The 144,179-nt window shown below is 41.7% G+C and overlaps 6 protein-coding genes and 3 long non-coding RNA genes across 14 annotated transcripts in view; 2 read left to right on the top strand and 7 right to left on the bottom strand.

Moving 5' to 3' along the window:
• LOC146498893 (nuclear cap-binding protein subunit 2) overlaps positions 1 to 2,999 on the bottom strand; it is a 4,783-nt gene extending 1,784 nt beyond the window's left edge. The window contains exons 1-4 of the mRNA XM_085138522.1: positions 2,841 to 2,999; positions 2,435 to 2,521; positions 1,440 to 1,534; positions 193 to 331 (exon numbers count right to left, since the gene is read on the bottom strand). Coding sequence (XP_084994648.1) covers positions 193 to 331; positions 1,440 to 1,534; positions 2,435 to 2,521; positions 2,841 to 2,915 — 396 coding nt within the window. The 5' untranslated portion in view covers positions 2,916 to 2,999. The remainder of the gene's footprint in view (positions 1 to 192; positions 332 to 1,439; positions 1,535 to 2,434; positions 2,522 to 2,840) is intronic.
• Positions 3,000 to 7,023: 4,024 nt separating this feature from the next.
• LOC146498892 (peptidyl-prolyl cis-trans isomerase FKBP2-like) lies at positions 7,024 to 8,417 on the bottom strand. The gene is made up of 2 exons (XM_085138524.1): positions 7,822 to 8,417; positions 7,024 to 7,444 (listed from the first exon to the last, which is right to left on the bottom strand). Exon 1 carries the CDS (start codon positions 8,263 to 8,265, stop codon positions 7,849 to 7,851), a length of 417 nt encoding a protein of 138 aa, XP_084994650.1. The 5' UTR covers positions 8,266 to 8,417; the 3' UTR covers positions 7,024 to 7,444; positions 7,822 to 7,848.
• A 22,361-nt stretch (positions 8,418 to 30,778) lies between these two features.
• On the bottom strand, positions 30,779 to 34,295 carry LOC146498891 (uncharacterized). 2 transcript variants are annotated; one of them, XM_085138852.1, is made up of 2 exons: positions 32,732 to 34,295; positions 30,779 to 32,629 (listed from the first exon to the last, which is right to left on the bottom strand). In XM_085138852.1, exons 1-2 carry the CDS (start codon positions 33,244 to 33,246, stop codon positions 31,399 to 31,401), a joined length of 1,746 nt encoding a protein of 581 aa, XP_084994978.1. In that variant the 5' UTR covers positions 33,247 to 34,295; the 3' UTR covers positions 30,779 to 31,398. The 2 variants fall into 2 exon arrangements, with proteins under 2 accessions (XP_084994978.1, XP_084994977.1); XM_085138851.1 differs by having other exon boundaries at positions 30,779 to 32,687; positions 32,748 to 34,295.
• Positions 34,296 to 43,124: 8,829 nt separating this feature from the next.
• LOC146498890 (uncharacterized) lies at positions 43,125 to 66,602 on the bottom strand. Its single transcript, XM_085138850.1, is given in 10 exon segments — positions 43,125 to 50,911; positions 52,556 to 52,756; positions 53,174 to 53,316; positions 53,436 to 53,655; positions 53,749 to 53,833; positions 56,351 to 56,626; positions 59,319 to 59,412; positions 62,471 to 62,962; positions 62,965 to 65,916; positions 66,501 to 66,602. Coding segments are annotated over 10 exon segments (4,602 nt in total). The 5' UTR covers positions 66,520 to 66,602; the 3' UTR covers positions 43,125 to 50,791.
• On the bottom strand, positions 43,125 to 103,498 carry LOC146498889 (delta-like protein C). 4 transcript variants are annotated; one of them, XR_014870395.1, is made up of 8 exons: positions 101,126 to 103,498; positions 100,684 to 100,926; positions 100,418 to 100,475; positions 99,909 to 100,166; positions 98,746 to 98,934; positions 86,709 to 86,819; positions 73,852 to 74,182; positions 43,125 to 43,708 (listed from the first exon to the last, which is right to left on the bottom strand). XR_014870395.1 is itself a non-coding variant. In XM_085138854.1 (8 exons), the coding sequence occupies exons 1-7, from the start codon at positions 101,174 to 101,176 to the stop codon at positions 73,917 to 73,919; spliced, it is 1,176 nt and encodes a 391-aa protein (XP_084994980.1). In that variant the 5' UTR covers positions 101,177 to 103,498; the 3' UTR covers positions 43,125 to 43,708; positions 73,872 to 73,916. The 4 variants fall into 4 exon arrangements, 3 of the variants coding, with proteins under 3 accessions (XP_084994980.1, XP_084994981.1, XP_084994979.1); XM_085138854.1 differs by having other exon boundaries at positions 73,872 to 74,182; XM_085138855.1 differs by lacking the exons at positions 43,125 to 43,708; positions 73,852 to 74,182 and adding an exon at positions 66,501 to 66,574 and having other exon boundaries at positions 101,126 to 103,494.
• A 2,828-nt stretch (positions 103,499 to 106,326) lies between these two features.
• LOC146498886 (mitochondrial import inner membrane translocase subunit TIM50-like) lies at positions 106,327 to 137,216 on the bottom strand. 2 transcript variants are annotated; one of them, XM_085138857.1, is made up of 11 exons: positions 136,965 to 137,216; positions 135,245 to 135,401; positions 132,143 to 132,174; positions 126,695 to 126,716; positions 119,705 to 119,763; positions 119,408 to 119,527; positions 117,320 to 117,424; positions 117,040 to 117,138; positions 109,301 to 109,457; positions 109,014 to 109,120; positions 106,327 to 108,941 (listed from the first exon to the last, which is right to left on the bottom strand). In XM_085138857.1, the coding sequence occupies exons 1-11, from the start codon at positions 137,166 to 137,168 to the stop codon at positions 108,843 to 108,845; spliced, it is 1,161 nt and encodes a 386-aa protein (XP_084994983.1). In that variant the 5' UTR covers positions 137,169 to 137,216; the 3' UTR covers positions 106,327 to 108,842. The 2 variants fall into 2 exon arrangements, with proteins under 2 accessions (XP_084994983.1, XP_084994984.1); XM_085138858.1 differs by lacking the exon at positions 136,965 to 137,216 and adding an exon at positions 135,475 to 136,166.
• LOC146498888 (uncharacterized) lies at positions 109,432 to 112,447 on the top strand. The gene is made up of 2 exons (XR_014870397.1): positions 109,432 to 109,875; positions 109,932 to 112,447. It is a non-coding gene; the product is annotated as an uncharacterized LOC146498888 (long non-coding RNA).
• LOC146498887 (uncharacterized) lies at positions 109,695 to 117,033 on the bottom strand. The gene is made up of 2 exons (XR_014870398.1): positions 112,352 to 117,033; positions 109,695 to 112,317 (listed from the first exon to the last, which is right to left on the bottom strand). It is a non-coding gene; the product is annotated as an uncharacterized LOC146498887 (long non-coding RNA).
• Positions 137,217 to 137,316: 100 nt separating the features above from the next.
• On the top strand, positions 137,317 to 143,466 carry LOC146498885 (uncharacterized). The gene is made up of 2 exons (XR_014870396.1): positions 137,317 to 141,743; positions 142,371 to 143,466. It is a non-coding gene; the product is annotated as an uncharacterized LOC146498885 (long non-coding RNA).
• Positions 143,467 to 144,179: the final 713 nt, after the last annotated feature.

Raw genomic sequence — 144,179 nt, 5'->3', positions numbered from 1 at the left:
GTTCTTTAACATTACTTTAGTCGTGGGTTAATATCTTTTTGGATTAATTCAAATCCGAGTGCTGTTACTCACAGAACTAACTTTAAGCTTTGTAGTTTGCTCCAATAAAAATAAATAAATAAATAAACCAGCAGTCGGCATCCACAGCAGGTTACTTCCACATTTATGAAAATCTCATATCCTAACCCTCACCTGTCCTCCTGATTTGCCACGACCAAACTGTCTTCCCTCCTTGAAGCCGGCATCCCAGTCTGTCCTGATGATGCGGTCATCCAGCCGTGTGCCATTAATGAAGCGCATGGCATGCTCTGCATCTGCACGGGTGTAGTATCTGGGACAGCGTTAAGGCACAACACGTGCAATTCATGATGTTCTGGTAACTTCTGAAGGGGATTCTGAAGTAGGGGTGGGCGATATAAACGATATACGATAGAAACGATATAAATTTGGCCAACGATAGAGATTTTGACGATACCGCTCTACCGCGATAGTGCATGTTGATGAGGTCATCAAGCTGCGCCTGTTTTGGTTGAAAGCATTGCAGCAGCTTCAACCATAATCATCTGCAAATTATGCCGGGCGACAGTCATAGCAAAGAGATGAAGTACTTTTAGAATATGAGGAAAGCCAAAAACTGCGCTTCCTCCACTTCTGTAACATTGATTCATTAATGCTGAATTCTCTCGCAGCTGCTCTATTCCCATGTTGTTGCAGTATATTAATAACTAACCTCGTATTGTGGATGAATAATCTCAGTTGTTCTCCTGACTTAAGTTTGGCCCGTGTATAGCATCCTGCTATGCGATTGCATTTGTTCATACAGAATACCTCACGTTAACTTTTATTGAGTGGAAAAAAGTTGGCGTTCATCCTCCAGCTTCACTGTGCTAATGTTATGCTAACATAGCTGTGTCGCTAGCAATCAGGTAGCACAACATTATATACCAGGTAGTCCAACTTCAGTAACCCTGCAAACGCCACTGCTGTTTAGTTTTCTGTCTTTTTGTCTTTTTCGTTTGACTTTGGGAGCTGAAGCGGACGGAGTTTTGGACCCAGATTACTCTGCGAAGCTCCTCACTACGGCAGCCGTAATGCTCTGACAATCCATCAAGCAGTGCGGCTTACCAAAGTTGCACTAAAACATTTTTTAATGGATTTCTGCACGCCCCAATCGGTTCGAGGTCAGTAGGCACAACCAGAATTCATACATAAGGCACACTCTTGATTTTTGAGAAAATTAAAGGATTTTAAGTGTGCCTTATAGTGTGGAAAATACGTTATACAGAAGAAAATAATATATCGCGATATATATCGTTACCACACGCGCTTCAAATTATACCGCGATATGGATTTTAGGCCGTATCGCCCAGCCCTATTCTGAAGCCAGTCAAATTACTGACAGTTTCTTTTAGCATGAATTACATTTTTTTGAAGGATACTCGACAAAGCAGAACCCACAAGCAGTCTTCTTGATTTTGTCCAGGCCAATGATGATACGCTTGACATCTCCACTTTTAGAAAACAGCTCGTGTACCTGTTCACAGAGGCAAAAAAGTTAGAAAACTTGAGAAAATTTAACAAAATGTCTTGAGAACTCTGGAACTTCTCTTATGATAAACTATCAGAAAAATCAACACTATTATGTGTTTTTGACATATATTTTATGTGCGACACATTGACGTTCAGTTTTTTCCATCAAATTTTCCAACCCTTGAACACAAAGACAGCTTCAGTGCAGTGCTGCTGAAAGTGTCAAGCTGCTGTGAAGCTCAAAACAGCTAAAATGCCACTCTTTACATGACTTTTGTCAGGCACACAACATGGCTCACTCATCCATTCATACAAGCACTTTCTATCTCACAGTCACACACAAATAGAAAGCAACTTGGGGTTCAGCATCTTGCCCAAGGATACTTTGGCAAACCAACAATCTTCCAATTAGTAGATAACCTGCTCCAACTCCTGAACTACAGCCACCCAACACAGAGCGCACTGCTGCGCCTGTCACACACATGCCCCACCTACTCTAGTCAGTCTATATGTGCAGTCAACACCTGCACATATGGACTGTAAATTTATAGTCTGACGCGTTTTACAATCAAAATAAGCTTTTTTTCATAATTCAAAAAAGGCTTAAATTCATAAATGTATTAAATTCACCTATTAAAACTTCCACTGAGGCAACACATCAGTGGAATCCGTGTGATTGCTCTAAACATATAAACACTTGAAGCATAACTAGAGGACAATATTTGACTAAATTTATTTGTTTTGAAGACAGATCACATGCACTGTTTTATAAATGAGTCTCCTAATGTATTAATAGCTCAGTCAGCAATTTCCCCCATCATATTGGTCTCTTTGAAGAAGAAATTCAGCAACTTTCCAATAAAGCCGGGTTATTACTTTAACTGGTGGAGGTTTTGTGTCTTACCTGCTCCTCGGTGGTGTAGAAGGAGAGGTTGCCCACATACAAAGTGTTGCTCTGCTTCAGAAGCTTCTCCTGTTCATAGCGATTACCCTAAAAGCACAAGCAACGTTACAAATGTTTTAAAAAAATTGCTCTCAATAAGTTGACATTATAGCGTTCAAACGACCTTTGTTAAAGCAAGGAGTTAAGTTATAAGTTAGCCACGCTTTAGTCCTAACGAAGCATCATAAAGCAACATCAGGAGTTTTTAAGGCCAGGTTAAAATACAGAGATGTGTTTTGCTACACTCCACTACACAGCACCGCTCGCCTTTGTTGTTTGCTAACAGTTAGCTAAAAGATACATTACATTTACATTCCCGTAAATTATGATAAGTCACCGCCTTCCTAAAGACCACTTCCTCATTTACCTTAAAGTGTTGGTCTCTGTATTGGCTAATGTCAATGTAAGAATCACTGTTTAGCGCGTTTAGTTTAGCAGACATCGTGAAAAAATCGCAGTGAGGCGCTTTGCTGCTCTTCAACTAGGAGCATGCCGGAAAAGCGACGACGTTGCTTCCGTTTCATGTGTCCGTCCTTTGAATAAGTCCGGGTACAGCAACTTCTATATCAGGTTAATGGCGCCGCCTGTTGGTATCACTGACTGTAGAAAACACATAACAGTGATTTGTACAGTCATGAAATGTTTGTAGTCTGAACACCAATGCTGTACAGCATTCACACAGCATTTTTGCAGGAAATGCAAATTTTTCTAGTTATTTATTGATTTTTAGAATACTATGTAGTACTATGCATGTAGATATTAATGAGATGAATGATAAGTATCAATGTTACATTTGTCAGTAACAAACAACATCAACTTTGTGCGTACAAGAAAAATTACATTTGGTACAATATAATGTAAATCTTCCTCAGCTGTGCAACGCATCCGAAAAGATGAAAAAAAAGAGTGAGGACTGAAGGCTTTAAGAATTAGGAAGCGAGGGTGGGGTGGGATGGTATGAGAGGGAATCAGAGAAGGTGGGAAGGAAAAGATTAAACAAATGAGTGGGATGGAGGGATGTAGGAGCAGAGGTGAAAAACAGGGACTGGATATCAACAACATTTGGAAAATAAACAAGGGGAAATAAAGAGGTGAAGCCTAGTTTGCTTCACCTCTTTATTCCCCCTTGTTCCCCTTGTTTAAATGATAAACAACCGATTCAGCGACTGCAGACTGGTATGAGGGAAACATCTGTCTCCAATCTCCGGTTAGATTTTTTCCACAACTTGATTCTGAAATTCTTTTACCATAATTTTTGGATAGACTTTCATGGCACTTCCATACAAATCAACAGCATAACTTTATCTTCAGTAAGATGAGCAAACTAAACTTTTCTTGGGAAAGTTTCTTGGGACATGTTCAAACGTCCCACTGATCCCCCAGAGTACAACTACCTCTATTTGCTTCCTGGTGGTGTCTTCGTCGGAGGCTATGTTGCTGCTCTGCAATCTGGATATAACATTAAACAGGTGAAAGGGGACATTTAAGTTGTGTCCATTAGTTAAAGTGTTTTTTGAGTTTTCTCACTCAAGTTTTTTTCTTTATTCATGTGCATTGATGCAAAACTGTTCAAGGCTATATAAAAGTCCTAGAGACCTCCAAAAAATATTCTTTGATTCCACCGATGTTGTGCAGGAACAACCTAACTAACCTCTAGTTATTTCTATTTTAATTTCAAGCAGACTTGCAATTATTTTTATGGTCTTCAGCAGTATTTCTGCAGACTTTCTGAAAGTCTTACTAGCATCCTGTTGCAAAATGCAAATTTTGTTTTTGCTTTTCTAATTGAAACTAGAAAAACCCAAAATGGAGGACTGTCTGTCAAGGATTGACAATGGAGCTAAAGGCAGCCAACATCCAAAAAAGAGCTCTGAATGTTTGTTACGATGGCTGGAGAGTAGTCTGCCCATGAGAGCTCAGCTTCATAAATTAATTAATTAATAATAACTTTTTGTTAAGCATAAGTAAATCCCCCCCCCCCCCACACACACACGCACATTTTCTCAACATATATAAAACAGTAAAATATTAACAAAATCGAATAAACTATTTTTAAAAAATAGCAGAAGAAGGAGGAAGGAAAAGAGGGACACTTATCCTTAGTAGCCAGTAATAATAAAAGGGCAGTAGCCAACAGCGTGGCACCACATCTCACACAACAGCTCCAGTGCTTCAGTGGTCATGTGACTATGACTCAGTTTAACAGTAGCAAGCTTGCAGTCTTGTTGTGTCCAGCTTGGATACAAGAAACAAAACAAACAAAAAACTTTTAAAACTGTAATATTAATGAATGAAAAATCTATATTTTGGGCATAAAAGCCAAATTTGCCGTTTTATTTTATTTTTATTTATTTATTTTGTTGACTTTGAGGTAGTGTGACCTTTCATTAAAATACATTAAAAGTTTTTTTTGAAGTTTGTGCATGACTATGCCCTTGCACTTTTTTCTTTTTTAACAGAAACAGGACTCAAAATTGTATTTTGATGCGTAATTAACATTCATTAACATTTTTCAACACACACACACATATACATATGTATATGTATATGTATATATATGTATATGTGTATATATATATATATATATATATATATATATATATATATATATATATATATATATATACAGTAATGAAGTATTTGTACTTCGTTACTTTCCATCTCTGATGCCAACAATAAATCATATTCTAATGCAAAATGTGGTTTAGAGAATATTTGTGTCATGTCGCCCACAGAAGCACTTAATCCAGCTCTCTTACTTAAACCAGGGCCAGGAAAGAAACATATCTATGTGTTTGTCTGCCATAAAGCACGATAAAAAAATGCAAACAAAGTGGCAACATTGTCAGTGTAAGCAGACTAGTTGATTCCTAGAATTATTAAATTACTAATGGCACATTTGTTCATGAAAACAGGCTGCAGTCAGGTGCTCTTGGACCCTTCTCATTCAACTAGGCGCATGCCGGAAAAGCGACGACGTTGCTTCCGTTTCATGTGTCCGTCCTTTGAATAAGTCCGGGTACAGCAACTTCTATATCAGGTTAATGGCGCCGCCTGTTGGTATCACTGACTGTAGAAAACACATAACAGTGATTTGTACAGTCATGAAATGTTTGTAGTCTGAACACCAATGCTGTACAGCATTCACACAGCATTTTTGCAGGAAATGCAAATTTTTCTAGTTATTTATTGATTTTTAGAATACTATGTAGTACTATGCATGTAGATATTAATGAGATGAATGATAAGTATCAATGTTACAAATTATGATAAGTCACCGCCTTCCTAAAGACCACTTCCTCATTTACCTTAAAGTGTTGGTCTCTGTATTGGCTAATGTCAATGTAAGAATCACTGTTTAGCGCGTTTAGTTTAGCAGACATCGTGAAAAAATCGCAGTGAGGCGCTTTGCTGCTCTTCAACTAGGAGCATGCCGGAAAAGCGACGACGTTGCTTCCGTTTCATGTGTCCGTCCTTTGAATAAGTCCGGGTACAGCAGCTTCTAGATCAGGTTAATGGCGCCGCCTGTTGGTATCAATGACTGTAGAAAACACGTAACAGTGATTTGTAAAGTCATCGGTTGATATTCAATCATTGCCAAAATACAGTCACTGTTACCAGCAGGCAGACTGTCTGTGACAGTTTAAAGAGCTATTTGCATAAATCACAAAACCCCAAAAGCCTAAAAAAGAAATGTTAATAAATGTTAATAAAAACATTAAAATACTATTTTGAGTCCTGTTTCTATTACACAAGTGCAAGTGCATAATCACGAATGAACTTCAATTGTTTATTTAAAATCATACTAAAATATGTATTTTAATGAAAGGTCACACCAACTCAAAGTCAACAAAATAAATAAATAAAACAGCAAATTTGGCTTTTATGCCAAAAATAGAGATTTTAACTCATTAATATTACGGTTTTAAAAGTCTTTTTTTTTGTATCCACCAAAAGACTGAACGCTTGCTACTGTTAAACTGACTCATAGTCACATGACCACTGGTGCAGCTGTTGTGTGAGATGTGGTGCCACGCTATTGGCTACTGCACTTTTATTATTATTGGCTACTAAAGGATCAGTGCCCCTCTTTACCTTCCTTCTTTTGCTTTTTTTTTTCCCAAGTAGCTTATTTTGTTAATAGAAAATGTGTGTGTGTGTGAACTTATTATTAATTAATTTATGAAGCTGAGCTCATAGGCAAACTAGTCTCCAGGCTCCGTAACAGACATTCAGAGCTCTTTTTTTGGATTTTGCATGCCTTTAGCTCCATTGTCTGTCAGGATGAGTTAACACTACGTACTACCGACAGTCTTCCATTGTGGGGTTTTCTAGTTTCAATTAGAATAGCGCAAACAAAATTTGCATGTTTGCAACAGGATGCTAGTAAGACTTTCAGAAAACCTGCAGAACTACTGCTAAAGACCACAAAAACAATTGCAAGTCTGCTTGAAATTAAAATAGAAATAACTGGGGGTTAGCTAAAAAATATATGCACAGTCCTTTTATTTCAAGTAGTAAAAAAAATAAAGAAATCAAAACAAGAAGAGTACTAATAAACATTTTATTACATAATTCAAATTCTTACAGTGAAAAAAATGATCCTAGTCTGACCCGACTCCCACTTCACACTAAATTATTTTCTGAACAAAACCCCCCAAATAACAAAAACAGTGTGCAGATGTGAATAAACCCGCGCACAGAAAATTAAAATGAAATGAGATGAAGAGACAGCACAGCACAGTCAGGATACAGGACGTAGCTACTGCTGTCAACCCTCACTCTAGAGCTTAGCTGGTACAAACAGCCAGTTCTTGCATCTTCTCAATTTCAATTCAATGAATCAGAGCATAAAAAGCAAAACTGCTAGAAGGAAAACAGGAGCTTTGCTGACTCTTCTCTCACATTTGCCTTTTAATCTTCATCAGGTGTCACTTGGTCTCCACTTAATGCCGCAGCACCTCCTGGAACCTGGAAAATTAAAGTTAAAGAGCATATTGTTATAGTCAGGGTAAAAAAACAAAACAAAACCCAGTCAGTGTGTGTCCAAGGACATCATCCCCTAAACAAACCCCGAAGATTTTTTATATGTATAAGTTACATTAGTTATCTCTGTGTTTTTGCTTTAAGGATATTAATGCTTACAAACGTCTAAAAATGCAGAAAATACCCCGCCGTCAGGCTGTTTCTTTTACCAAAATCTCTGCACGTTGTTTTCTAGCTGGATCTGAACTTGTGAAAATGTTATCTGAGCCACTTTTAGGTGAATGACCACTCTGAAAGCAGCAATCCTTTCTGCAGACTTTGTTTGCCCCTCAGGCTGGTGTGTTGGTGTGTTAACATCTTACCGTTCTCAAAGCTGTCCTTCTTCTTCGTCAGAGATCGGATCTCCTCTCGATGCTCAGCAGCTCCACTTCGAAGATCAGCGTCGCTCCGCCGGGAATCTTTGGAGGGGCTCCCCGGTCTCCGTAGCCCAGCTCGGCGGGGATGACCAGCTTCCTCTTCTCGCCCTCGCACATGCCCAGCAGGCCCTGGTCCCAGCCTTTGATCACCTGGCCGGTACCCAGGGTGAAGGTGAAAGGCCTGTCGCGGGGAATGCTACTGTCAAATTCGGTGCCGTCCTCCAGCTTTCCGGTGTAGTGCATATTCAGCACGTCTCCTTTGCGGGATTTGATGGGGCAGTTGTCCACTCGCTTCTTGATGCCGATCTGCAGCTTCTTCTTCTCGGCTCCACTCACCGCCGCCGGGCTCAGGGAGAGCACCGCCACCGCGAACAGCACGTACACCCGCATGGCTGCAGTACCGAGTCTGACGAGAGTGAAGCTAAAAGACCAGCGAGCAAAAAATGGGGGGAAGCAAAATGAGAAACGAGCAGGAAATCTGTTCTTGAAAGCGGATATACGTAAGATACGACCGGATGTCGTTTACCGGGTGGTGTTACTACAAAACCCGTTCGGAAAAAATACCTGAAGTTGGATTCACATTGGTTGATTCTGGTCGGTACCATGTGGGACTAAGTTCCCTGTACTGGGATTGTTTTTTTGTCACTTATACGTAATATATATAAATATGTCTTTTTGTTTTCTAAAGACGGTAGTTTACTGTTATTGACAGTTTTGTTGTTTTTCTTGTTTTTTTAAAGCAGAAATGTAAAGAAAATAGTCTAAGGACTAAGGCTGTAATTCTCCTCCAATTTGAATGTGTCATTCAGCACTTGTAAATCCTAGCAACCGTCTTAAATCAAGTTACATCCGTTTAAATTTGTGAAATATTTACTTTACTTGTTATGGCTTGGAAATGTGAAATTATGCATCTGGAATGTCTTGAATGTTTTGACCCTGATGTTCTCTTTGTTGGAGGCGACACAGTCGTGAGTGTACAAAGTGGGAGGAGCCACTTGCACAGCTTCGTTTCTATCTTTCTTTTTTAACTTCTCTTTAAACTTTTTTTCAAGTGTTTCACAGTTTGAACAAATAAAGGCTTCATGTTCAATTTTCATCTCAGACAGTCTTTTAAAAAATAAACTTTATTTAGAATAATAACAATGACAATTCCAAACAGACAAGCGAAATATTGAATCATTCAGAACAGTATATCACACCTCTTTTTTCTTTTCTCCTAATCAGAGGAAAACACATCATTGCAACATTGCAGTTGGTCCACCACAATCAAATAACTGAAACTAAACATATCTATCTATCTATCTATCTATCTATCTATCTATCTACACACATATGCATATACATACACAAATAAATAATAATAATTTAATTAATTAATTAATAAAAAAAATGGAAAAGAAAATAAACTGAGAACAAGGAACAAAAATAAAGGAGACAAGGGGGATCATAAAATCTCTAAAAGTGAGGTTCCATAAACAAGACATAACTTAAATAAGGGGCTAAGAAAAATCAAACTCTTCTAAAAATCTATGCAATTTAATTGCTTGGGGCTTCAGAGATTTACACAACAGGGAGAGTTTGTTTTTAAGAGCAGGCCATGAAGGGGGGGATTTAGCATATCGGCATTTATGAATGTAATATTTTGTTATAATAATGAGATTGTTAACTAAAAACTCACTATTTTTGTCCTTAAGGATTACTCCAATTTGAATATTTTGAAATAAAAATCAATATTTCTAGACTGGGACGATATTAGGTCATGGAGAGATTTCCATAAATTTTGGACTGTCACACACCCATAAAAAAATGTGCTCTGTTGTTTCCACAGTTGTTTTACAAATATAACAGTTGTCTGACACAAATTTAAATCTTTCTCTCATCTCATAGAGGGGTAAATATTTTTTGTAGTTTTAAAATGAACTTCTTTAAATTTGGGGGTAGCCAATGGTTAAATTATTAATTTTTTTTGCATTTGTCAGTTGTATTCTGAACAGAGATGGCCAGTAACGAGTAAATTAAGTGATTACTATTGCAAAAACGGTAATTAGATTACTGTTACTTTCCCGTAAGCACGCTGCGTTACTGCGTTACTAAAACCGTGATTTTCTTGCGAGTGTCTCATGACAATGACATAAGCGAGTGCGACGTTCGTGACAACAGCTGTGTGCAGATCAACAATGGATAATATATCGAGTGCGGGAAAGAGTATGAGCGTGCAGCGTTTAAAGCATGGAAGTACTGACCTTACTTTGAGTTTGATTCCGTAAAAAGTGACAAAAACATTAGCGTCCGCTGCGTGGGAAGAAAACTTATTTTTATAGCGAAAAAAAACCCCTAAACTTCCAAGCAAGCATCTAGTGCGCTACCATGTAATGTGAAATTCACAGAGACACTCGCGGATTCTTCAACTGACCGCTGCGGCACACCTGCACCAGGGCAAACCTTCGCCTACCCCACTCCTGCTTTACAGGTGAAAATAGAGCAACAGGACCGCTAGTCTTTGATTTTATTTATTTTCTGCTGTGTTTCACTTGCATTTATTTGAAAGAGTGAGTGTAAACAAAAAAATATTTTATTTTAAGTGCTGGAATGTGCAGAAAATAGGTTTAAATGTTAAACAAATTTCTTCCAGTAAGTGAATGTTGCATATAATTTTTGCTTGATGCATAAAGTTAAAAGATTAAAACTAATAAAACAAGTTTTAAAAAGAGACTTTTCCATTTGATTACATTTTGTATGATGGATTATGCAGAAAAAGTAGAATTGGGCTGAAAGATCTATCGCTTTATCACCTATTCAGGTTGTAAATTGTGTTTTTGAAAAGTAACTAAGTAACTAGGTAATTAATTACTTTTGAAAATAAGTAATCAGTAAAGTAACGGGATTACTTTTTGGGGGAAGTAATCAGTAATTAGTTACTGATTACTTTTTTCAAGTAAGTTGACCAACACTGATTCTGAATATTCTTTTTATCAGGCATGCATTTAGTTAACCAAATTCCAAGATATTTGATTTCATTTTTGACAGGTATATCTTACAAAGAAGAGTGAGAACAATTATGGATACTCATGAGTTCACATTTGTCCAGGTTCAGGCGTAGTCCAGAAGCATCAGAAAAGATCTTTATTGTATCTAAGGCCAATTGAATTTGTTCTTTATTTTTTAGAAAGATTGTTGTATCATCGGCAAGCGGACTTATAATTAATTTGTGGTTATTTATGTCTAATCCTTTGATGTTTGAGTTTATGACAGTAATTGCAAGTAATTCAGTGGCTACAATGAATAAAAGGGGTGAGATGCTGCAGCCCTGCCTGATGCCTCTTTCCACCCTGAACCTGGGTCATGTGCCCCAGGGCAGCTGTGGCTACAACTGTAGCTTGCCTCCACCAGTGTGTGAATGTGTGTGTGAATGGGTGGATGACTGGGTGTGTAAAGCGCTTTGGGGTCCCTAGGCGGGACTAGTAAAAAGCGATATACAAATACAGGCCATTTACCATTTACCATTTACCATGTGCCTTCTGAAAGAGAAACGCAGCTATTAATATTAGTGTATAACATAGAGATCATATCCAGAAATGCACCTCCAAACCCAAACTGTTTAAATATCTTAATAATAAAAGTGTGTTCGATAGAATCAAATGCTTTATAGAAGTCCAAGAACAACAAAAAAACATCATCCTTAATTAGGTAATTGTAATCGATAAGGTCCAAAACCAAGCAGATATTATTTTGGATCAACCATCCTTTGAGAAAACCTGATTGTGTTGGGCTAATTATTTCAGAAATACCTTTTTTTAGTCTTGTTGCTAAAAGTTTTGTAAAACATTTTGTAGTCTGTATTGTAACGTTCGCAAGAACCAGACGTTTGGATCTCAGTTTGTCCGTTTATTCGGTAACACAGGCAAACGGGCCTTTAACTCCGGGGAGAGTGCCCTCATACAACACCTCACTTCAGCCCCGCACAGTCACACAACAACAAGGACCCCCCTCCCCTTCCTGCACACATTAACTCCCTTTTTTCTGCAGCACAACCAAACATGTATCTTAAAGAAATAACAACAGTGTGCAGAGATAACCAACATGTCACTGTAAAATAACATTTAACCATCGTAACAGTATTTAAGACTGTTATAGGTATTAGATTACTTAGTTTTTTCTTGTCTTTTCCCGGTTTTGGGATTAATTTTATAACTCCTTGTTTCATTGTTGCCATCAGCTCCTTTGGATTAATACATTCGTTTAACGCTTTGAATAATAGTAATTTTAGATCTTCCCAAAAGTGCTTATAGAAAAATTAAAGAAAAAAGCAGTTGTTATTCCATCTGGTCCCAGTGAGCGATCAGATGCCATGCTCTTCTATCCACTTGGCTTTGGATAGCAAATAAGCGCCCTTGGCTCTATAAAGGTACATTTCATCCATTTTAGATTGTAAGTTGTTAATTTTTCCTTTTTCTTCCTCAGTCCAATTCAATTTGCCATAAAGATTCATAAGTTCTTTTACTACATTTGTTTCCTTTGTTTGTTTAATTTTTTACCGAATGGGATTGAGGTTTTTCTGAATCTAAATTTAAGATATTCCCATTTGGATATAGGTGTACTGATGGCATCATCATTCTGGATATCTAAAATTAATTTTTTAATAGAATTACAATACTCCTCGTTTGCCCAGTTTCGTTTCTATGCGCTACTTGTCACTGGTCTGCAGTCGTTGCAATAAAGCGTAAAGGCTGGAAAACAACAGACTCGATTCGTGAATGCATTTTAATACTAATTTCGTGACATTGTAATGTGCCGTGCGGAAGACTATTGACTATGTGCACTGTCACTACCCGATCCGTACCGGAAACCCGATCGGTACCCCGCATGCGCGAAAGATGTCTACTTCCGGTCGTAGCGTTTTACGATAGTTATGGGTCATCTGTTAAGATGTTAAGAATAATAAGTATATCTTAAAATGTTTGCAATAATGAAGCATTTCAGTACAATGTAGACAAAAACGAAAAATAAAAAGATAGTTACGGATCGGGACTCCCCGATCCTTACTGCGCATGTGCAAAGTCGGACCGTACAAATCGGGTCTACCCGATCCGTACCGCGCATGTGCAGGGGTTTTCTTCTTCTTCTGTTCGTTTAATAGCAGTTTACTCCCCAGTGTACGAGGATACTGCCACCTGCTGACTGAGCGAATGAACCCTATTGTAAACTGAATTAGCGTCATTACAAACGTGTGTTTAATTTGATTTAGTGATAATCGAGTGTGTTTATGCTTGTCTGTGTGGAGAGGATTGTTGGAAGAGTGATGATGTCCGCTCTCACTGTCAGTTGTCAGTAAACACTTCATCTGAATCTTCACGTGACATATTACAAAGTCTGTATTATTAACTCTGTAATTAGGCGCCATTCTTCTTATTTTACGGCGCTGTTATTCAATCGGGGGACGCTCTCTGTTGAGGAGAAAAGCATGAATTTGTTTGTATACGGATTATCCATTGTTTAAATGTCCCGGTAGTCGGAAAGGAGGCAGAGCTGCTGAGAAATGCTAGGAGCTAACTGGGCGCTAACCGTATTGTCACTACCCGATCCGTACCGGAAACCCGATCGGTACCCCGCATGCGCGAAAGGTGTCTACTTCCGGTCGTAGCGTTTTACGATAGTTATGGGTCAGCGTATCAGTTAAGATGTTAAGAATAATAAGTATATCTTAAAATGTTTGCAATAATGAAGCATTTCAGTACAATGTAGACAAAAACGAAAAATAAAAAGATAGTTACGGATCGGGACTCCCCGATCCTTACTGCGCATGTGCAAAGTCGGACCGTACAAATCGGGTCTACCCGATCCGTACCGCGCATGTGCAGATGTTTTCTTCTTCCTCTGTTGGTTTAATGGCAGTTTACTCCCCAGTGTATGAGGATACTGCCACCTGCTGACCGAGCGAATGAACCCTATTGTAAACTGAATTGGCGTCATTACAAACGCGTGTTAAATTTGATTTAGTGATAGTCGAGTATGTTTATGCTTGTCTGTGTTGAGAGGATTGACTGGAATAGTGTTGATGATGTCCGCTATCACTGTCAATTGTCAGTAAACACTTAATCTGGCTGATGAATCTTCACGTGACACATTGCTAAATCAATATTATTAAGTCTGTAATAAGGCGCCATTCTTCTTATTTTACGGCGCTGTTGTTCAATCGGGGAACACTCTCTGTTGAGGAGAAAAGCATGAATTTGTTTGTATACGGATTATCCATTGTTTAAATGTCCCGGGCAGTCGAAAAGGAGGCAGAGCTGTTGAGAAATGCTAGGAGCTAACTGAGAGCTAACCGTATCATTCAAATATATTGAATGTCGTAATGTTGGCAAAGAGAGGAAGTGACGTAAGATTTGCGCATGCGGGGTACCGATCGGGTTTCCGGTACGGATCGGGTAGTGACACGTATCATTCAAATATATTGAATGTCGCAATGTTGGCAAAGAGAGGAAGTGACGTGAGATTTGCGCATGCGGGGAACCGATCGGGTTTCCGGTACGGATCGGGTAGTGACATGCACGTTAGCGGGGGGATTCTGGGAAGATGGCGGAGTGAGCAGTTGAACTTGAGTGGGCTCCGAGACGTTTCCTGAAAAGAACCTCCTTTATGTCTTGACCGCAATCAAGTGAACCGGAATTAGAAGCAGACTAGTTATACTTCATCTCTGAAACTCAAAAACTTCCTCCTTGTATTTCTCTCCGTCATTCTCGGCCACCTTCTCCGAAGCGGCGTAATGGCTAACATTAACAACGATCATGGCTACCACCTAGCGGCTCTTCGACAGGCGTGCGACGAAGAAGATATTGAATGGATGGAACAGCAACACGACTTATCACAAGACAGACCGCAAGATGATCGTCACCACACACCGGTTAAAAGTCCAAATCCTAAGAAAATGAAGGCTAACGAATCGCAGACGCAAAACGAAGTTTCAAACACAGTTCTCCTGAACGCTATCCAAAAACTGGTATGTAAATTCGACACCCAAACTGAACATTTAAAGAATTATGAATTCCAGCTGCAAGAAAACACCGACGCTGTAAGAAAAGTAAAGGAGTCCGTGGATGCTAATACGGAAGCTGTTAAATCTGTGGTGGAAGATGTGAAACGTATTAAAACGCAAATGGTGACGCTGAAAAAAGAAAACGAGGCTCTTCGTGAAATGTGTCTGGAGCATGCTAGATACAAACGGAGATGGTCTTTGCTGCTAACGGGCGTTCCCGAAAAGGAGGGGGAGAACACAAGAGAAGAAATAATCAGAATTCTGACCAAGATAATTCCTGCGAATGCCGAGCAGCTGTACAACACAGTGGATACAGTGCACCGGTTGGGTCAGAAGGGACGAGTTGGTGACAAACCCAGGCTGATCGTCATACAATTTGCCATGAGAACCGTTCGAGACCTAGTGTGGAAGATGTCCAAGGAGGCGAAGTTCTGCAAGGAGATGAAGATTCGGTTTAGAGAGGACTTTTGTAAGGAAGACAGAGACGCCCGCAAACGTCTGTGGCCGAGGGTGGAGGAGGCAAGAAGCAGAGGGCTCAAAGCTTTCCTGAAGGATGGATATGCTGTCATCGATGGTCGTCAAATCAAAGAATGAAAGAACTTTATAACGACCTGGATAAGAAGGTATAACTGTTCAACCAAATTTAAGCCGGTAACTTGTTCAATGGTCCTTAACTTTGACTGGGTTTATTAGTTAATAGGAGGTAAAACGTTCCATTGCCCTACTCTAGTTATTAAAGCACTCTTAAGCTATATTCAATGGTTCTTTCAATATTTTCTTTAAATGTTCGAGGTTTAAGAAATAACATAAAGCGTAAAGCGATTTTTCTTTTTTGTAAGGAACAGCCTAACACTAATTGTTTTTTATTTCAAGAGACACACAGTAGTAAAGATGATCATATATTTTGGAGAAAGCAGTGGGGAAGCGGTGATATTTATTTATCTCACGGTACCTCTCATTCAGCAGGAGTGGCTATTTTTCTACATCGTTTTAATGGAAGAGTTATTGATCATAAAGGTGATGAGGAAGGTCATTGGTTAATGGTTAACATAGAGTTGGATGATACTAAGTACATTTTAGTAAATGTTTATGGGTTCAACAATAGAGCTAAAAACCGGAAATTAATTTCTGATTTGAAAAAAATGATAGAAGAATGGAAGATCAATTATTCAATTGAAAAAGTCGTTGTTGCAGGTGATTTTAATATGGTACCAGATGAAAAACTGGATAGATTTCCAACTAAATATGACTCTTCTCATTTTAACCAAATAATAATGGATTTCTCCTACACCCTCAACCTAATCGATATCTGGCGTAACTTAAACCCAGAAAAACTGCATTACACCTGGAGTAATTCTGAGCGCTCTCAATGCTCAAGACTAGATTATTGCTTAATAACTGGTAGTCTCTTCCCCCTATCATCCAACTGTAAGATTCTTCACTCCCCTGTTACTGATCACTGTGCCATAACACTTTCAATCTCCCCGGATAATAGATTATCAGAACCGAAGAACTCTCACTGGAAGTTTAACAGTAACCTCTTAAGAAGCTCATCTTTTTGTATAAAAATTAAATCCTTAATAGGAGAGGTAAAAGCAATGGAGGAGTTTTCCTCTATTAGTAAATGGGAATGGTTGAAGTTTAATGTCAGAAAAATTGCCAGTGAAGAAGGAAAATTAATGGCGAATAAAAGGAGACAGAAACAGGCGGAAATCACTGCAAAAATAAGTTCATTGTGCAATTTATCACATCTGACAGAGGAAAACTCTATAGAACTAAACCAGTTGCAGTACAAACTAGATGAACTTTATATAGACAAAGCAAAAGGTGCCTTCATTCGTTCAAGGGCTAAATGGATCGAGGAGGGGGAAAAGAATTCTTCTTATTTCTTTAACCTGGAGAAAACTAGACAAACAAAAAAAACTATAATGAAGTTACAAATTAACAATACCCTGACTGAAGACCAACAGACTATAAACAACTATATTACAGAGTTCTATTCAGCCCTCTACACTACAAATTATTCCAGTTCGGAGACTAATTCTTTTTTTAGCTCTATCCATGAAAAAATTCCTCAAATTGACACACACTTTAAAAATCTCAATGAGTCTGAAATCACTTTAGCTGAATTGGATACTGCTGTTTCCCAGATGGCGAGTGGTAAATCACCAGGTCCCGATGGAATCACGATTGAATTTTACAGATATTTCTGGAGTGACATTAAAGATTTATTACTAGAGGTATTTCATGAATGCATAAATGATCAGATGCTATCTCCAACTATGAAACGAGGAATCATTTCTTTACTTCCTAAACCAAACAAGGACTCTATCCTTTTGGATAACTGGAGACCTATCACACTTCTTTGCTGTGATTATAAATTGTTAGCTCACGTCTATGCCAACAGATTAAAAACAGGAATAACTCAAATAATAGATGAGACACAGTCAGCCTTTATAAAAGGACGTCATATCCATCATCATACCCGTTTAGTATTAGATATGTTGGATTACAATCATTTAATTCCTCATGATAGCCTTATCTTATTTCTTGATTTCTTTAAAGCTTTTGATTCTTTGGAGCATAATTTTTTATTTAAAGCTCTGGAGACTGTGGGTTTTGGTCCCAAATTTGTTAGTGTAGTGAAAATGTTGTACAGAGATATAACAAGTAGTATTGCTCTCAATCAAGGGTTTTCTAATAGTTTTAAAATTAATCGTGGCATTCGGCAGGGATGCCCTATTAGCCCGTTATTGTTTATTGTTGCAGCAGAAATGCTTGCCATTTATATCAAACTCTCTTCAGATCTGGAAGGCATAAACATTCTTGATAGAGAATTTAAAATTAGTCAATTTGCTGATGACACTGCCTTATTTCTAAGGAATGTAAATATGGTCTCTACTGCAATTAATAAAATCCTTTCATTCTCAAAAGCATCCGGCTTAACACTAAACCTTAAAAAATGTGAAATCTTAGCTGTGCACAGCTGTAATCAAAGTATTATTAACAATATTCCAGTAAAAGAGGAGGTAAAATACCTTGGTTTAATAATCAGCAAAAATACTATTGATCAAGAGAATAATAACATAACTCCTAGATTAAATGTAGTTAAAAAAATATTTAATCATTGGTTAACACGTGATTTATCCATATTAGGCCGTATCTTACTGTCTAAAGCAGAAGGACTTTCAAGACTCATATACCCCTGTTATTCAATTTTTACATCTCCTAAAATGATTAAACTGTCAAATTCTATTATATTCAGCTTTATCTGGAAGAATAAAACACATTATATACGCAAATCACAATTAGTTAAAGACTATGAAAATGGGGGCTTGAAAGCTTTAGACTTTGAATCCATTATTGCTGCATTCAGGCTCAGATGGATAAAAGACTGCATTTCCTATCCTCAATCTATGTGGTACCATATTCCAAACAAACTCTTTAATAAGGTCGGGGGTTTAGATTTTTTGCTCAGATGTGATTATGAAATATCTAAGATTCCTCTTAAGTTGTCTAGTTTCTATAAGCAAGCTTTGAATTTTGGGAAACTAATTTTCACCCACAATTTTTCACCTCACAATTCTGTGTTGTGGAATAATAGGGTTATAGTCATCAATAAGAAGTCCTTATTTAAATTAGACTGGTATGATAGCGGTGTATGTTTTGTTGTTGATCTGCTGGATACAAACGGAAACTTGCTATCTTATGAAGAATTTATTGATAAGTATAAAATAGACGTTTCATTTAATAATTATAATAAGGTTGTAAAGCACTACCCACACCGTTGTTAAATCTTATCGTAAATACTTTAAAGTATTCACTAATAAGAACATGCTTACCTTCACCGACGATAGGTAATACCTCAATAAAGGACAAACAATTTAATAATAAGTTAATCTCTAATACCTTTAAGCAAATAGTATTCTGCAACTACAATGTCAATGTCAGACATGATCTTGATAGCATGTTGAAAGAAAAGTCATTTTCTTTTTACCTAAAATACCCACTTGCGCCTAAAATGAAAGAAACACACTTCAGAATCATATCTGGCATTTATCCAGTTGGAGAATTCCTGTATAAAAGGTTTAATTTTGAGGCCGACTCTTGTGCTTTCTGTTCTTCCAATCCAGAAACACTAGAGCATCTATTTTTCACTTGTCAGTATGTTAATGCTTTTTGGTTTGAAATACACTGTTGGGTTTCACTCAGAATTTCCAATATACCTTCCTTCACATCTAAGGACGTTCTTTACTTTATGGACAATCTGGATTCTGAAATCTCAGATGTTGTCAATTTTGTAATAGTGCTATGTAAATTTTTTATTCATTTATGTAAGTGGAAGAATGCCTCTCCTATGTTTACCGTCTTCTTGAATTACTTTTGTCAGTATTTTAAGTCACTTAAGCTTATTTTGAATATGAATAAAAAAACTGCTGTACTATACTGTAAAATCACAAAATACTTGCTATTCTAATTTTCCTGCCTGTGTCAAATGGTCTATGTTCCTTACTACTTTATTTACCTTATTTAATTTTTTATTTTCTTTTTATAAGTTTTCTTGTAAAGTTATAATGACTTGCTTCACCATCTTTATAATGTAAATTGTTACAATCCTGGTCTGTTTCCTTAACTTGTTTTGTATATGAAAATTTATTCAATAAAAAAAAAAAAAAAAAAAAAAAAAAAAAAAGACATGCACGTTAGCATATGCTACTTCCGGTGCGGAAACTCCTGTGGGCAGCTTTGTTTCCGGTGTCCTATTCGCGCCCTGTTTACGGTCCATAACAAGTTAAGCAAATAAATAAATAAAGCGGCGATTTACATTTCTATAGATGTCTCGGGCATTTACCCAATATATCTGTAAATGATGTTAATCGACTTGTCGATATTTTTCCCCCACGCCTCAGGGGAAAAGAGAAAAGGGATTCAAATGTTATATTTCTCAGCTGTCCCTCGTTCGGGTGTTATGTTCTAAAAATAACCAGTGATAGGTGAAATCAAGTAGCCAATTTTATTTTTTGACGGTGCAAAACGTTTCGTGTACATCGTGGACATACAGCACTGCACTTCAGAGTCACACTGCTAGCGATAGATGCAGCGATTCTGTACTGTACAGGAGAGACGGAGGAGATCGTCTGCAGCGATCAGGACGCAGGACGTAAAAAAGCATGCAAACTTGCACTAAAAAATCTGCGAAACAGCAGGTGAAAGGTGAACCGCGTTATAGCGAGGGACCGCTGTAATTTTGAAGGTAAGTCACAACATACCCTTCGTAAATACTAATGTATAGAAACCGTTACCAGCAATCATTAATTTTTTGTGTGGCTTTTTTTCACGGTTTGCTAACATGCTGTGTAGGTGTGTACTTGACTAGCTGATATCGACATAACGGGGAAAACATCTGGTTTGACTACTGTTCACCTGTAGTTTGAATGCTGAACATTTGCCTGTTTAAATCATAAGACCAGTCACTATACAGAGATGTGCTTCTGAATGTGGACGATGTGTCTTCTGCTGCAGTGATGCAGTTCTGCTTGTGTTTAGTGATGTAAACAACTGATCGATCTAAACTCTTTAAACGTCAAAATTGATCATTAGATTTTTATGACACAACAGTGCTGAGTGTTCCCACCTTCTCCTCTTTGTAACTTAACGCGATCGTTCCGTTTTCGAGTTTTGGACATCAATTTTGGAGTATATCTTCGCAGTAGCGATTGACCGCAAAGTAAAGCTACCGGAAATGTACAACCCCACATCCGGTCTCAAACCAGGAAGTTAGCATTTTCTCGTGCACAGGGTCAATTTACCTTAAACTGTACACTGAAATAACCTGCTGGGAATAGTTTGTCCAGACAAAGACCTTGATACTATAATACTATAAAAATAAAAATAAAAGAAGGGATTATGTCAACACATCCATCTCCGGGGAATTTATCCTGGGTTTACACTTCTATAATGCACATTAGCGGTGCTATCATGAAGGGTTTCTTTACAAAATATATCAGAGTATATCCAGTGTTGGGGAGTAACGGAATACATGTACCACCGTTACGTATTTAAAATACAAAATATGAGTAACTGTATTCCGTTACAGTTACCGTTTAAAAAGGTGGTATTTAGAATACAGTTACTTTGTTGAAATAAATGGATTACACGGTACTTTCTTGTTTCATATTGTGGCGGGTCAGGACTGTTTGGGTTTTGTTTGACAGCTACGTTCTGTTGTTCCAGGCGGCAGCGTTTCGGTTGCCATGGTTACAGGGTGACGCTCTCTCTCTGCGTGTTTCCTGGGTGAGAGAGGCCTTTTTGTTGTTGTTGTGCTAAGCTAATAGGCAGAATGCTACAGATATAGCTCTAAAGAATGTAGCATCATAGGCAGTGTAGTCCGTGCTGCAGGGAGAATGGACTGTCATTATGTGTCTGTGAGCGAGGGAGGGAGAAAAAGGAAAAGTACGAGCTGTCATCCAGCAAAAACGGGAGCTGGAAGCATGTAAATATAATAATAACCACTGCAGCCAAGAAGAGTGCCTGACGGGCCCAGTTGTAAGTAAGCTATTAAGACTCGACTGTATGCTGTGTTCGTGTTTTCCTCCGAAACAATAAGTTCTGTTGGAGCAGCCTTTCAACGCCTCTCTCTGTCTCTCGCAAGCAAAGTTGACCCAGACAACAAAGTAAAGCTAGTTTTTAGCTACGAGCCCAACATGGAACCCAAAGTATTAGCCAGAGGTCCCTTTACTACGGTTCGGAGCCGCAGACCTTGAGCACCCGTCCCTTTCCTGATGGGTGCCCAAAGTGCCCTTTTGTTGAGGCAACTTTTTAAAAAAAAATTATTTTTTTTAATGTGTGTGTGCGTGCAGAGTCTTGTCTGTGCCCCTCAACAATAATATTTAACTATTAATCACAGTTTTGCTAAATAAAAGGATCTGGCTTGCATCAGTCACATGATCACATTTAACCAATGATCGCCCTTGATGGCAGAACGCGCTGGTTACGAGCCCACAAAGAGCACGAGCATTTTTTGCGGTCCAGAGCTGTAGGAGAAACACAAGTTAACTCAGAGACACAGACTGATGCGACAAAACCAGTAAGTAGGAGTACAGCGTACACTGTAGTCTATAGCACACAGGATTATTGGCTTATTACGTACACGTTGGTAAGCTGTCTTGTTGCAACTGACGAACTGAAACAAACGAGCGTGCTATGTGTGCAACAGCGTGACAAACATTACCTGTCCTTTTATTAACTGCACAAGTAGTGCTGGTCATAGCTGCTGGCTACCTGTGTAAGGCTGTCATGGGTCTGTAGCTCTGTCACAGTTTTAGGGAACATATTTAGTTTTAAAGTAAGTTTCCGGGCTTTTCCTGCCTTTCTGGAGGGATTATATTTCACTAAAAAACGGTCTAATATGCATGTCCACATAATTATGCATTATTATAATTATAATATATTAAAAAGCACACGCTGTATTTTAAATAACATACATTAAGAAGCAGATTATATTAGATTTATATTTTAAATAAGACAAAATTTGGATTTTACAGCAGTAAAATGATTGTATCTCTACAGTTTAAAAAAGCTTTGCCCTGCACAGAGTGGATAGTGAAACAAATGGAATCAACATAAATACATTATTTCATATTTATTACTTCCCCCTCCTCATTGCTTTATTACTGTAGCTCTAGTAATAAATAATAATGTAAGGATTCTGGATCAGCACCGTGATGCCCATAGTATATACAGTATTCTGAAGAAGGTCTAAAATGTCACTGTGTGTTCGTGCATGTGTGTGTTTTATTTAGATGGACTTAAAAAAAAAAATATTACTCATGATATAACATTGTCCAGACATGCCTGGTAAGGACATGAGGAGGAAACAGTAGGAGCTGCGTGAGGCTACTAAAGGCAGTGCTATAACATTTTTCTGTCATCATTTTATTATAGATTAAGTGCAAGAGTTGTTAGGTGTGGATAATTAAATTATAGTTTATTGCGATAGCAAGTTGTGCCTTGTTCTCACATAGACAGCAAGTGGAGAGTGATATATGAAATGATGGGATGGAAGGAAGAAGAGAAGCAAAGAGTGATTCACAGGCAGAGCCTAAATTATTTCTCACAGTTTTTTGTTGCCTTATGGTTCCAAGCGCTGTCACCAATCTTTGCATTTTGTTATTATCTCATGATACTTGTTTAATCAGCTACCATCTCTCCTATGGACTTTTTAATGTCTACAGTCTCAAATCAACACAGCCCTGCCCTTCCCATATTAGATTCTTAATGAATGTGTGTTGTTGTTATTCAGCCTGGCTCAATGTGCCCCTAACTTTGAGCACCCGCCCCTTTAAACCTCTCTGCACGGACCTGGTTACTCTCATTGAGTAACGTAACGGAATACGTTACAGAATAGATTTTGGGGCATGTATTCTGTATTCTGTAATGGAATACATTTTAAAAGTAACCTTCCCAACACTGAGTATATCCAATAACTACAGTAACTTTGGAGATGGTTTCTTCCTCCCAGCAAAAGTTATGGAGGGGTACAGATTTTATCAACCTGTGTGGCAGCGTCCCCCCCATATATAATGCACATTGGCGGTGCTATCGCGAAGGGTTTATTGCGGACCTATTGTCTCATTCTTTCTCATCCGGCCAGCATCCAGCCCTGGTAGAAGTTGTTGAAGGCAAATGCTTTGTTTTTATTCAGAAACGTATTGTGTTAAGCCGAGATAGCTTATAGGTAATTAGCGACTAGCATAGTGCTGTAAAAATTCAAAGTGTTTATTATCATGTGTACAGAAGAAATAGCATTTCTCTGCGCAATGAAATTCTTCCTTTGCTGTCCATACAAAAATGCCAAGTTCTGTAGGGTTGAAGGAACAAGATAAATAAGGATAAAAAAAAAATAAGACAAGATATTAAGATAAATAAGGTAAAAATAAGGATTAAAATAGTGAACCATAAATAAGTACAAAAATAAGTAAATGAAGGCAAGTGAGGTATGCAGTTCTCAATGTAAATAGATGTACAAAGGAGCTTAATGTGCAAAATTAACTTAGTGTGCAAATTGTCCTGATGTGCAAATTGCAGTTGACGCAGGTCAGCTGTTCAGGAGTCTGATAGCAGTGGGGAAGAAGGAGTTGTTGAGTCGAGATGTTCTGGATTTCACACTTCTAAAACCTTCATCTCGAGGGAAGAACTGTGAACAGTCTGTGTTGAGGATGTGTGGGGTCTCTAAGGGTGGAGGCAGCTATCCTCTGGACTCTGCGATGGTAGATGCTCTGCAGAGAGGGCAGCAGAGCGCTGGTGATCTTCTCCGCAGTTGTTTTCACTCTCTGCAGGCGTTTGCGGTCCATAGCAGTAGTGCTGCCGTACCATGCAGTGATGCAGCTGGTCAGTGTGCTCTCCACGGTGCAGCTGTAGAAGCTGCCGAGGATCTTGGCCGACATCCCAAATTTCTTCAGCCTCCTCAGGAAATACACCCGCTGCTGAGCCTTCTTGACCAGCTGTGTGGTGTTCAGTGTCCAGGTGAGGTCCTCACAGATGTGAACACCCAGGTATCTAAAGCTGATCAACCTCTCCACTTCACTTTCCCGGATAAACAGCGGCTGGTGAGGCCTCCTCTTCTTCCTCATGTCCACTGTCATTTCCTTTGTTTTATCAGTGTTGAGGGTGAGATTGTTGTCCTCACATCATGACACCAGACTGGCCACTTCTCTCCTATAAGTTGCTTCGTCCCCTCCAGTGATGCAACCGATTACTGCAGTGTCATCTGCGAACTTCAGTATGATGTTCTCTTTGTTGGAGGTGACACAGTCGTGAGTGTACAGGGTGTAGAGGATGGGGCTGAGGACGCAACCCTGTGGAACTCCAGTGTTTGTGGTGAAGCTGACTGAAGTCCTATTGCCGACCCTGACAGACTGAGGCCTGCCAGTCAAAAAGTTCTGTAGCCAGTCACAGAGGGTGGGGTGCAGGCCAAATGTAGACAGTTTGTGGATGAGTTTGTGAGGGATGACTGTTTTGAAGGTGGAGATATAGTCAACAAAGAGTACCCTGATGCAGGAGTCATTATTTTCCAGGTGGGAGACTGAATAGTGAAGGGGAGCAGCGATGGCATCTGACGTGGATCTGTTGGGCTGGTAGGCATACTGCAGGGGATCCAGAGTGTCTGGAATATTGCTCTTAATGTAGGCCAGCACCACTCTCTTAAAACACTTTGCAATGATTGGAGTGAGTGCAACTGGCCTGTAGTCATTTAGGCAGGTGGCGGGGCTTTTCTTGGGGAGAGGGATGATAGTTGTGGTCTTGAAGCATGTGGGAACGATGCTCTGACTGAGGGAAAGGTTAAAGATGGAGGTGAGAACATCAGCCAGCTCGTTAGCACATGCTCTAAGGGCCCGTCCAGGGATGTTGTCTGGTCCTGATGCCTTGTGGGGGTTGATCTTCCTTGGAAATGATTCGTGTGTGTTTTGTTAGGATGACTTGGTCAACCCTTGTTTAAAGGACAATTGTGGACTTTTATTCTCAAAGCATTTCATGTAGCGGAGTGACACAGGGCAGCCCCCACCTCCACCCCCACTTACTCTATATAGGTGTGTGTATGAGGAAAGATCCTCAGATCCATTTGATGCTTGATGCTTGGATGAAAAATACTCCAGCCTCATCTGACTCTTCTTCTCCAGCTGGGATATCAAAAGGATAGATGAGGTCAAGAAGAAGTAAACCTCAACAGCAACAATCTCAAATCGGCACACTGTGGTGTGTCACTGTTAACCCTCCATTCTAGGGAGTAGATGTTCCTTTCAGGCTTACAAGACGGACCGTGTCCTGTTGTCCTGCGGTACCCCTGAGAAGAGCGAGCATCAGCTGCTACAATTTCTGCTGGATCGTTGAGTGTTTGGATAAGTACCCAGACACATTTAGAGCTCTATGTGCATGAACTTCATTTTTGTTTGCTGGCCGGCTTCTCTAATTTTCCTTCAAGCACTATTTAGAGACATTCGCTTGCAAATTCTTTTGGGCATTATATTTTTGTTTTCTTGGAGTGAGACAGGACTCAATAACTGAAACGACATATGCACATATCCTGGGGTTAGGCACAAATGAGTTGTTGTAACTGATACTAACATTGATTTCCATATTAGTTCTGATCATAAGTTAAAGGGGGCAGAAATTTAGACTTCATCATACTCGTTCAATGGGAAATTTGATTATTGTTGTTGTTGAGTTAAGTTTCCTTTAGATTTCAAATGCATGAGGGATGAGAGAAAACTGATGATGATGTTGTGAAGCTGTCAAGGATTATTTGTGTGTGTGTGGTCCTCTGCAGAGACCTTATTGTAGAGTCAGACAGCAGTTGGAAGGAAAGACCTGCGAAATCTCTCCGTCCAACATCGTGGGTGCTGCAGCCTGCTACTGAAGGAGCTGCTCAGTGCTGTCAGTGTCTCCTGCATGGGGTGGGAGATGTTGTCCAACAGCGATGACAGCTTAGCCACCATTCTTCTGTCACTCACCACCTCCACTGGGTCCAGAGGGCGTCCTAGAACAGAGCTGGCCCTCCGGATCAGCCTGTTCAGTCTCTTTCTGTCCCCAGCAGAGATGCTGCGCCCCAGCAGACCACACCGTGAAAGATGGCTGAGGTCACCACAGAGTCATAAAAGGTGTTCAGGAGTGGGCCCTTCACTCCAAGACCTGAGCCTCTGCAGCAGGTACAGCCTGCTCTGCCCCTTTCTGTAGAGAGCATCTGAATTGCGAGTCCAGTCCAGTTTATTGTTCAGATGAACACCAAGGTACCTGTAGCTGTCTTGTAGCTATTACACTCACATGCAGAGGATTTGTGCTCTCAGCAGGAATCTTGTGCAGTCTTGTCTGTGTGTGGTGGGGTGAGAGTATGAAGCACAAAAGCAGACCAGCATTTCAACTTCATCTCAGTGGTGACAGAGCAACATAAACAGGGACTGAACAGTCGGTGAGTTAATACTAAAGTCGCATTTTAAATTTAGATTTAAAAAAAAAGAATCAGCTTTTCTTAAATAAACTGTAGGATTTTAGTGAGTCGTAAAAATGTTTTCAGTAAAAAATCTGTCTCAAAACACTAAACTATACCCTATACTTCACAGTTTTTAGTAATCATGGATATCAGTGATGATTATTACACATTTCCTATAATTATTGAGTCTGTGCGTTCTGAGATTCAGCCGATTCAGATAGTGGCTCTGATCACAGCCTTGTGTTTCTTTACCTGTGATTACAGAAAGGTGTGCAGTAACCTAATCTTGTAAAAGTGTTATTTTCATATACCACAAGAGGAAAATCCACTTTAAATCTCTGAAGCTCAATTGCTTAAGTTTAAAAAAACAGGTGGATCTCATGAATAATACCCGGTATCATAGAAGTGTATTAGAACCTAAGGGCTACAGATGCAAACAGATGAAGAGATTTAACGGTAATACAAAAGATGTTTGTAGGTTTCTCAAAATAATGTGTATTCATATGTATGTAATGAAAACCTTGCTTCCAAAAAGTAAAACTCCCTCAGTCAAGAAAAGAAAAAGAGATCCCTAACTGAAGATTCAGTGTGGTCATATTACATTAGAAAGTTGGGCTGCTGATGTTGATTCGTGCAGTGTGGTATGTATCATTTTAAACTTTTAGGGAACATTTTGCTGACTTTGTATTTATTCCTATTACAATATTTTTCTGTTGCGGAGGAGCAGAAGTGGTAATTTCTTCTTTGCTAACTTGGGTTCTGCCAGCAGTCAAGGCTCGAAACTGCACCTATGCAGGTGTAATCTTCACAGGGTCAGCAGGCAAACCAGTATTTTAGTCAATATCAAAGGTAAAGAACAACATGCTATTTACACTTCTGGAGTAGATTTGAACGTAGTGTGATCCAGCATGTTTTCTACCCTTTAAGGAAAATCAAAACCTGATAAAGCATAGTATGGTTTTCCTAAAGTTGTCACTTTAGGTTTTATGGATTTGAGGGGATTATTTCACGTCATAGCAGGCCTGCAAACTTCAAACTGCTTTGGGGTTAACAGCAACACATGAAGGCAATCCTGTTTGTGTAATAATCGCCAGGGGATGATGTGCACCAAAGTCAGGGGTAGAAGTTTTTGGTTTTTGGTTGGGTTTTTTTTTCTTTTTTTACATAAAGGGAGCGATCATTTTTAACGTGGCAGGTAATTTCAAATGCAGCGTTTCTATCAGCTCAACAAACATCAGCAAACACACAAACTGTTTGTGTGCAGTTATTCTCACAGTGTGCTGCTAGATAAAGCTCCAGCTGCTGTATTTCACAGGAAGAAAATAGAAATAGAAAATAGAAGCTAAATTCACTCAGAGATGGAGAAAGATAAGAAAGAGGTCAGGAGAGGAAGAAGAGAGGTTATATTAAAAGGTAATGACTTCTCGGTGGTATTTGATAAACTGGAAATATAGTTTGCATGTAAGTTTATGTTTTTAAATCAGATATTGGCTCTGGCATTATGTTTTTCGTATCACGAAACAAGCTGCAAATCAAACTGAGGCAGACTAACTGCTATTTATGGGTTGCTTGAAAAACTCTGCAGGTTAGTGCAGAGAAAAGAACAGTGTATGACTGATACGCAGTGGCTGTGGTGCTCATGGTCAGACTAAAGATGACTTAGCTGATAATATCGAGATCCATTGACTGAATTCCACCAACGTACCAACTTTATACCATCTAGAAAAAAAGACAGTATGAACAGTGAGTTGTATGTGCAGAGGATGGGAATCAGCCAGGACAACTCATGAAACATCTGCTGACATCATGTTGAGTTCACTTGTGTCCATCCACAGAGAGCAGCAGATCAGCTGATCACAGCCTGTACACTAATAAAATCTGCTGGAGCTCTCAGTAGAATTTGTTTTCAGTTGTGTTTCCCCACACTGAGCCAATTTAGGGTTCCGCTGCCTGCTGAATGCAACTTTAACCCCTGACTGTACTCATTTTCCTGTTTAGATGGAAAGTCATCCTCAACAATGTAGGCAACATAAACTAGACCCATTTACTTTAAGTGCATTTCAGAGGCTGTACTTTTTAAGAGGCTCTGAAATGTACTCAAAGAGTAAAGAAGTTTAATCAGTTTAATACTTCAACTTTTACTGGAGTGTTTCTTAACACTAATGACTGTATGACTTGTACTGAATAGCTGTACTTTTGCAGTAATTGGATAAGAAATACTTTTGTCTTATTAAGGAGCAACAATAAATATTCAAAAGAGGAAAAAATACAGGTCTCTCAAAATGAACTGCTAATTAGATTCTATTTTAGAAATGGCAGTGTTTGTTATTTACTCTGTCTTCCCTTGTATTTATCAAAACAAAACATACCATTTGCATATGTGTCCCATTAAATTTTATTTTTTTTAAAAATTCTTAAATGCAAAAATATATATATATTCTGAAGTAGAGTCAATGTCATAAATGATAAATACGCAGTCTAAACGAAGGTATTAAAAATTCGTCTTTACTCTGAGTTTTTGTACATGTTTTTCTGAGTGTTTAAATGAGTGAGTAAATCCTGTGTGGTGACTGTTGTTGTGATTTGATGCTGTGTAAATAAAATTGAACTGATTTGTCTGTAAGCCTTTAAAGGAGAATGTGATAGCTGCGATAAAAAGAAGTGAGTGTGTCAGCATTCAGAAGTTTGCCCTGTGCTTTGATGCAAAGTTTCTGTGCTGCTGTAAAGATGTTATGATGGTGTAGACATTAATTAGTAATATAAGAATAATATTAACTGTCAAACTGTATTTTGAAATATTAACACAATTTAATTGAGAGTATTTTGTATTATTTCACTTTCAATGTGAAAAATGATGTGAAAACCTTGAATAAAATATGGTTTAGACAGCATGACCGCCTTCAGACTCACAACTGTTCACTCCAATGTAAAACAGTACAACTGCTGTGAGCCTTCTTTAAATGATGCAGCTTAAACATGGTATCAGACAAGGTTAACAGTTCATCTGCATATTTTAATTCAACTTCTGGAGGATGTTTTGATGAAAGACTCCCTTTTCCCAAGTAAACAGGAACAGCGCTGCTGTTTTGGATGCTGGAAATGTGTTTTCTTTCACTCTACCTGAGCTCAGTGTCTCAGTAACGGCTCCGCCTCATTGCTCTTTGCAGTGGTTTTGTTTTATTCACCAAAAATAACATAACATGCTAAAGACCAGCCGGTAAAACCACTGTAGAAATCACCAGTTAAGCTTTGCATATTTGCCACTGCCCCATCGAAGGTCTCATCAATAAAATATGAATGATGAAAAAGACATGACAGATAACATAATCTGATATTAAGAACAAAACGGATTGTTCCTTAACAAGACTATTTAATCTGGCAAGCATTTGGCATTTGAGAAGGAAGCTACTGATGAATGTAAACGTTGAGTAAAGTGGCCTCTAGTGGCTGTCAGTCCCCGTACAGGTAAATGATTTGTTTTAATGAAGAGTAAGAGCTTAAAATGTGTGTTTAAAACCAGGGAAACCAATATAAATAGGTCTATGACTTAAAAATAAACTTTAAAATAACCTTATCAGAAAAACAAAACAAAAAGATCACAATTCTGGCTTCTAATCACTGATGTTACTTAAATGCAGGCCTTGGCCTGAATGTAGTTCTACATGACACTAAAATCATCGAGGTTTTATCCTGCGCACAGTGTCACAGCCAGCCAGCACAGTCACATTTGTTACAAGAATAATCTGTGAAAAGCTACATATTATTTTTTACAATTATGGGCTATAATTGTAACCCATTACGCTTTAGCACTTAGCCTGGTAAAGAAAAATAAAAAGCGCACGCGCGCGCATACACACACACACACACACACACACACACCATTATTTATTTATTGATTGATTTTTTATTTTTTCAAAGTTTTGTCAGTTGAAGCCGATTGACGTCTATCTAATAGTGCCAAGTTGCAACAGACACTTTAAAGCTCTTTATACTGTAAGGTTAAAACCACACAGTATTAAAGAGAAAACCCCAGCAATCAAACGATCTCCTATGAGTAAGCACTAAGGCGACAGTGGGAAGGAAAAACTCACTTTAAACAGAGAGAAACCTCCAGCAGAACCAGACTCATAGGAGCAGCCATCTGCTGCGACTGGCTAGGGCAGGGGTGGGCAATCTCAGTCCACGAGGGCCGGTGTCCCTGCAGGTTTTAGATGTGTGCTCAAACCAACACAGCTGATTTAAATGGCTAAATTAGCTCCTCAACATGTCCTGAAGTTCTCCAGAGGCCTGGTAACGAACTAATCATGTGATTCAGGAGTGTTGACCCAAGGTGAGATCTAAAACCTGCAGGGACACCGGCCCTCGTGGACTGAGATTGCCCACCCCTGGGCTAGGGGATAATTGTGATGTCATTATATGCTAAGGATATTGAATTTCATGTGAAAATGTTGCTATAGCAAGTGCTGTTTCTTTGTTAGAATTAGTGATTAAACTAATTGGATCAATTCATGCAAAAGTATATTACAAGTGCGATTGTAAATAAATGCAACAAAACAATTATAACTATTGCACAACAATGTATACATAAGTATCTTCCCAGTGTAGCAATTAGGGATGAAATTAGTCTGTGGGCCAGCGGAAACATACGCTGAATAATTGCCGAGCACAGGTTGAACAATAAGGTAAATAGTGCTCCACAAATAGTAAGGATGGACATGGTGGTGAAACGTACTCCTTGTCCCAGAGACTCAACTGGAGCTCTAATATATGAATACAAAGCTGAAAGGTTTCTGTAAACTCTGGAAAAAATACTTACATTGCTCGTTTGTTCATTCTCTTCAGATCTGTTAATATCTGAAGGTTCTGGAAGGACAACGTTGAGTAAATCAGTGCTTGTAGGAACCACAGCTGTTTCAGAAGGTGGCTCTTCATTTTCATGTGTATTTACCGAAATACTGGTCGTAGAAACCTGTCTTTCACTGGTGGGAGACTGTTCATGTTCAGAGTTGTTCTTATGAACACTGATTGTAGAAACCTGTGTTTCACTGGTGGGAGACTGTTCACGTTCAGAGTTGTTCTTATGAACACTGGTTGTAGAAACCTGTGTTTCACTGGTGGGAGACTGTTCATGTTCAGAGTTGTTCTTATGAACACTGGTTGTAGAAACCTGTGTTTCACTGGTGGGAGACTGTTCATGTTCAGAGTTGTTCTTATGAACACTGGTTGTAAGAACCTCTGTTGAGTCGGGTGTAATAAACTGGTCCCTTGAATATACAAATGTTTTTGAGTTGGGTGACTCTTCATTTTCATGTGTATCTACAGAAACACCTGTTGTAGAAACCTGTGTTTCACTGGTGGGAGACTGTTCATGTTCAGAGTTGTTCATATGAACACTGGTTCTAGGAACCTCCCTTGAGTCGGGCATAATAAACTCGTCCCATGGATATCCAAATGTTTCTGAGTTGCTTGACTCTTCATTTTCATGTGTATCTACAGAAACAATGGGTCTATCTGTAGATACTCTGAAACATCTGCGGTTGTGTAACCTCAGATTTTTCACAGGGCGATTGTGCATTGCTTTCCAGACTTTTAAACCTGTATACAATCGTTTGTTCAATTTTCTTGATCTGAGGCTTAAGCAAAGATACCCAGCTGTGTACATTATCAAGGACCTATGTGTCTTTAAACGTTCTTGAAGCAATCCAGCTGTTTCACCCTCTGAAACAGCTGAGGTTGTAAGATCCTCAGCTGTTTCAGAGGGTGAAACAGCTGAGGTTGTAAGATCCTCAGGTTGTAAGATCCTCAGCTGTTTGCTGAGGTTGTAAGATCCTCAGGTTGTAAGATCCTCAGCTGTTTCAGAGGTGGGTGACAGTTCACTAGATTCAATCGTGGCTGAGGTAAATGGTGCTCGACCAATTTTAAGGATTTGGCTGGTGACATAAATTACTCCTCGGCCCACACACTCAACTGGAGCCATAATAAAGGAAGAAAGACCTGAAAAGCTTGTTTGAACTCGGGAAAAAAATGTTTCTCCTTCATCTCTTTCAAGACTTTCTCTAACAACATTAATTTCATCCTCCTCATATCCATCAACATCTGAGGGTTCAGGAAGGACAGCATTGACTGAATCAATACTGTTACTCTCATTGGTGAGAGACTTTTCATTTTCATCGATGTTTGCAGAGACACTGCTTGTGGGAGCCTCTGTTGTTTCAGAGGTGGGTAACTGTTCATCTCTGGAACCAAAGATTGGTAATAGGAACCCATCGGGCTCTAAATAACAGCTGTCAAGCTCCTCAAAACCATCAGTATCTGAAGAAGTTTTGCGGCCGAATACTGAGCGCCACATTTTTACAGACAGTTTGGGTTGGCGATTCTTAGAAGCCAATTGAATCAATAAATTAAATTTGTTAAAAATGTGTTTTCAACACTAGGTGCAGTTAGTGTGGTTGCCTTGAAGAACGTATAGAGCCTTTGGGTGACTTTTGGAAGCCTATTGAATGGATAAATTAATTAGTTAAGGTGTGTTTTCAACGCTAGGTGCGGTTGGTGCAGTGGTTGTGTTATCTGGGGGGTATTTAAGGGCTCAAATGCGTTTGATCTAAAACTTCAAAGGAAAACGTGCTGTGACCTCACAGCACAGTAGGCGTCACAGCACAGTAGGCGTCACAGCACAGTAGGCGTGCCTCTGAGTGTCATTCTTCCCAGAACGTTTAGAACGTTCACGTTCAATGTCCCCTGAACGTCAGTTTTAGCCGTTAAGATAACATTAATATTAACCAGCTGTTATCGGAGAATGGCAACCGGGAAAAGACATCGTGTATCCGCTCTTGAGGTGAGATTTTGGGGAAACGGAGTTAGTTTGTAGCACATTTGCGACTTGCATGGTGCTGTAACCCAGTATGAATTCATTGGTTGATGTCTGATGTGCACTGTACGGTTACATTCACATCTATACACTATGCACTACAATTGCCTTTAAGTATTATGATGTCGTTGGTTCCCGACTTTTTCACGACAGTCAACTTCGTAGCCAACTTGGGTGGGAGGAGGTATGAGCACACATGGCTTGTAGCTTTGGCAGAGCGAGGTCGTGTGAACTCACTGACATGTTCACTCGTCATAGCCTTAAAGTCACTATTATCCATGCTTCTGTTTTGTGTGCTTATTATTCAATTTCCGAATGTTATTATGCTTTGACAGTATGATGTAACCCGGTGTTAAGAGCTATTCTCTAATCGCGGATATGCTTGTTAGCAATAATTAGCAACCATGCTAACCAAACGAGTGAGTTAGTTATTGTTTCGGTTAGCACTACAGTAAGAGAAGGATGTGCTTTCCCTTCAGGTGTGTTTAATTTACAGTAAGCTGTTATTTATTTTGTGCATTTGAATTAGCGCACTGTGGTTTCTGGAATTGCCCACCCATTGGCTGTCACTTGGTGTTCGCTCGCTCTGTGGTATAGTATCACTTCCTGTTCCTGCTCAAACACAGTGGTGTTTCTGAGTAGCTTATTTGCTTAGCAGTTTAATTAACAACTTCTAAATACATTCTTTTTTTTCACAGTATAATCTTCACGTGCTTCATCCGAAGCACACTTTCTGTGTACTCACTACCTAATTTATAGCTAAAGTATTCACTCACTGTCTCTGTACTGTTTCGCTAGCTTAGCTCGTAGCCGACCCGTTAGCACCATGGCTACTTCACCTGTCCCTTCTGCACTTTCTTGCTCATTGTGTCAGATGTTTAGTTACTCCTCGGCCTCCTTTAGCGGTAATGATATCTGTAACAAATGTAGCATATTTGCAGCTCTGGAGGCCAGGATTACTGATCTGGAGACTCGGCTTCGCACCTTGCACTCACCCTTAGCTAGCCAGGCCCCTGTAGCTGGTGCAGCCGAAGATAGCATAGGCCCCGCTAGCTGTTCCCCGGCAGACCCCAAGCAGCTGGGGAAAGGCTGGGTAACGGTGAGGAGGAAGCGTAGTCCTAAACAGAAGCCCCAGGTACACCACCAACCCGTTCATGTGTCTAACCGTTTTTCCCCACTCGGTGACACACCCGCTGGGGGTCAAACTCTGGTAATTGGTGATTCTGTTCTCAGACATGTGAAGCTAGAGACACCGGCAACCATAGTCAATTGTCTTCCAGGGGCCAGAGCAGGCGACATTGAAGGAAATTTAAAACTGCTGGCTAAGGGTAAACGTAAATTCAATAAAATCATAATTCACGTCGGCAGTAATGACACCCGGTTACGCCAATCGGAGGTCACTAAAATCAATATTGAATCGGTGTGCAACTTTGCCAAAACAATGTCGGACTCTGTAGTTTTCTCTGGTCCCCTCCCCAATCAGACCAGGAGTGACATGTTTAGCCGCATGTTCTCCTTAAATTGCTGGCTGTCTGAGTGGTGTCCCAGAAACGATGTGGGCTTCATAGATAATTGGCAAACCTTCTGGAGGAAACCTGGTCTTGTTAGGAGAGATGGCATCCATCCCACTTTGGATGGAGCAGCTCTCATTTCTAGAAATATGGACAAATTTATTAAACCCCTCAAAACATGACTATCCAGAGTTGGGACCAGGAAGCAGAGTTGCAGTCTTACACGCCTCTCTGCAGCTTCTCTCCTCCTGCTACCCCCCCAAAAACCCATCTCCATAGAGACTGTGTCTGCTTCCAAAAAGACAAAAAACAAACTAAAAACCAGCAACAAACAACTTAAACATTTACAAAGAAAGAACAATACAGTATCCACATCTGAACCAAAGAGTAAAACAGTGAAATGTGGATTATTAAATATTAGGTCTCTCTCTTCCAAGTCTCTGTTAGTACATGACTTAATAATTGATCAACAAATTGATTTACTCTGCCTTACAGAAACCTGGTTGCAGCAGGATGATTATGTTAGCTTAAATGAATCAACACCCCCGAGTCATTCTAACTACCAGAAATCTCGAAGCACAGGTCGAGGGGGTGGTGTGGCAGCAATTTTTCACACCAGTCTATTAATTAATGAAAGACCAAGACAGACTTTTAATTCATTTGAAAGCCTGATGCTTAACATTATCCACCCCAGCTGTGTAACTCAGAAACCAGTCTTACTTGTTATCATCTATCGTCCACCTGGGCCTTACACAGAGTTTCTGTCTGATTTCTCAGACTTTATATCTGATTTAGTTCTGAGCTCAGATAAAATAATTATTGTGGGTGATTTTAACATCCATGTAGATGCTAAAAATGACAGCCTCAACATGGCATTTAATCTGTTGTTAGACTCAATTGGTTTCTCTCAAAATGTAAAAGAACCCACCCACCACTTTAATCACACTCTAGATCTGGTTTTAACATATGGCATAGAAACTGAACATTTAACAGTGTTTCCTGAAAACCCTCTCCTGTCTGATCATTTCTTGATAACATTTACATTTACAATAATTGATTACGCAGCAGTGGAGAGTGGACTTTATCAAAGTAGATGTCTTTCTGAAAGCGCTGTAACTAAGTTTAAGAATATAATCCAGCCACTGTTATCATCGTCAATGCCCTGTACCAACACAGAGCAGAGCAGCTATCTGAACGCTACCCCAACAGAGGTCGATTATCTTGTTAATAATTTCACCTCCTCACTACGTACGACTCTGGATACTGTAGCTCCAGTGAAAACGAAGGTCTCTAATCAGAAGCACCTGACTCCGTGGTATAATTCTCAAACACGTACCCTCAAGCAGACGACTCGTAATCTGGAGAGGAAATGGCGTGTCACAAATTTAGAGGATCATCATTTAGCCTGGAGAAATAGTTTGTTGCTTTATAAGAAAGCCCTCCGCAAAGCCAGAACAGCTTACTATTCGTCACTGATTGAAGAAAATAAGAACAACCCCAGGTTTCTCTTCAGCACTGTAGCCAGGCTGACAAAAAGCCAGAGCTCTTTTGAGCCAACCATCCCTTTAACGTTAACTAGTGATGACTTCATGAACTTCTTCATAAATAAAATTTTTATCATTAGAGAAAAAATTACCAATAATCATCCCACAGATGTAATATTATCTACAGCTACTTGTAGTTCCATTGATGTTAAATTAGACTCTTTTTTTCCAATCGATCTTTCTGAGTTAACGTCAATAATTACTTCCTCCAAACCATCAACGTGTCTTTTAGACCCCATTCCTACAAAACTGCTCAAAGAAGTTCTGCCATTGATTAATTCTTCGATCTTATATATGATCAACCTATCTCTAATAATCGGCTATGTACCACAGGCCTTCAAGGTGGCTGCAGTTAAACCTTTACTCAAAAAGCCATCTCTAGACCCAGCAGTCTTAGCTAATTATAGGCCAATCTCCAACCTTCCTTTCATATCAAAAATCCTTGAAAGAGTAGTTGTCAAACAGCTAACAGATCATCTGCAGAGGAATGGTTTATTTGAAGAGTTTCAGTCAGGTTTCAGAGCTCATCACAGCACAGAAACAGCTTTAGTGAAGGTTACAAATGATCTTCTTATGGCCTCTGACAGTGGACTCATCTCTGTGCTTGTCCTTCTTGACCTTAGTGCAGCATTCGATACTGTTGACCATAATATCCTATTAGAGCGATTAGAACATGCTGTAGGTATTACAGATATTGCACTGCAGTGGTTTGTATCATATCTATCTAATAGACTCCAATTTGTGCATGTAAATGGAGAGTCCTCTTCACACACTGAGGTTAATTATGGAGTTCCACAGGGTTCAGTGCTAGGACCAATTCTGTTTACATTATACATGCTTCCCCTAGGCAGCATCATTAGAAGACATAGCAAACATTTTCACTGCTATGCAGATGACACCCAGCTCTATCTGTCCATGAAGCCAGATAACACACACCAATTAGTTAAACTGCAGGAATGTCTTAAAGACATAAAGACTTGGATGGCCACTAACTTTCTGCTTCTCAACTCAGATAAAACTGAGGTCATTGTACTCGGCGCTGAAAAGCTTAGAAATATGGTATCTAACCAGATTCTTACTCTGGATGGCATTACCTTGGCCTCCAGTAACACTGTGAGGAACCTTGGAGTCATTTTTGACCAGGATATGTCCTTCAACGCACATATTAAACAAATATGTAAGAATGCGTTCTTCCATTTGCGCAACATCTCTAAAATTAGAAATATCCTGTCTCAGAGTGACGCTGAAAAACTAGTTCATGCATTTATTACTTCCAGGCTGGACTACTGCAATTCATTATTATCAGGATGTCCAAAAAACTCACTGAAAAGCCTTCAGTTAATCCAAAATGCTGCAGCAAGAGTACTGACAGGGACTAGAAAGAGAGAGCATATTTCTCCTGTTTTGGCTTCCCTTCATTGGCTTCCTGTTAAATCCAGAATTGAATTCAAAATCCTGCTCCTCACATACAAGGTCTTAAATAATCAGGCCCCATCTTATCTTAATGACCTTGTAGTACCATATCACCCTATTAGAGCACTTCGCTCTCGCTCTGCAGGCCTACTTGTTGTTCCTAGAGTATTTAAAAGTAGAATGGGAGGGAGAGCCTTCAGTTTTCAGGCCCCTCTTCTGTGGAACCAGCTTCCAGTTTGGATTCGGGAGACAGACACTATCTCTACTTTTAAGATTAGGCTTAAAACTTTCCTTTTTGCTAAAGCTTATAGTTAGGGCTGGACCAGGTGACCCTGAATCCTCCCTTAGTTATGCTGCAATAGATGTAGGCTGCCGGGGGATTCCCATGATGCATTGAGTTTTTCCTTTCCAGTCACCTTTCTCACTCACTATGTATTAACAGACCTCTCTGTATTGAATCGTATCTGTTATTAATCTCTGTCTCTCTTCCACAGCATGTCTTTATCCTGTCTTCCTTCTCTCACCCCAACCGGTCGCAGCAGATGGCCGCCCCTCCCTGAGCCTGGTTCTGCCGGAGGTTTCTTCCTGTTAAAAGGGAGTTTTTCCTTCCCACTGTCGCCAAAGTGCTTGCTCATAGGGGGTCATATGATTGTTGGGCTTTTCTCTGTATCTATGAAGCGCCTTGAGGCGACATTTGTTGTGATTTGGCGCTATATAAATAAAATTGAATTGAATTGAATTGAATTGAATTGAATTGAATTGAACTAACTGTGCTTATAGAAAAACAAATCATGGAGGCTATCAGACTCAAACATCCCTGATGGAGTCTGGTGCATAAATATTCAGCAGCTTATTTAGATAAGATATATTTTGTTTATGCCAGAAATTTTGAGAAATTACTGTGTTACAGCAGCCAAAACATTGAAAACACATACTAGCTCAATAAAATGGAGTACCACAAAACAAATATGTTGTTTCTCCTTATATGCTCTTATATTCAATATTGTAATCCAGATTCATTTAGATTTTTGCTTACTATGCATGACAGTGAGTTTTTCTTCTTTGATTAAGATGCCAAAGGATATTATAATCTGTGTGAGAATACTCCATGTTATTCTTTGGAGGGTGTATTGCTATCTCTACTTAAACAGGTTTATCGCATTATATATTTGTATTTGATTAATTTACTTGGATATTAAAGGTCCTTAGTTTTGAAAAATCCACCTTGATTTTTGTTTGTAGCTAAAAAAAAAAATCAAAACTGGCAGGCAAAAAAAAAAAAGTCAACACTAGAAGAAATCCAAAACCTATTTTTATAGCTGAGTTCAAAGGCTTCAAACTGAACAGTCATTTCCGTTCAGTTCAATTCAGCTTTGTTTATATAGCACCAAATCACCTCAAAGTGCTTTATATTGTAAGATAAAGACCCTACAGTAATAGAGAGAAAACCCCAATAATCAAATGACTCCCTGTGAGTAAGTACGTTGTTGTCAGTGGGAAGGAAAAACTCCCTTTTAACAGGAAGAAACCTGCAGGAGAAACATCCATCTGCTGCAACAGGTTGGAGTGAGCGTGACAAAAGACGCTCTATTGAAGAGAGCCAGATTAAAAATAAGTAATGATTAAATGTAGAGTGGTGTGTAAACACAAAGAGAGTGAGTGAAGAAGAAACACTCAGTGCATCATGGGAAGCCCCCAGCAGCAAATAGGAAAGTTTAATCCTAATTACAGTAGAATCCAAACTCGGAGCTGGTTCCATAGACGAGGTTCCTGAAAGATGAAGGCTCTCCCTCCCATACTCCTTTTAATTTTCCTAGTAACCACAGGTAAGCCAGCAGTCCAATTGTAAAATGCTATGTTGGAGTGATATGCTACTATTAGGGCTTTAAGATTAGATGGCGCCTGACTGTTCAAGATTTTTTGATTCTAAATTTTAGAACATGGCTCAATAACCTTAGTTTTATCTGAATTCCCTTTGAAACAAGCAAACGTGCAGATCTAACTATAGCCTTCATTCTAATGAGGATTTCTAAATGAGTGCATTTAGGTGCAGTATTATGACTCTGTCCTTCCAGTTTGCTGCTACCTCCACACTTGCATCTTCTTAAAAAAAATGGTATAGCAGTGTCAGACATACCACAGTGCTGATGGAAGTACCTATTTTAGACTACAGCATGAACACAGTGTGTGTTAGTCCCATACATCCCTGAGTGTCCTCTCCAGCTGTTGCAACAGATGTTGCCCAGACAAAAATGGAGCACGTTACCCCTGGAAAATATGATAGTACTTTGCATGTCACTGGAGAACAGACAAAAGTTTCAGCTCAGTGATTTGTCTCATGTCAGAGAAGACATTTTATGTGAAGTTGAATCACATTCACTTTCTCTCATATTGTCACCTTGGTGAGCTCATAAAAACCAGAACAGATCCATTAAATGGCAGGACAAATCTTGACACTTAGTTGTGGAGATTCATAAATACCATTCTGGTGCTGCATCATCTAATCCATTTTTCTTCAAAGGGTTTGTGGCCCAGATATATCCCACTTAATGTCTTGAGGATTTATTAGTTATCATCATGAAACCGGGCAAATGTTGACATATTCTAGGGTTTTATGTCTGTGAGCATCTATGTGGACTTCAATCAAATCCAGAAAAGGGATGCAGTATAATTGTACTGTGATTTGCAACATTTAAAGTTCAAAGCAGGGTCTCCTTATTATGAAGAAAATATTTACAAATGGAACATTAACTAATATACCTTTCCACTAACTGTGATGTTTCTGTCATCTCTGAAGGGATTTGCATTTTTGGCAAATAGTTTTTAAACTTCCCTTCAAGTCTATTAAAGGGAGCCAATGGCTTCTTGGCATCTTTGACCATCGTGACATTTTGTGACATGAAAAACCTGAAGATTTCATACTGAAGTGGCCAGTGTTGGGGAGTAACGGAATACATGTACCGCCGTTACGTATTTAAAATACAAAATATGAGTAACTGTATTCCGTTACAGTTACCGTTTAAAAAGGTGGTATTTAGAATACAGTTACTTTGTTAAAATAAATGAAAATAAATGGATTACATGGTACTTTCCTGTTTCATATTGTGGCGGGTCAGGACTGTTTGGGTTTTGTTTGACAGCTACGTTCTGTTGTTCCAGGTGGCAGCATTACGGTTGTCATGGTTACAGGGTGACGCTCTCTCTCTGCGTGTTTCCTGGGTGAGAGAGGCCTTTTTGTTGTTGTTGTGCTAAGCTAGTTGGCAGAATGCTACAGATATAGCTCTAAAGAATGTAGCATCATAGGCAGTGTAGTCCGTGCTGCAGGGAGAATGGACTGCCATACACGTTATGTGTCTGTGAGCGAGGGAGGGAGAAAAAGGAAAAGTACCAGCTGTCACCGAGCAAAAACGGGAGCTGGAAGCATGTAAATATAATAATGACCACCAGCCAAGAAGAGTGCCTGACGAGCCCAGTTGTAAGTAAGCTATTAAGACTCGACTGTACACCGTGTTTGTGTTTTCCTCCAAAAACAATAAGTTCCGTTGGAGCAGCCTTTCAACGCCTCTCTCTGTCTCTCGCTAGCAAAGTTGACCCAGACAACAAAGTAAAGCTAATTTTCAGCTACGAGGCCGACACAGAACCCACCGTATTAGCCAGAGGTCCCTTTACTACGGTTCGGAGCCGCGACCTTCAGTAACAGTAATAAATCACAGCAATAGTACATTCATGTAGTTGTAAACAGCATGATAATATATTAAGTAATCCAAAGTATTCAGAATACGTTACTCTCATTGAGTAACGTAACGGAATACGTTACAGAATACATTTTGGGGCATGTATTCTGTATTCTGTACTGGAATACATTTTAAAAGTAACCTTCCCAACACTGGAAGTGCCTGCCATGCTTGGATCCAGATACTTGAGCTGTTGAAGTATGCAGATTAGAAAACAGCCATTTACCATTTTATAATCAATCTGAAGACTTAAGAATATGTATTGTACAAACCAAGAAATGCTTTGAAAGACAAAAACAGAATAAAATGGTGTGTTAAATCTTAATTTAGATACACGAAGGCATCAACAGGCATTAGCGGATTATTGGTAATTTATGTTGCTGTCTTTGATTTCTTGATCTTTAATGATTTCTCCAAATTGGCTGTTTGAACACACACATATATATATATATATATGAAGCGAAGTGCCTCACTCATGTTATTGCCTGGCCCTAGACGGGTCGTAACAGCATATTACCAAAATAGCCGAGCATCTGAGAGCACTGCCGGTCATGATGTGTCGAAGAAAAGGAGAAAGAAAAGTCAAATATCCAAAAGAATCTGCTGTAGTTTTTGATGCTGTACCAAAAAGTGTCCTCATACTGTTACCAAACTGTGCTGTTGGTGTCTGTGAAGGTTCTCAGTCATCCAGGTCATCGTAGTCTAAGGAGCTTGGTTTAAATCTGGGACTCTCCACCATTTGACCCTTAGAACTGAAGAAGCTTCTCAGATGAGAGGTGAAACGTCTTCAAGCAACTCAAAGAAGTACAGACGCTTTTCTTTCCAAGCTCCTTAGACTCTGCTGTTGGTGATTTAGCCTTAAGGTTAGAAGAGTTTATGACAGCTTAATATATTTTTGTCAATGATGTGTTGAAAGAGAAATAATAAGAACAATATTAGTAATATAATGAGCTCTGTTACTGTCTCTGCTTCAAACGGTCCTGCTCTTCCTTATTTAATGATATACAACAGGAGAAAGCATGGAGGACCTGTGATAAATACTGTATCAATAACAAGGTTAAAGAAGTGACTTTCAACATGTGGCATATTTTTTGTATGTACATGTTTACACTGGCTCTATAAATTTTGGAAACCAAAAACAAACAAACAAAGGCGTCTGCTCAGTCACGTGACCACACGACAACAAATCACGGCAGAGCAGGAGTGGAAGGGAGAGGTGAGCTTGCAGGAGATCGAGAGGAGACTTCTCACAGCAAAATCTTAAATAAAATGAAAGAGATTCAGAGATTGATTCATGATTGAAGTAGAAACAGGAGGGAGGGGAGAGAATGAGAGAAGAAGAGGCAGCTGTGCAGCAAAGACACAGAATAAAAGGGGAGAATTGCACATCTCCCCTTCTAGAAGATGGATGCTTAAATGAAGATGAATGAAGATGAATAAAGGTTTTGTGAAAATGATTACTGAGTTCCAGTGCTGTCTCTGGATGCTTCGAGGAATAAAAAGAACCAGGGTAAAACTGATTTTACAACAATATTTAACAATGAACATCAACAATCAATTTAACACTTTTAACACAATCAATTCATATTTTATAGTCCATTGTCCATTTCTCTCTCGTCCTTTTTTTCTCGCCCTTCCTCTCCACCGACTCTGCTTTCCTGATCCGTCTTCCCTCTCGGTCTTCTCTCTTTTATACACCTTCTCTCCTGCTTTCGCAGGGAGCTGCAAAGATTGGTTGTAGCTTTCACAACAAAGGAGGAGAGAACAGAGAGGGACAGATTAGTAAAGGAGAAGATAAAGAAGCTTTTACCTGGCTCAGATGTTTCATTTTGGAAGTAAAATACTTACTAAGGGAAAGATAAATAGCTTATAAAGCTAGATTACCAATTGGACCAAGTGGACAAACCGTCTAGCGATTTCCTCCACGTCATTTCTGCACGACGCTTTTGTTGTTAATAAATTTGCCCAATGAAGCAATTGCAACAAGGCTTCCATGCCTTTTTTTTGTCTTGTAAGGTGACCTTGTTAAAAAAAAAGTTTGTTTTAGTTTTTATTTGGGTCATTTGTTTTTGTTTTTTATCAATCTGCTTTTATTTTGGTTCACATAATTAACACCCACGGACCCTGAGGGAAAGTACTGTTAGCTTTTAAACACAGTAGCCGTGGAAAGCTGCAACCAACATTTATTTTTATCATCAGTACATTTGAAAGATATTTTTAATTAACTGACTTTAAAGTGTTACAAATGAGAGAAAATGCCAGTACATCTGTTCTCTTGATTTGGCTTCTAGAATCTCAAAAATAAGAAGTCATACTTGTTCAGTCGTTCTCTAATTACACTGTCATGAACGTTAACATTTAGCAGGCCAATTTGGACCTAGAGAGCCTCAGATGTAGCTAGCTGCGTCTTTATTCCTATGGACGCAATATTTACTTTGTACAACAGACGGTTGATAATTACACTTTGACATTTTGGGTGACTGTGTGTCTAAATTGTGACAGGAGTGGTTGGAATGGTCTACATTTCTTCAAAAACATTATTTAAAATATTACCAGTTTTTCACACAAAACATTAACAAAGACGGCTAAAAGTGAGCAAAGATAAGATCCTGAGGTTTATTTTCTCCAGACAAAACGTTTCTCATTTAACCCTCTGGGGTCCAGGGTATAATTGGCCGTTTTTGACTACTTTTGATTTTACTTCTATATTTCACCTTTAAAAACTGTTTATCTTGACTTGTTTGTTATCATTATTTCCAGCACAACCTCAAATATCTGAAATTTGAGTTATTTTTTTCATTTTGGCATATTATATTAGCACATTTGATCTAAATCCAGACAAAAAATTCAAAATCCGAAGAGTTATATTTTTTTACTGTAAAACCCACAAACATGTTTAACGAATCATTTTCATAACTTGAAATGCAAATAGGAATTGTAAATTTCTAAAAAATTATGCGCGTTTTGCAAACAACAAAGTTATATGGTACTATTTACCTAAAAATACAGCCAAGATCTCAGGCATTTTTTATATAACCATTTAAAACTATTTACTGAACAATCAGGTGTTCTGCATCAAATTAGAAGGCACACAAAAAAATAGTTTGTGTCCACTATAAAACAGAACAGCACAGGCCTAAACCCAGCAGGTCTGACAGCAGGAGGTGTATCAGTTCCTTTTTCCATGTGGGAACAGCGTTTACACTGGAATTTGCCTTTGATGGCTTCTTTGGAGCAAATGTGACACTCAGCAGTGTAACTGACATACAATACAAAACAATAACTACACAACACACTAACCATAGCCCCTAAACACGTTAAACATCACTAATGTCTCACATATGAAAACTCGCTCTCTCCCTTTCTTTTGCTCGCCCGCTTTCCGTTGTGGGTCCTAAAACTCCCCCTTCTCCCTAAACAACCAAGTGCCATATGTTGCCATATCGTTTTTTGATTGGCTGACATGGTAAACTTTAACACCAATAGGGAAGGGGTGTTTTTTCTTTTTTCACTAGCAAGCAGAGAGTGTTTGCTAGCGCTGTCCGTACTGTCCTTCCCGCTATAAACACCACTGTTTTGTTCAGAAAAAAAAACATCCCATGTATTTTTTTTATCATAACTCAGGTTTTACGTGGCCCATCGACACAATTCAAAAACTGGTATATAGTTTAAAGTCCGTACTCTTAACCCAGGTCGACAAGGCGCTGGCTCGTAGCATCTTGTAGCTGTGCCGGTTTAAATTGGTCATGTGATTCTGACGCGCCGACCCCAGAGGGTTAAACCACTTCTCTTTGGGTGGGGGGAGGGGGGGCTCTATCGGCTTTGCTTTTGCGTTCCTGCACATCATTGTTATTCACTATTCTCCTGATGATGGAATCATGAAAAGTAGCCAATGTGAGAAAGTCATTTAGTTAGTCATCTGGGCATTTCCCAGGTTTCCTTTTTACCTCTCAGTCTACTGAACGCCTTTCTCTTGGGGCGATCTTCTGTGGCCAACGACTCCTGGGGAGGACTTTGGAGCGTGATGTCACGAGAGGGGGCGTGGCCGGGATTTTTGGTTGGCGAGTGGTAAATCACCATGTTTGTTGTTTGTTTGGATTTAGTTAGCTACTTTATCTAACGGATTTTGTATTTTAGACTTAGCTCATCAGGTCATTGACTTGTTTTGGGGTTTTGGATTCAGGACTACAGTCTAAATAAAGGTTACTTTTCCTAAATCACCTACCAATACTTGACACTTGCTGCTTCCATATAAATTGATTATCACCCAGATGCTGCTATATAAGTTTTGATCAGTTAGCTGGCTTGAAGCATTCAGGTGTGCCTTAACAGAATGCCATAATCTTTCCAGGAGTGGATGTCCCAGCAAATTCACTCCAAGCTCAGACCATTGAATGCTCAGATAAAATTGCAAAACTCCCAAGAGTTCCATTTCAGACTCTACGGGCACGTTAGAGTTCATGAGAGTATAATCAGAGAAAGGCTGAACAAATATAGCTTGTTTGGAAGGGTTGACAAGAGAAAGTGTGTTCTTTCTAAAAAAAAATAAATAAATAACATAACAAGACAGCTTTGTTATGGAAAATAAATATCTGAATATATTGCAAGACTTCTTGAACAATGTCCTTTGGAAAGACCGGACCGAAGTGGAGATTTGTTTGGTGAAAATTACAGCACCCCTCATATCAACTTTCAAGCATGGTGGTGGAATGGTGATTATTTGAGCTTGTCTGTCAGAACCAGGATGTGGGTACTTTGCAGTCATTAAGTTGACCATAAACTCCAATAAACCAAAGTATTCTGGAATCAAATCTGACAGCTGAAGCTTGGCACAAACTGGGTCATGCAACAGGACCCAAACACAGCAGCATGAAAAGAATCAAGGTGCTGCAATGGCTCAGTCAAAGTTCAAATATCAACTCGATTGAAAGGCTGTGGTGGAAACTTAAGAGAGCTGAGCATGAATGAATACCCTCAAACTTCAATGAACTGAAGTTCAGAAGAATGGTTCCTCAACAGTGATGTGAGAGACTGTTAAAGCCATACAGAAAACAGTTACTTCAAGTTATTGCTGCTGAAAGTAATTCTGCAAGCTCATGTATCACAGGGTGCACACAGGGCTGCATGGCTATAACATTTTATGTGATTTGTTTGAGTATATCACATTTTATCAGTGGGATGTTTCCAGAGTTATAAATGTATTTTATGTTATTTATATGGAACTAATTCACACAAACAGTGACCTCAGGGTTTATATTGTGAGGTAAAGACTAAACAAGATTAGAAAGTTGAGCCTGCTCAACCCACTGAGCCATTCCAGCACCTGAAGTTGGGCATTTTATCATTTTATCCATAAGGTATACTTCATTTTGGAGCCAGACTCAAGCCACTGCAGTTTTCAGCACTTCTCACTGGCTTGGTTAAAATACATGAGACAAAAACTGTTTTCATTGGGATGTACTTACTTTTTCACATCTTCTGACAGAGACTGTTTTTGTATACTTTCGCCTGAATGGCCCAAATGTGTAATTAATCATGTCTGTCACAGCTTTGTGGTTGATTTTAAAAAAAAAAAAATCATATGCGACAACATGAGTTTATCATTTATTTATTTAGAATTAATTCTCTGGTTTGTAACATACAAGCCTGTTGTACAAGGAATATTACAGAGAGGTACAACTTTTTACATTTGACTCTTTCATGTACGTCGGCTCGGATTTCCACTTTGATATTCAAACAAGGGAGACGTTGCTCTCATAGCTTAAGTCAGGGTCAGATCTGAAATGTCAAGAGTAGCATTAAAGGACACATGACAGTCCACAACCTCGTCAAATCACACTATGTACTATAACCACCCAACCGATGAAAGATAAGTTAAATGATCACATCATCAGGGTATACTCAGTACAGTTTTCAGTCATTCAAAATTCCCATTGAGCTGTATCACTTGAATATTTGTCCATGCATACATAGGTATATTATACGATAAAAAATATAGCATTTGGAATAAATACTGTAATCTTAGAGCAAACTGTCAGACAATACTTGTTATATACTTTTCACAATACTGTATGTACATATACATATATTTGGCTGGATTTACAGGAACAGATAACATACATATTTAGTCCCGTGTGAAACAGATTTGGTTTCAATTCTTTGGTGCTCATGTGAAACCTTATAATATCTGGGTCACAGGGGATTAAACATATAGATTTTCATAGAGACTTATACGCAGGCATGGAAGACCAGATTCACCAGATAATTCTCGCAGCGCCCTCCCGATCAACCTTTGGCTGTTTGCAATGCAGGAAGCTACGGCTGTACAGAGACTCTTATTTTTGTTCCTTCATACACAGACAGTCAGTGATGATCAGATGCGCTGCACAGAGTTAACATTGAGATTTACTGATGTTGTGTGAATGCAGTGTCGTTGTGGAGAGAACCTGTGCTACTTTGTGAGCCCCCACAAATACTTATCTGATTACTAAGTCAGTGTGAAAAAAGGTATTTTCTTGTGTAAATGTACTATATAAGTCAAAGTATATAGATCTATATAATATACTTTATTTAAAATGAGTCCTGCGTCATGGTCGGTCTACATATTTTTATATTTTTGTCCGAAAACATTTACTAGAATGACAAACCCCACTGCAAAAAACCCCCCAAATTAATACCAATTAAGACAAAATGGTAATGTATTCCAATGACATGATGTATCACTATGGCCACAAATATTCAACTGCTAATCCAGTTTTATTAATAAATGATAATAACAGCTGATAGGTTTGATTTGTCTGTATGCTAGAAAAATGTTCAGCGTTTCGTTTCGTTAGCTGTCTGGAGTGTAGCTGTTTTTCTTTTGTAAATTCAGACTGGATCATGGTCATAGGTCACATATATGGCAGTTGTTAAAGTAGTAAGTGGTATTCCCCTTTAAATCCCACCTCCAACTCTTTAAAAAAGAGAACAAAGATCAGAGTAGTCATAAATATGATCCTAATCAGGTGAAAAGAGAGGCTCACAATGAACTTGATCGATTTGCCTATCAATTTTCTTTTCTTATTTAGGCTTACTCCCCCTATTTCCTTTGCAGTCCATGAACTACATGAATTATCTAAAATGAATAATAATAATAATAATAATGTTATATTACAGATCATTTTATGCCATTCTCTTGTATCATTTCAGCATTTCATTTAACTGTAAACATACGGGACTGTTTGACATCAGCAGCGGTCACTGAGTGGGAAACTGTAAACTTTATTTTAAAGACCGCTACTCCTGCTTTATATTAGCTCAGGAATACGAACGTAGGTTTGCGGTACAAAAACATCAACACTGTGGAAAACATCTTATGTCTTATGTTTTCTGATTAAGGCTCGACCAAGGTCACTCACTTGACCTACTTTATGACTGACAGTAAGGTAGTATTCAATTGCTATTGCTTCTTAAAACGCAAACCCAAGACCCAGCCCTACCTTCAACCCAAACCTCGGGTCAGATTTACCATGTTGTCTTACCGTTTATGAAATGAGACCTCACGAAAGCAAGGACGAGACGATGTGTCTCGCCACGCGTAATATATATAACCAGACTCATTCCAATGTCTGCCACATCCACTGACAGTCTGTGTCTGTTAGTCGTAAAGCCCATGCCAGTGTATTTAAACTTGCTACATTAATTTCCTGGAATGTGTCACAGCCAGCCTGACATTCATTGTGCATTTTGTAGCAGTTGCATACATGGTTTGATTTTAAAACGAGTAGGCGAACAAGGCATACAATATATTTGAACTGAAGGCGGGAGATGCAGAGAAAGAGAGAGACGCTATGAGAACAGACAGTAGTACAACATACTGCTGTTTAGTACTATAAGACAGCCAGTAGGGGGAGTAAACGTATTGGCATGCAGTACAATCTTCATAAGAGAAGAGTGTTGTCTTTCTTCAGCCTGGTCATGTTGTGGTTATAAAAAATAGTTTAATGTCCCACAGAAAGGATTTGTTTGTCATTAACACACAGCTGATGAGCACCCATGTCCCACATGTGAAAAGCGATGGGTACTACGGCAAAAACGATACACTGAATGTCAAATATATTCTGTTATAAGTTATATTCTGTTATTTAAATTCCTAATGAATGCTTTTCGGAGATATATAATTTTATCTGGACACCAATATTATAGAGGACTATTTACGAAACACATCAACAATTTAAAAAAAAAGTGCAGTAGAAAATACAGTTTTTTTGATTTTTGTGATTATAATCTATTCTACATAAAATATGTCCTCAATAATGGCTTATGTCCAAATATGTATTTGTATTTACTGATTTCAATGTCATGAAAGGGGAAAAAAATAGAAATAATGTATTATTTCATATTCTATATTTGCAAAGGTAGGTCATGTGCTTAGTATTTTGCTTTAGTAGTATTTTGAGTTAGCTGATGATAGGAAGCAGCAGTTCAGAGGCTCTCTCTGTCCACTTGCTAGGCCGCCCAATGTGTTGTCCTGCTTTATAGTCTCACCCTGTGTCCTACTTAACATCCCGTCAGTCACACTTGACACTGTGGAAACGTCTTCTCGTCAGGCTGTCGGGACCCTCAGCTGTGGACCTGAGCGGTTGATGCAGCATATCCATCGACACACACCAGCATTACTGGCATAGACGTGGAAGAGAAGCTCCTGCCACGTCTTATGATGTGTGCGGTACCACCGTGTGTTTATTTCAGTGTTTTCTCCCCACGTTGGCGGCCACGGTTAACGGAAACAGAGCAGTTGAGCGGTTGAATGGCGAGCTGGGATGGTTTGGAGAACTCTGACTCAGAGGAGGTCTGCGGTGCTTGTGGACTCAGAGGTTTGGACCTCAACGTTGGCCTTCAGAAGGTCAATTATGTCTTGTTGAGAGGCTCCTTCTGCCACCAACAGAGCCGTCTGACTGTTCTGGGGGGGGAAAAAAACAGACATTTCAGAACACTGCAGTGACTTTTTTGAACCACACAGTGGCAGTGTTGTTTTGGGCTAAACACATTCTCTAGTAACTGAACAGGAGTATGGTGCATGCTGAACCTGCCCTGACTCTGTATACTAATAAACCCTTTTTACATCCTACAGCAATTGTCTCTGAAATAATAAAGGTTTTAAGCCTGGGATGTTTTGTGTTGATGTTAAGCTTAATACAAGTAAACCTTGTAGTTTGCTTATGAAACATATGTAAGAAAATTTGGAGTATTTTTTGTGTATTTTCATCTTGTGTTGTTACTTATTGCACAGGCAATATGGATAAAGTAGCGACAGGGATGACACACTGTGACCAGTATGTGATTGATTTCTTGAAAATGCACTCAAATATCTAATCACTGCCACTGTCACCTACTTACTTATTTGATCATCTTTATTTTCTTGCAAGCATATTTTAAAAAAATTAATATGCACAGATTACAATAATGTTTTTTTTTTTTTAATGCAGCAAAGTAAAATAAATAAACGCTGTCGGGCTTGTGCTGTAATTATGTACCGTGGGAGGATTTATGGCAAGCACTCAAGTCGCGCTCTACCAGCAATTATCAGAAATAAGAGCGCTTATCGGTGCTTGCGTCCTTACGGATAACAATCTCCCCAACCCGCTGCTACAAACGCTCTTCAGAATGCAATCACTTGCAAGCACATCTCCTTACAGTTTAAGAAATGCGCTTGGTGCCAAGACGTCAGTCAAATGATACAGCTGACAGATCTGCAATGTCAGGATTCTGCAAGAATATTTTTGCAGATTACCTTTGTGTTTTTTCCTCCTTCTTTTAATTCTATTAGGCCACATCCTGAGACATGAGCATAAATGTTCTGTATCACATACGGTGTCAATTTTGTCCACTTGTTAAACAAACTGTTTGACTTGCATGAATAGACAATAAACAATGAGTCAGAGCTGTTTATTTCCCCACTTTGAATATTATTTATGTGCCCACAACTAAAATATGGTGTGTATTCATGTGTTTTCATAGAGTCACAGTGCAGAAACGATATCAGAGCGATGCAGAATCTGGAAGACTTTTAATGTTGTTTTGGGGTAAGACGCAGCACGGTGTTTGTTGCAACACCGTTGCTACTCTTCCTGTGGCATTTACAAAGACTCACCTCCACACCTGCATCCATCCTTTTTTTGCCACAGGACACTAAGTGTCTTTGCTCTCCATTTAACGCAGCCAGTCCATTTGCCTCCGTGTTTCTAGGATTGCTTTCATTACAGAAGTGCTTCGGCAGCATAAAGCACCGGCCATGATGTGATCACTCTCTGACTGGGGAATCTACAAACTGGAGAAATCAATGCACCAGGCTGAACAATCAATCTACTTTGTGTGGGCCAGCCATCAGTACCCATATCCCTATAACCTTACTGAGAGCCCACAGTCTACATTTTTGAGCGAACCAGGTGGTAAAAGCCATGTGACCACTAGTCGAATGCGAACGGCGAAGAATTACGTGCTGAAATTAATTGCTGAAAGTCTCATAAACGAGAGGTAAAACATCTACAAGTTTACAACAAGCCGCTAAATGGCCTGATTTTAACTGCGCAACCTAAAGCTATACCTTATCTTTGAGGCTGGTATCACAGCGACCTGTCTCCAGCAGCAGGCGAGCGATGTGCGTGTGCCCGTGTTCGCTGGCACACATCAGGGCCGTCGAGCCCTCGCGGTCCTGGGCATTTACATCCGCGCCGCAGCTCAGGAGCAGCTTCACCATGGCAACGCGGCCATGGCTCACCGCAAGCACGAGTGCTGTCTGGCCCGCCTAGAAAAAGAGTGAGAAAAACAGAGATTAGAATTAAACAGTGAGAGGGCAGGAATGATGGGGAGATATGTATATCTTACATGCAGACAGAGAGAGAAAGTGACGAGTTAAATAGTACATTAACTTGTTATACAAACATGCATAAATATTCGTTCTGGTGATCTTGATTTGCTTCTGCAGTCCTTTTCATGATTCCTGTATGGTTTCCACTAAAGGAAGTCTTGCAGTTGAGGAAAAAAAAAAACACGTCCTCCTGTAAAGTGACCTACATTTTATAACAACCCCTCACTGCCTTAGGGCATGTATTTACTTCCTTTTTCTATTTTATTTTATTTGTACAACACACCAAACTGTTTGATATCCGTTTTATTTTTAGTTCATCCAGCGTCTAAGTGCAACTGCCGTCTGTATACACACCTGTCTGGAGCGTGCGTTGACATCTCCCACTTTCAACAGTTGCTATGCCACTTCAAGATCATCGGGGCTCTCAGCAGCCGTCAGTGCAGCCAGCATCACTGGAGTATAGCCTGCCTTATTGAGATTGTCTGTTTCGCACAGGCCTGAATGTACACAGAAAGTGATGGAGTGAGTAAAAGAGATGAGAAACAAAACGTATGCACAGTTATAATCTTTTAGTTTTTTAGTTAGATTTGTCGTTCTGTGTGCCTTTCCGTCTCACCGGTATCCAGCAGCAGTTTGACCACAGGGAAGTTGGAGTGTGACACGCTGTAGTGAAGAGCCATATTCCCATTGCCGTCTGTCAAGTTAACAACATATGGCAGGAGAGTGGGTGTGGTCATCCCCACTTGTCGCAGGTATAATCTGACAGTATCTGCCTGCGAGTCTTTTTGACTGGAGACTCTGAACCACTCCTGGTAGAGCACCACTAAAACCTGGCGCTGAGGAGAGAGACAGAAAACAATGGAAAAACAAAAACTTACCATAGTAAAGTCGGGTTAGATTTTATTAAGTCCAATCAAAGAAATCCTTACCATTTCTTTATCTGGGGATGAAACCTCCTCCATGCGGTCCTTTACATAAAGGCATGCATCTATAAACCCCTTGTCGACTTTTCCCCTGAAAACCAAAACCACACAACACAGCAGGGATTAAGTATGGCCGAGCCAGCTTCTGTGGTTCATGTCTAAATTCTGTCAGAAATGATAACAAGAAAATACAAGAAAAAATGCCTTGCACGCCTCCGTGGCTTACTCACATCACTCAACAGTCTGACACATTGATAGCACACGCAAACCTCAACAGTTACAGTTTGCTCTGATTCACTACCCATTAATATCCAGAGAGTGCAAAATCACGCAAACTGAGCATCAAGCCTGAGTGGGTCACAATGTGACCTGTACTAGCTTTCCCGCTATAACACCTATACACATATAGAAGCACATCCTGCACGTACCCACAGGAATGATCAGACAGGTGCTGAATGATGAGTTAATATAAGTCCTGCTTTCTCCTCACTGCCTGGGCCCATGGCCATCAGCCCTGTCTGCACACCTGAGACTGATAAGTGATCAGTCAGTGACAAGGAAGACAACACTGCTAGTTATTTGCTTTGTCCTAGAACAGAGTACGTCTGTGTGACTATTGAGCACCCTTAATCAAAGAGTTTAGTTGCAAGTTGAAATATGTGTGTGCTTGTGTGAAGCTTACAGTGTACTTGTGGCGACAAATGTTGCCATTTTATTATTGTACGATCTACTGTGCAATATAAAGCGCCTTGACCCGACTGTTGTTGTGATTTGGCGCTATATAAATAAAACTGAATTGAATTGAAATGTCAGTTTAGTGTGTATATATATTACAGACACATTTATGGCAATGAATGTGCACAAGATTTAAAAAAGCATGAGTGTGTATTAACTGAATTCCCATGAATGTAAGTCAAAGTCCCAATGTAATGCCTCTGGTGCATGCACGAAGCATTATTCAGCACCTGTCCTATACCAAGTATATCAGATAAGGCTGCATACGAATGACTGTTCCAATATTTGTACCTGTGAGCAGAGAATGCAGTCTCTATTTAGAGAATTTACACACATAAATATTTAGTAATATTTAACACTAAAAACCATCTTGTGTTTACAAATTCATGTAATTAAGTATTTACCAGTGATATAAATTCAGGAGTTTAACAGTTTGAATCTGAGCCTTCAGTAGTTTGATCAAGGTGTTGATAAGTTTTTTAAAAGGTTATGTATCCCTGTCGGTGTCGAAATAAATGTTTAATACAGCGTTATCAATTTAAAGATTAATCATTTAAAGATAAAGATACCATTTAATATAGCACGGCTCTTTTTATAATGGCCAACAAACCTCTGTATAGCTTGATTTACTGGCAACTGCTTTGTTAATTGATAAGTTGTGAATTTGTTTTTTCTTTCAGGGTGTAAAGGTAATATTGCACCGTTCACAGTGTCTGTGAAAACTAAGTAGCATAAACCAGAAAAAATCTTGATCCATCGATATATTTATGCTGGCTGTAGTCATAAAATGAGGGAAATAAAGTGAAAAACTTGCACTACAATCAGCTAATTTAAGTTTGCGTGCAGGGGGAGAAAACTTGTGGAACGGTCTAGAGCTCCACAGGAGTGGAGATATGGGCATAATAAGGACAACAAAACCTTGGCTCTTTGCAACTATCTGCACAGATATGTCAGCAAAAAGGTAACAAAAAACCCAAAGTGATATTAATATGATATAAGCTGAATGCATGCTGACCCCAGTCCTGCAACAATGGTAAATGGCCTGTATTTATATAGCTTTACTAGTCCCTAAGGACCCCAAAGCGCTTTACACATCCAGTCATCCACCCATCCACACACACATTCACACACTGGTGATGGCAAGCTACATTGTAGCCACAGCCACCCTGGGGCGCACTGACAGAGGCGAGGCTGCCGGACACTGGCGCCACCGGGCCCTCTGACCACCACCAGTAGGCAACGGGTGAAGTGTCTTGCCCAAGGACACAACGACCGAGACTGTCCAAGCCGGGGCTCGAACCGGCAACCTTCCGATTATAAGGCGACCTCCCAACTCTTGAGCCACGATCAACCCAATCAACAAGTAACAAAATCAGCTTTAAGCCTCAGTTTTTCACTGTATGTGTTTGTACAGTAGAATTACTCTGGTGATTGCTTTAAAGTCTTTTTGGCTGGTTTTCATTTTTGCTTTGTGTTGATGGTTTTGTGCTCATAAATAGTAAAAGAATGATCCTATGTATTGTGTCCTTAACATAGGTATATTTGCTGGTTTGTGGAACTGTAGACTGAGGTTTCTATAACTGGTAATTAGGTGCCAATTTGTTTCTGGTCACTGCAAAAAAGTAATGAATAGTGTAACAAGTAACAAGTGCAACAACTTTTTTGAGTAACAACCCAACACTGCTTCTAGCAAATTCTGCAAATGTGGTTATTTTTGTTCTATATTTGTAAAATAATACCAAATAGCAGTTCAAGGAGAAACCATTTGGTATCATAGCAGACCCAATCCTCAGTCACATTTATGAGAAACACATCACATAAAGTGCAACACGGTAACCCAAGATTATAATTTAAGCTCTGCTGTCCGCCTCACCCTCCAGCCTGCTCTTCCAGGAGCTCCTGGCTACTTTCTGGATCCAGCAGACCTCTTTCAGTCTCCTTCTCTTGAGCCACAGCACCTCCTCCCTCAGTTGGGACCTCTGCATCTTTTCTCTGGGCTTCTGCTCCCTCCTCTGGCGGCTTTTTAGGCTCCTTCTCAGGTTCCTTCTCAGGCTCCTTCTCTACTTCTGGTTCTGAGCTATCTTCCTCTTCTACCTCCACCTTTGACTTCTCATCTCCACTGGACTCTTCACTGGATGTCGTCTCATATCTTAAAGAGAACATAATAAAGAAGACGGCAGATTCTATAACAGCTCCACAGAAATCATTCAAATCATTCTACAAGCTAAAGCTTTCCCAAACTCTCCAAATATAGAAATCCATCCAAGCCATTTTGTCTGTTATATATTCAGAAATATTTACAGAGTCTACTGAAAATCTAAGTTTGTGCAGCACTAGCAGCATCACTAAGGAAATGTCTAAGCAGGTAAAACTAATATTAAGTCAATGTTAAGTCAGCACCAGGCAAGACGGGGTAAATACTAACAGGTTATTCCCCTCTAGACTTCACAAGTGAGATGAAAAAGATGTTTGCCTTGTGCAGCTTTGCCCTCATATCCTAACATAAACATAATTTAAACATACATAAAAAGCCACAGACATGTTTGAGCACAAACATAAGCAGCCTTGAACAACGTACAACCTTGTTCGTTGAGAAAAGGCTAACGATATGCTGCAGAGGCTGCTGGAGTAGCATGTATATAAGTGTGATTACTGGGGCGCATCATCAAGTCACCTCTGTAAGGCCAGTGATCAGATAAGGTTATACTGAATACCACTGATTCAGACTTCTTGTAGACACACAGAGACAAACTGAGACACCACAAGAGACGTTCAGGGGCCACAGCATTCTCGAGATTCCAGAGGAGCTCAAGGGAGAGCAGAGATAGGTTAGACTATACAAAGAGAAGAAGTATGAACAGCAGACCACTTCCTGCTGTGGGCAGAAGCCTAAAGATAATCAGAGAAAATATTGTTGCCCGACATGTTTGCCTCATTATAAATAACATTTGCATATTTCAGGATTGGGTGGGCGGAAGATGGAAATGGTCAGATATTTATAGAGGTTGAAACGAAACCAAAAGAGATGTACACTAGATGTCAAAAAGTTTTATATAATCTCATTTATTAAACATATTAGTCCAAGTTTATAAGGAATAGATTCTTGCAATACCATAAGAAATCTGTTACGTGTTCTTCTGAATGTGGGTATGTTTGCAGATCATTGAGTTGAAGGGAGGAAGGAATGGACTACACCACAACAGTCTGCAAAAACACTGCAAAGGTGAGCAGGTCATAAAACAGTGAAGCCCAGGAATGTAAGAGCAGGAACACGGGAATAAAACAAATGCTATGCATGGCAGCCATTTCCGTCATATGCAGGAGATTAAAATAGCCAGGAATTTAAAACAGAAACTTTTTACGTAAGTGATGAGAAATACTGTAAACGACCACAACAGGATATGAAATAATGCTGTAAGCATGACCTAAGAACAAATGCAACTTTATAGCAAGTCTTTGTGCCCAAACTTTACTTTGAAGGTTAGTTTTCTCATATCTTGTAGTTTTCCTGCTTTTCCTGCTTTGTGATTGTCTACCTAATTAGTAGGTAAATCACCAGAACCAATACTTATCTTCTCAATAACAAAACTTTGAAAACACAGTGATACTTTTTTCCCTTTTCCAGTAGTTTAGATAAAGTTAGTTTAGTTGTTTAAAGAACAGGATACGCGGATGCTAATCAATGCTAAAAAATTGCTAACACAATAAATACCCCTTTGCAATATTACTGATACCAGCACAGCAGTTTAGACAAGAAGCCCCTCCCACTAGCAGCTAACCACTTGAGCAGCAGCACAACAAAGTCAGCAAAGCATCTTAAAGATGACACCGTAAAGATATTCTTTATGAAGAATTTTTCAGGTCAATAAAGCCTGAAAAACATTTAAGTATAGTGAAGTTATATAATTGAGACAGAAGAACCACTTTACTGAATTACTGAACTGCTCCTGAGTTTTATTTCACTAAAATACAATTCCTTTCTTAGATTTAATAACAGAAAATTGCACTGTGTGAGCCATGCCAGAAAAAAAAACTGAGAACCACTGCCATCCCCATACTTTAAATTCATAAACACACACAAACACACACACACACACACACACTGCAACCAGCATCAGCAAATGCTGACATAAGCACGCTAGCACAATCACCTAGGTGCCATCAACAGAAACTATGCATGCATATCACATAATCTAAACACACATTAATGCAGGCATATTAGCACACCAGCAGAAGCAGCAGCAAGGTCAGATTCAGGACAACAAGTCTTTAGTGAGCCTGACAAACAGCAAGAAGCAAATGTCTGAAGTACAGCTTAATATCCAAGTTTAAAACAGTAACAAAGCTGACGCATACATGGCTAAATGACAAAAGATTAAGATTAACACTGCTGCACAGACAGTAGCCTGAAACACAGCTGCATGAAAATCCAAACTGTCGCCTGTGGATTTCTACACACAAAGATGAAGAAATCAAATAACATCAAATCAAATTTCTCAGACAATCCTGCATCTTTTGCTCTTTCTGAATTCTTTCACATAATGTGTGGTTATGTGGATTACCCACAACACTGAAAAAGAAATTTGTGGGTAATCCATCAAACTTGAAGCCCCTTTGCATACAGTAACACATCAAACCTAATAACAAATACTTTTAATGAACTAAATCAAGATAAAAGGGGATTTGTTTTTTACATTAATCAGAAGTGGCAACACATTATTTTTCCTATAAGGATGAAGACTGACAAAAGCATGAAAATATAAGTGCACAAAACACATTTCAGCCCACACAAAGATATAAATCACAAAGAGATTGGACGATAACTAAAAAGAAGATTTTACCCTCCATTCACCCCCACAAACTTCAGGTTTTTCTTGGCTCCCTTGTTCCCCTGCTTGCCTGCTGCACCATTTTTCTTCATGATGGATTTGAGACCTAGTGAAGAGGAGGACAGAGCGAGAGGCAGAGGGGAAGATGAAAAATAAAAATGAGGAAAGTAAAAATTAATAGGGTTTCTGTGGAATTTGGGTGTGTGCATGTGTATTTTTTGTGTGTGTTCAAGTTCAAGTGATTTGAAACATCCTCACAACTAAACAGTGTGATATGAGTCAGAGGACTTCACAGTGTCTCAGTGTTTTAAGATCTGTCACCTTTACAGGCTTATGGTTAGAATAAATACAGCCCCACGACATCAGTGATGCAGGTTTTTGAGCTAAGTACTGATAATGAGCCCAAAGGTCCATTTCTTCTTTAGTATGGAGGAGGCGGTATCCTTTTTTCACATTTTAAATCATCTGACTACAGAACAGTTTTCCACTTTTCCTCATTACATTTTAAATGACCTTTGGCCCAGAGAAGATGGTGACGTTTCTGATTCATGTTCACAGCTTTCTTAAGTTGTAACCTACATTTGCGTATGGCTTCATGAACTGTGTTCACAAAGATTTCTAGAAGTGTCCCTGAGCCCATGCACTGATTTCCATGACAGAATCATGCCTGTTTTTAAAGGTCTGCCACCTCAATCACAAGCATCAAGCAAACAATATTTTGAGCTTGAGATTTCTCAAGCTCAAAATATTGAGAGAGATTTCTCCAAATTTGCAGAATCTTTTGATAATATTATGCACCGTAGATGATGTCTTTGCAATTTAGCATTGAGGAACATTATTCTGAAATCATTCTCCAGTTTATAGATGCAATTTTTTTGCAAACCGGTAAAATGTTGCCTCTCTGCGATGCTCTTTTTATACCCAATCATGTTACACACAAGCTTATTATAAACTTTAGTCCCAAAATGCTCCTCTAGCTCTTTTTTTAGTACCACTTACTTTTCCAGCCATTTGTTGCACCTACCTGAACTTTTTTGACACGTTACTGCTATCAAATTCAAAATGAGCTAATAATGTTTCATTTGATATGATTTCTACATCCCATTATGAATAAAACATGGGTTGATGAGATTTGTAAATCATTGTTTATATTTACATTTGCACATAGTACACTTACATTTACATTGTTATTGACTTTTATCTCATTGGGTATCAGACAACAACAATTTGCAAACGGCGACTGTATTTCTTTGGGCTAGTGTTATAAGTATGTCTGTCTGCTTGTTTCTGTGTGCTCTTGTGTCTCTATGTGAATGTCAGTGATTTTGAGCCTGGAAGATATTGGGTTAAAACCAACGAGTAAGTACAGCCAATCAAATGATGTGGAAAGCTTGTGTTAACACAGAACAGAAAAGCTAGAGCCCCATTTGCTATACTCTATACAAAGACAACAATTAAGACTGCTGAACTGAAATCTAAAGCACATACTTCAGTTTTTAATTAGATTTAACTTTCCAAGTACACACTAAGGCCTCGAAGTATTCTCCATGGAAATATATACAGGTCAAGACTGTACACCTTATTGACAACATCCAACCTTGACTCTGCCAGGCCCATTTATGTATGTAACTGCCCAGGAATTGATTCTGTGTGGGCTCTTATGCTGACTCCCTTTGGCTGTGAGCCCAGTATAGCTGTCTCAGTTGTGCGTGACAGCAGACATGGTGCAGAGTATCTGTAATGTTTTATGCAAGGACACAAGACCGTAGCTTTGAGCCAAAAAATACCAGTTTAAAAAAAATTCCCAGGGACCACCATCTAAGAAGAATGATGCTTTTAGATCTAGTACCTCCCAGGAGACAGCAACATGGAGTGGAGGGTTAGAAACATACTTGAAAATATCCTTTTCCTAATTCCTAATAAATAAATTAGTTGTGTGATTTAACCCTCCTTCGCTTTGTCAGAGATATTTCTCCAAAGTTTCACTCAAGGCACAGATTGACTAGAATGAGTAAATTTCTCAATGCAGCAGTAGGCGTTTCTTTTTAACACACACAGAAGATGATAAGACGTTTAAAAGGCCACACTGGGAAACTTCACATCAGCCATAGGCACCTCAGAAATGGGTCTGAAATACGCACATCTCAAACCTGACTTAAAAACACTCCTGTACCACACTGTGCTCCCGGCACTGAACTGTAGATGAACTTAGAAAATAAAATATGTGTGTGATAGTTGAGCGAGTGAGTACCATGACCAGAAACAGGAGAGACATATCAGGGGAGGGAAGAGAGAGGCGTCATCTGTTTGATATATGTGTGAGGACCGGTGCTTAAGGATCCATTCGACTGTGTACTGTAAACAGATGCTTAACCACACATGTGAACTTTGCCGTGTGATTCTGTCTTTGCATATATTGTGGGGAACAAGAAATGTGTACGTGTGCTCTTGAAGGTCACTGAACCATGTCATTTTGACAGTTTTTAGTAATGTGTGTTTTTTCCCACTCTTGTATATAACAGAAAAAAATGCCTATTCCCAGCTCCCCATCCCTCACCCCTCCTCCACTCTGCACTTCAGAGTATAACTGACATTTACTGTAGCAACAGTGCTCCGTGTATTTTGTGCTCTGCGTAATATGTCTTATATTAACAATGCCTGCGCTCTCCAGAAAGAAAAGGCACATCAATTTCAAGATATTACCCTTAGAATAAGTTAAGCAATGTCATTTATTTCTATCGCGATCCTATTACGGCATCTAATCTAAAATTTTTGTAGTACTTTTGTTCCCAGTAATTGAATGGGAGCAGTGTGGTTTCAAGTTGCAATGAAAAAAATCTGTGCTGTGAACGCACCATTTGTAAGAGTTTGCTGGTATGCAGGGCTAAGATGCGCCTATACAAGTGAAACCATGGATGTTTGTCTAACCACACTGAAAATGTTTGGCTGTTTCTGCAGGAGTTCTTTTTAGGGAGAGAAGTCAATGTTTCAGGCGAATGAGCTGTACACATTTATAATACTTCATGACGATTATAGATCATAAGGGACATGTTGTAATGAAGCGGCATGGCTAATGCGTCATTATGCTCCTTGAAGGGATCTATTCAGTGACTATAAGAGAGAAGTGGCTTTAGCTAATACAAATAGGTGAACCACGGGCCTACCTTGTTCTTGCTGTTTGCTGGCAGCAGCCGCTTTCTGGCTTGGGGAGTAGAAGGCAGAGAGGACACTGAAGGAGCTGACCAGTTGGCTCTGAATGGAGCTCATTTTGAAAGTACCAGGTTTTCCCGCTGGTTTCCCCGTCGCTGCTGCTGCTGGGGCTGCTTTCCCCGCTGGCTTGGCTGACGTTGCCTTTCCAGCCTCTGCTCTTTTCCCTGTCGTCTTTTTCTGTGTGCTCGCGCTCTCCTGCTGGCTGGCTGTTTGCTGAGTGCCAGAGCTGCTTCCGAGATGTGCCCACTGCTCTCCTAGCAGCCCCGTTATCCGAGTTACAACTTGACCCAAAGCTGCAGGCGATGTAGGTGATTCGCTGGAGCCTCTTCGAGGAGGCTGGGCCTCCCCGGTGTCGCGATGTGAACCCTGGGCTTCGCTTGAGCCACGGCGCTGAGCTGCTTCACTGGAGCCTCTGCGCAGTGACTGTGTCTCACTGGCATCTTTGGAGGGGCCTGAGCCTCACTGGAGCTTCTACGTGAACCCTGAGGTTGAGTTTGAGCATCGCTTGACGCTTGGCGAGGTGGTTGGGTCTGGGCTTCTCCCGATCCCCGTCTAGGAGTGTGTGATGCACCAGACACCCTCTGCGGTGCTTTCAGCTCTTTTGAGTCCCGCCGAGGTGCAGAAGTTTGAGATTGGGCTTGTATTGATTTAGGCCTGACTTGGACTTCACTAGAGCCCGGAAACACGGCCTGAGTCTCAGACTGAAGCCGAGATTCAGACTGCTTCTCTCCAGACCCTCCAGGAGGTTTCTTTGCTATAGTGTGGTCCTCAACCTGAGGCACAGACGGTGTTTGATGTTTTACCTGTGTTTCAGAGCGCTGTTCTGGGGACCGAGCTTCAAGCTGAGCTGCACTCTGTTCCTGCACCTGGGGCTGGGTTTTCGTCTGCGGCTGGGTCTGAGTTTCACTGGATCCCCTACGGGGACGCACAGGCACCACCTGAAGTTGAGGAGGTGACGGCTGAGTTTGCTCCACTGAGGGTTTCCTGCCTCTTTGTGGTCTTACAGGAGCTGCTGTCTTCACAGCTGAATTCCCCTCAGTTACTGCAACAGTGTCAGCGGCTACAGTTTCTTTGACTGCTGCAGACATAACCTCCCCGGCTCCTGTTTCTTTCTTCTCTGCAGTCTCAGGGGCAGCTGGTCTTGTTTCAACCACTTCTGTAAGTTCTTTTGTTTCTGAGTCACCTTGTTCAGAACTCACTTTAATCTCATTTTCTCCTGCTTTAGCAGCCGAACTGGCGCACTCTTCATTCTTCCTAACAACATCTAAAGTTTTCATGCTTTCTACAGCTGCCGCTGAGCTTTCTGATAAAACCTCAGCAACTAAACGTTCACTCTCTCTTTGAATTCTTTCGTATGTTTCCCTGTCTTCTGTTCTTTCGCTCACCACGACTTCGTCTCTTTGGCTGCCTGTGCTCTCACTCACTTGACTCTCTGCTTCTACACGTCTGGCTGGGTTGTTGTCACGACGTCTCTCCATCTCTGTCTCAGTCTGCTGGTCTGCTCTCTGGGCTACCTCTGTCTCTGTCACTCTGTCCACAGTGCCCACCCTTTCTGTCTCTGTCCCTCTGTCAACACTGCTGGCCCTCGGTCTGTGAGGATGGTCCGTCACCATCTCGCCTTCTGTTTCTGTGACTTGGTTTACCCTTTCGGCCACGGGGGTCTCGGTCATCTGATCCAGAGTGATGATGCTCTCGGTTAGTGTGCCTCGTTCCATGCTGTTGGCTCTGGGCCTCGGTGGACTTGTCGCTGTTATCGCCGCCTCCATCTCTGTCTCCTGGTCATGCGTGTCCGCTTTTCCCGTCACTGGTCCTTGATCTGTACTTTTAGTCTCTTGTTTTGGTATGTACACTTCAATGCAGATTTTATCAGTGTCGGTCCCCTGATCTACAGTACCAGCCGATTCTGTCTCTGTTTCTTGGTGGCTAAAATCTATCCTTTCTGTCACTGTCCCTGTGTCAATGCTCTCTCTTCTTGGACGTTCATGTGCGGTGCAAACCTCCACTCTCGTTCCCTCACTCAGTTGTAGTATTCGCTCCTCTTTTAGCTTGTTCTCCTCTATTTGCGGTTTCAAAAGAGCATTAGTGCTCCTTAGCTCCTGGCTAGCCTGAATAAGTTTAGCCTCTAGTACTGTTAGCTTCTCCTGCAACTTCTGCATATCATCTGGATCCTTTGGTTTTCCTTCTTTCGCTGCAGTCTCTGTTTCTTTTAAAGCCACTGTGATAGATAGTAATTCCTCCCCTGAAATGTCTCGTGGCAGTTTTTGCACTGTCTGTCCCAGTGGACTCTCTGTTTCTTTTTGCTTGTCAGGTATGTCCAGCTGCAGTGATTGTCTCTCCACTTCTTGTGCTGACGACATGCTACTTTCTCCTTGTGCCGAGCTCTCCACTTCAGATAGTAACACGTTAGTTTTCTCTGTCTCACCTTGTTTCTCCTTCCCTGCAGCTTGGTTTGATGGCCCGAGACTTGTGTCTTCTAAACGTCCAGTGGGTTGAGTCTTTAGGACTAACTTCATCTCCTGTGAAGGTCTCTGTCCTTGCGATTGATTATTTGTCCTAGGATCATAGCCTGTTGGTACTGTAGCAGATAATTTGGAAGGCTGGGCCTTGGCTTGTGCTTGTAGCTGAAGAAGCAGCTGCTCCCGCTCCTCCCTCAAAGAGCAGATCTGAGCTTTCAGTTCTGGGATGGTTTTGACCTGTTCCTCCAGCTCTCTGACCCGCTTCAGTGCAACAGTAATCTGCTGGTGAAGACCTGCTCGATCTTGGGGAACACAGCGTCTTTCTGTTACGTCTGGTGAAGCCCGGAACATGTTCTCCGTTGAGCCGTTTTCTGGTGTTCCCACGGTACGGTCAGGACTGCTTGAATCTGAACTCTTACGCTGCTGTAGCGTGATGGGCATGCTCGATGCTCTGAGCAGATTTGGCCGACTCTGAATCTGAATCCCCCCAGTTTTGTCTTCAGCACCGCGAGCCCCCGCGCCTACTTCATCTTTGGGTTTAGTTGAAACATAGCCAGTTCCTTGACTCGTGGTCCCCCTGCTGCTCTGGCTGGAAATCACGCCTTCATTTGCTCGAAAGTCAAAGATCTGTTGAACCTCTGTCACTCGTGATTTAGGCTTGGGACCCAGGGTAGACGTCCCAGACCAAGTACTGTCCTTTTCCTTTGGGGGTGGCCTTACTCCATGCCCAGGAAGACTAAAATTTCTAGGCAGAGTGCTGAATTTAGGTGGGCCCTTTACCCTGCGCTGAATGTGGACCCTTTTGATTGTGTTGCCTTTTTCAATATCATCAACATACTTGAGGAAATCAAGATCCAGGTGGAAGCCATAGGGAGTCTCCACTGAGTAGGGCAGCTGCTTCCTTTGAACACCACCCTCACTGGCCTTGGATTGAAAGCCATTGGCTGTAAGGATTAACATCAAATGATTCATTAATGAAATAAGTCATTAGTTGGTGCTTATTTTCATACTTCAGTGACTAGTCATAGTAATACTGTAGTATCCGATATGAAAGAACTAAACATGTGCAATTAGTTTACAATAAGTTTACATGAACCAAATCACACATCATCAGCATTATTAATTCTTTTCACCCCCTCGTGCAAGCAGGCTGTACTGTGCCGAACACACAGTGCTTCATTATGTAAAACCCGATCACTTACTGGGAAGTAATTATCATGCAGCGATTGTGCCAAAACAAACTAATCAGCATGTAAAATGCTGCTCATGCTGTGTCAACTTATGAATGCAGTGTGAGACGGGTTGGTTATCACCTAAAGGAAATAAGCCCATAGCTGTTTTTGGCCACATGAAAGGAACAGCGAGATAAAAATGTCACCTTTTATGTCATGAACTAGATTATATATTGGAATAAAAGCAAAAAATAGAGTCTGACTTATTAAGCTTCTCACAGTTGTTAAAAAAGTTTGCTGCACATGTTAGAAGCAAAGAGGATTGCTTGTTTAACTACAGGCTTGGCGACACTCACCACTTTTCTTGTCCATCATGGGAGGCCGAGTTCTCAGTCATCTACTTGTGTTTGCTAGAGTAGGAGCTAACAGCCTGGGAGGAAAAAAAGCAGAAATGAGAGAGAAACATGAGAAACTGAAATATCGCCCACTATTATTATGCAAATAGAACCAAATTCTGCAAGAGTAAATTTATGGCATTTACATCATGCCTTTGGACTTTTTTCAATATCAAGAAAATGGCAGTTCTGTTAAATTAAATAAAGCAAACCAAGACAAAAGCATGTGATCTCTGCAGATAAAGGACCAGACAATGTTTCACAGTGAAGTTATTGCTTTCCAAGATTCTCGTAATATGATTTCACTGATTTAGTGAAGCCACCAAAATAAGACAAAACAATTTCTCAGAGATATGATATTTGGTTGGTTTTACATGAACGTAACTTTAACTTGGCTTCCGGGAAAAACAGGCAGACTTAATTCATACAACTGTTATATTTCAACTCTGGCTCTCCACAGTGTATCTGTTATCTTGTCTTCCTCCCCTCACTCTAAGGTTGGATGGCTGCGCCTCCCTGAGCCTGGTTATGCTGAAGATTTCTTATTGTCAAAAGGGGTTTTTTCCTTTCCACAGTCGCCAGGTGCTTGCTCATGGGGATCCCCTGATTTTTTGGGTTTCTCTCTATTACTGCAGGATCTTCACCTTAAAATAGAAAACACCTTGAAACAACTGATTTGGTGCTATCTAAATAAATCTGAGTTGAACTACTGTGCCTCATTAGTTTATTTTTATTAGGAAAATGATAAATGGATGCACATTGTATGTTTAAAAATAAATATGCAGTCACATATTGTACAGTCTTGGGTACCCCACTGAAGACGAAAAACATTTAGGTCTGCCAAGAAAAAGCAAAAATTAGTAGCAGTTAATTGCAGTGCTGCTGTACCCATTAGCTTAAATTCGACTTTCGTCAACCTTTAGGATCCACTTAGGTCAGCACAACCGAGGACAAGCTCACAAATGTTTGCATAATTTGTTCCACATGGAGAAGTCAATAAACCAGAGCAGCTATGACATTTTTTTTTTTTACAATTAGTTTATTGCACAGTAGACCTATGTGAGAGGGAAAACAATTCAGAATGTGGAGTCAAAACTTTTAAGGACTAAAAGCTTCTAATAAAATATCCAATACTCACAGTAAAAATAACAGCAATTTGCCCAACTTTGAGTGAGTTGCACAGTTTAAATCCATATTAAATGAACACTTAAACGCTTGCAACCAAATATCAGCTCTAAGGCTATTTAGAAAATAGGCACACATTATTCACGCAATTTCCATGCAAATTTATGGCACTGTAGAGGATACCTGCTATGTATGAGACATATAGCACATAAGTGCCCGAGGCTGTGCTTTAATAAGCACTGGAGTTCAAACGTCGACACCTGAGGTAGCTAAGAGGCTTAAATTAGCATTTTCATTATTTTTAGGAGTTCCACAACCATGTATGTAGTATATGAATACTACAGATGAGTGTTTTACACTCCTCACTGATGCTCTGTATTCTATAATACCTCTAGCACTCAGTTTCAACTCACTGCAGACAGCTGATTCGATGGATACAGCGGTGCAACAGTGAAAGCCATTTTTCTTGTTTTGATGCTGTATTTAGATTCAAAGAAGATAAAAGTCTAGTGGGAATATGGAAACGCTGTCTTCTAAGAGGTAGTTTCCCCATTTGTGATGACTTCTTTGATGTGTGGATGAGAAAATGGAGCAGGGACAAGAGAGAGAAGAAAAACAAAAGCTTCAAAATGACAGATAGGTTTGACAAGATGGGATGAGCAGGGTAAATGTGTGTGTGTGTGTGTGGGGGGGGGGGAGGGGGGGGGAGAACTGCTATAGTTTTCCCAAATGAGACATTCTTCCTGACCTTCCCTAATGTGGAAGTTACAGGACTTTTGTTTAAAGTTTCCTCTTTTAATTAAAGTCATTCCTAATGTGTGTGTGTGTTTAATGAAGGTCTCAGAGCAACAGAAGGATCGTGTTACATTAAGCAGTGTACTGTGGATGATTAGCATAAATGATAAGACATAACAATCAAAAATTAGTAGCTTATGTTTCTAAATTGCATGCACTGTTATTTCAGCATAACTAGAAGATTACCCAGGTTAGACTAGTAATTAAATACTGAAAGCCCACAGTGACACTGATGATGCACAATACACACTGGATTACAGTCATAATGAGTATGAGCTGAAAGCTCCAAATGCTATGCTAATCCAAATTGAAAGTATCTGCTAGAGGCCACGCGAAGCTAAAAGGAGGCCACGGGTGTGAGTGTTCAAAACTGTTTGTGTGTATCAGCACCAATTTAGCCACTCTCTTTGTCAGTGTTTATTTATGTGTGTGTGTGTGTGTGTGTGTGTGTGTGTGTGTTTGCTAGCTCTGCCTTCACCATGTCGGTTCAGGTGTGTGTCAGGTTATCTCATAAAAAAGAAATTACCCATGAATTCACTACAATCTCTCATATACTCTGAAGCATTGTGCACTGACTGCACTTCAAACACAAGTGTTCATCAGCTGTGTGAAAGTGACATTAAAGAAACTGCACGCAGCAGCAGATTAAAGAATAACAGGCAGGCTGAGCAACAGTAACACAGGTCCCAAGGTCTTATCACAGGACCGACATGCATGGAAACAGCTATCTCTGTTTACCCTTGTACTGCCCTGAGAATCCGAGCAGGAGCGTCCAGCTTAATGTGCCAACTCTCAGCCCGAGATAAAAACAAATTTGAGGAGGAGCACATGTGCAGAGAAACACAGGGATACGCATAAATATGTGAATATGCAAACTGCAGCTGGTAAAAGCTTATGACAGCACAAGACTGCCAGAGTGCAGTTTCAACAAGTATAAAGTCAGAGGTAGAAACCCATGGTGGGGACAGCCAGAGCTGAATTTGCAGCCATATTTGGATGCTTAAAAGTGCCATATTATCATTCAAGGTTACTTTCTGCTATTTGCACTTTTTTTTTTTTACTGTAAATTAATCTGTAAATTTTGTATAACCTGTAAATTGTAAATACTGTAAAACCTGTCATTAAATGGTCGGTCATTGCATTGCACAGCTACAAGCATTTCACCTCGTGTCATACTGTGTATGGTTGTGTGTGTGACAAATAAAATTTGAATTTGAAACTGATTTATTCATTTAAAGTAGAGTGGATTTTGAAAAACTCTCAAATATACTTGGGTTGGTTTTCCTAAGAAAACTTCAGAAAACTGAAGCAGATGCAATTTAAAATGATTCGACATTGGAACATTTCTTTAAACTTCACTAAAATACTGAAGCATTCCTTGTGTTTGTCTGTTCTTCACCAGTATTGTTATATTATTGTGTTTCACTAATATCAGAAGTGGACTGAACCAACATGGACTGAACCAACATGGACTGAACCACCACTCACAACCACTAGCACTTTATATAGCCGCTGTAGAAATTATCCACATATCTCACTTATCTTAACTGCACTACTGTATAGTTGTGTGTAAATAGCTGTACTGACTATAGCTGTGTAAATAATCATTCTGTACATATGATAATTTTTAATCCTACGACTGTTTATAACTTGCATAGTTCACATTTCTGTATAACTGTATATCTCAGATTTCTGTATAGTTTTTTATTTCATATTTATATCCTGTTCATAGCTTGTACTCACTACAGCCTGTACATACTTATAGTTATAGATTATTCATAACATACTTCATACCGTGTACATTATAACATACCATAATAGACCCATTTCTGTAATATACTTACATATCTATATTATTGCTAATATATATTTGTAATATATCTATATCATGGCTAAAGCACTTCTGGATGGTTGCAAACTGCATTTCGTTGCCCTGTACCTGTGCATGTGCAATGACAATAAAGTTGAATTCTATTCTATTCTAAGTGGGCTCTGATGATGATTTATAGTGCGTTATACACTAAAGCACAATTTGTGCTTCGATGTATAAAAATTTCTTTAAAATAATGTTATAAAAGCCACAATTCATGGCATGGATACATATCAGCATGCGTGCTGTTATTCTTTCTCTCTCAGGGGAGTCATACTGCAGTATTACTCATCAAATGTCAAATGTGCGTGAGCTGTGTTACTAAGCGTGGAAAGATTGGTGCTCCTGTATATGACCAGTTAGCCTTTCTAATTAAAATATGAGTTTCAAGAAGCAGTATTCTTCGGAAAATAAAACATAGGTATTCTTTTGTGTCTGTAGCACCGTAGTCCTGCTTCATGTAACATAGTGATATCAAGAAACCTACACATGTCACTTTAATTACTCTGGTGTAATCATCATAACTTCTCCATTTTGTGGTAAGCTTTTCTTTGGCTGTCACTTCTTCACCCTGACCTGTCTTATTTGGCTCAGCAGAACTAAAACATATATCCTGCTGCTTTTACACAGGCACTCACATAACGCTCAGCGATTCTCTGTGCGATCAACCTCTCACATGTTTAAGCTTGTTGTGGGAGATTTCACTTGTCATGTTTGCATAGTAAGCTAACGATTGATAAGACGATGTCAGAGGAATTGGTGCGCAAATGATCGTCACTCACCAATCAGTACTGTCACTCTCTATACACAGTTCGCGTGATTGCAAAGTGAAAGCAAAAAACCAAGCGCAAATTCAAATGCGATTTCAATGTGTCACATATTGACAGTGACTCATCGATGCCAATGACATAATTACCCAGCTACATTTCCGAAAGAATGCAAAAGCATTGACATATATTTTTCCTTCCTACAATAGCCCGACGGGCAGGGCAGAGATAGATTTTGGTAGCCCGACTGGAAAAATCGCTAGCCCCGGGACGTCGGGCTAGCAATTTTGCGAGCCCTGCATAGCGTTTTTTTTTTTTAAAGGCGAGAAATGCACCGTATTTGATAGCTTGCTGCAAGACCTCACACCGAGCACATCTACTGCGGGTGTGGTGCCTGTTATCGGACCCGGAGTTAGCAACATCCCCCAAAAACCCGAAGAGGAGAGTCCTAGCCCTGCCAGTGTAGCAGAAATAATGATGGCAGCAGCAGCCGTTCTTCTCTGGGTCAGTAGCTTAATGTTGTTTGTGTGTAATTTACGTTGAGTACGCTAACCACGTTATTAAATTAATGCACGTAAGGTGAACTAGCAAACACCGTCGTAGTTACATGCGGCTGTCTTCTTGTTTGATGGCAGATACTCCCTTCACCCTGTGTAAACACAGAGCGGACCTGACGCATCAGAATCAGCTTTGTCTTTCTCGGCTTTCTCACCTGACGGCCCGAACACGGACACGCTGTCGGAGCTTAGCAATTCTGATGCGTCAGGTCCGCTCTGTGTCTACGTCTTTTTTGCGCTGATTCTGAGCTGCAGGTTTTGTATCTCTCCAACCAAAAAATTGCCGAGTCAGCAGCAAAAGAAGCGGCAAACTACGCTTCACATTTGATCAATGTCGTCATGAATTCCCTCTGACTTTTGCTGTTTTGCTTCCCCCACGATAAAAACAAACAAACAAAAAAAAAAACCACTTCATGCACAGCTCTCTCTCTCTCTCTCTCTGTACTTCAAAAACTGTTTCCCGTCTCCAATCTCTGTTTTCTGCATTATTCATTCGCTTATTACCCACCAGTCTACCGTTGTTTACAGCGCTGTCTTTTTCTTTTTACACTTAAATGACCTCGGACAAGAAAGCCTAATTTCTGCTGTTCAATACTGAAGAAATTTAAACTTCTTAAGATTATGCAAAATTGCAGAATATTTTAAGGTTACCTGCTATAAAAAGCCAGACCAGGAAAATCTCCTTCATGTTTTTCTGTGTTTTATTCTCAGTTACTTTCACACAAAGGCATCTACTGTGATGTTCACAATTCTGATGAAGTCTCATGTGTATCAATACTGATAAATGATCAGAATTATAATATTTCTGACTGTCTGAGGCTAAATTGAATCAAATCAGGACTTTGAGAACCAGAATCGAATGGATTATAGAAATCGGTGACGATACCCAGCCCTAGTGAGCAGCCTAGGCCTGAGAGAAGTGGATGTAGCTGTGGGTAATAAGAAAAGATGAAAAGAACTATTGATAACTTTTTTGTTAAGTTAAGGCCTGATCCATCTGAAATTCAAAGCCAGTGCTCTGACATGGTGCCATCAATCTTTGAATGCTGAAAAAGCACAGTGTATCCAGGAAACACATTATATGCTGCAATAAATGCACTGCCCAAGTGTCCCCTCTCCCCACTGCCTTTCAGCAACAGACAGCAGCAAACAGGTCATCAGAGGGGGCCAAGATGATGATTAAGTTTAACATTTTCTACAATATTGACAAAGCACTTTAAGCACAAGTTTGTTAGTTAATAATTTAGAAATGAATATTATCTGTATGGACTTCCCCCCAAAGAAAGTGCACATGTAAAACTGCAGTGATAAGCGATACGGTCGAAAAGTGTGTGCCTAACTTTTGTGTCGGTACGCCTAAATTTTTAAAGTTAGGTGCGCCCATGTCAAAAAGTTAGTCTAGAGCCCTGATTGATTCCCTCTTGCTGTTTTGTTTCCACCACGAAAAAAATAAAATAAATAAAAATCACACTTCCTGCACAGCTCTCTCTCTCAGTGTACTTCAAGAACAGTTTCCCCGTCTCAAATCTCTGTTTTCTGCATTATTCGCTTGCTTATTATACATCAGTCTACCATTGTGTTTACCGCTGTTCGGTGGTTGTCTTTATTTTCTTTTTCTTTTTTTCAAAACTGACCTCAATGTCAAGAAAGCCTAGATTCTGCTGTTACCGAACAGATCTAAAGTTTTACAAATGATGCCAAATTGCAAAACGCTCAGCTGTGTCTCACAACCTTTGTAACTTTGCTCTACTTCACTTCAGCAGCATCAGGTAATGTTCATATATTGATTAATGGTTTTCTTCCGTTTTTGTTCTACTGCAGAATATTTTTAAGGTTATCTGCTATAAAAAACCAAGCCAGGAAAATCTCCTTCATGTTTTCTGTGTTTTATCCTCAGTTACTTTGACATAAAGACATCTGCTGTGATGCTTGCACCAGGCTTAAAAGCGGTTGTATTACAATAAAAGACCCTGAAATCGCTTTATGACGTAAATAATTTAATTGTTACTAACTCAAAAAAAGATTCCTACTAGTATATTTGTGGTATGCATAAAATTTTAAATAGAAATGAATTTTGAAATATACACTGCTTCTTATGTCAAAGTCTGTAAAAATAGATAAATAAACCACATATAACCCTTGCTACTACTCACTCCACTGTCCAAAAGCAAAATCAAACCAATATACAGATATCTCACCGCGGAGAGCTGTGCCTTACCCCGGCTCCTCGGAGAAGAGGACCCACAGCGCGGCTACCTGGGAGTCACTCACGCAGTCCGGCTGGCACATCTCCATCTGAACACCCCCGGTGCCGCGCCGCGGGCGTCTCAGATGGCCAGCAGCCCCCAGTGGCACCTCCTCTGTCCACGCTGGTCCTCGAGGATTGAGGGGGGCGCTCACGCTGTCGTTCCCGGGAGCCACCGTTGCCGACATAGTGGACAGAATTCCCAACAAGCTGGACTTCCTCCAACTCTTCAGCCTCCTTGGTCAGTTGCAGGTGAGTGCTTTTATCTCCGGGCCCACCCCCACCTGTGGCAGAGGGATAGGCCGTTACAGCCGGCTGCTCAGCCTTAACACCTTGCTTTCCTCCGCCTGTGTCTCCCATGGCGTGGGTTTTATTAACAATTTTGATGCCTTCTGGGAGAGGAGGCATCTTTTTGGGGCAGACGAGCTCCACCTCAACGCCTGGGGACGCCGTTTGCTGTCCGCCAATTTGGCATTTGGCGTACAGCACTCCTGCACACCGCCCTGTCACTACCCCAAACCGACATTTACCTGCTGATCTGTCTGTCACTGACTGATGTTCCCCTGGTCCCAGCTCCTATATTTGTTCCACTCTTAACAGTAATACACAAAACTCTGGACTCGGACCTTTCTCTCCCACAGTCAACACAATACCCGTTATAATCACAAACAGAGAGCAACAGAATTATCATAAATCCAGTAACTCCAAAAACATTAATAATCTCCGGCCTCTTCAAAAATGTCAACATCCATTCAACTCTATTGTCAAAAATCCACCAGTCTCAATCAGTATGGCACTTTTAAATGTCCGCTCTCTGTTGAACAAGTCTTTTATTATTAATGATTTAATTTTAGATAATAAACTTGACTGTTTATTTTTAACTGAAACATGGCTGGGTTCGGATGCACCAGTTGTTCTCACTGAGGCCTCCCCACCAAATTTTAATTTCTCTTTTTCTATTAGAAGTGGTAAGAGAGGTGGTGGGACTGCATCTTTTACCAACAACACACTCACCACCAAACACATTTTATTTGATCATTTTACCACTTTTGAATTCCATGCTATTGTTTTCAGCAGCCCCACAGTTTTATCTGTCACAATTTATAGACTACCTAAAGACAGTGCTGCTTTTATCAAGGAATTCTCAGAATTTTTAACAAACATACATTCAAAATATAATATGATCATTTTAACCGGTGATTTTAACCTGCACATAGATAATCCTTCTGACCCTGCATCAAAAGAATTCTTAAACATTCTTCACTGTTTGGATTTTACCCAGCACGTCACGCAGCCGACTCACAACAGAGGACACACTCTGGACCTGGTCATCACCCATGGGCTGTCCGCCAGTGTGTCCTCTGTTGTTGACTTGGCTGTCTCTGACCACTACTGTGTGTTTTTTAACATCACCGGTTTTATTCAGCGGGAGACCTCGATGCGAACTGTGAGGAGGCGCTATCTAACCTCTGAAGTGGCTGCAAATTTTACCAGGGTTTTAGACGAATGCCCCCCTGTGATTTTACCTGCACCCTGTGATTTTATTTTTAATCATTTTAACAGCAAACTGAAGAAAAGCCTCGACTCCGTTGCTCCACTCACCACCAAAAAGATTAACGTAAAACATGCATCACCCTGGAGAAACGAAGAAGTCAAAAAACTCAAAAGAAATTGCAGGGCAGCAGAAAGGAGATGGAGGAAAAATAAAAATACAATCAACCATGAAATATTTTGCGAGCAACTTAAAATGTACAATAATACATTAAGGAATTCAAGAAATTCATACTTTGCCAAAATAATCAGTAATAACAAAAATAATCCCAAGGTCCTCTTTTCCACCATAGATCATTTATTTAACCCTGATTTTAACAGCTCCCACAGAACCCCCACAGACTCGCTCTGTGAGCAGTTTGCAGACCACTTCAGGGGAAAAATCAGCGCCATCAGATCTGATATTTTATCTTCTCGCGATATGATTTTAAACACATCTGAGGGCTCGATTGTACCTGAGGAGACACTGGACAGCTTTGTCCTGGTTAATGCTGAGAACCTTAAGAAAGTTTTCTCCACAGTGAGACCCACCACATGTCTTTTAGATCCAATCCCTTCTTCACTCTTTAAAACACTTTATGGATTTTTTTGAAGCTGAGCTTTTATACATGATGAATTGCTCTCTTCAGTTGGGTGTCTTCCCTGCTTCCTTTAAAACGGCAGTGGTGAGGCCCCTTCTGAAGAAGAGCAATTTGGATTGTAATGATTTTAATAATTACAGACCTGTATCCAACTTACCATTTTTAAGTAAAATTTTAGAAAAACTTGTTTTTACTCAGATTAATGACTTTTTGAATGATAGACAGATCCTGGAGATTTCCAGTCTGGATTTAAGGTGAACCACAGCACAGAGACTGCACTCCTAAAGGTTTTAAATGATCTTAGATGTAACTGGGACTCCCAAAAGCTCTCAGTCCTGGTGCTACTGGATCTAAGCGCAGCCTTTGATAGAGTAGACCACGCTATTCTTTTAAACAGACTGAAACACATGGTGGGCCTCTCTGGTGCTGTACACAACTGGTTCACTTCCTATCTCTCAGACAGAACTTTTATGGCGAGTATGGATACATGCTCCTCTAAGATCCATAGAATGACATGTGGTGTGCCTCAAGGGTCGGTTCTAGGCCCTGTACTTTTTAATTTGTATATGCTCCCTCTCGGCGGTGTCATCAGGAGGCATGGAGTGAACTTTCACAGTTACGCTGATGACACTCAGCTGTACATTTCCGTGTCTCCTGATGACACCAGACCAATGGATGCCCTTTTTAACTGTATTTTAGATATAAGATCTTGGATGGCAGAAAACTTTTTACAGCTTAACCAGGACAAAACTGAAGTTTTAATCATCGGTCCTGAGGCTCAGAGAGAGAAACTCTTGTCTAAATTACAGGCATTTTCACTATGTAGAATCTACATACTGATCCGATACCGATACTTTGTACAAAAACTTATTTTATTTATTGTATTGTATTGTAACAGATTCTTGATAAAAGCCTCATATGAATTAACAAGCTATATCACTGCAAAACACTTGTTACGTAAAAAAGAAACAAAATCTTTAAACCCATGCACATACAGTATCTCACTCTGTAATTAGTAAACATGAAACATTGTCAAAATGATCATATTTTAGTTCATGTGGATAAAGAAGTAAAACAGAAATAGTCCAACACATCTACACACATTTGTTTGCCATAAAATTATTATAGAAAACCCCAACGATCAGACAACCGCCAATAAAGTAGCACTTGGCGACATTGGGAAGGAAAAGCTCCCTTTAAATAGGAAGAAACTTCCAGCAGAACCAGGCTCAGGTAGGGGCAGCTATCTGCCATGACCTGGTGGGGGTAAGGCGAGGTAGACAGGACAAAAGAGAGCCAGAGATTAATAATAGCTACTGATTAAATGCAGAGTGGTGTATAAACAAGTACTGAGTGAAAAGAGGTGAGTGAAGAAGAAACACTAAGTGCATCATGGGATGCCCCCTAGGTCTGTTGCTGTGTAACTGAGAAGGGAGTTCAGGGTCACCTAATCCTAAAAGTAGAGAGGGTATCTGTCTCCCAAATCAAAACTGGAATCTTGTTCCTCAGGAGTGAAGTCCGAAGGCTGAAGGCTATGCCTCCTATGCTCCTTTGACCACACGTAGGCCAGCAGTTTGAGAGCAAAGGGCTCCGTTGGGGTGATATGGTACTATGATGTTTTTAAGATAACATGGGGTCTGATTATTTAAGACCCTGTATGTGAGGAGAAGGAAAGCATCAAAGGGGTGTTTTTTTTTTAGAGGCTTTTCCCTCTGCTTGCTATTGTTTACCTGCCTGGTTTTGCAAATTTATGTAAGAAAAACTAACTATGCATATGTGAGCTTATGTATCAGAACCTGCTTCTTTTTATGTGCATTTGAGTGCTAGCAATGATCTCTGATGGCACAACCATATTTACAAAGGATGGGCACTACAGTTTTCCTCCTAAAACTTTCATTTTGTCACTTAGACTTAATGATACTGCAGTCACGTCCTGTTTATATAGCTGACTGCTTTTGATTGGAGAGCTATAAATTTTCTCTGCAACCCAATTACATGTCCCTATAAAATCTTTATTATCTATGCTATTTATTATCTTTTAACGGTGAAGCTCGTGTTAGTAAATCTCTAGTTTCAAACTAGCAGTAGCCACTAGGAATTTAACTGAGAAATACCTGCTGCTGCTGCTGTTACTGTATGTTCATGACCACAGTCTGTGGCTTGACCACAGACAGACCAATCAAGCCGGTGACACAGCTTTTGTTGCAACAAATAATGGAGCAGTGCCCTGGTGCTAGACAGAGCCATCTCCACTTGCAGAATTAACTTCAGCTTTTGTCTCTGCTAATAAGACGGTAAAAGAACTCAACATCCTGAACGCTATTTCTATCCTCTCTGTTCTAATTGCTATCTCCACCATGTTAGTGTCTATTGGGAAATAGATGGTAACACAACGCTTGTCAGGGCAGTGGCTTTACAAGGAGGAATAGATGTGTCTGCCAGATAAATGTACTGTTTGGTTAGCACTGGTGCACAGTTGTTCATGTCAACAGGAGGTTGGAACAAGAAGACAAAAGCAGGTCTGTGGTAGAGGGGAAAGGATATGAGCCATTACAACAAGGGAAAAAAGTCACCCAAAGTCAGCGGGTCCCAAAGATGCAATAAGTCACAGATAACTAAGCAGAGACGCATGGCAGTATTAGCAGGCCAAGATCTGTAAATGTGTCTGTGTCTGGTTTTTAAACAGATTTGAGTGGGAGAGTCAAATTTGAGACAGAGCTTGAGGTGTATTTCTGACAACCTGGGAGATAATATGCAGCTATATATAAAACTGACCGGGCACCAGAGCAAATAAACAGTCTTGGAAGTTAAAAAAGAAAAAAAGAAAGAAAGAAAAAAGAAACACCTGAAAGATACAGAGGGCAGTTCACTGGAATCTTTTATGAAAGCCTTTAATACAGGTATAGCAAAACCACTTTTAGTGTCCAAATGCAGCAAAGAAAAGAGCTTAAAATCATAAAAACCAATGTGATTTTTTTTTAAATATGTAACAAAGCTGATCTTTGAGTTATACAGAATCCTAAGGGGGTCTTAATTCATCTTCAAAATGAGAAAATAGGACCCTTATTCCCAGAAAAAGAACCTGTGAATATTATTTTTTAAGTGAATGCTCCCTGTGAAAGGACAGTGCTTAGAACTTACGATGCTTGGTTGCTTTTATTCTGCTTCAAGATGCATCAAACACTTTTAAAACATATTTAAGTCTCTTGATTTATTTTTTCTGCATGAAGGGCTTATGCTGGGCTTAACCTGGGTTTATGATAATTTCCATACCACTGAATATATTCGAGAATTTAGAGCTGGGCATTTTCTCTAGTGGATGAGGATGAATTTTAGCTAAAAGACCTTTATTATTGACCAACATTTGCTAAGTTGGGTGAAATAAATGGTAACATCAACCCAAAAGTGCTGAATGTATAAAAATAAATATTTCGTAAGACGATTTTTCATGTGCGACCTGGTTTCATTGCTGCCGAGCGGTTTAAGTTTTGATTAAGTTTAAGCATGTGAAGCTTTTAGCTTAAAATGTAATTTGTGTTCATTTCAAACTGTCGTATTTCCCATTAATAGCATGACCCTCAGTTACCGAGCTTGGCAGTGATGGTACTGACACTTCTCACATCCATATTGCAGATGTTGAGAAGTGAGCATTAACAATGAGCAGTGTATATCAGAAATTAACCTTCTTGACAACTCCATTAGGAGTCTTCATCCACGGATACTTGCCATCTGAACTGTGTGTAACCGTGGCCATGCATATCCATTAATAATATACAGGATGTTATTAAATAGATGATATTTCATGTGAGTGAACACAGTTAAAGAAGACTTATGGGTCCCAGATAGTTTATTATCAGCAGTAAATTGGGGGTTAGTCACAGCATAAAAATGTGATTTTTAATTAGCTGTCATGGATTAGTTACTCTGGCTATTTTCAGTAAATTGACTGAAGGATGTAGCAGCAATGTAGACAGAATGCTAAGATTAGAGGCTCTTTAGCTGCATTTTGTCAAGGAATGACGCAATATTTATATATATTTATCCATATAATAAGATTTATGGGGAGGCCGACTACCTCAGATTAGAAGGAACTGAATGGAGGAGCTGTGTAATTTAACTAGATAGGGTGTTTAACAGTAAGCAGTAAGTGGGCACCTGGGGTGGCAAAGGTGACACATAAACATATCACACTTAAATCAATATCTGATTCTACATTTTGCCCCCCCTGCTATTGTTGCACCCCTCCTTGAACTCTAAATGAGCACTTCCAGAAAATGATTACTGGGGACTGATGGAGTGTTCCAAGCCTGTTTCAGCATAATTACAGTGTTTCTAATGTGCAATTATCAGTATAGACCACTGAAAAACAGAAACTGTTTAGATGTTAAATACTGCCATTAACATTTGCCTATAAATGTTAAATGCAGCCATTAACATTTGGCTTTAAGATGAAATGGAGTCATCTTAATGTTTTCTTGGCAGTCCAAATGAGACTGAGTTTAAATTATAATTACAGCTGACCACACTGTACAAAGAAGAGCAGCAAGAGAGAGGAACTGCTGGATTTGACTGAAAAAGAGAGGAGGGAGGGGCTAAAGAACTCTATTGTCATTCCCTTTATATGGAGGCAGATTTCAGCTCAGTATCTGTAATATGAACACCACCTGAGTGCACCCATTTAACATCAGCTTGATCACCCCTGTGGGAAATTTCCCCTGTGCTTTTCTTTATTGACACAAAGATGAGACTGTTAACTAACTCAAGAAGAATCGCAGGTTACCAGGCATACATCATGTATTTTCAAATTTTTCAAATGCCTTGTCACGGAGCAAACTCTCACTAGGATAGATAAAAATTCAGTGTGTGTGTGTGTGTGTGTGTGTGTGTGTGTGTGTGTGACGAGGTGGAAGAAGTCAAGCCTAAAGGCAGTAACAGCAAGGCACTGATCAGCTTGTACAAAGAGTCCTGGCATTTATTAACCTTTATGTACCTGAAGAACCAAACTGCCACTGTACAGAAGATTTGAGCGTGACTGACCTCATTATTTTGGATTTGAAAGGTGTACCTTGTACCCCGTTCTGCCTTGGATTCACTTTCCGTCAGGTGCTATCAACGGTGTGAAAATATTTCTTCATTAAATAACAGGTTGAATCTGGACAGATGGCACCACACTGCTCCTCATTTATGAACAGAGATTTCAAAAATGTTATCCCCAACTCTGTGCCTCTGTATTGCTTTAGGCGTCTGAACTCACATGGGTCAATATAAGCTTTGTTTTTACTTAGGCTCTGATAAGCTGCTGCACCACTTGCACTAGACTCACTCCTCCAGTAAAGTAGTTCAACTTAGTCCTACAAAACTGTCTTTCTTGCATAACTGATGGCAAAAAAACCAAACTTGCTCAACATATTGAGTACTGTTGCTCCTTGGCCTTTAAATTAAAGCCTTCTGCTTGAGGGCCTCTGCTGAATTCTGTGTCAAAGCCTCTCTCTGGCCTCTCCCAAGAGCCTTTTTTTATAGCTTCATCAGAAGGAGCAACTCTCAGTGCCAGGGCCATTTCCCAGCCTAATGAATTGGCCACGTTCAATGTTCAGCCAAACAGTGCATACAGTGAGGCACGGTACTGGGAGTGGAGGCAGTACTGTGATCCTTGAGTGGGATTAACAGGGCACCATGTGTGAGCAGCCCATCCAGCACCAGTCCCCATATGGGCTGAGCAGCCACGATGCAACTCAAGAGGTGGGAATGAGAGCCAAAGGAGCCGAAGGAAGCATGTGGGAGTTCTGTCACCTTCATCTAATCTGACTGCTTGGCTTCTAGTAGACTTCTAACTACTTTGTGATGGACAGGACACTTCACTGTGCTTTCCTCTTCACTTTTTATTGCCCCTGTTCACCAACAAGAGGGAACTAGTGGAAACCAACAATCACTGTTGTAGAATCCTGAGTAAATAACAGGACGCTGTTTCTGTTGTTCCTTTAAACAACAAATGAGGGTGGGATCAAGAACTTCCTGGAATCTGCTTGTAAAAACCAAAATTATTTACATTTGGCTTGTATAGCTCTTCAGATGGATCTTTACAAATCCTGTTATGACCATTTCACCACAGATCTCAAATGTGTGCAATGAGCAGTGGATTTCTCTGTCAGACAGACTTCCATGTTCAAGATCGTAGCTTGGGGCTCAACTTAGCAGTTTCAGCATGTATTTTCTTGAAATTCACAACATTGTGCATTGTGAATTCTATTTTAAAGTTAAAAAAGGGAGCATACTCAGCAGGAGAGACCCAAAAAAGCTGAAAGGTTGCTGTTTTGACACACATGAAGGAGATTCAGAGACACATCATAGAGACGCCATCAGAACAGGACTTCCTGTTATTAATCTAAAAATAGCCTCACCGAGCGTTGTCCAGATATGCCTAACAGTTGACTTTGAAGGGTTTTAGTTTTCATGAGTTATTCCCACCACTTTGTAATCATACCTCAAACAGAGTTCTACTTCTGCCACTAAAAGTACACAGGACCTGAGATGGTACCTTGTGGTATTTCGCACTAGGATGTTGCCTTTGGATCCCTTAACGTTATTTGTTGATCACCTTATGAATCCTGTGGATGTCTGATCAGACTAGGATGTGGGGAGTCTGGAGGCTGAATCAATTCATTAGGTTCATTACGTCCCACAAGTCATTCCTGAGGAGTTTCTGCAATGTGCCAGGTAAATGTTGGTGTCTAAATAACATGCACATAAATGGCAGGAGCCCAGGTTTTCCAGCACAATGTAGCATTTCATTGTCCCATAAATGTATTGTACATGTACAATAACAATAAAGGCCTATTCTGTTTTATTCTATAATAATGCTTTGATACGTGTTATTCACATTACTTGTCAGTGGTTTTAATGCGGCAGATGAATTGTGTATTTTGCAGATATTTTCTAGCTCCCAAGACATATCCTGAACCTGCCCTGAATGAAATTACAAACTGAGCAGACACAGTACATGTTACACTAGGCAGTTGGAAGTGGTCCAATAAGTGCCTGGCTTTAGTGTTTCAGTGGAAAAACGAAAACAATAATTCCTCTGTCTCAGTCTAATATCGATCATGTGTGTACATCGTTTACAAACAACCTTATTTAGAAAACAACATTCTGGTGGCTCATCTTCCATTTTTCTCCAGCTTGATCAAATTATTCTTACAGTCTGAGTAAAAGATGAAGAAGTCTCCCGCTCCCACTGACGATGTTGTCCACTGGTTCTGCAGTCTGCAAGTGGGCTTTGTAAAGCTCCAAACATGGCATGGTAGCCCTTTGCAAGTCCAGCATCAGCATCCAGTAGAGACATCTCTCTAGAATTTTTACTGTGCTCTGTGAATCACAACCCAGTTTTATGTCCCTATTGCAAGCAGGTGGCCCGGTAGAGACTTTTGATGTACTAGTGTAATATAATTCCAGTGTGTTGTACAGTACAAATCGTTAGCAGTAACTGTTCTTTATCTATCTATCTATCTATCTATCTATCTATCTCACATGTTACAGTCATTTATAATACAAATGATAAATTGATAAATGTCATCTTCTTCTCTTTGTTTCGATATCCCTACAGCCAACGCGAATGTATTTCTCACACTCTGTGAATCCAGCTTAGGCTTGCCTTTGATGTTTTATGCTCAGTGCCCTGTAGGGAGGCAAAGACTCTCCTGCACCACTGACACCCACAGAACTGAACACATCTCAGTAAAAAGACAGAGAGTCGGTCAAGGAGTACTGTTTTTTTTGTTGTTGTTGTTTTTTAATTCTCAGTCTGTTCCTACCATTTCATTGGCCTGAAGGTGCTCCTTGACGGTTGATGTCAACAGCTGACCAAATGTATGAAGCGTAAAGCTGCACAAGGTAAAAACTTTTTTATGGATAGCCTGCACCTCAAACCCTTCACTGTTAATACTTTCAAACACAAATGTGAACAATGGAAAAGGTCATTGCTGTAAGGGAAAAGGGTAGAGAAGAATGATAGCCATGCAGGTTGAGCTAACACAAATCTTATATTTAGCCCTTTTTGACTGAATAGTTGCAGGAAATACGAAACCGTTCCTGTTTTTTTACCAACAACATTTAAAGAACTGATGATCAAACAGATTAGATCAATGACCTTTGTTATATTTTTAGTTTTTTTTTTTTTTTAAAGAACTCGAGGTAAGCAGTGGAAACAAAAGCACAGAGTAAACTTACTGTTCTTTGACTTTTCGATTTTGTGTATCCACCATGTTTGAGTTGGATGTACAAGGAGATATTTAACTGAATGGGGGTTTGGGGGGGTCAGTACATAATGAAACTTGTTGTTTTTTTTTTATAAAAATAACTATCTCAGTCTTAACCCAATATTATTATTTATACACTTTCTTCTAAGAAAGTTTGTGAAAGTTGCTTTGTGGCCTCTCATAGGTGCTTTGGAGACAGCCATCCACGTTCAGCCTCAATTGTCACAGCACTGACCAGTGGCCCAGTGTTTTGTGTTGCTTAATTTATATTCCTTAATGATTGTTTGTCAAGAGATGTATCCTAAAACACTTCTTCAGCAGAGAATCAGAGAGGAGAAACACACAGGTTTTCTTGCTAGCAAGGTCAGTCACCAGAGCGCTTTATTTTATAAAGAGTCTTTATTTATACATCAGTAGGTGTTTGTTCCTTACATTGGAATGTGGAGGTGTATATGTATGTGTGTGTGCGTGTGTGTGTCAGAGTGTGACCCCATAAACGACTTCCCTTAACCTGCTGGTCTGGAAAATCCAACAGTTCATCTATATGTAAAAAAGGGCACTTAGACTAAAACTGACATAGCTACGTTTATCCTACCGTAAAACAATAAGACAAGGTACGACCTTTCCCAGGCTCCCAGAGCACTCTGGAATGCACGCAAAGCTTTTGCAGACTATTAAGGATCGCACATCCTATCACTACCATATGCAAACTTATATTATTAAAAGATTATACTGACTACTAAGTACAATTTTCTATTGACATTGTTATTCATAGTTTTGGTTCTCTTTTCGATTCTCGATTGTTTTCTGCTCACGTTATATTTGTGGTTCCAGCTTTTAGTTTCAGCCACTGTGTCTTCCATGTGTTCCAAGTTTCGTGTCCAGTCAGTCACATCTTAGTGTCAAGTCTGTGTCTGTGTGCACGCTTCACGTTTCACTTTGACAGTCTTATGTCCTATGTTAGTGTGATCAGTTTTGCTTTGCCTTTGTCTTGGTATGTCTGATTAGTCCCTGCTGTGTTTCCACCTTTCCGTTTGTTGTCACGTTCTCTACGTTAGCTGTGTGTCATGTGTAGTTCCATTTTCTTCAGTCATGTCAAGTCTTGTCCAGTGACGACCAGTCAGGAGATTCCTAGTTCTAGTTTGTGTTTGTTTTGTTTCTTTAGTATTCATGTATTTTGTTTTTAGTTTGCATTTTCAAGCAATAATGCTGCCACCTTTAGTTAAGCTTTCTGTCTCCGAAACTGGCGTTTGGGTCCTGACCTAGCCTGCCACATAGCTCATCATGACATCAATAGCACTTTGACCTTTATAAAGTTTTATTACTGAGAGAAGTTTTTAACAAAAAATAAAAAATAAAGGAACTAAATCCACTGATTGATCCTTTACAAGCGAATACTTCATGACAATAGTTTTTGTAGGGGGGGGGTTTAAAAACATGAAAAACGTGTGCAGTTTGGAAGGTAAATCCAGTGTGTCACACAATCTGGGTCAGATGAGATTCAAGAAGCATACAAAGTCCCAGTATGATGTCACAAGCTACACTGCAGACAGACATATGTTGACATTGTTTCCATATACAGGAAAAAAAAAATGCAATAATAACAGGAAATGCATGTCTCATCCAACTGTCAATTTATTTGGTTACCAACCAAGTGTAGACAGCCAGAAGACATCTGCTCCACATACACAAGCTAGTATTACCAGATGGCAATTTAATTTTGGAACTATTTTTTTAAACCAAGAGCAAGAACTCAAACCAATCAAGACCAAGAAAAGACAGTCGGCCAGTCAAGACAGTAATTCAAACATCATAATGTTTGCTGGAGCACTGAAATTTAGTTTCTGTGTATGCAGATGTCTTCCACGTGCACAAAACATGATGAGAACCATCTGACAGAAGAGGAAACAGTTCTTTGTTTATTCTTGTTAGCCAACACAAAAAAGATCAACCAGCAAAAACAGCATCTTACAAGAACTGGGCGAAAGGTGTGTGAAGCACAGTATAGCAAAATACATATGAAGCCCACAGTGTGTGTACCTATTATCTTTCTGCGACATCCACAGTTGTGGGCTGCACGATGACTACACCATGAGGATAATTGAATTTTACTGTGAGTGCTCTGTAAGGTCAGCCAAATGGATTTCTTCACAAGGTAGCAAATAAAACAAAAACAAAATAATTGCCTTTACAATAAGAGAGCACTCCCCAATGAGTTCAGTTTTATGTTTGAACTTTTACTGCTGTGTGGGATTAAGTTTGAGTAATGAATTCTGGGTTATAAAGTCACAGTTTCACTTGGGCTTGCAGTGGTGCACAGCTAACCAGCTTGGATTGTCTCTGTTAGCATTTTTGACAATTACCAGGGTACTAACAGCAGAAGGTGAAACGTCTAAGTTTATCAATAACAATGAATAACTACTCACCTTCTCTCCTGTTGACCTTAGCAAAGACCGGCCCATGACTACTGGACAGCTGGGAGGAGCTTCTGAAGGATGATGGCAGAAGACTGGACATCAGTGGGTTGTCACAAACATCTGTTATCCAGCCACAGCAGAAAAGACAGAGATCAGTGTTTACACTCACGGTCTGTTTCACTGGACATTCATAAGGACTTTCTGTGAGGAGTTTGCATGTTCTCCCTTTGCCTATGTTAGTGTTGTCTAGGTACTCTGGTTTCCTCTTGCAGTCCAAAGACATTTAGGCTAAATGTTCATTCTGAATCCGCCGTGGGTTTGGAAGTGGGAAAGATTCTGCACTTAAAGTCTGTATGTATCTCACTTTCCCAGGAACTGGCTTTGGTAAGGTGTCACATCCCCTCAACAAAATGATCAGATCTATCATAACTGTCAAGAGGGGAGGGGGGACCCCATCCACTCTTCCAAAACAGTTAGCCTAAAGGAAAGTACAGATTAGAGATTAAGAGTTTAGAGCTGTGTAAGTGAGGCACATAATGTACGATGCTTTGTATGGTCAGTAAGACTAGAAAAGGTGATCTATACTAGCCTATTTCAATCAGTCTCATAGGCTAATATCTCAGTGTGTTTTGCTCATATGATAGTGTCATCCCACCTGAAAGGTTAAACGTGGATTGCCCGATACCCAAAACAGATGTAATCCTAGGTTGGGGGATAGATTTGGGGCCTTAAAATACTATTTCAGGCAATAAAGACAGCTTGATTTCATAGAGAGACGTTTACACGCCTCATACACTCTAATGTTTATGGAAATCAAGGACAAGAAATACATCAAAGTTCAAATTTTATATGAATTAGTGACTCATGTACCTGCAGTTGAGTCATTGATACAATGCAAAAACTATATCATAAAGTGAAGGTCTTATTTTGATGTTATGAATGGCTTTGATGATCAGAGGATCTACACTATGACAAGAGTTTGTCCACGGGACATTATTAGAAAATGTAAATTCTGCAGTAGTAATATAAAGTGTATATAAAATACTGACAAATGTTTGAGTATATTCATTCAGTCTTTAAAATAATCAGTGTTATGCTTATTAAAGAAACACTGGACAAATTTTACCAGACTATTAATACAGGGTTTAAAGTAATAAAGGGGGAAAAAATCTGATTGTGATACATTGATCACAATTACACAACGTGTACACAATTACTACAACTTGCAGCAGTGAATTGTGCATATGAACTATAGAATTTCATTGGCTTTCTGCTTTAATACTGACGCTGCTAGGATGAATCTTAAATATTGAATCAATGAACACAGAAAATAAATAATTTCTATGTTACTGAACAAGGTCAAATGCTGGCATACTGAACCTTAGTGATGTCAATTTATTTAAAAAATTCAGTCAGCACTAATGCCAACAGGTATTTCAGTAGAAATACTAGATATAACCATATCAGAAAAAAGTCTTGTTATTGCAACATATGTAACACATACTTTTATTTGTATGATCGTATACATTTATGACGAACAGCATCATAAATGCTGTTTCTCATCATCAGTTATAAGCGGTATCCATGACATTTTGTCCGATGTACGTACACTACAAGTGTGTCTAGCGAGTTCTAGCAACAAATCAGCCACAAAATGCTTGGGCTTCTAAACTGATAACCTTTAAGACCCAAAGGATTCACTGCCAAAGGCAAGATGCCAAAAGAAACCAGAGATCCTCTTTCCATGATTCAGTGGTCCAGGACAAATTTTAAAATATGTCAGAAATATAAACAATACCAGTGCAGTGATTTTAATGTTGTGGCTCCCTATGTTTAAATTGGTATATCTACCAATGCTACTTCACAGCTGTTGTTTTTTGAAGTGCAAGAACACATTAGTGAACAGGATTACCCTTCGGTGGAGGACCCAGACTCGATATTTCTGTCTGTCAGAATGTGTCATGCTGAAGAACCCTTTAGTGAAGAACTGAGGGCTGCTGTTCTCCTCATGACTAAAGTACTTATAAGACAGAGGCTGTGACTAATATGTCATTTATTCACAGGGAAGCCGTTTCCCCAGAACACCTGACTATTAGATCATTACAAATGTTCACTCATTTCTATGACCACTGTGTAATCTAACATTTTTTAATGGATTTCCACCAGCAAGAAGAGTCAGCATAAATTATTCACAATCCCTTCAGAGATGCCTGGTCCTGTCTCCCGACCATGACAACAAGGCTTCCTCTGAGATTACTTTGTCAACATTATTGTACTTCATTTCAAGCACAGAGGGATTTTCATTACCTGAGACTATAAACCAGAGACTGTTGACAGTTTTGAATAGCCTGTCATATCCACCTAAGCCTTTTCCATCTAAAACCGCTCTTCCCTGCAAGTACTTGAGAGTTTGTGCATTTCTATTCAAGCTCAGGTGAATTTATTGTCGGAAATCTGAAGAATATTCTTTACTTTGGGTAGCCCTGTGCAAGAAATTGGATAATCACAACTGTCATTTCTTTCAGTAGTCCGTGTTTTAAAACAACAGAAATACTTAAAAAAAAATACAGTTGCACAAAGTAATAAAGTAATATTAGTCAACTACGGAAAACAGGAAAACATCCAGGCATTTTCTTTGAAGCCGTGATGCACTGATGCAGATCCCATATGGACAGCAGTGACTTGTAAGCCCTTCATAACATAGGAAACAGTAAACATGTTTCTCACCTACAGAAAAATGAAGATTCAAGAACAGATAATTAAGCTGTGCAGTATAAAATGACAGTGGGAATGACAGGTGTTCAGGAAATGTATAATCTCACTATAAGATTATAAGCTATGCAGTATAAAATGCCAGGATGTTTTCCGTAGTTTACTAATATTACGCGTAACCTTGTTTATGTGTCCTTAATAAGTGAGCCAAATCTCAACAAACCTTTGCACAACATTGTCACACCTAAAGCAAATATTAATATCTATGTTTTAAAAAAAGATTTATTATAAATCCCAACTTGTTTGATTTTCATATCTATCATATATTTATACCCCCCTGCAAGTAAGCCACATTCTCCAACTGCCTTTTTCTCCCACATATCCATAAATAACTTAACAGATACCAGAATTTGTGTCTGAAATAGACTTTTGTTTTGACTCACCACTAAATACTGAGTAAAGAATTTGAAAAAGCTGTTGTTTCCCACCTTATGGATGTGGATTTTGCTAGTTATGCTAAAGAGCTTTTTCTAACTTCTCATTTTGAACAGCAATTACGTAGTGTAGCTAAGTTACACGTAGCTAGCTAGCTTTAGCTTGTTAGCAGACTAAAGTTTTAGCCTAGGTATAGCTAGCAAAATAATCAATGAATATCTTAGTCAATTAGGTTAGCAAAGCAGACTAATTTAATGACCCATTATATTACAAACGTATTTCTTATGCAGGTCGTTATTTTAACAAAACAAAGTAATATAAAGGTACAAAGAAAGGCGTGCAACTACTGTCATGGCTATGTTTAATTCCTTGCTGGAGGGGAGAGGGAGGGGAAACAGGGATACAAAGGAGGGCGGGAACAACTAATCTATAGTGCCTTTTTCACTGTGCAATATTTTTGTGTTAATATCCAACGGTGCAATAGACTCACAATAGTTGACATGTGCAATTCCCTTGTATATTCTTATTCCTATTTATTCTATTCATCCCTATTATATACTCTGTATTTATATATGTATCTTTATTTATGTATGTGTATATGTGTATATATGGTATTTTTCTGCTCACATTATGCAACTTCTGTCGGTTCTGTGCTACTGGAAGCTGAATTTCCTGGAGAAACCCACCCGAGGGTTAAATAAAGTTTCATCTAATCTAATCTAGCAAATGGATAAAACTGTGCTGTTCATGTGGCAGCATGAACTCTTGGACAACAAACGTCAATAATCCCATCATAAACAGTAGAGACTGGTAGTTTGGAAGAATAGATGTGCAGTAAATCACAAGTCTGTCAGTCAGGAGACTGCAGTTTGTGTCCTGTTTGGAATCTTAGCATTTTGAGTTTGTTTTCACTTGCTAAATAATCTAAAGTTTTTACTCCCTAGAGTTAAACTATGCTGCACAACATTAACCCTGCTGCTTAAAATGATGCTTACTCAGTGCATTTAAATTCAGCACCCAGGGGTCCTCTGCAAGCATCCATATGTGACGAGTTGGCAGTGAGACTTGGCCTAATAACCTCGTGTCATCATCCACTGTGGCAAAAAGCATACATGTGACACTCCAGAGGTTTCAAGGAAACAGTACAGTTGTCTCGTGTGTGCCTGCTTCAGCAGATACTTGCTCGAGCCAACCTACAGTGGGTGAGCATGGACTCAAGCCCGAGCGACTGGATTCTGATTCTATTTCACTAAATGTGCACAGTCATCATCAATAACTGGGGATTTCAGCTGTTTTTTAAGCAGTGAATCTTTGCAAATTTATTTATGGAAACAACATATAACCCATGCAACCTAACACATTTCATATCATTCTGATGCTGCTTCACCTGCGTCTAGCTTAGTCTAAAGCAGACAGTGATACTAAACAAGATATAGATGATGGCCGAAAGGGCATGAGTGCTGTAGAACATCATCAGATTTCTGAATAAGCAAGTCTGATTTTCTTTGGAGTTGCTGTGACATTTGAAAGGTGGCTGTGAGGTGGGAAAAAAGTACTGATTAACACAGGCAAACATGATATAACGTGATATAGCAATCATATATAAGATGCTTTGAAATCCCAGCCACTTACTAACTGTATTAGACTAAAAAACATCTTCAAGTTTTGCTTAGAACTTTTACTGAGGACTAAACTGACAGAAGGACTAACTGGATTTGATTGTGGAATGATAATGCAAACACTGATACAGCCTGTAGTACCGGAAACCTAATATAACACTATTACAAGTAAACTAAAGCTATGCTTGAAATAAGTCTTTATTATTTTGAGTCCCTGAATTCTGAGCGTTAATTATTTAAGTGTATGTTTTTGTCACTTAGTAAATTTCCACAAAGAAGTGGAATAAGTCTGTTTCAAGAACACTGTTTCTCTCAGCAAACCCACAAATGAGAGATGATGATGATGAGATAGCCTTTATTTGTCAGTTGCAGGTCTTTTGCCCACAACCGAGATGACAGACCTTGCCGACCGTACATACAATACACAAACATCACATTGGGGAGACAGGTCAGGCTAGGTAGCGAGGAAAAAAAACATCGAAATGTGTAACACAGAAGAATAATACAGGAATGCACAGATATCAACACACCATAGCACAATAAACACAGACAAGCAACATGGGAAAGAGTTCCAGTGTGTACATCTGATCTGGGACCGCTGCAATCTTCAACTGCGCCTCCAACTGACCCGATTAAGCGTTGGAGGTGGCGTTGGATCCGGGGTAGGGAGGGTGATGCATCAGTGAGTGCTTATCAGTATCAGTATATGTATGTGTGTGTGTGTCCATAGTTCAGCTGAGACAGTGTCCTTCGCCCTGCCAGGCTAAGTAAACAGTCTTCCAGCCAACCCAGGTGGCCTTGTAGGGAATGGGAAGGAACAGACTAAACACAGTTGTTATCAGGGTGTTTTGTTCAGCTCCGGCCTTGCAGCTGGCGCCAAAGGGGGTATCCGCATAAGTGATGGTATTTTTTACTTTAGTGCGAACAGCTCATATGAATTTCAAAGCAGTTCTACAGTACAACACTGGTCTCTCAATCTCCTGTTGGAGAGCCGTGAGCTTCGCCATACTTGCGTTCTGTGATGTTGTAATTTCTTGTGCTCAAGGAGCCAATTTCTGAGAACTCACGGCAGTGTGCCTCCCCGGGATTTCATCCAATTTGCGCCCAGAGATGTTATTCCGAGCTAGCCCTTCCGAGATGTATCCAGTCTGCAGTCAGAGATCTTATTCTGAGTATTCACAGCAGCCGTAGCCTCTCCAAGATCTTATCCGTGCTGACTCAATGAGCCCATTTTGAGAAACTCACGCCTCTCCCAAATCAAACACATAACACCTACAGACCCAGCTCCTTTGCCATGAAGCTCCCAGTGCATAGTTTATGTGCTAATGTTAATACCAGAGAGCTGAGTGTTGGCAACTTTTACTCACTGTGTGTTGCAACAATTGGCATCTTTATATGCAGTACTTTTGCCAGATTTACTAATCTAAGTAAAATAGTATGAGCGCAACCCCTGAATAGCGCTAATAGGTGTGATTAATTGCACCACTTTCTAAACACAAGCACCATCAGTATCAGCATCAGTCCATTTCAATATGAAGTGCAAAAACCAAGACATGCTTTTTTCTGCACTAAATATTGGTGCAATTAGTAGTAGACTGAGTGTCAAAAACATTAGTAAATCATTTTGCACACTTTAATTAAGTATTCTTTTTCTTCTATTTTGTGCCGGATTACCTTGTGAATAATAAGGAAGTCTGGCATTTATAAACTGTATCAGAGATAACACAGTTGTTGGAGTGGATGGTAAGTATGTAAAACATACAACTATAATATCAGAGACCAGTGTTTGCAACAAGAGTACAGCTCCCTATCTAGTTAGTTTTAGGCATCCAAAACACTTCAGTTCCAGATATTGAATACTGAGTGGTATCTAACGTTTTAATAAATGACAGATAAGAAAGATCAAGTTAAATACTTTGTCGTGGTCCTGGGTCTGACCGAAAGCTTTTGAGTTCTTGAACATGTTCACTATTTGTTTGTTTTATTTTTTGTATCTTTGTATTTTCCTTAGTATTTAGCTCTAGTGCTTAGTTGCTGTTGTTATGTGTATTGGAATTCATTATGCTTCTAGGTTTAATGTCTTTATATTTATTAGTGTCTCTTATTTCTTCGTTGCAGGTTTTGATTATTTAATATTTTCTTGTATACTTTCTTTAAAGTTGTCATTAGTTTTTGAATCTTGCTTACAATCTGTTTTTTTATGAGCCCTTGTTCCCACTCATATGTCAAGTTCTCTATACTCAATCTTTCCAGTTATTTGCTTCCTTCTTTATTTTTGATCATCATTCGTCTCTTGTGATTTGTATTTACTTTCACTTCCTTATCTGTTTTTTTTTTTATTAGTTTCAGCTTCTCTCAATTCCTTCGTGTGTCTATTTAAAGCCTCTGTTTCCTGAATAATACCGTTATCTCTTCCTTCCTCATTAAGTTTTTGTTTTTACACCTTCTGTATTTCCTCCTGGAGTTATTTGCTTCACCTCAGTAAAGGTCAGTTTTTTGTTTAAGTCGTCTGCATTTGGGTCCTTTCTACCTACATGTCATGATACTTCAGGAGGGAGGGAAATACAGTCTTTTGCTAAAGAGCTTTCACCAGAAATCTTCCTTACACTGCATTTTGTTTGACTGTTGAAACTGTGTGTGATCAAAACAAAAAGGTTCATCAAAGTGCTAAATTAAAGAAAATGAAATTATACATAATTTGTAATAATAATTTTTGTGATACCTGCAAAAATTACCCCAGAAAAGGTTTGTTTTTGTTTGTTTTGGCTGTAATGCATGAACATAAATCCAGACTGCTTTTACATAGATATTGTTGAATTTGTTATTGGATATCTCATAGGAAGACAGGTATTGCGTTCAAATCTGTACCCTTTTAGGTTTCTGACATGCTCAGAGACACAATCTGAGCAAAGATGATTAAAACATGAAAAGGTGTCCTACAAGTAAAGATTCTGTCTGGTCCCACATGTATGTGTAGAAAGAAATAAAGAAGCAGCAGGCAGACACTTAGAAAAGCTGCATATGTTGTGCTTGCAATAAGAAACAAGCCATGCATGATATTTAAAATGTTTCTCTGAGGCTGCAGTGTTAGCAGGTGAAGAGCAGCAAACCGTTTCAGACTCAGGAACATTAATTTATCTCCTGCACAGAATAGCGACAGGCTGAAATTTCTGAGTGACATGTCACATGTATGACCTCGCACTGTCACACTGCACCATTTGTTTTGGGTCTTGTCATCTCTGTGTCACAGTGACTGAAAAAATATGTCAGCAATGTTGAGAATTGTTGTGTCAACTATAAAAGTGGTTAGAAGTATTTCTCCTGGAAAAGAGAAAAAAATACTTTCAGTTCTAGAAGTGGCAATGCCAATTTGTGGATACACCACGTTGATTAGACATAAATACCACAAAAACTGTTAGACATACTGCCATGATTTTGTGTGGACATTCATGGTGCCCAGGGGATGTACCCTAAACTGGTAACCCCCAGTGTTTTTCTCTGACTTTCTGTGGTTCAGAGTATGTTGCATGGTTGAACACATGCAGTGAAGACATTCCCGCTGAAGCACCAGACATATCCACGGGATATCACATTCAAGAAGTTACGTTTTTACCACATTTAATTTGAGCAAAATTAACAGAGGAACTCACATGAAGCTCTTGTGGCTCTGATAAGTTTTTGGATGCTGAGAATAAACTGTGGAGAGCCATTTGGTGCAGAGGCTGCAGGTGTGTGTATGTGTGTGAGAGAGTTGAAAAAACAAATTACAAAAGAGTATTTACTGACAAAAAATATGCATTGCATTATGAAGCAAGTGGCAACTTTCCTTGCAGGCATCCAAAAATTCTCTTTCACTTATCCACTATATGTTCCAGTGTACACCCTGGACTAGTGACATGGAGACAGAAAAACAATCACATTTACAATCACATTCTTTCCTCACAGCCTGTTTAGAATCACCAGTTAACCTAACATGGATGTTCTTGAGACAGTGTGAAGACCAGAGTACCTGGAGAAAGGCCACACAGATATGGGGAGAAGATGCAAACTCCACACAGAGAGGCCCAAAAGCTTGTTTGCCAACCAACCTACTACCGAGCCCACTCATTTTTGTACATCATACTTAGTTGTAATTTTATGTATTCAGTTCATTTAGAAATTTAAATTCAGTGGACTTTAGTTGGTTCAGTTAAATATGTGCCTCTCCACAGTTAATCACTACATGCGATATGAGAGGTCAGCATGTCGCCATTCCTAAAGATGGCCCCAAATAATCCACAAAATCATGAACTTGCCCAGACAAACCAAAGCATACCTCTTTAAGTCCCCTCTGTGTTCTTTGGCACAGTCGAGGTAACTGCTAAGCTAAACTCCAGCTACTAAACTGATACCAGAACAACTTATGCTGTCATTGAACGGAACTGAGCTACAATTGATCTTTTCCTAAAGCCTTTTAGAGCAAGCTCACTTCTCCTGTTGTGTCTTCCTATCTCTCTTTTCCCTGCAGAAGTTTTGAAATAAGACTATTCTGTTGAGTCATCCATAATCATTACTATTTCGTGGCCATGAAAGTCAAAGGAAAAGTTTGCGTGGTAATGCAGTTTGGCTGAGAACGATATGAATCCTGTGCCTTCTTTGGCTGCAGACCACAGCCTGACAGTCTGACAGCTCAAGTGAGATGCTGTGCTGCAGGGCTGACTGCTAACAATGAGAGAAACGTTAGTTCTTCCATACCAGCCCTTCATCTGTCTATTAGCAAGACACCAGGCCAGTAATTCTGCTGACTCATGATCGAAGCCCTCCGAAGTTAGAAAATCACATTAAGCTATAAAACACTCATAAATTCACCTTCCCATGCAACATAATTAACTGCTCTTTTTTGACACGGCATGAAAACATCACTGCTGTTTGGCATTGCTGTGTTAACTGCATTGATATGAGGATTCATGGGAGGCAGACCCAATCAGTAAATTAGATCATCAAAAGGAACTGTACTGCAACAAGGCCACATTTAAAACATGTATCTGTAAGCTTTAACCCTTACCACATTACAGCACATGCTGAAACTAGTAAAAAAAAAATGAATGAACACATTGGTCGTAAGCAGGAAAACTTAAGACCATTAACTATGAAATATGTCAGTCTTATGTAGATTGGAAGAATTGCTGCTGGTTACATCACACTTACTAATGGACCCAGAAGGAGACATGTGGAGTATGTGATGAAAATATCATTAATTAATCATTGTCTCTGCAGCAACAGATGGAGTGAAACATACATTAAACAACACGTTTCTAAAACCAGCTGACGTAGAAACTGTCGCATTAACCACGACAGCAGCAGGCAGGTAATTTAACATTTACAATAATATTTATTCTACTGCTAATATTTCTCTGCAGATCTCAAACACAGATCCAGGTAACCCTAAGGTGGTGAGAGGTTTGGTTAAGCTGACAGTTATTTATTTATTTTATTCAACTTTTTACTGTTCGGAAATGCAACATGTAGTTACGTTTTAGGTACCTGAACATTTTTGATCACTTTAACCTCTTAAGCCCCAACGCCCCCTGATACGGGGGCAAAAGGCAGGAGATCAGGTAGGCTTGGGGCTTAAGAGGTTAAAGCAAAAACTTGTCCAAGAGGAGATCAAAAGACACGTTTGCTAAAATTAAATCTCAGAGTAATTATTCATAACCAGAATGCAATTCATGTAAACCCTGCGCGGTGCACGTAGAGGAAAAAAGACAGAAAGTTTTCAGACAACAGCCAATGAGCTGACTGTTTGTCATGTGAGCTGTTATTAGATGACTTGGATCAATGCGAGTGATCGGTGTGTGAAGATATGTACAAAAAAGGAAAATAAAAGGACTCAGGATGGCGCCCTGAGGTGCTCCGCTGCATCACGACTACAACTTCAGCTCAAACATGTCGACCTCGTGCCTTTGCCTAAAGGTTTACTTTAGAAATGATCAGATGCTCCTGAGGAGCAGATCCTCATTCCCAGGCTGCCAAATCCTGCCGTTAAAAGTTCACATAGAGGACTCGGTGTCCTCTGGGCTCTGTGTCATCGATGGAAGCAACAGTGAGACTGGTTTTCTCCCAGCTCGTCACACATGGATGTCCAGTCAGGCACCAGCAGTCACGTCTGAGGGGAACATTACCCACCTCCACCCACCTCCACCCTCCCACTGCCCTGTCTGGACCTAAACCAGCTGGAGAAACATGTTTATTGTTCATGTTTAGGTTACACTGGCCCAACATAACCGTCTTCATTCAAACACAGGACATGTGGCTTTTTCTGCATGCAGATGACACACGTAAAAACATCCCCTCATAAAAATGTGGAAATTTGTCTTTAATGTGTTCAACCTTTAAATCTATTGATATGCTGCAGACGAGCAGGGTCAGAGGTCATACCTGTGCATGGCAGCACCTCTGCTTCCAGCTGATCTCAGGTCTGGGATTTAAAAAACGCTGTGGCCAAAAGTTTGTGTTGATGATTACTCTTCACTGCGTCACAGCAGAAACAATCTGACCTGAACGTTCAGCAGCAAAGTGCATGAAACACAACATTTGTGTGGCTAACCTGCTGCGGTGCGCGACTTTAAAGGACCTGCGTATAAAGTAATCGTTGTTACAGTCACTTAAAAACTGTTATTGGCTCATTAAACTAAACCTTATTTCTAAAGATGGTCAGAAATGCTGACTTGATGTCTGCTGACGTTTCAGGAAAAAATCTTTGAAACAGAAAATAAATGATGCTGAACCAAAAGCAGATCGCAGCCTCATCTCATATCAGCCCCAAACTTCTTCTATATTGTGAATAAATTGCATCATATCAGGTCATTTAAAGATATAAGTGACCAATGAATCTGATCTTAGTCAGTCAGATGCCTCCGGCATCAGAGACGATGTTAAAAACAGCTCTGCACTTCCTTAAACTAAAAATAAAACATCTTTAAAGAGCACTTTTGGTTTTTACTTGCTGTTCGATGAGAGTTATGAAACAAATCATAGTTTCAGCTAAAATGCGTCGCTGTGGTAACGGTAACAGCTGACGTGCAGGCAGAAAACGTCACTGTTTTCCTGAAAGTTTCAATCGTTGCCGACAAACTGGGTGAATTTTTGCAGCTCTGAACGTTTGTGGATTTATTTCAATACACAGAAAAAGGAGAAGTTACAAATCATTGTGGGGGTGGGGGTGTGCTTGAACCTGCAAAGGAAACGCTCAGCTGCCCGTTAACCCCACCAGGGCGACGCCCCCGCAGGTTTAAACCCACCTTGGTCGCAGTACAGGCCGCCCCAGCCCTCCCTGCAGTCGCACTGCCAGGGCAGCTTACAGGTCCCGTGTTTGCAGCCGGGGTGTCGCACGCACTCGTCGCAGCTCTTGCCCTGCCAGCCCTGCTGGCACACGCACTCCCCCGGAGACTTGCAGAAACCATGCTGCTCGCTGCACCCTGCACAGATGGCTGATGGGAGGAGGAGGAGGAGGGACGCAGGGAGAGAGAGGGCAGGAGGAGGAAGGTCAAAGAACGCAAGAAAGAGAGGGAAGGGAGGAAATACTATCATGACTGTGTGTGTGTGTGTGTGTGTGTGTGTGTGTGTGTGTGAGAGAGAGACAAAACAGCTCCTCACCCCTCTCAGGGACTCCTCCTTAAACACACACGTTTACATCACGTTAACTTTCTTTAATTTCCTGGAGACTCACTTTAACCTGGACCTGCCGAAAGCCTTAAAACTGAATGAATAAACACACACACACACACACACACACTCAGCTCCCCTACAAGTGCTTGTTAAGTGCTGAGCGAAGCAGCTGGCCCGCACAACAAAAGCAACACATGCTGTCTCCTTTCACGCAAGGCAGCACACATTAAGCTGCAGCGCGTGTCCCCTTAGAGGCGGGCGGGCCAGGGGCCGACTAGGGGCCCATTGTTGATCTCAAAACAAAAGGAGCAGACCTCAGAGGCACACACACACACATGCACGCACACACACACACACACACGCACACACACACACACACTGGAAACGACATAAGCTCTAACATCTCTTTTTGTCCGCTGCAGCCACCGGGGCCAGCGGTGGCACTGACAACTGCTTGACTTCACAATTTCAAGGCCGCCAAGGGTCCCATTCTCTACCCGCCCCCCAGCAGGAGAAACGTTAGAATAAAAATGGAGGGAGCTCAGGTGGAGGAGTTGCACTACTGCCACTACTGTAAGGAAACGAGCTCGCTCCTGATTTGGAGCCAGTTTTGTTGCATCATTGAACGTTTTTCGTATATTTTCGTGAGACTGAAGCCGTTAAAAACAGCTTTGCTCAGCGTGACTCTGGGTGTAAGTGAGAGGGGCACGAATGAATCTCCTCAAATGATCATCAGCCGTAAAATTTAAAGGACACTTTCTGTTGAATTGCTGAAAGCATCACAGAGGAAACTCACCCTCTGTGCAGTACTCTCCTTTCCAGCCCTCCAGGCAGTTAATCTTCCCTTCCTTGTCGCAGGTGTAGTGGCCGAAGGTGTCGTTGCGTGGCCGGCAGTAGGCGGAGCAGGCCTCCCCGTGGTAGAACTCATTGCACACGACGTGGTAGGAGTAGCGCAGCTCGCTCTGGTTGCTGCTGTTCTCGCCCTTGGTCCAGTCCTCTCCAACCCTCAGCTTGTGGCGGGCGGCCAGCCGGCTGATCAGGTTGTTCTGATTCTCTGGTTGGAAATTCATCATCATCATCATCATCATCATCATCAGACAAAAACACCAATCGTGTTTTTAATTATGTTCATCTGTGGCGATGCTAAACATTAACAAATAATAGTTTTAGGTGTCTCGTTGATGTTCACAGGTATGAATCACGAGTGGATTCTCTGTGCGGGAAGATGAGCTGTGAGCATGAGGCCTGCTTGTGTGAGCTGTCGCCACCTGCCGGTGAGCCGGCGGCGATGCGTCGGGAGTTTACCTGTGGAGCGTCCTGGAGCGTCCGCCTTCCAGGCTTCAATGATCAGAGAGAAGGTCCCCTGAAAGGAAACATCTCAGTTAGTCAGATGTTAGTAGACGTGGAGGGAAACGGCACGTTTGAGTTTGCTTTGTTTGAAAAGTTTCTTCTTCTCTGGATGTTTGTGGCTGAAACTCTTTCAGATTTCAAGAGCAATAAAGAAAAAACTCCTTTAGTGTTTTCGCTGCGCTGCTGTCACGCCTGAAACACGCGTGACTGTCGTCACTTACCGGCCACTTGAAGGGAAACGGCACTCTTATGGGCTCGCTCTCGGAGATGGAGTTGGAGTCGGCGTCGAAGACATCCGTGAGCGCGTCGCCGTACGTGCACGGCGGCTCCGGGTTAATAACGTTCTGCGAGTTTTTGAGGCACACGCGGAAAAACATCAGGCAGCCCTCAGACGTTCGGCCACAGATGCCGCTGGAGCTGGTGAAGGAGTCGATCTTGAGCTCGAAAACTCCGGCGGTAAGAGCCTGAGGGGGCAAAGAGAGGAGAGGGGTCACCTGGTGCTAAGACGCACACGAAATCATCACCGCAAAACGGCGCACGTCTGCATCACAAACCCGACGCGCGCGGTTTCTGCAGCGTGTCCGAAACACGTAACACAACAGTTTAACAAAAGCATCAACAAAGCCCCACGCCCCCGTGGGTCCCGTGAGCGCTGTCACTCACCGTCTGTGCCGAGGCGAGCAGCAGGAGACACGGCAGCAGCGAGCGTGCCATGGCGCGTCCACAGGTCCAGTGCGTAAAGTCCAAAGGATCCAAAATCAAACGGAGAGACGAAGAAAAACCTTTAGAAAGAGCGGGCAGTGTGCGCGTGTCCGCGGTGTGCCACCCGAACTGAGACAAAGTTTAATCCGCTCCGCACTGAACTCTGGACCGCAGCTGCCCTCCCACCTCCTTTATACCTCAGGAGGAGGGCAGGAGGGAGGTGCGTCGGCCGCAAGGAGGGAGGGCTGCTGTGGGCCTGATGTTTCTGTGAAATGAGTTTAGAACGAAAGAAAAACAAAAGCAGCAGCGAGTGAAACTCCCCACGCCGCGCGCCGTTACGCACGCTTTACGCGTTCTTTTAACTTTTTATTTTTCACGCGCTTCTTTTCTCCAGAACACGAAGCTTGAGCCACTCAGATTAAACAGATTTTCAACACTCTGTGTGACGATGTCCCGAGGGACGGGGGCTGAGGGGGGCATGCTTTGATTGGCTTTCACCAGCTGATGGTGCAATTACGCAGCAAAGTGCCAGGAGCCAAACGCTCACGACGGAGGCGCTGCTTTTACTGCCTCTGTGACGTCACAAAGTGTCCGCAGGTATTTACCTTCTGCGGTCAGCGCGCTGAGGCAGTGAAATGTGCTGTGGAAGTGAAACTACCACACGCGCCTCTCCTGTCGCGTGCCGTCCCACGAGTGGGGAGGAAGACTGAAATTATGGCGGGTGGTTTTGAAGTCCCCAGAAGAACCTGAACGCGGTCCTCTGAAGTTCTTAGTGTGACAGGATTAAATCACCATGGTAACTTATCCTGACACGTGGCCTGAGATTTTTATATTCAGAGGTTGAGTTTAAAACTTTTATTGTTTGATTTAGAGCTGCTGAAATCAATAAAACCAACAAATCCAGCTGTTTGTCCGGAATTTTCAGCCACTGATGTTTTTCACAGTTTTTTATATTTGCAGATTAAAGATATCTGCAGTCTTTAATCTGCAGTCTTTAATCTGCAGTCTTTAATCTGCAGCGACTGCACAGGTTACAAAAAGAAATCAATCACTGAGAATTTGTGTTCAGTGATTCATCTGATCTGCACAAACTAAAGCACTTTCCACGTTTCTGTGATCGAGCTGTGGCTCAGTCTCATACATACAGTTTAGTTTAAAGTCCAGTCCAGCTGTCCGTCACACGCACAGCTGCTTTGTCCCGTTTGGAGTTTTGCTTCTTTCTCATCACTGGTTTGCTTTTTACCCATCGGGGCAGCCCAGTTATACTCGCTGTTCTTGAGGTCGGTGTCACACGTCACAGGGCGACAGAGTGACGTCATTATTTAGATTTAGATCACCATAAGCAATGAGGCGAACTTAAACCAAACAAAAGAATCATTTACAGGGATCTCTGCTGACATATTTCTACTCTTGCACTACAGCAGCTCTGCATGATCCACAGTTCATAATAAGCTTTCTTTATCTAACACTCGCCCTCAGCTGCAGTCTCGGAGCTGCTGTCTGAAACAAGCTCCTCGTTCCTCCGCTTTTGCGCCTCCAGGCTGCCGTAGCTGAGGCACGCCTCACACACACTTCAACAAATGAGATTTCAATCTAGATTACATGCACCTTAGTGTGTGTGTGTGTGTGTGTGTGTGTGTGTGTGTGTGTGTGTGTTGGGGTCTGAGCTGTATGATAATGACCCACCTTCAGGCCGTGGAGCTTCACTGATGTCGAGCCATAAACTCTCTGCGTACAGTGTCAACACATGAGAGTAAATAAGGCTGCATTCATTCATTCATTCATGTATTCCTGGTGATGCCTGAGCCCTGAGCTCACTGGGTGTTTAAATGCACACAGAGTTTTAACCAATCAGAGCTGTTGTTGCTGCGTTGCTGTGAAGGTGCCAGTTTTCAGTTGGCCGTGTTCTGTTTGCAGCTAAACAGCTGCTGCTGGTGGTGCTGGTGCTGGTGCTGCTGGTGCTGGTGGTGGTGCTGGTGGTGGTGGTGGTGGTGGTGCTGGTGGTGGTGGGGTCTAATCTACAGAGAGAACTTTAAACCAGCTGTGGAGCTTTCAGGTGACTTTTGAAAGTTACTCTGGTTAAATTTAGAAGAACAAAGCTGATCTCAGAGCGACTGCGGAGCGTCGAGCTCACAGGTTTGACGAGAACTTCCATAAAGATTTCTGCTGTCAGCTGTGGAAATAAAGACTCTCAGCTCAGCTTCAGCTCAGCTGCAGGAAAATGTTCAGCGAATGGACCGAAACACCGAGCTCAGGCCTCCCCTTCACCTCAGGTGTATGAGGAGGAGGAGGCGCTCATGCTGATGAGCTGTAGCTTTTGTTGGGCTGCCACCCCCACCACCCAAACCCCCACCTCCACCATTTGTATTTGAATGAGGGCAGCGCGTGCCTCTGCTGGTCCTGAATTCAGCCCCCTCCTTCCTGGCACGAGGCACGCTTCATCACACCCTATTGTCTGTGTGTGTGTGTGTGTGTGTGTGTGTGTGTGTGTGTGTGTGTGCGTGTGTGTGTGTGTCGCAGGGATGGATTCTATAATATAAACCAACAACAACAGATGTTTGGCTCGAGACGAGTCGGCAGAGTCTCAGAGAAACAAGAAGGAGGCGTGAAAACTCCTCCGAGCTGTAAACTGGATGACACATAAACCGGTCACATGACCCCAGCCCATGTGATGTCACTGAGGAAGAACAGGAGGAAGAGCTGAAAGTCAGAGCATCCTTTTTCCAGCTGTGCAGGCTTCAGGGTGAAGGTCTGATCTTCTCCTCAGACCACAGCACGACGTCTCCTTTAAAGAATCAAGTGCAGTTTTTGCCAAACCCTAAAACACGTTTGCAGAAACTTCTGACTCGGCTGCAGATCCGAGTCCAACAGAAACAGTTCTGCCGTTTGGTTTCACACATGTGCAAAAACACAACGTGTCACAGCTCTGCCCCTCACATCACCTCGTGCTGTTTAAGCAGGGAGCTCAGTGCTGCTCGTGAAGCTCAAGGAGCATGTGCAGAAACATCCAATCAGAGCTGCAGGTGATCGACATGCAGGTGAAAACTGCTCAAACCACATTCTCACATAACTTATTGAATCTGCTAGAAAGAGAGGAAGCGCTTCAGTGCACGAATGCATGTTTAAACATTGGAGTCTCAGTCCTGAAGCAGCCGCCTGACGCCGGACACACGTCAGCTTCATGCAGTGTTTGTGTTGGATGCATGGATGCATCAGGAGGGCTGATGAGTCGGAGCACCGGGCTGTGGTCGACTCCTTCGTCACGTGGTGCGAGCAGAATCATCTGCAGCTCAACGTGGCAAAGACCAAGGAACTGATTGTGGATTTTAGGAAGACCAGGAAACCCATGACCCCATTTCAATCCACAGGGTCAACGTGGACATCGTGGACGACTATAAATGCCTCGGAGTACACAGGACAATAAACTGGACTGGGTTAAAAACGCTGCTACACTTTACAGGAAGGGCCAGAGTCATCTCTGTTTTCTGAGGCGGCTGAGGTCCTTTAACATCTGTCGAACTACGCTCTGGGTTTTCTATGAGTCTGTTTTGGTCAGTCCTCTGTGCTGTTGCATGCTGGGGCAGCAGGCGGAGGTTTGCTGATGTTAACAGACTCAATAAACTGATCCACAAGGCCAGTAATGTTGTGGGGACGGAGCTGGACTCCCTCAAAGTGTCGGAGAGGCGAATGTTGTCCAAGATAAAGACAATGTTGGACACCCCCTCTCACCCACTCCATGGCGTGTTGGTCAGCCACAGGAGCTCGTTCAGTGAGAGACTGAGGTCACCAAAAAGCACCACTGACCGACACAGGACATCATTCCTGCCCGTGACCCCCTGTACAACTCCTCCCCCAACACACTGTAAACACTGCCATAGTTACTCTCTTTCTCTTATTCTGTAATGTTTCTGTCAACTTTCGAGATATTTACTTATAATCACATCTGCCAACCCTGGATACTTATTATTTGTTGATTTTTATATATTGTGCTCTTCATTATATCCTGACATATTGTTAAATAGTTTTTGTTACTGTGCTGCAGCAACTGCACCCACATAATTTCCTCAGGGATTAATAAAGTATGCTGACAGTGTGTGTGTGTGTGTGATTTATTAATGAAATTCTGAAAAATGGCCTCCGTTTATTGTGGCGCGTTTCGAGCTTTAGAGCGTCTTTTTTACCTGATGAGCGCGTGCAGCGTCGGCACCCCGGGGAGTGAGGGCGCGTGCACACACCAGCAGGAAGCATCAGCGGACAATATGCACATATTCAATCGCGCGCCATCTGCTTATCGATCAGACCTCCCCCCTCCTGCTCAGACACACGCGCGCCACGCGCTTCGCCTCCTCCAAATGAGTATGTGCGCGTGCCCCTGCGCACGGGAGCGACAGGTTGATGCAGGTGAGCCTCAGTTGCTGCTTTTGTTCAAAGCTTTATTGATCAGGTGAAACGCCGCGGACTCTGACAGCCTGCGTCACAGCATCGCAGGTAAAGCTTCGTTTAAATTGAGCGAGAGTCAGAGGTTAAAGGTCAGCAGGTTTCCTCGTGTGTCTGTGTCTCTGAAGTGAGGAAGAGGAGGCCCAGCGCTCCATCAGCCCGAGCTCTGCTCCTCCTCCTGAGGAGGTTTTACTGCCGTCGGAAGGAGCTGAAAGGCTTCGCACCTCCATCGCCTCCTTTTGTCCTCCAACACGCGCCCAAATGGCCCGACGAGAGGCGGCACGAGCTTTTGTTCAGGTGAGACGACACATGGCGTGTGCCGCCCGCGAGGAGGATAAAGGAGGTGTCCGGGGGGAGGCAGGCCGTGGGAAAGTCTCAGGTGTGAACAGCTGGGTGCGTGAGCGAGGAGTCAAGTCTGACACCTGAGCAGACATGCGCAGATAAACAAACGATCTGCATCAGGAGGAGGGGGCTAGTCTGGGGGGGGTCCTGAAGGAGCAGGCAGGTAAATGACAGATCAATCAGGGACTGTGTTAGCCCCGCCCACACGAACAAAGTTACATTTTTTATTTGTTTAAAGGTTCATTTAGTTAATTTTATAGTTTACTGAATTTATGGGATCATAATTTAGTCTCTGAAACATTTTATTCTACTGTCGACGTTTTTACTCCGTTTTTTTAAATATTTAATTTATATTTTTTAAATATTTTTTATATTTTCTTATATTTTTAAAGAGTTTTTTCTTTTTTTCTTACTTTTAGACTCAAAATTTTCATTTAATTTTCTTACTTTAAATATTTCTCCTGTTTGTTTGTTTTTAACTGTCATTTAAATTATTATCTTTGTTTTATTTTACTGTTTATACTTTACTTGAGCGCTTGTCTTGTGAGTAGTTTTACCTTTAGGAGATATTTCGCTGTCATATTGATAATAAAATGTTGAAATGATCCCACGGTGTAAGTAAAGTGTGTTTCAGTGTAAATGCGACACCTGAGCTGGTTTCGTGTTTTTGGGCTGCAGTCTGCTGCCTTCTGTTAGCGTGTGACAGCTGAACAGCCGTGAGCTGCTGTGAGGCAAATGGAGGAGTCATAAAGCTCTGCGGCAGCCTCGGCGTTCCCAGGTTCACACCTCCACACTGAGTGAAAGCACATTTAGGTCCCAAACCTCCCAGCCTGCACTCAGAAACGAGCCGCGGCTCACATCAGTGCAAACGAAGCCAGACTTTGTGTTTGTGAACATTTCCACCACACCACGTGTTCTTCTTCGTCTGTCTGCCCTTTTATCGCCGCTCTTATGTGAGCTTTCTCAGATCGGGGAATCAAACGAGCAGCTCGGGGTCCAGTCTGGCCCACTGGAGCTGTTGCAGTGTCAAAAATGCAGTAAACTCTTGAATACTTTCAGCTTTCTCAGAAAAACACAGCACAGTACCTGCTGAGGCGATGACAGCGTGGGTGGAGATGCTGTTGGAACTAGGGGTGGGTTTTTATAATCGATTTATCGATTAAAATCGATTCTGGCTTGGATTACGTAAAATCAATTCATTAAAATCCTGAATCGATTTTTTAATATAAATTTATTTTGCCCGAAATGCCAGAATCTCAGGTGAAATCTCACAAAATTTCAACAACCACCAAACAGCTAAAACAGTAAATGAGAGCAGGAACACGGATTCTGCACAAAGACTTAAACACACAGAGCAGCCCGCGGATCAGAATCAGTTAGATGTCGAATTTCTCACAGTCGGGGCTGAAAGCCGACAGCCCGCTGATTCTGATCTGTCGGCGGGTCCGCGCTTTGTGTTCACGCCCTTTATGCGCTAAATGTAAAGCTGATAGTTTGATGTCTCTCCAAACAATATTGACCGAACCAGCAGCAAAAGAAGATCCAAACTACGCTTCACATAAACATCTTCATGTATTCACTCTTACTTTTACTGTTTTGCTTCTACCATGATGCACAGCTCTCTCTCTCTCTCTCTCTCTCTCTGTATGGTTTTCTGCATTATTCGCTTGCTTGTTACGCACAAGTCTACCTTTGTTTACAGCGCTATCGGCCGACTTTTTTTTTCTTTCCGTTTTATATACTTCCGAAAAGAAAACCTAATTTCTGCCGTTCAATGCTGAACAAATTTAAACTTTTTAAAATTATGCAAAATGCAAAATGCTTAGCCGTGTCTCTAATAAAACCGCTGTAACTTCAGAGGTAATGTTCATATGTTGATTAATGGTTTTCTTTCGTTTTTGATGTACTGCAGAATATTTTTATAAAATCCCAGAACAGGAAAAATCACCTTCATGTGTTTCTGTGTTTTATCTTCAGCTACTTTGACACAAAGGCATCTGCTGTGATGCTCACACCTTTGATAAAGTCTTGCGTGTGTCAGCTTCCTTTTTATAGATACAAAAATATGTAAATGTACTGATCTGAATTATAATATTTCTGACTGTCAAAATTTCCCATATTCAAATCGAAGTGAATCGAATCGAATTAAATCGAATCGTGGATCGAATCGATTCTGGACCTTGTGAATCGGAATTGAATCGATTCTAGAAATCAGTGACGATACCCAGCCCTAGTTGGAACGTCTTAGATATGTGATCATTAAATGTGAACTTTTACTTCTTATGGAAGTTTGACTGCTGGAAGCCTCAGAGTGATGGCAGTGAGTTTGGGATGAAAAATGAAGCTGTTATTAATCAGGTACTTCCTGATGGTCCTTCCATAATCTGGTTCTTTCTGTGTTTGTCCATCAGTTTTAACAAAGATCTCCAACACCATTGGCTGACCTACAATTTGTTGTTTAATTAAAGGAAAACCTCCAACATTTGGAAGATGATCTTTTCCAGAAGCAACGAGTCTTTTTTGTGGGTGCGTTTTTTATCATCTGGGAACATCTGGGAACATCTGGGAGAACATTAACGGTTTAATCTCACGGTCTGATGGAAGGAGGGGGCGGGGCTGATGCTTACCATTAAAATGGAAATGAACTTTCCATTTCTGGTGTGAAACAGGAAGTTCACGAGCCTCACCTGGCCGCCAAACACTAATCAGCTAGTTAACCAATCACAACAAGTCTCTGCAAATGAGTCTGAACTTCAGTCACTGAGTGCAAATCCTCAGCTTTGGTGCACAGACGGAGAACTACGTCAAATCTTTCGTTGTCACGTGCACAGAGACGAAAATCGAAGCTTCATTTTAACTGAGAACATTTCAGAAGAACAGATTGTTACTGTTGGGGGGCTCATTGCTGCTTGGAGCGCCAAAACCACGAGGCGATGGAGCCGATGGAGAGTCCCTGCTTCGTCTGCTGGGAGAGCTCGGACAGACGCTGCTCCTCCTCCTGACGGAGAAAACAGAGTCAGAGCTGTTCCAGGTGAAACCTGAGACAGGTGCGTTTGATTTCTCCTCCTACCTGCGCCAGCTGAGCCTGTCGCCGCTTGAAGGCCTCGATGGGGTCTTCCTCCAGCGCGTAGTTCTCCAACACCGAACGCACGTCGTCCACGCCGCTCATAGCGATGGCTGATGGAGAGGAGACGGAGGAGGTGAAACAACAACAGACAGGAAACACGGGAACCAACCAATCAAATATGAGCTTAGTGACAGAGGGATGCACTGACGAAGCAGAAGTCAACTACAAAAACTAATGAAGGAACGGCTGGGTGACAGGACGGCCCCCGAACGCCTCGCCATGCGTCTTACTCTTGAGGAAGTTGGCGAGGTCGTAGAGCGTTCGGTCCTCAGAGTTTCCGTCCCATTTCTTCAGAGCCAGACCGTTGAAAGGCTGCAGGCTGAACGCCTCCCGCTTACAGTCGACCACGATGACCTTACTGCTGTCGCGGTTCAGACACGACACGTCCTGAAAGAGAGACACACACACACACACACACACACACACACACACACACACACACGTTTACTCTCCTGCTGCAGATAAAATCACTAGTTCGATGACTGATGAGATAAACGCCTCCTCCATCACTGCAGCCCGACTAAAGCTGACACTGGTGATCGTTCATTCAAATAAGAGACTCCATTACTTTAATGACCCTCAAGGTAACACTTGCTAGCCCCAGCTGATCTGTGTGTGTGTGTGTGTGTGTGTGGCTTAGTGTTTCTGTGCAGTGTACCAGGGGCACGGAGAAAAGCTGTCGTACCATAGGCACGAGGAGTGTGTGTGTGTGTGTGTGGGGCAAGGTTGTTCTGCGCAGTGTACCAGGGGCACGGAGAAAAGTTGTCGTACCATAGGCACGAGGTGTGTGTGTGTGTGTGTGTGTGTGTGTGTGTGTGTGTGTGTGTGTGTGTGTGTGTGTGTGTGTGTGTGTGGGGCAAGGTTGTTCTGCGCAGTGTACCAGGGGCACGGAGAAAAGCTGTCGTACCATAGGCACGAGGTGTGTGTGTGTGTGTGTGTGTGTGTGTGTGTGTGTGTGTGTGTGTGTGTGTGTGTGTGTGTGTATTCATGTCTTTGTAGGGACCAAAAATTGGAAGTTTACTATACTTGTGGGAACCAAAATGCTCACGAGTCTGAAGGTATTTTCCAGACTCAGGATGTGTTTTAGCGTCATGGTTACAGCTGGGTTATGGTCAGGTTTAGACATTCACTTTGATGGTTAGGGTAAAGGGCGGGGGGAAGCATTATTTCAATTAGATGTCCCCACAAGAAATGAATACCCGACGTGAGTGAGGCAGATGGAGAGGGAGTCTGTCTGTGGCCCAACCATCCTCCACGTCCTCACAGCTGATGAAAGAAGGCCGCCGTCCTCCTTCACGTTGTGTTTGTGTGAAGGAATCAAGCTGCCACTGAAGAATCGGACCTTCTCAGTCTTTTATGCCATTGTGGAGGAATTTTGCTCTTCTTTCCAGCATTGCTTCATTGAGATTTGAACGATGGATCTGAGCACAGCTCTCTGAAGGTGTCAGCAGGCTGAGCAGTCTGGACTTCAGGATCTCTGCAGTTGAGGACAAACTTCTCCACATTGGTATCGTCCATTTGAAGGATGCTGTTCCAGAAGTGGTTTATAGAGATTGAAAATGTGACGTCATTCAGGGGTAAAACCGCAAAGAATTCTGGGAACTCGTGGCAAGAGGTACTAGCTCACGCAGGCTTTCACATGAAAACAGTTACACAGCGATAAAAAGAAACAAACTGTCAAGAAGCTGTTGTGTTATTAACTGCAATAGCCGGTCACATGACAGCCACGGGAAGCCGACGGTAAAGAGGTCGTTGTTATCGGATTACGTTGTTGAAGAGAAATTGTTCAGCCGTGTTTCCATAGTAACAAAGAGGCGACGCATGGCCTGGATTACAGCCATTCAAAGACCAAATATAACGTCCCAGAACATCCAGCTCACAGGTTAGTCTGCTCCAAACATTTCCACAAAGGTCAGTCTGCTGTTGTAGTTAATACGTCATTTTTCTGAACATAATTGGTGATTATAGGTTACAAGCAAGTCTGGCGCTGAACAGAAATTGTCGCGCTATGCTCCTTTGTTTATTGTGCATAAATAGTGAATTGTCCTGACACAATATTGTGTTTCGCTTCTGTTATTACCCTGGTACATTGACAAAAACATATACTTTTATTCACAGGATAAAACAGTTGTTTTGTATCACTAATTGCCCAGTACGATTACAGCATACAATATTATTGTCACTGCTACATTTCTGTGATGAACCAGAAATTATTTCCACTACTAATTAATTACCGTTGAGCTCAAAGGTCCTATTAATAAACGGTTAACGAATGTGTATCTATGAAGACGATTTGTGAGACTGGTAAACTTATGATACGTACGATGGTCTTTCGTTCTACACGGTGCATTTCACGGTCCTGTACCCATCCGTCGGTAAACTGTACCTGGGCTTGTTGCAGTGACCTGAAGTTACTGAACTTCATGAGTGTATGCACTCACTCCAAGAACCGTATGATTATAAATATGAGCGTGGTGAAAGTTGGCAGCACGCTAACGTCTTTTGTCCACTCTGTGTGCTCGTAAGGGTCTAACCCTTTCACTCCTTTGATTTTTTCCTCGTGTCTTTTCTTTGACTTTTCATCAAGTCTGTCTTTGTACGGTCCGGCATTGTTCTCCTTCGTTTTGTACAGAACTTTTTTGGGGGGCAAAGAAAAAGCAAGAAGGTTTTGGAACCGGAGAATGAACGTTTTGCTGCAAATGCTTGCATTTGATGCAGTACTTGGATTGTTTTGCCACGAGTTCCCAGCATGCAATGCGCGAAAGTCACGTGGTCTGTCAATCTGTATTCAGCCTTCGTAAACCTCAGTTAAGGAAATGGCCTTGTAGCCCTCCCTCAGCAGACGCTCCTCTAAGATCACTGCTGGTTGCAGACCTGCAAACTGCCCAAACCTCTGCTTTTACAGGGAAGCTTGATCTTTCAGACGATCAGTTAATCAGAGCATTTGATAGTCGACACCTGGCTGCTCCTTCCCCTCCTCCACATGTTGTTTGTGCATTTTGTCTTCGTTTCAGGTACATGAATAATGACATAAATGTAAGTGACGTAGAGAAGATGCAATAGAGCAACATGGACGTCTGACAACGACGGTCTTATGATGCCATGTGACCAATAAAAGCCGTCTGAAGCTGTCATGTTGAATGTTTGAATACTCGTCGACTCAAACTGTGAAACATTGGCTTCACTCTAGAACGGCAGCTGGACTAAAGCAGGAGTTTGCTCCAGGTGGGGGGTTAACTCTCCGGGCCTGCAGTCTCACACACACACACACACACACACACACACACACACACACACACACACACACAGTTACATCAATGAAAGGTCGCGCCCCGACAACTTCCCCAGCACCGCACGTCTCCGTCTTTGTATAAAAATTCCTCTCGTCAAATCTGCCGTGCGATGTTATTGGCAGGCGCCATCTGTGGCGGCCCTCTCCGTTGGGAGATTAGAAATAGGAATGACATCTACTGCTGTGCGGCGTCCAGCAGAGGAAACTTTGCCGTCACAGAAGCTCAAACACCAGCGTGACTCCCTCCTGCGAGGCCCTCGGCTCATGTTCTCGGGCAGCAGAGTCGGTGAAGTGCTACGAAACGCTGCACACTCACAAATACAGTTCAGGTAAATGTATTATGTGCTGTACTGCAAGCTGACAGTGAGAGTCTACTTATCCCAATCATATCAGAGCCTGACTCCGCCCACTGCATGGCCTTGAAAAAGACCAAAACATTTATTTGGGTCATTTCGAGCTGGGCGGCTCCTCTCCAGCATCTTCTCCCTCTGATGTCTTGCAGCACTGCAGTCGTTGCAGATGCATCAGTTTGCTTGTCCTGCTATTGATGGACCAGCATGCAGTCTGTGACAGTGGGGCCAATATGATATAACATGACAGCGTCACACAGCTGCTGCACGTCTGTGACCTCCCATTCCACTACATGATAAAAAACGACTGTTTGATTAAGTGACTGTGGATGTTTGAGTGAACGTCACGGTCAAGAAACCAGTTTGATGATCCGAGTTTGTAACGTGGGGATTTATTCTGCAGCCACTCAGGACTGAGGAGAGAAAACCAAGGAAATAACCCCGACACCATCACACCAGCAGCCTGAACTGGTGACACAGGCACGATGGACCCATGCTTTCATGGTGTTTAGTCACTTTCCAGTCTTCTGCTGCCCAGTTTTGGTGAGTCTGTGAGCCGTCGTCTCGACAGGAGAGACGCTCATCGTGTCCATTCTCCTCTCGCAGAGAACTCCTGCTCGTAGGACATTTTCTGTAAACTCAGATGGTTGGTGGAAAAATCCCAGCAGGTTAGTTTCTGCACCGTGCCGTGTTCAAAGTCACTAAAGTCACATTTCTTTCCCATTCTGGTGCTCAGTCTGAACTTCAGCAGGTCTTCCTGGGCGTGGTTAGAGGCTCTACATGTACTTTAACCATAACTACTGTTGCAGTTCATTACTGCCTTTTTAAACTGTATTTATTCTTTTGAACTGTGTTGCTTATTGCACTGTAGGGGCTGGTCCATAAAAACTTGTTGAGTCTACATGTGACTGGCTGATTAAATATTTACTGAAACAATAAAATATCCTTGAAATTCAAAAAGTTTATTATTTAACTCTGTGCTTAAAGACGTTACTCTGAGCAGCTCTTTGTGGTTTCACTGGGATATTTTCTGAGTTGATGAGTGAACTTTATTTTATATTAATGTTAAATGTGTTCTGAGTTTGTTATAACAGATTAAGGTCATTGTTAGAGTGAGACGCGTGCACCGATACACGAGCTGGGATCCCTTCAGTGTTTTAGTGTCTGCAGACCTCCTGATTTGGGGTTTTGCATAAATAAACTAAACATCGGGCTTAAAATGAATGATTTCAAAATAACGAAGTTAATCCAACTGTTGCGTTTCTTATCCGGCAGCAGCCGACAAACAATAAGACGTCTGATCCACTTCAGGCCAGCAGCCGACGCTCGGATGCAGGCCAGCCAACAATAGCAGAGGAAGGGTTAACGCTGAGGTAATTATCTCATTGTGGTGTTAGTTTAATATTCCTGAAGGAATATCAGACAGTGAAGAATCAAACAGCTGGTAGAACAGGATCAGTCTGCCTCATTACACGAACGTTCGCCACAAACCAGATTATACTCTGAAATAAAAAGACGACCATTGTTTTTCCAACTCAGCGCTCGAGCGTCCAATGAGCAGCTTTGCTCGTTTTTAGGTGCCGAATAAGAAAAAAGCTAAAATAATAACTAATGTAGGCGACGCACAAATATAATTACATTTTTATTTAAAAAGCACCGCCAAGGTGCTCGTTATTGTCGGGTAAATATCCTTAATGACACAAAGAGAACCCCAACAGTCAGATGATCCGTGTGGAGCAAGCACTTGGCGACAGTGGGAAGAAAAAAACCCTTTTAACAGGAAGAAACCTCACAATCCAACTGACAAACGAAAGAGCATCCAAGACTGATCGGTGCTAAATATTTCTAAATAAATCTGAGGGACTCGGAAAAAACGGGAAACAAAACCGGAAAATTAGCCAAAATGCATTTTTTGAAGTTTTCTCCAGTTACAGGAAAGAAACCTTCAGATTGAGACTCTGACGTCTGTTTGAAGCCTGATGGTGTTTGTTTGGATCAAACTCGTCCACGGCTGCTAAAAGCACAGCCTCAGGCATCGTTGAACAACTGTTTATTTCACAGGACTTAATAACTTTCTCTTCCTCAGCACTTTAACTCTCTCTCAGCATCTGTTGCATTCAGCCTGTCTTGGCGTTATGGAGATGAGCTGGTAAAGTGTGTCTTTGCTCTGGGAAGTAGGTTAAACCAGCTCCTTCCAGCCTCCACCCAGCTCTTTAATGCACAGAGATGGCAGTTGGAGGGAGACAGAAGGAGGAGGAAGAAAGTGGGGTGAGGGAGGGTGAAAGGGAGGTGACATAAGAGGAAGAGGGGAGAAAGGAAGCAGAAGGTTAATGAGGCCTGAGAGGGAGAGCGAGGGGAGGAGGAGAAATCAATTTGTGCAGCAGAAGGCGAACATGGAGAGGACACGGGGGGCGACGCAGCGCCGAGCTGCTGGAACAGAGTTTAGAAACGTAAACTTCCTGCTCACGGCTTTATCTTCCAGAAGTAGCTGGAAAGTAAAAGTTTGGGCACCAAACCTGATCAGGCAGCAGTAGAGGATCATCGATTAGTTTGGTCTGATGGTGCAACAGAGGAGAAACTGCAAACAGAGCAGCACGAATGCTTCTTTGTTGTGTGCATAGAGCAGATATTGTTAACTGTCCGCTCAGAAAACGTGTTTCAGTGTATTTATAATTGAGCCATTTGTTAACTGTGTAATATACTGAATTATTTAATTGGTTCAGTCTGTTACTGTGATCGTCTCAAACTCGTGGCCCACGTCACCCCTAGAATAGAATAAACCTTTATTATCCCACAGATAAGTCTCGGTTACAGAGCTCTTACAGCACGGGAAAATAAAGGTGGTCCTATAAAGATAAGAAAAATTGAGATTATTGTACAGAGATTTGTATGAAATGTACGGTAAACAAACAGGCTGTGAGTAAGACGACCAAAAGCTGCATCATAGAGTCGTGCTGCAGTAAGAACGACCTCCTTCCTGCTGCTGAACGAGCTGCTGTTCAGTCTCCTGCAGGGGTGGGAGGTGATGGAGTGATGTCCTCTCCTCCCCAACCTGGTCGACGGACCTCAGCGGACAGTCCAGGACAGAGCTGGCCCTCCTGACCGTCCCTCTCTGCCACCATTACAGCAGAAAATCGCAGACGCCACCACAGTGTCGTAAAAAACTATATTGATGTGAAGAAATATAACTCAGTTTGACCCTCGAAGTGACTCTTTGTGTTCGGAGGATTTGTTTGTTGTTGAGTCCGATGTTGAAATAAGTTCTTTAAACGACTGAATATGAAGCGACACGAGCAAAGAGCACAAACCTGCTGAGGCTGTGTCAGAGTCACTCATGTCGACCACGATGACAGCAGCACTGCTGCCACGTGTGACGGAGACGACCGATGGGTTTATTTGGTGCTTCAAGGCTTCAGTTAGTTAAGGGGGAGGAAAAAAATGTGTTCACGTTTTGTTTTGTTATACAATATTTAAAATTTACAAAACAAACAAACAAACAAACAAACAAACAAAACACTACAATTTTGGAAATATTTGTGTTTCCTTGTTTGTTTCTCTACTTGAACACTAAAGTGTCCAATGAGACGACTGTCAGCAGAGGCTCATTTGCAGAGACGCTTTTATTACACGGAGCAAAAACACAATAAAACTGGGTTTAAAAAACTTTCTTTGGTCCGCAAACATGTGCCGAGGCACTGACGGCTAACGTAAATGTTATCAGTGTTTACCCCGACACTGATAACATGATAACACCAACGACAGGAGGCATCGTTGGAGTGTGTTTCACTGCTGCAGGTAACGGGGATCAGAAAGTAAAGGAGCAGCACCCTGACCTGCAGCAGAGCAGCTCTATGAGAACCAGTCAACATAAACTACACAGAGAGCACGCACACCTCAGCGTTTGAATTAATGAAGGAAGACAAAATGAACAAACACTATGTTAGTTGTACGTGTTTCACTGTTAACAGTCGACTTGAGAAGCGAACGAGATGCTTTGGGATGATTTTAGTTAAACTCGTCACGCCCCGCCCTTCACAGAGGGGGCGCGGTCTCGTTTTAAAATTTACATCCATCCAGAAATCAGCACTAAAAATCGTTTAACACACGAATAAAGTTCTCTAACACGAGCTGAACACGTCTTTAACTGAATCTAAAACTTTTTATTATTAAATGTGTAAAAAAATTTAGGATTTTTTGAGCCACAAATACAAACTGATGTGAAACATGAGATTATTCAAGAGCAAAAACACCTTTAAATGTATGTTAGTGTCCTTTAAGTCCTAACACACACACACACACACACACACACACACACACACACACACACCTTGATATGATGTCCCTCCACGTAACGTGTTGCGTCTCTGAAGAGACAGTACATGACGAAACCCTGAGGGTCGATGCTGTCGATCAGAGGATACGCCGTCTGCACACGAGAGGAAGCACAAAGCACGGATGCAAACAGCTGATTTAATGTGTCGTCACGCCTCAGATTAGTGAATAAGACAGAAACACGCTCCTCTCCCCCCACGTAAGTTCAAAGTGGTACGATCCCATTAAAGAGGCCCGTGTGGGAACAGCAGGAGAGCAGCTGCTGAAACGCTCACCATGCTGGTCTCTGCGGTGAAGACGACGATCTCGTAGAGCGGCGCCACCTGCTGGAACAGGTAATTGATGCCCGGACGTTTCTTAAAGCGCCAACCTGTTGCCAGCTGCAGAGAGAAAGAGCAGCTGTTCAAATACATCTGAACAGCTGCGTAGGGTTTCCAGCTGCTGCAGTCCTGCAGCTTCTTCTGCACTTTGGTGGATGCGAGCAGTTTGTTTGTGTTTATCGTAATAAAGTTTTATCACATATGTTAAGAATACAACACAGAGTCTGTGAGACCAGAAAAGAGTCGTTAATAAAGTTTACATGAATCGTTTTGCAAAAGTATGAACGCGTGAGGCGCCGACAGCTGCAGGAAGGAGATCTGACAGCCGCTGTCTGGGCACGCTCAGAGGTCGTGACCTCGTCGCTCGGCTGCTTTGAGTTAAACAGATAAAACAAGCTTTGTCCCATTATCACCTGTTTGTTTGTGTGTGTGTGTGTGTGTGTGTGTGTGTGTGTGTGTGTGTGTGTGTGTGTGTGTGTGTGTGTAACAGGAAGGAAGGCTGACACGGTCCAGCAGGTGTTGGCTGCTGCGCACCTGTCAGGTAAGAGGCCTGTTTTACACGAGTGAAAAGACACTGAGACGAGCGGACAGGTGGTGGACACGCCTCCAGCACATCCTCCACCTGTCCCTCCTGAACTGTAACCTGTTTGTTACAGTTCAGGATTATTCAGTCTTCAGGAGTTCACTGCAGCTCTTTGTGTGCTTCAAGTTTAAGGGGACGAGGACAGGAAACGAGGACAATAAGAGGCCAAACACAAGCAGCAGCTTTCTGAAAAACAGCAGGTGAGGAGCAGGAAGCTACGCACCACAGCTCTAACTCTCAAACTAATGGAGCTCATCTCCTGACACACTATTTGGCCAAACAATTAATATCCATTCTCTTCCGTTTATGTAACTCAAGGTCACAGGGGGAGGAGCCTATCCCAGCTGTCTCAGGGTGGGAGGCGGGGCACACCCTGGCCAGGTCGCAGGTCTGTCACAGGGACAACATCCGTCCCGTTTTGGCTGCAGCAGGTCTCCTTTCTAGAAATCTGGCTAAATTTATTAAACCCTCCAAAACGTGACGATCCAGAGTTGCAGTCTTACACGCTTCTCTGCAGCTTCTCTGCAGCTTCTCTGCAGCTTCTCTGCAGCTTCTCTGCAGCTTCTCTGCAGCTTCTCTGCAGCTTCTCTGCAGCTTCTCTGCAGCTTCTCTGCAGCTTCTCTGCAGCTTCTCTGCAGCTTCTCTGCAGCCTCATCAGAAAACATCATCTACAGCTACTCTCAGTACCATTGATATTTATTTATTCTTCATCTCCAGTTCAGATCTTTCTGAGTAAACTTCCTCCAAACCATCATCGTGTCTTTTAGACTCCATCAGATAGCATAGCATACATTTACACTGCTATGCAGATGACACCCAGCTCTATCTGTGCATGAAGCCAGATAACACACACCAATGAGTTAAACTGCAGGAATGTCTTAAAGACATAAAGACCTGGATGTGATGCGAGTGCATCGGAAAAACACATAAATATGCCTGAAACCCGTAAACGAAGCAGCATCTGGCTGCAGCGGTCTGTTTTGGTCTATTTTGGTCTCATCTTGGTCTGTTTTGGTCTGTTTTGGTCTGTTTTGGTCTGTTTTGGTCTCATCTTGGTCTGTTTTGGTCTGTTTTGGTCTCGATACCCTCTGGTCTTGGTATTGTCTTGGTTTAGGCGGTCTTGACTCCAAGTCTACTTTATACAGATAAGGTGCTGGGATCAGGGGTATCTGTAATAGACTGATTATAATCTGTGGGGCTGGTTGTAAAGGATCAAATACACCACGTTGCTGCTTTGCTCCGTTCACACCTCTGCAGGGCTGACAGCATGCTTCTTCTGCCTGCTGATTCCTCACCTTCATAACGTTCTGAAGGAAGTTGGAAAAACTTGACCAATTTAACTTTTACAGTTTTTAGTTCTGTTCAGTTTCAGTGGGATTGCTGCAGTGTTACCCTCCAGCTTCCCATTGGACCGTTTATAATCGACAAAGGCTGTGAAGCTCTCGGAGAAGCAGACGTACCGACCACTCCGGGTGCAGCAGGACGTCTGTGAGCTCCAGCACCAGCGTGTAAGGAGGCTGGTAGTACGGCTCCTTCAGAGGGTCGGGGAGCAGCTTCGGGCTCGTGGGCTCGATGATCATCTGACATCATCAACGAGAGACAAAGACGAGGTCACAGAGAGCCTCTAAAAGTCCTAAACAGGTAATGCAACAGTTCAACTGGCTGAACTGAAGCTGGGTCTTCACTTTAATCAGATCTTAATTGTTTGACTCTCATGAAAGTTTGTTCTGAATGTTTCCATGACTGACTGGACTCACCTGTCTGTAGTCCTTAAAGTATTTGTAGGTTCTTCGTAACTGTTGGACGACCGGAGGGTCTGAAAGAAAAGGGGAAAGTGCTCAGTTACATAAGTGACGGAGGCTGACGGTGCAGTAAATGCTGAGGCGTCTGCCACAAAGACACAACAGCTGAGCAGGGAGATGATCAAAGAGGAGGCGGGACTCCTCTGTTAGCTGCTTAGAGCCCATTTAAAGCCGACAGATGACTGAAAGTGAGCACAGCTGTAGTTCTAATGGCTTCTGAAAACTACAACTCCCTGAGGGGATGCAAACAGCTGATAAGATCTCAGCGAGGACTTCCAGCCAAGCCAAGCCGACGCTGACGCCGCAGGTCTGACAGCTCGGCAAACATCACATATTCAAGTCATCTCCTCAAAAAGCAAACGACCATTTAATACGGAGGGGAAGATCTGTTGGGGGCGATTTCCTTCTACCAGTTTAAGATCTTTTTATTTTAATCTTTTTCTCATTTTTATTTATTGAGGTTCCCACGGAAACCCTGGTAAATAACAGCAAAACACAGCATCCATGATCTTCTTCATACATTTCCGTGAGATGATTATGTATGTACTTGTATTAATTTGGCAATTTTTAAATTCACTTTTAGCTTTAACAAATACCGGAGTAGCAGGAGGAGATCTGATTGGTCAGAATAAGACTCAAAGCTGAGCTGATTGGTTTTATCAGCGTGGTGATCGGGGGAGACGATGCCGAGTCTTCGTGCTAATGGCTACTAAATAACAATGACTCCATTTCCCATGGGGTGGTGGGCTCATTACTGCACACCTCTATCCTTCATCTCCCTCTAAACACTGAGAGACGCACGCGGTGTTCCCGCGGGACTCCGTCCCCCAGAGTTCATTGCAGGAAGCAAGGGAGCCATCTGCCTGATGTGATGACACGCTGAGGAGGTGGACACACACGGTGTGGAAATATGTACATGTATATATGGTTAATAATTAGAGAGGGGCGGAGCAAAGGAGAGAGTGCACGACTCCAAATTAGAAGGTCAAGCATCCGTCCATCAAAACACGGACAGCAAAGATGGAGCTGAGATTCCTCATCGTGTTCCACTCCGTGAAGACGAGGTCGTCATTCCCATTAACGAGAACAACACATCTTTTAAAAGAGGACGGGAAGGCAAACAAAGCAAGCTTAGAGCATCCAGTTTTCAAAATAAAAGACCCTGTGGAGACCTGGATCACTCCGCTCGAGCTCCAGCAGTGAGTCAGTCCTCATTAAAACTTTACAGCAGATTTAAAGGTGTTTACAGCCTCATTTCAGCGTCCAGGTCCTGAGAGCAGCAGAGAGGCTGACGAGCCAATCACATTTATCTTAGAGCTGACATCACGGCTCATCTTGGCTGACTTTGACCACCGTCTGAGCTCAAACACTGCAAAAACAAACCTTTACTGTCATTTAAGAACTTTAGTAATCCTGTCTAGATTACTGTAGATTACTTTTCACCGTCTCTCAGATTCTTGCTTCCTTAATTGGCTTCCAGTAAAATCTGGTATTTATTTGAACATTTATAAATAATGTGCAACACCCTACATGGCTCCTGCTTATATCAGATCTCCTCTGATCTTATTCCTGCCTCGCCGACCATCTAATCCACCACGTCCTTTTATATCCACATTTTGAGGCTGGATCACTTTGGAAAAGACGTCCTTCTTCCATCGGAGCTTCATTTTAAACATCAAGCTAGCTCAGTTTGTTCTGGTTAGATCCCCTGTACTGTTGTCTGTGTATGACATGTTGGTAATTCTTTCATGTTTGCTTTTATCCAAATAATAAAATACTGTAACTGTATCCAATCATTACTAATTCACCAACAACACGGCTGCTGAGTCAAATTCTGGGATTTTATTTGGATGTTTTAAAATTGCAGACACACAAACTTAAAAACAGCTGCATCACGTGAAGCTTTCTTCCACAGCATGTCTTTATCCTGTCTTCCTTCTCTCTCCCCAACCAATCACAGCAGATGGCCCCGCCCCTCCCTGAGCCTGGTTCTGCTGGAGGTTTCTTCCTGTTAAAAGGGAGTTTTTCCTTCCCACTGTCGCCAAAGTGCTGCTCATAGGGGGTCATATGATTGTTGGGTTTTTCTCTGTATGTGTTATTGTAGGTCGACCTTACAATATAAAGACCTTGAGGCGACTGTTGTTGTGATTTGGCGCTGTGTAAATAAAGTTCAGTTAAAGATGTCCAGAAGTAAACAGGGAGATGACCATGCAGGGGAGATAAGTTAGGTAATAAGTTACTTAGGTAACTTATTTTTTTGCATATGAAACTGGAGGAGTTGTACTTACATCTTCTGCCATCAGCTTGTCCTCGGTCACAGTTTCCTTCCACATATAGTTTTGCAAAAACTGCATAAAAAGCACTTGCAGCAACAAAGACATAATATTCCAGAAACGCGCTTTGCTGATCTGATCAGCTGTTTGTAACACTTCCTACGTCCATCAGCGTGAACTATCGCATGTCCGCCATGACCTGCCCGAAACCGGAAGTGACGTCATTTTGCAGAAATGTCGTTTTTTACCATCAAGGCCTCATGAGCCTATACTGGTGTTTTTAAAAGTTATCTTTGACTTTATGACTTTCTGTGTGGTTTCTGGGATGCTTAGGACTCATATTGCACTGCTGGAAATAGTTTATTTTGATGCATATGCTGCTTTTTTGCAAATTTGCATTATAATATTTATTTTCGTTTTTCCTGCAGTATATAAAAATTGGTGTATTTCAAAAATAAAACTATGAAGACACTCAAAATAAATTTCCTGTGGTGGGAAACTATTTTGTGCAACTTTTTTGTATTTACAGTTTTGAGGGATAAGCCTCTTAAATTTCTCTAACTAGAAATATATGTTAAAAAACAAAAACGATTTTCAATTTTGTTGTAGTTTATTGCACTTTTTTGCAATTTATGTAATTACTATGAACTTAATGCAGACATATTATTAAAATTTGGGCTGTAATGGTTGTATTGATGTATAGCAACTTGAAATGCTCCCAAAAATGGCTCCACAGCATGTAAACATATAATATAAGCTCAGGCGGACTTGGTTCTATGGTAGGTCTTAAAGGGTTAAATCTGGTTTCTGTTTTGATGTATACTCATATACGCATGACATTTGCAGACATAAAAAAAGACAAAATGCCAACAAATATCCACAAAATCGAGAAAAAAGTCCAGACAAAATAACCAGAAAACACAAGAAATTACCCCAAAAACAGAAAATGAGACCAAAACACCTGCATTACGATCCTAAGAAGCCCAGAAACAACAGAACAAAAATCAAAAACATGAAATGGCCACAAAGAGACAACAAACTCTAAGACACACAATGATCCAGTGAGCATCTGCAGAAACGCGAGTGTTCAGATTATTTGTGACAACAGCTCGATTACACACGGGGGAAAGTGGTGTGTGATGTCAGAGAAGGTATGTCCATCTTTTACATACAGGCTGTGGGGTCCTAGCAAACAGATGGTGTGAGAGTAATGAAATAAAAGAGGAGCAATAATATCCTCGAGGCTGAAGAAGAGGATGTTTACGCGTGCAGGCAGCGTGGCTGCTGAGTAACCTCTCCCCTGGGAGCCCCACCAAACACACCAGGAAAAGTGTGTGTGTGTGTGTGTGAGAGAGGGAAATCTAGGACGCCAGTGTGTGGGGATATCCTCCACAGAGGGGAGGGGGATTAATCTGGGCTTTTCTCATGTTAATGGAGCCGAGGAGAGGTGATGGAGGTGGTGATGGGGGAGGAATCTGTCTTTCTGACAGTTTCTACGACTGAGAGGAGGAAGGTGGTGTTCGAGGCAACACCGAGATGTTAACCACATTTTACTGGATTACACTGGAATTTGTTTCAGTTGTCAAAATGCAGCCAAAGACTGAGTACACAACGTGACCGGCTTCGCTTCCTAAACGAGAATATTTTCCCTTTCTTCACTTTTCTTTTATTGTTTACGAGTTGGAAACATGCAGCACACCCCAAACACGACCTATTCTACTGTTTCCAGCTCTGTAACAAGCTGCTTTAGCACCACCTTAGACGACCCTGTCTCTATGACCTCACAAAGATCCAAGAGCAGAGAAAACAATCTGAATCTGAGCGTTAAGAGCAGAGAAGTTTTTACTGTTTCTGAAATAAAAAGGTGGGGGAGGAGGAGGTAGGATGAAGACGACAGAGAGAGGGACAGAGGAGTAAGGGGATGAAGTTAAAGAGGGAGGTGTGGAGACATGGAGTCTTAAACAAAAGCCACGGTGAGGACGGGCATCTGCTGCACAACGCCACCTCCTCCTCTTCCGCAGATATCAATCGTTTGCTTTCTCTCCGGGTGACAAACGACGGCACGCCGCGGCCTCTTCAATGTGTTGACACGAGGCCCCCGGGCTGCACTGCGAGGGGTTATTAATGCTGCGGCAGCAGGACGCAGTACGGACGTGTCAGGTTCAAACACCACGGAGGGCTCGGCGTGCACAGAAAGACCACCAACGTACGAACGGCAGACATCCAGAGCCGTCAATGTGCCCACTCACAGTGCATTCTGGGTAAATGTTGAAGGCTCAGAGTGTGGGACAGGTGGCAGGACGTGAGATTTCTAGTCTGTCGCTCTGAAGGTAAAACTTTTCATTGTGTGCGTGAGGCGCGTCACATGCTGGTTGCTATGGTATCCGACGCTCCTCAGCATCACAGACGCAAATGCCGCCACTTGGCACGCGAACAGATTCTGCAGCCAAACGTGTCCCAGAAGTCTCATTCGCACATCCGTCGCCCCACCCACCTTCTGCTGCTCCCTGAGGAGGAGGAGGAGGAAGGTAGTGAGGAGTGAGGAGGATGAAAGATGTGGAGGCGCGTCTCCCTGAGGGGTGGTGAACTTTTCGGCTGCTCCCTAAGCTGATCAGGGATCATTTGGTTCCTGAGGTCCTGCAGGTCAGGATGTGCAGAAAGGGAAATGTGCAGGGGGGCGTTAGAGATGTGCAGCACGCCCACCTCTCATCACCAGTCTGACATTTCTTCTTCTCCTCGCTGTGAACACACTTAGAGCCCCTCAGACCACGTGTGAGAACTAATGATGAAGGTCGGCTCTTCTTCAGCGTTTGTCATAACTGATGGTCTGCTGTCAGAGGGCGCCAGCAGCGACTTCTACTCACGAAGCGAACCGGCTGCAAACACCAATGAGCAGTTTTCTCCTTACAGTCAGTGTTAATTAAAAGAGCAATAAAGTCCTTCTGTGTGCAGTTTAAACGTGACGCAGATCCGTTTTGTCCGCGTCCATCTGCCGCGGGTTCGTTTCACACGGCGACGGCGGCGCTGAAGCTGAAGCCGACTGAGCTTTGAAGCCTGCAGACTTCTGTTTCACGTTATTCTTGCTTTGGTGCACGGATGAGGATTTAGATGCATCTGTGCGTCGCTCACGTTTGTAAAAGGTTTGAAGTTTCCTGTTTAAATGAAACAGACAACTTCTAATTTATTTATTTACTTATTTTTTCCACTATAGATAAAATATCGAATATAAATCTGACAATGATTTGTGCTTTAATCGTGCAGATTAACAGCTTTATGTAGAGACGCTAAACTCTGTTCTCATGTCTGACGCCGTTCTGAGGACACGGAGGGAAAATGATTATTGCCTCTATAAAACTTTCCTTCTGCACAGAAACTTGAATTAAAACCAAAGTTTTGTGTATAAAAACAGTTTAAGAGCCAAACTGCTGGTTTAAGAAGATGAAACTGTGGCGTGGCGAGCTGTCCACACTGTAAACGAGTGTGTGGTGAACAGCTGTGAGCGTCACATCAGCCCGGATCTAATCCACTCATCAATACTCAGTGTCCCTGAGCTTCAGTCCAACCTCGTCCTTCTGTTCATCAATCAATCGATCAATCCACACATCCTCCCTCTCTCCCGTCTGTCCCGCTTCCAGCCTCGGCAGCATCGCGAGCCGCCGACCGCAGATGGAGACGGACGGGCAGAGAGGGGGCGTCACCCGCAGAGGGAGGAGAGACGGAGGTTTGCAGCCAGATGAGGACAAAGTGGACCTCAGGGAGCGATTTAGGCTGGAAAGGAAGGACTGGAGGAGAGGAGGAGGAGAGGAGGAGGCAGATTGGACCCCCGGGAGGAAGAGATATTGACCATCTGATTATTAGGTTTAATAAGCAATCAGAATAGCTTTTTAAGAAAGAGAGCAGATCAATGTGAAGAGCAGAAAGTCAGAAGGATGAAGAGTTACTCTGTTTACATCATCTTCCTCCTGCATGTAGAAATGATGCAGCTCACAGATTCACTTATTTGATTGACACGAGCCACACATGGAAGCGTTTAATCTTTATAGATATTAATAAGATGAACTTTGTCGTCTTTGTTTCTAAAGCTTGGAAAACACGTCAGGAGAGATGATTTCTTTATTACTTCATCTTTAAATTAAGGCTTCAGTTTTCTGCACGACTCGACAATAAAATCTGATCAATAATGACTGACGTGCATGAAGAGGTGTGCAGAGGAGCACCCCCCGCCCCCCCCGTCAAAAGCCTGCAGCCCGTTACTGTGACCACGCACGGCCACTTCTACAAGCCAAAGGTGGTCCAGCCTGCTGCTGGTCATCTGTATGCATGTAAAGCTACAGCTGCACAGAACTGCAGCTCAGCTAATGGACGCAGCTCCACACTCACACCTTCAGCCTCAGGCCCACGTACAGAGTGGGGGGGGGAGGCAGCGGGTTCATGGAGGAGGCGAGGTGTAGTCTGTGTGGCTCGGTGGAAACGTGTGCATTTGTGCTGACAGGCAGCTCAGGGGTGGGCGGGATGAGTGATGGGGCATATGGATGATTGGAACAAACTCAGTGAGAACAGTTGGCACCGAGCGATCAATCACTCAAACAGAAAGCAGAGAGCGCCTCAGCTGTGAGCAGTGAACACAGTTTGTGAGCTCGAGCTGAGAAAAGGAATAAAAGTTTACACTCACCTTTGTCGAACTCGTCTGGAATCTGTGAGGAGCAGAAAGGAGGCGGTTACAAATGTGCTCTCATCAACCACGTCTGCTCATCAGAGCTGTGAGAGCAGCATGCAGCTCCACATCTGTCTGCTTACGTACGTGTGCTGATGCACTGCAGAGAATAAAAGCTGAAGGGATGAATTATGTCTTATGTTCATGACTCAGACCTCAGGTGAGACAGGTACTGATCAGCTGATTCAAATGAGATTTACTTATAAACAAAACAGCAAAAAGCTCAATAAAGTCTGAATAAAATACAATAAAATGCATTTATTTATCGGGACAAAATAAAACAGTATCACAGGTTTAATGTACAATTACATTATATGACTTCTATGATTCATCTACAGCTTCGTGACTTTTTCTGGGCGTAAAAACGACACAAAGATTTGTTTTTAAAACTTTTAAGAAGGACTAAGAAAATCTTTTTAGAGATAAAACAGAAATATAAGATAAGATGATGAAGGCCTCCCCCTGGTGGACATGCAGCGACACTGCAGTTACTACACTGGACCACAGGTACGTGTCGCTGACTCTGACTTTTCTCACTTTAAGACTTTTAGCAGTTTATTCTGGAAATAAACTCTCTGGGATTAGAGACACGAGACTTTACTGCAAAGTAAAAAGGAATGACCGTGTGGGCTCTTCATGGGAATTTATTACTGATCCGTATGAGACAAGAAAATCTCCGACCTTTGAAAGATTTTCCAGGGATGGTAAATCAATAACCGTCCTCACCTTCAACGTTTAATCAGTGAATAAAGAAAAAATGAAATAACAATTAAACGTCTTATTTTATTTATATTAAGAGCTTTTTCTGTTTTCCTGGGAATAATCCTGATATTCAAACAGATTTCCAAGATTCCCACCAGCTGATGAAAAAATGCACTTTGCTATTTTAATTCGACTCTTTAATGATTTTGATGTAATTGTGATGGTGCAGACGTGTGAGAAAAGGGTGGATGTGCACGAAGCTCCTCTGGTGAAGCGCTTTTCTTTTTACAGAGAGGAGAAACTGGCGAATTAGAGGCGTGCAGATGCTCTCGTGCGGGGGTGAAGCGATGTCAGCGCAGAGGCGAGGAAGAGGCCGTTAAACCCTCATCGACACCTCGGTGCGACTGCAGAGCAGCCTGGGAGAGCGGGACGGGTTCCCACACTCCCCAAACTCGACGTGTCGAGGACAGAAAGTACAAAAACATCCCAGAATCTGAGCCGGCCAACGGAGACCACCGGCCGGACGTGAGTCATCATTTAAACGTGTCGCGCTGGCAACAGAGAGCCCTCAAACACAAATAACTCCACACAGACACCCAATAAAAGAAAATCCTTCCACAGCGTGCCAGACCCGGTAACAGGCCAACAGCTTGTTCTGTAAATGTCTTCAGGAACGCCGCTGTTCCTGGAAAAAGCCTCGGAGCTCGCCACTTCTCCCAAAGCTGTCTGAGAGCTCCGGCAGGCGACGGCCGCCGAGCCGACCGTAACGTGTAAATCTGTTCAAAGCGCGTCCTCTGAAGGGTTTCTCCTCCTGACAGCCGGGTCATGTGACCTCACGAGGGGGGCCGGCTAGCAGGAAGGCGTGAGAAGTGTGCCTCGGCTTTGAAGTGGTCCGGCCCGCCTGCTGGCAGGATACAGCCGGAGGCTTTAATGCGAGACAGCGGTCCTTACGGTGCAGCACGGAAAAGAGGCCGGCCTGCGGTTCCCGTGTCCTCGCGGCGCTTCAGAAGAAACCAAACGGCGCTGATTTTAGAACATTTACATCATACTGACCGCAGCGCTAAATAACAGCAGAGGGTCCCCACAGGCTCAAGTGTGAGACCTCGCATGCAGACAAACCACACGGACGTCCACGAAAGCCCTAAAAACAAACGTGTGCGTGTCAGCGTGAGCCGCGGTCAGCAGCTGGTTTCCCCACGCTGCTCAAACAGCCGGCGCTCTGGTTTAAGAGTATTTTAGATGCACAGATTTACTCTCACACATTAACGGGGCCTCCACGTTACTCCATGTGCACCAACGCCGCCGAGCAGCACCAGGGCGCTTTGTGCTGGGTTTCATGGTAAAGTTGGGCGATATCTAACATTTCTCCAGCAGATATTCATCAGTCCAATAAACGATGATAGGCGATATATTCGTGCAGGTGACGTTTGATGGGCGGAGCAATGTAAGCATGCACGGACTGATTTGGGCGTTTAGAACACAGAAGAAGTCCTGTCATGACGCATTAGAAGTCCATGAAGAAGTCATGGACGCATTAGTTGCCAAAAAAAAACCCCAAAGTTGCCCATCAGGGATTTTCTTTGGCTTTAACCAGATGAAAGAGGCAAACCTGAGGGTGTAACCAAAGGGCGGTGCCGCTGGTGCACATGTACAGAAACACCTTGCCACACACACACTTTCTGGGAAGTGTGTGTGTGTGTGGCAAGGTGGTAAAAACGTCTAAACAGTGAAGTGATCGTTCATTTCATGACGTTTCGAGATGAATTACACCCGTGGCTTCAAACAGCAGGGAGATCAAACTTCAAACTGAGGAAAATAATTAAAACTTTATGACTAAAGAGCAGCTGAAACACACTCGTGCCTATGGTACGACAGCTTTTCTCCGTGCCTGTGTTTCTCAGGCACGGAGTGTTTCTCCACACTGTGCAGAAACACTAAGCCACACACACACACACACACACACACACTTTCTGGGAAGTGTTTTCTGCATAAACACCTCTCCGAGCGCCGGCACACGCCGCCGTTAAATGCCCTGAAGACGACAGTTTGAGGATGAGGAGTTGGGGTAAGTGTGGCTTTTGTTAGCGCAGACAGAAGACGGGCGTCACGACGACATGAGAAGTGTGCCGTCTGATTGGAGCTCCTGACAGGAAGTCAGGTGAGATAAGTGTGCCCTTTGAAGAGAGAAATCCTCCCGTGCCGGGACAACGAGAGCTCATCCTTCCCACATCCACACCTCGTCTCATCACAGCCAAACTCAAACTATCCTACCTGACCAGACGGTCGGTTCACATCCTGTCAGTTAAAGCTCGCACGGTCAGGTTTTGAATTACTAAACGTACGATTTCTAATACAGTAAAATCCATAATCAGGGTAAAAAAATGAAACACCAGTTTCCTCCCTTCCAGTTTGGATCGTAGCTGATCCTGAGGTGGAGGATTCACACGGAGATGAAGCACGACGCGCATAAAGCATGTGCTTCAGGTGTCCATCACTCTCTGCTCGTCTGTTACCGAGCTGTCTCAGACGACCGGCCCGACCCACTAATCAAACCCAGCTTTGCACCAGAACAACCCCCCCCCCCGTGTTTGCTTTTCATTTAAATTCAAGGGCGCAGAGTTGGCGTGGACAGAAGGGACACGTCCCACCAATAATTTGATCTCTTCGAGTAAAGAAAAACAAACCTGACAGAAAGAAAAGAAAAACGATCTGTCAGCGTCTCGTCCACCCAGCGGCGCAGAAAGAGTTAAATTACGTCCTCGACTGGAGTCCTAGTCATGTGACACATATGGCTAATGTGATTGGCAGCTCTGTTTAGTTTTAGCAGCAGCAAGCCTGCGCTGTGAGGAGGAGAGGAGGGCAGCAAAGAGGAAGAAGCTGGATATAAGAGAGTGTTTCAAAGAAACTTGTAACTCACTTAAAGTCAAGTTCACTCATAAAATGTGTCACAATAACATTAAAGGCTGTGCTCGGCTTCGGCCACTATTGGTTCTCTCAGTCTCAGAGCAGCATTTCTAATTTTGATTGAAACTGTCAGAGAAAACGGAGCCTCGAGCAGCAGGATATTAGTTTACAGAGGCTGTTAACATTATATGTCTAACATTAAAATGTTGGTGACACAATAATTTCATCCTAATGGTGCTGACATATTCACAGGGTTCATTTCTGAGACAAAATATCATCATGATTTTGCAAATATCCACCTTGTAGTGCAGTTTGCACAAATTGTTTTAAAAATGCACTCAAACATGACTGATGTGTGACTCATCAGTCATGTTTGTATTGTGCCTAAACTGTTGCTGAGAGATCTGTTACTCTGTGGTCGTCTTAGACGAGTCGTTTTATGGACAAACCCAGCAGGTCATTGAGTGTTGCCTTAGTGCTGATGTGTCAGAGATGGTCGTGCACTATAACTGAACTAATGCTGTTAAGTCCTTAAAGTCAGATTTGTTTATTGTCATGACTGTATATGAAGCTATTTTTATTTTTGTATGATACCTGATTTATGTGGATTATGTCTGAAGTGAACTAAAGCCTGAAATACTTTAGTCATTTTTTTAATAGTAACATTATTTAATTCACATATAAAACTATGAATTGTAATTTTAAATGGTTTAAAAGCAGGTAGAATAGCACATGTAGGCAAGTGTAGTTCTTTTTTTATCAAGAAGCAAAGACAAAAAGGAAGAAGAAACAGAGACAGGGTTCGGTGGTTGACTCATCCGTCCCCACCAACGCCAAAACCAAATCTACACCCTGATTCAATTCAAAGCTCGAGGACATCTGTCTGTGAAAGGACACTTTAGAAAGCTGCAAGTGTGCAGTAATGAAGTGCAGAGCAGGTTTATGAGTCAACTGAAGTTACTGCAGGCTTCAGTCTGACGTCCTTTTCTCTGACGCTGACGTCCGCCGCCGGCTCTTCTGTTCCCGAGCTTCAAATACACAGCGAGCAAACGACACGCTCACCTCTTTGTCACCAACAAAAGGATCCTAATGAGACTGAAGTGTGCCCTTTGAAGTGGCCATCAACACCTCCAACAAAGATCCTGTCCCTAAAGACCAGCATCACAGGAAACCGCAAAGCTCAGGCCAAACCCCCCCACCCCCCCTCTAATCTGACAGCTTGATCCAAGCTGTTATTACTTTCAAAATCACATCAGCTCAGGTGTGTCACACACTGACACTGCTGATGTCTCCAGATGCTAACAAACATCTGTTTCCATCAGTAAACCACAGAAACACTGACTTGTCTCTCAGCTGGGGGGGGACGATCGTATTACCCGAACAAAGCAAAGCTTCTGCTCTGGAACGGCTGCTTATCTGAACACAAACATGTGTAATGTGAAGGCGACAGATGCACATGTTTAAAATGCTGATGCTGCTCTCGCAGCCTGCTGAACATCTGGATCACCGTCTGGCTGGAAGTGCAGGTCGTTACTGCGTGAGGACCCTGAGCTGCTCAATCCCGTTACAGTATGAAAGCGGACAAAAGGTGAGATAAGTGTGCGGCTTCCTGTCCCACAGCGACACCTCTCAGCCCTCCATCACGCAGCGAGCTGCTAAGTGTGCTCCTCACGCGCCAGATACCTGATTTGAATCTGAACAGGTGACTTCACAATCAAACACCGTCGCCTTAAAGCATGAGCACGAAGTGTGTGTGTGTGTGTGAGTGTGTGTGTGTATGTGTGTGACAGCAAAACTTACCGTGTTTCCTTGTTCATCCACCGAATTTGTGCCTAAACAAGAAGAAAAATAAAACAGTTTATTACCTCCATCCATCCTCTCACCAGTCTGTCACAGGGCTAACACACACACACACACACACACACACACACACACACGGGCACTTTAGAGCAGGGGTCCCCAGTCCCAGGCCTCGAGGGCCGGTGTCCCTGCAGGGTTTAGACGTGTCCTTGATCCATCACAGCTGATTTAAAGGCTAAACGACTCCTCAACATGTCCTGAAGTTCTCCAGAGGCCTGATGATGACCTAATCATGTGATTCAGGTGTGAGATCTAAAACCTGCAGGACTCCGGCCCTTGTGGACTGGGATTGGGGACCCCTGCTTTAGAGTTACCAGTTAACCCGTCCCCACTAACTGCATGTGTTTGGACTGTGGGAGGAAGCCGGAGCACCTGGAGAGTGTATCACCTGTTCAGGTTGTTTACTAGATTTGAGGCAGGTGACACACACTTCACAATCATGCTTGAACCTTCCAGCAGAAATATTAGCAAACACAAAGAAATCAGTATTTGAAAACACGCCTGAGTAAACAGACATCGCTGGTTTTGGTCGAGCAAAAACATTTTGGACGTTTGGATATCAATGACCACAAAATCAATAACGAGTGTTTGTTTTACATGCAGATTTTAAACTGTTTTCATTAGAAAAACAACTAAACCAGCCAATAATCAACAACATCTCCTCCCGGGATGTTCGCTTGTTAGAAATGGTTAAACCACTACGCTGTGGAGCCGCTCTTACACATTTAAAAGCTTCATTTATTACACTTCCAGGTAGGTGCCCTGCAGGTTAAAGGTCAGCTTACAGACATATTTATACTATCAGAAGCGAGCAGCTGTGGTTTGGGCTCTCTGATGTCTGTAAGCCTGAAAAGATGAAACTCAGCGGTGTGGGTGTTTCCTGTTTCAGCTGCGTCTTCTCCTTCGCCTGCACCGACACCGAGGTCGTTTCTGAGTCAAGACTGCAGTGAGGCCAGGGCCCTCAGGCGCTAGCACACCGTCAGAGGCTTCACGTGCTGCTGGTAGTGTCACACAGCGCCACCTCAGCCCTGACACAGGAAGAGAACAAGTCAGAACCAGAAGTTTTCAAACTGTCTCTGCCGATCTCTGCGCTTCTGTACCGACACGCCGCTCCAGTCGTGGCTTCAGCACCGCGCTAACCTGCACACTGCACCAGGTTACAACCAGAAAAAGAACCTGCACGAGCAGCGGGAGTGACCGAGGTGCTGTAATGGGCTGTGATGACATCACACACATCACTAACTATGATGCAGATTATTAACTCAGCAGCTCTTACACGAGTCTGATCGCTGTAATGACCTCCTTTCAAAGAACCAATCACAGTCTTTACATATTTATGTTCATTTAAACCTTCGGTGCAGCACAAAGAAACACAGAAACAGCAGGTTATAATCCTGAACATCTCCAGGTATGAGTGATTAAAAACAAAATTATCCACCATAAAATCCCTCCTGGCATTCTCACAGTGCAGCACAAATATTTCACAAATAAAGGAGAAAGTCAAAGTGAAAAAGGTGGAAAATCTCCAGGAGGAACGAACTTCAAAAGGATCCAAAATACGATCGGAAAGCGTGGAATTAAAGACATAAAATCCTGATTGGGAGACGCGTGCCACTGTCTTCAAAACACGCAGAGAAAAAGCAAATCAAAGAAAAATAAGATCTCCAATAACTTCATGAACGACTTGGTTCTGAAGAGGACGACTCCCCAAAGAAATCCTTCATCCTGTCCTCACCTGAGTCCGACTCCACTAATCAAACATTACATTTCCATCCTCTCCTCCTTAAACGGATCACTCTGGATTAATTTTTCTACTCGACAAACCTCAACGACGCCCTTCACCATCCTCAGTCTGACTCTCCTCTGGAGGACAGGCTGCTAGCTCCACCCATCTGTCCCTGCAATCAGGGAGCCAAGTGTGAAAACACCAATCACACCCACCTTTCCATCAGAGGAAGTTCAGAGGCCCAGCGCAGCCAGAAATGCAGATTATACCTGTTCTTTTGTTCTTTTGTGGCTCAGAGAATAAAGCTGCATCTCCTGTTTGAGACGCCTTAAACTGACGTGTTTAAACCCAGCAGCAGAACCAAACATCGATCCATGTTTCATCCATGACCAACAACCACGTGCTGGGTTCATGTTTTCAAACAGGAGTATGTATAAAAGCGCCCGGTCAAAAAGCCCGCGGTGATCTTTCCAGGAGTCTAGTATCACCGACCCCGAGCGTAGCTGTGGCACATTTATTCCAACAAAACCGTCATTAAAGTCTAAAGAGAAAACCACAGAGCTGCCCTGCATACATGAACCCTCACAGCACACTCGCATGAAGGAAACAATAAAAAGCCTCTCCTCCTTTAAACATGCCACACCACACTCTGTCAACTATTCGTTTAAAAAACGCTCCTCAAACCTTTTCAAGAATTTCAGTTTGTCCTCAAACAAATCTCTTCTTTTCTTTACATGGAAGGTTTGACATGATCAATCTGATCCAGTGGGAAACATCTGGATTACAGGCTTATTCTCGACTTTATTCCAGGGGTGGGGAACTCCAGGCCTCGAGGGCCTCTAGTCCTGCAGGTTTAAATGTGTCCTTGACCCATCACAGCTGATTTAAATGGTTAAATGACTCCTCAACATGTAACGTTCTCCAGAGGCCTGATGATGAACTGATCATGTGACCAGAGGGTCAACAGACTTGAATCACACGATTAGGCGTCCTGCAGATCTAAAACCTGCAGGACGCCGGCCCTCGAGGCCTGGAGTTGGACACCCCCGATCTAACACATTTAAACTCTGCAGCTCTTGAATGTTTGTCAAGTTTCTGGATAGAAACCAGGTAGAAACAGCTTTGTGTCTACTGAAATTTATTTTCAGCTCCTTTGTCACATCAGCCCTACAGAAAGAGGTTGAACCGGATTTGAACATAGAGACCTGCTGCTGAGCAAGCTGATTGGCTGACAGTGACCGTGTTTCCACCTGTGAAGCAAACCGGCTGAAACTGACGAAGTGAGGACGCCGTTTCAGGAGGCAGCGAAGACTCACCGAATATATAAACGATGGCGACCGCGCCGCCGACTCCCATGAACCCCGCCAACCGTAGCACCATCTTCTTGGTGTAGGCCGTGTTCTCCTTCTGCTTCCTGTCCTCGGCCTTCTCGCCCTCCCTCTCGCCCTCCCCTCCCTCTGGAGGAGGCTGACCCTTAAACAAAAACAAGCGTTTCTGTTGGACTCTGAACTCGCATTAATGAAATGTGCAGCACTGATGCGCTCACCTTCAGTCTGAGCTGAGAGGAAAGCGTGAGAGACGTCAGCTTCATTCAGTTTAACACAAAGAAAAGTTTTTGCGTCTCTTTTAAACAAACAAGCAAAAAAAAACTTTATTTCCACAAACAGAATTTACAGAAACAATAAAAACTAACAGGAGGTGGTTTGGTGTGGATGCTGGCACAGTCGACAGAGCAGTAGAGGAGTGCTGCATGAGTGCTACATAACAGCCTCCATTGTGCTCCTCGTGCATGTTTCTGACTGTCAGAATCAGACCACATGTAGCAGGGCCGTGCTCACAGCACAGTGCAGCTCTGGTGGATGAGCAGGTTCACACTGAGCACAGGAGACAGATGAGAGTCTGGAGACAAACGTTATGATGCCTTCAGGCTCATCCAGCATGACTGGTTTAGCTGGATGAAGTCCTCAAACCCAGTCTCAGACCTGCTGCTGCCAAACTGCAGACTGCAGCACGCACAGCTGCACTGGTCCATGTCTGGGAGCAGATCAACCCCAAAACACCGTCCATCATCTCATCAGGAGCATGCCAAACTAACTGAAAAGGCATGAATGTGTGCAAATGTTATACACATTTAAAACAACAGACTGACAGAAACCAACATGGTCTAATGGAAGGCTGTTGATTTCCTTCATGTCCAATTAAATTCATGGATTTTAACAGATTTCAGCACTTTATGTATCTGCTGCTGGGAAGAAGTGGCAATTATTTAGTCTTTAACTAAAACCCTTATTACAGTTCGTCTGTAGATGTCACACTTTTATGTTTGGAGTCTGTGGGAAACACACGGTTAGGAGTCACGTGGTGGGTGGCTTCCTCCATGACCAGACACCACACTGAGCTGCACGTGGAGGAGGGTGGGGGTCTGCTCTGACCTTCAGAGCGAAACAAACCTCGGCTGTTAACGCGATTTATCCCGCAGATAAAATCAAGCTGTGGCACTGACAAACACACACACAGCTGCGGGTGAAGGGCAGGTAACCACAGCAGTGCCAGCTGCACGCTGTCACACCGTTAGGGTTAACCCTAACCCCAGGGTTACTGTTCAGAGGAACACACTGTGAGGACACTCACGTGAGCCGGGCTCAGGTAAGCTGTGTTGCTACAGCCAGACTAGATATTAGCGTGCTAACATTAGCATGCTGGCTAGCTAGTTAATGCCAGGTTCATTCATTCAGCAGACAGCTGAGCCCGCGTGGGGTGGTGCTGTCATAACGTCACATTTCTGAAGATCACGTGTGTCGCGACAAACACCACAAAACTCACAGTTTAGTCCGTCCGGGCCCGCGTGGGTCAGGAAAATAACTTTATGTAAGCTAGCTGTCAGTCTGAGCTAAGGTTGGAAATGTTCGTTCATGAGTTGATTTACATCACCGGGGCAGCTCTTGAGGGCGGGGTTTCACGGTCGGACCTACTACTTAGTACAGTTGGCTCCGCCGACGCTACTGAGTGCTGTTAAGGTTGTAAAATGAAGCGCACCTGAGTCGGCTGCTGTTGCTGCTGGAGGATCGCCTGAGCTAACCCGCCCGTCGCACCGCCCGCTGCGGCCGGCGGCTTGTCCGTGGACAGTGTCCGGATGACGTCCACCATGGCTGGGGCGGAGGCACCCGCCGCCGCGCTCCTGAGCCGGAGGAGGCCCCGGCTTGCCCGCAGACACATGGGGAGCACACACACAGCCGACATGTTGGAAAGTAGCACTACAGCTAACGCAAATGACGCGAGTAAGAAGGACAAAAGCACCCGATTGGTCGAGGCCCTGTGAGGGGCAGGCAGACGCCCCAATCAGAGGATTGGAAAGCCACGTGGGGCGCTAGCAGGGAGGGCCTTTTAGGGTTGGCACCAATCAGAAGAAAGAGTGAGTCTGACCTTCGATTGCGACATTAACCCTCATATTCTCCTCAAATATTACTAACACGTTTTACCACCAAGAGATATTTGCCTCAAGGAAATGGTTTGAATATAACTGATGAGCAAGTGTTTGTGTCAGGCACTTTGTTTAGTTATTGAATACATAAATGGCCCCTTGATAATGAAACTCTAGCGCCACCTTCAGGTCAAACTTTTCATTTTAGATTTAATTTTTGATTTATTTTCTAATTATGTTTCTAATCAGGTGCTTCACCGGGGGATTTACCTCTGTATTTTTTTTTGGCAAATCGCTCTTTGACAAACGTCACTCCCTGGACAAAACCTGACCTGTAAATAGAGGTTTTAACCCACTTGTACAGCATAAGGTTTTATGACGGTCTCAGACCATTTTCCTCTCTCTCCGGTGCCTTTTTCCACCTTTACAAACAGCACTTTACGAGTGACGGGGCAGAGGTCAGGAGACCCAGACTCCCCCTTGCACGGTGTCGGTCAGTGTTGGCAGAGATGAACGGGAGAGATGTTGAAATTTGTCTCGAAAGACTGAAATGTTAGGAAAAATTCTCGTGAGACACACAGAGTAACGAGCTCCAACACATTTATTTTACTTGCAAGGAAGCAAAAACAGTAAACATCAAGAAAATATATCAAAAACAATGCTTACATCAGTAACCATTACTATACATGATCTTAGTGCAAAGAGATGCCGTGATGGCACATGCACATGAAAAACATGTCTGAATTCAGGGCGCTGAGGTTGGGGTCATCCTGTAATCTCTTAATTAGTTTCTAGAACTTGAAAAAATATGCAAACTGGTTACCTCAAAAAAAAAAAAAAACCTAAGTAAAATTCACTTAAGATGACAAAGTTAGTTCAACTTATTCAATTTGAGTACTTAAAATAACTTGATTGTTTTCAGTACTAACCCAAGTACTGAACAAGAGGCCCATCGGTTTGGTACTAACTGACTGAACTCTACTGGTAAAGACAGGTTAACCTATTATAATTTACTTTCCATTTCCAGTGTATTTCCTTTCAGAATTGAAAATGTTATCAATTCTGCTCGTGTTCAGTTGAAGTGCTTAAAAATGAATAAAATCAAGACTGAACACTCTCAGTCGGTTTTACAGATAATAAACATATTTTAACAGGTGAACAATTTTACGACCATATTTAGTTTTTAGTTGCTTCGCTTTTGTACGTGGAGCCAAACATGGTCAACATGCAAAGGGCTGGTTTCCTCATTCCTGGTAAAGTTTTCTCAGGGACCGTTTGGAGTCGGAAAGTGAAAAGTCAGTTCTTATAAACCGCTCTTAGATCGTCTGACTGCATCTAGAGATCAGATGCTCTATTTTCATTGTCCACTTTTCTTGTTTGCACCATTTGTTCTTTATTTTTCTCTCACTTTCTCTGTTTTTTAGTTTTCTTTTTCTACTGTCTTTTCAGCGAGAGCATGAGGGTGGGAATGGATGTTTGTATCTGTGTGTGCCTGTATGTCTGTGTCTATATGTCAGGTTGGGTATCAGACGCCACCTCTCTGGGGACATCTCAGGCCCTCCAAGGTTTGGAGGCCTATCTCCCCCCACCACTCCCCCTGCCGGTGGCAGACGCCCTCAGACATCGGTGCGTTGGTGGTTCTTTGTGTCCGGGGGTGGGCGTCCAGGTACACACCGGCTCACTCCTTGGTGGCTGCTTGTCGGGGCCTGGAGCCTGGGGCTCGCTCGGGCCCCTTCGGGGTGGGGTGCCCTCGGCCTCTCGGCCTGGGGCTCGGTCACTCAGGCACAGCTGGCTGCCGGCGGAGCTCACGGGCACGTCACTGCAACCCCCCCTGGCTTCTGCTCCACGGCTGCTGAGTAAACACTGGCACTTTAGAGCCGCAGTGTTTACTGCCCAGATGCGTATCACATCTGGTAGGTGTGTTTCTTCAGGCTGAACCATAAAGCTCTACCAGTTAAAATAAAATTTGTTTGTTTGTGTTGTAGAGCCGGACCGTGGTCCGCCTGTTAGCCCTCTCTGATCTATGGTATCATAAATAAGGTGTCGTCAATAGGTTTTATCAGGAAGTCATTCTCAAGAAAAAAACAGCTCAAAATTTTGATTTTCTAACTTGTCCACATTATCAGCCATGAGCAAAACAAGCCCCTAACACCCCTCTCCATGTTAAACCTTAAAGCTAGGCTGGAACTGAATTGCAAGAAATTGTAGGAAAACAAATAGTTTGTCCACATATAAATGCAAAAACGGAGTTTTAGAAAATGACATAGCCTTAGGCTACGTCCACACGTACCCGGGTATTTTTGAAAACGCAGATTTTTCTATGCGTTTGCACCTATCGTCCACACGTAAACGGCGTTTTTGGTCCGGCCAGGGTGGATATTTTTGAAAACTCAGTTATTGCGTTTATGTGTGGACGAGAAAAACGGAGAAAACGGTGTGCACCACGTTATTGTTTCAGTGAAATGAATTTCTACAATACTGTTACTGTTAATTGTCTCTGCAGTGTTTAAATGCTTACATATACACACACAGTTACTGTCCCTCCACACATACTAGGGGTGGGTTTTTATAATCGATTTATCATTAAAATCGATTCAGGCTTGGATAACGTAAAATCGATTCATTAAAATCCTGAATCGATTTTTTTTATATAAATTTATTTTGCCCAAAATGCCAGAATCTCAGGTGAAACCTCACAAAACTTCAACAACCACCAAACAGCTAAAACAGTAAATGAGAGCAGGAACACGGATTCTGCACAAAGACGTAAACACACAGCGCAACCCGTGGATCAGAATCAGTGAGATGTCGCCTTTCTCACAGTGTTCACGCCCTTTATGCGCTGATTGTAAAGCTGTTAGTTTGATGTCTCTCCAAACAATATTGACCGAACCAGCAGCAAAAGAAGATCCAAACTACACTTCACATAAACATCGTCATGAATTCACTCTGACTTTTACTGTTTTGCTTTGACCGTGATGCACAGCTCTCTCTCTCTCTCTCTCTCTCTGTACTGTTTTCTGCATTATTCGCTTGTTTGTTACGCACAAGTCTACCTTTGTTTACAGGCTGTCGGCCGACTTTTTTTCCTTTTCCGTTTTATATACTTCCGAAAAGAAAACCTAATTTCTGCCGTTCAATACTGAACAAATTTAAACTTTTTAAAATTATACAAAATGCAAAACGCTGTGTCTCTAATAAAACCTCTGTAACGTCAGAGGTGATGTTCATGTGTTGATTAATGGTTTTCTTTCGTTTTTGATCTACTGCAGAATATTTGTATAAAATCCCAGAACAGGAAAATCTCCTTCATGTTTTTCTGTTTTATCTTCAGCTACTTTGACACAAAGGCCTCTGCTGTGACGCTCACACCTTTGATAAAGTCTTGCGTGTGTCAGCTTCCTTTTTATAGATACAAAAATATGTAAATTTGCTGATCTGAATTATAATATTTCTGACTGTCAAAATTTCCCAGATTCAAATCGAAGTGAATCGAATCGAATTAAATCGAATCGTGGATCGAATCGATTCTGGACCTTGTGAATCGGAATTTAATCGATTCTAGAAATCAGTGAGGATACCCAGCCCTAACACATATGACTCGGTTCTGCTTCTATGCCCCAGCTTTGTTTACTTTTTCCCACCGAGGCTTCTAGACTTCTGATTGGCCAACATTTCTGCACGGTTAGGAATATAGCGCCACCTGCTGCTTTGGCGTGTTCCTAGCAGCGTTTTCCTTCATTTCTGCCTTTACGTGTGGACGGGATTATTTTTTAAAACGGAAAATCTCCGTTTTAAAAAATACCCGTGTACGTGTGGACGTAGCCCAAGACAGTCCCACAACATCCAGATTGTTACGGAACCTGAGACAAATCTCATTAATCCCAGGGAGCAGACCACTGAGACTTATATGCCTCATTCTTACTTAATCCTTATAATTACATGTTGTATCAGGAAAAATGTAAAAAACACTTTTCACTAACAAATCGAACTATGGAGAGCATAAGCTGCATGAGACATGCGTAAAATACATATAAAACTGACTATTAGTTTGCTTTTTAAATGAATTTTCATTTTGGAAATAATAAATGTAATTATTATGCAGCACGGTGGTTAGCACTGTTGCCGCACAGCAACAAGGTCCTGAGTTCAATTCCACCATCAGGCTGGGGTCTTTCTGTGTGGAGTTTGCATGTTCTCCCCGTGTTTGCGTGGGTTCCCTCCAGGTACTCCGGCTTCCTCTCACAGCCCAAAGACATGCACTTTGTGGCGATAGGTTAATTGATTAGTCTAAATTGCCCATAGGTGAGAATACGGGAGTGAATGTGAGCGCGAATGATTTTTTACTCTTCGTTTCAGGATGGACTACTCAGGAGCAGAGGGTGCGAAGAAGGGTAAGTAATTCATTATGTCTTTTATTTTTAAACTGGGAAGCTCAATACTATATTTGATTCCTGAAAATGTGTCAATAACGGTGTGCACTATTCTGCATTAATGTAACCTACATGCACGTGTTATTAAAGGCACCTGTGGTAAGTTAATTGAATCGTCAGCATCCTGCTGCACACAAAGTTTTTGATATTCCTGTTCAAACACTGCTGTAGACCTGAAACGTGTGTAGACTGAAGATCTTTCAAAACAAAATAACTTCAAGTGTTTTATTCATAAAGCGAAACTTTCAAAGCGCTCTTTAATATTCAAACACGTGTTTAACCACAAAAGTTGATTCTGTTGATCTGGACGCAGCGTTTCAGTGTTAGAAACGTTACATCATCATCAGGTGACGTCTTCAGTCTCAGCTGACTGCAGGTTTCAACCTTATGAACAGGACATTTGCATAATGACTGAAACCAGCACTGAATGAACTGGGAGGTCAGCTCTTTGACATTTCTCCAGATGAACATGATTTACTTACCCTGACGACTGAGCATGCATCAGGACAAATGTGTAAAACCTGTAAGCTCAAAGAAACACTGCAGTGATGAAACATCTCACAGTGTTGTATATTTTTCTTCCAACAGTTGCCTGCGGTCTCACACTGGACCCGATACAGCTCACAGGAACCTTGCTCTCTCTGCAGACAGAAAGGCAGTACTTGGGTCAAAACGACCAATTTTACATTCACGGTGGGAATTATTTCCTAGCAGTTTATTATAAGTGGGAGCAGGTGCTGTGTACACAGGGTCTCACTGGTTTAAGTATCTGGGAGGTAGAGTGGAAGGGAACTGTTTCCATAGGTGTAACTTACAAAGCTGGACCTGACAAAGGTCCAGATGAATCCTGGCATGGAGGAAATGACAGATCCTGGATCCTGCTCTGCAAAGATGATCATTACTCAGCGTGGCACAATTACAAAATGACAAAAATACGACTTCCTCGGCGCCCTGCTGGTTTTCAAAAAGTCGGAGTTTTTTTGGACTGGCCTTCTGTCCTTCTGTCCTTCTTTGATATCTCCTCTGACACTCGGCTTCACCTCCACACCTTTTTCTGCAGGTTCACTGAGCCTCTCCACCCTGCACTTTGGTTCTGGTTTACACTTGAAATGTACAAGTGCTCAGCAGCTTTGTGTGACCTGCAGGGATAGCAGTCACCAAATGTAAACAACTACTCTGGCTTAAGTGCACACAGAACAACCTTTGTACACACTGTGATCACCTGACCACATATTTTGAGACACGTCAGACTTTGATGCAGAAATATTTTATTATGTTTTGTTTGATCACTAAGTCTCTGACCCTAATGGTTAACACTGGGATTTAGAGTAAGTGGAAGCAGCCACGGTCAGTCTCTACATGAATAATGATTCCATCAGAAATACCTGCTCATTATTAAGTTAGCTCAGGGATTAAAGACCTGTTCTGCTCATGTTCACTTCTAAAGTGTTTTTCTTGGACTCCAGCGTAGCTTTGTTCAGTTTATTTATCTTACATGAGCACTTATATACTTGCCTTTTTTATGAATACTTCAGGACCTCATAGAGCACATTGTTATATTAATTAACATTACATAGTTATATTTACGATGACACAATAATGTGTTCTGTTAGATATATTTAATGTTTCTGCTGATCATTTGTAATCTTTTGTTCTGGTCATGATTAAACTGTGTGTACCAGTATGCTCTGCAATTCCCACAACGCCGTGTATGCTGTGCAGGACTCAGAGTGACTGAAGCACATCTTCATACTACATCCTGGGGCATACACCACAAATCTGTGGTTCTGAATCTTTATCTGGATCATGTGACTCTTTCATCCAACTACAGTGTCTCTCTGTGGCTTTGACAAAAACCAAATTACTGCTGTTACTTGTTAAAAAGTGCTCCTGCCACCCTGCAGTACCTGAGATCCTAATATGCCTACACTGCACATAAGGAGGCAGTACTTCCTCTGCTCCGCAGAGCAGAGGTTGTTGAAGTCATCGGAGCAGGTCCTCACCTACACAGCAGAGATTCAGAGAGTAAAAAGGGACGTCCATGTTGTCAAACTTGAGCTTGGGGCTGTGTCCACAGATTGTCCACCCTGAATCTGTCTCAATTCAGGGGCTGCATCCTTTGAAGGCCGATTACGTCACAGCAACGAGACAAAGGCTGCTTCAAATGCGTCCTTCATTTTCCCGAATTTGAAGGATGGGTCAGTGTGTCCTTCACGGCCCAACCTATCCCAGAATTCATACCCTTCATACTCTGTTACCCCGTTACCCACCAGCTTGATAGCTAGTCGGGAGGTCAGAGGTCACTAGAGCCAATGAGAACAGCAAACTCCCAGCACATCGTTTTCAGATCCCTGCGGTCTTTGGCTACTCAGTTTAAACGTGATATATAAGTCACTT

The sequence above is a fragment of the Neolamprologus multifasciatus genome, chromosome 17, assembly GCF_963576455.1.
Source record: "Neolamprologus multifasciatus chromosome 17, fNeoMul1.2, whole genome shotgun sequence".
Classification (NCBI taxonomy): domain Eukaryota; kingdom Metazoa; phylum Chordata; class Actinopteri; order Cichliformes; family Cichlidae; genus Neolamprologus; species Neolamprologus multifasciatus.
The sequence above is the reverse complement of the archived record's forward strand: the minus strand, read 5'-3'. Positions and strand labels throughout refer to the sequence as shown.

What these genes read in the sequence shown, in the direction of transcription:
- LOC146498889 (XM_085138854.1), bottom strand. Translation starts at nt 101,176, where the DNA reads ATGGCACGCTCGCTGCTGCCGTGTCTCCTGCTGCTCGCCTCGGCACAG. An exon ending in CGTTTCCCTTCAAGTGGCCG is followed by an intron (nt 100,476 to 100,683) that starts GTAAGTGACGAC and finishes GTTTCCTTTCAG; the next exon opens with GGGACCTTCTCTCTGATCAT. An exon ending in AGGAGAGTACTGCACAGAGG is followed by an intron (nt 98,935 to 99,908) that starts GTGAGTTTCCTC and finishes TCCTCCCATCAG; the next exon opens with CCATCTGTGCAGGGTGCAGC.
- LOC146498891 (XM_085138851.1), bottom strand. Translation starts at nt 33,246, where the DNA reads ATGTGGCGCTCAGTATTCGGCCGCAAAACTTCTTCAGATACTGATGGT. An exon ending in GTCACCCACCTCTGAAACAG is followed by an intron (nt 32,688 to 32,747) that starts CTGAGGATCTTA and finishes GGATCTTACAAC; the next exon opens with CTGAGGATCTTACAACCTCA.
- LOC146498886 (XM_085138857.1), bottom strand. Translation starts at nt 137,168, where the DNA reads ATGTCGGCTGTGTGTGTGCTCCCCATGTGTCTGCGGGCAAGCCGGGGC. An exon ending in AGCAACAGCAGCCGACTCAG is followed by an intron (nt 135,402 to 136,964) that starts GTGCGCTTCATT and finishes TTTTTGTTTAAG; the next exon opens with GGTCAGCCTCCTCCAGAGGG. An exon ending in ACTTTAAGGACTACAGACAG is followed by an intron (nt 119,528 to 119,704) that starts GTGAGTCCAGTC and finishes TGATGATGTCAG; the next exon opens with ATGATCATCGAGCCCACGAG.
- LOC146498892 (XM_085138524.1), bottom strand. Translation starts at nt 8,265, where the DNA reads ATGCGGGTGTACGTGCTGTTCGCGGTGGCGGTGCTCTCCCTGAGCCCG.